The 144,179-nt window shown below is 36.5% G+C and overlaps 1 non-coding gene across 1 annotated transcript; it reads left to right on the top strand.

Annotated features, from left to right (window-relative positions):
• The first annotated feature begins 59,007 nt into the window (after nucleotides 1-59,007).
• On the top strand, nucleotides 59,008-59,080 carry TRNAG-UCC (transfer RNA glycine (anticodon UCC)). Its single transcript has one exon. It is a non-coding gene; the product is annotated as a tRNA-Gly (tRNA).
• The last annotated feature ends 85,099 nt before the right edge of the window (nucleotides 59,081-144,179 follow it).

The raw sequence follows: 144,179 nt of genomic DNA, 5'->3' as shown, positions 1-144,179 counted from the left end.
AGTCCCACAGGTTTATAGTGTTTCCTTCTGAAAGCTAAAGCAGGAATACTAATCTGCTCAGGTGTAATGTAAGAAGGGCATTTCATATAATTCTTCAAATCTAGCATGATTATTACCCTGAAAAGTATTTAATTCAACCCAACTGCATGAACTAAATTACTTTCTTCAAAAAGAAAATGGAAGCCTCAATTTTGCTGAAGAGGGTGTAAATTGGTAATTCTTTTCTAGAAACTAATCTAGTAAAATATCAAGAGCCTTAAAAAAAAAAAAAGGTTTACCTAGCAATCTCCTTTTAAGAATCCATTTCTAAGTAAACATGCAGATGTGTACAGAGAATTATGTCCATTGCTGTTCAGTGCAATGTTATTTTTAATAGCACAAGAAATAAAACTATATAAATAAGTGACTGGTAAAACAAATTTGAATGCATTCATACAACAGAATATTTTGCAGCAATTAAAACGAACTTGTTAAAATTATGAGATGGAAAATGTTTATGACGTGAAATGAAACCATAGGACTTGAAACTATATACACAGCATAATCTCAACTTTGTAAATATATGTTTATCAAAAATGACTAGAGGAAAACATTAAAAAAATTAACAATGGTTACCTCTCTTTGAAGTTCGATGACATGTAATAACACTTTTTAACTTTATAAAAAGCAATGGTAATAGTGAACTGATTCAGCATGCAGGTAACTGAAGGGAGAGAGGAGGGATAAAGCAAAGAGAGGTGAGCATGCCTGTGGCTTCAGGAGTAGGGTGAGTGAAAAGAAGAAAGGCGGGGCAACAATAAAGTGAAATTAAATGGACTGAAACAGACGCACTTAGAGTAATAAATTATGAATAAAGTAACATCTCATTTCATGCATGACAAATTTTACTCTCTTTACAGTGAATGCTGGTAAGGATACAATTTTCCAATTATTGTCCCAGCACTTTTTATATCGACTATCAAATTCACTTTCATAACTTTTATTCAATTTTTTTCCTCCAGTGAGTTATAAAAGTGCATTCTTCAACAAATATATCTTCCTAGAGCCTGCAATTTTGAGCCCCTCTGTCTGATATTTTAGATAGGAATTAGGTTCCATAATACAGATTTTTATAAAAGAAAATATTTCTCCTCTCATTTTTCTAGCTGGATTAAACAAATTTTGGCTCAATTGACACCCTAAAGAGAATGTCCACAGCTTTCACTGAAGCTTGAAAATATGCAAAAATTCATCAGACATTAAAATTCACTCCTATATATACACACACATATATATATATATATATATTTTTTTTTTTTTTTTCTTGCGGTACGTGGTCCTCTCACTGTTGTGGCTTCTCCCGTTGTGGAGCACAGGCTCTGGATGCACAGGCTCAGTGGCCATGCCTCACGGACCTAGCCGCTCCACAGCATGTGGGATCTTCCTGGACCGGGGCACGAATCCGTGTCCGCTGCATTGGCAGGCAGACTCTCAACCACTGAGCCACCAGGGAAGCCCTACTTCTATATTTATAAGCCTCGGGTGTTATTGACCATAGTAACCTACTAAACACCCTGTAGATGAACAGTAAAAAAGCAGATCGAGTAAAATGTCAGAGAATCATTTTAAAATCAAAGAAAGAACGTTTTGTGTTTAAACAAATCACTATTTTTCTTTTGTAAATATTAAACAACCCCTATTACTTCTTCAGATACTTTAATATGACATAACTAGGGATATTAAGATATTCATCAGGGCTTCCCTGGTGGTGGAGTGGTTGAGAGTCCGCCTGCTGATGCAGGGGACTCGGATTCGTGCCACGGTCAGGGAAGATCCCACATGCCGCGGAGCGGCTAGGCCCATGAGCCATGGCCACTGAGCCTGCGCATCAGGAACCTGTGCTCCGCAATGGGAGAGGCCGCAACAGTGAGAGGCCACGTACCGCAAAAAAAAAAAAAAAAAAAAGATTTTCATCAATATAGTTAGCATTTTTCTACTAGCAGGTATCAAGATAGATTTAAAAAGAAGGACTAAATGATTCAATTTATATCTATGGAAAACCCTGAAACATTTAGACATGAAATTCTAGTTACTTGGGAAAAGATGATTCAAATAAATATTTGTTATCAACCTATTTTCAGAAATTTTGAAAAAAACATTTCCCAATTTTGAACTTTTCCTCTGAATTCATAGTGTACTTCTGAGTATAGATGCTTTATGTGCACATACTTTTTTTCTTCAAAGACTATATCCTTTGAGACACATACACTTATTTATTTATTTTATTTTTTACTGGAGTATAGTTGATTTACAATGTTGTGTTAGTTTCAGGTGTACAGCAAAGTGACTCAATTATACATATAAATATATCCACCTTTTTTTTGATTCTTTTATAGGCCATTACAGAGTATTGGAGAGATGTTTATTTATAATAAATAATTATACCAATAAAGACTGTCATCTCATAGACCTCAAGAACATTGTTAGGGCTGTGAAAAAAATTTCACAGTGTATATGACTTTGACCAAGGTACAAAACATTACATGCCCAGATCTCTAACAACTGAAATATATGGAAATTGACTTAAAATAGTGAAAATAATAACCAAATGACAAGACTCTCATGCTAAGGGTCTGAAGTTACTAAACTTGTAATAAAAGAGAGGACCACAGTTCAAAACAGATTTTTCAAAGATGAAATTTGTTCAGATTTATTTTAACCTAAAATCACTATTTGATTTTACCAACATTATTTCATGTTACTCTTTTACAGAGGATCTAGTAGTTCCAATGATCCTTCATTCTACTTTTCTAAAGGATATGAGAAATTTATTTCCAATTCAGCTTTTCATGGGAAATGAAATAATTCCTCACATCTTTTGCTGGAACAGAATTAATGATAATTTCACGAAAGCAAGTAGAACCACACTTCTTACTCATCAAGTGAGCATACCAGATAATGACTGTATGTCCTGGTTGGAAACACTGCACTGTGAAAGCACAATTTCCTATCTGCTTAGCATAACAAACATCTGTTTGTATGGTTTGTATTTATTTTCATTTATGGATCTCTACTTCATAAAAAAAAGTTTCCATTTTTGCTCTCTTAAAGGTAAAGAAAATGTTTTCATTTTCATTTTAATTCCCTGTATTTGAAATCAGTGGAACAAGTAAAATTGTAACAATTCTAATGTTTTTTAGACCAAAAATAAATTTATCTTCTCTTTAGTATACCATATTGGAAATTAAATTTGATTATAATTCTTCCTAAATTCTATTAAAGTGCCACTCTTGTCTTTATTTTTACTTAGGAGACAGCAGGCATAGCACTTCAACAATAACATATGATTAGATTAGTGACAAGGCAATTAATTTAAGTAATACATGTCAAAATCTTATTGGATAATGCTCAGGTATCATTCTACTTCTTTATGCCATCTACAGATAGGAGTACAATTAGAAAATATGACATGACTATTATTTAAATAGCCTTTCCATTAGATACCTATTTGCCATCCCATTATCAATTAAAGTCAGTACAATGTTAATTTTATAATTCATAAAAATTGTTTATATGATCAATGCAATGGTGGGGCAAACAAAGAATAGATGAAAAGAGAAACAAGCCATAGCACATGCCTTGTATTAAGTATTTGAAATACTATGTTGTAGTGGTTGTCCTGGCCTGGCTCAGGGCAAGTAAACTCTAGGCCTGAAAATGAATAATGTAGTATCTGATTAGTTTAGGTCAATCTGGATGATTTTGATTCTAAATAACCCATACCTGCAGGTCCACTTTGATGGCTACATAAATCCCCAAATAATTCCAGAACTTCACAATAGGAAATTTTCTACTAGCTAGAATAGATAGCCTAAGTTCAAGGCTCCACAGATAAGCCAAGATGATCTTCTAATGATCATCAAGGAATAGAGGGAGTTAATAAAGTAACTTATTCATTAGCCTACTCTAGTCAGTGTTGGACTTCCTCAAAATGGTATACTAACATAGAATAACATCAAGAAGATGCTAGTGACAGTTTCTTAATTGAATATTTCTTTTTTTCTTTGTATGCATGAATCAGAGGATATCATATGTTTTCTGACAAACAAAAAACTTTAGAATTTAAAGGCAAATGTTGAATCAAAAACATCAAAGCATTATATACCTAGGTAGTTTGTTCTCTACTAACTATACAGGCAGGGAGAATTATGGTAAAGATATTTTCTCCAACATAGTGAAATAAATTAATGTTAAAGAGAATAAAAGCACACGCTCATTAGCTCAATATATGTTATTTGAAAATATCATATGTCAAAGTCCTTCAACTTTCCTTTTATTGCTTGATAAGCAATGCTGAACTTGCATTAAAAAGAACAGCACTGATAAGTACATATACTCATTTTAACATAAGTTTCAACATCGGCTAATCAGAACTTTGAGAGGTGAGATGTCATTTGTAAAATATACTATAGAGAAGACTTGCTGATGCTAGCAATTACATGGATGATCTCTAATCAAGAGTCTATAGCAAATTTAAGAGGAAAATTAATAAAGCAGCAGAGTAGAAGCTTCTTTGACCCATACACTAGGTGTTACTCTTCTATTTCCTTAGAATTACATTTTCATCCTACCTTGAAAAGTTTCTCTTTAAAAGAAATCACAAAGGAACAATTAGCATTTCTACCCTTTTCAAATATATCTTCTGTAATTACTTATACCTGGTCTTGAGAAACTTCCCAAGGCAATGTCCCAGTTTAACTCTTTCAAAGTAAGAAAGATTTTCTATGCAATAAAGCTGGTATATGTTAATAGGTACAGGCAGCTAATTTACACTCAATTTATACATTTTCATCCAATTTTATTCCACTGATTCAAGTTTCTTCACAGCCTTGGTGAATACTTCTTCACTAAAATGAATATTCTTACTCAATAATATTGTCCTAAGCATTTACACTTCCAGAATGGGAGGAGGAAATAAGGAAAATGGAATTTTTTTTTTAAAGAAGAGGTAAAAAATAAACATAAAAACATGAATCCCATTTGTAATCTAAGATGGTTTAGACTAGTGCTTATCAAAGTTTAATATGCATATGAAACATTTAGCATAAAATGCAGCCTCTGATTCAGTAGTTCTGAGGTGGGACCAGAGATACTGCCTTACAAACAAGTCTCCAGGTGGATGCTGCTGCTCTGTGGATCATACTTTGAGTAGCAAGTGTTTATATAGAGATAAATGGCAATGAAAACATCTGTTGAGCTATGATAACAATAATATTTGCCATTTATCTAGTGCCTACCATATGCCAAGCACCATACTATTTTGCATACATTAGCTCAATGTGCTCCTCAAAATCCTTTTTAGTTATTATGATTCTCATTTTGCAAGTAAGAGAATTGAGGCTAAGAGGAGAAGTAATTGTCCAAGCTCTGACAAATAGTAGTAGTCAGTAGAGCTGGGATTTGAGTAACATTTGTGTCACTTCAAAGGCCAGATTTTTTCCCTAGAATTACAGCTTCAACCTCTCCTGCAATATAAGGAGACGCAAATAAATGGAAAGACATCCTGTGTTCATGGATTGAAAGACTTCATATTGTTAAAATGTCCATAATCCCCGAAGTGATTCAATACTATCTCCATCAAAATACCACTGACATTTTTTACAGAAATTTAAAAAACAATGCTAAAATTCATGAGACCACAGAAGACCCAGAATAGACAATACAATCTTCAGAAGGAAAAATAAAGCAGGAAGCATCACATTTCTTGATTTCAAAATATATTACAAAAATAAAGTAAGTTAAAAGTATGGTACTTTTTAATATGATTATAAATGGGATTGCTTTCTTAATTTCTCTTTCTGGTAGTTCATTGTTAGAGGACAGAAATGCAGAGACAGTGAAAGACAAATACTGTATGATTGCACTTATATGGGGAATCTAAGAAAGAAACAAATGAACAAACATGACAAAATAGAAACAGAGTTATAGATACATAGAAAAAACAGGGGTTGCCAAAGGGAGAGGGGAAGAAATAGTTGAGGGAGATTGACAGGTACAAACTTCCAGTGGCAAAATAAATAAGTCATGGGTATGAAATATACAGTATGGGAGATATAGTCAATAACTATGTAATATCTTTGTATGGTGACATATTGTAACTAGACCTATCAGGGTGATCATTTTGAAATGTATAGAAGTAGCAAATCACTATGTTGTGTAATAGGAACTAACATATAACTATTATTTATATTATAATATACATTAAACAATGTTATACATAGTATAACATTATCCTATAATGTATACATAGTTATACATTATACAATGAAGTATAATGAATGTCAATTATACCTCAAAAACAAAACAAACAAAGTCATAGAAAAAGAGATCAGATTTGTGGGTGCCAGAGGTGGGGGGTGGGGGTAGGGGGAATAGGTTGAAGAAAAGTCAAAAGGTACAAACTTCCAGTTGTAAGTACTAGGGATGTAAAGTACAACATGATAAAATAATTAACACTGCTCCATGTCACATATAAAAGTTGTTAAGAGAGTAAATCTTAACAGTTCTCATCACAAGGAAAAATAAATTTCTATTTCTTTAACTTTGTATCTATATGAGATGATGGATATTCATTAAAATTATCGTGATAATAATTTAATGATGTAAGTCAAATCATATACACCTTAAGTTTACACAGTGCTGTATGTTAATTATATCTCAATAAAACTGGAAGGAAAAAATATATATTTGGAGGGAATACATGTGGTGGGAAAAATAACATGCATCCTCATAATATATTCAAATAAATAAATAAATAAATAAATAAAATTAAAAGTATGGTACTGTCATAAAGACAGACATATAGACCAATGGAACAGAATTAGGGAGCCCAGAAGTAAACCCTCCCATATATGGTCAACTGAATTTGGTAAGAATGCCAAGAACACACAATGGGGAAAAGATAGTCTCTTCAGGGCTTCCCTCGTGGTGCAGTGGTTAAGAATCTGCCTGCCAATGAAGGGGGAATGGGCTCAAGCCCTGGTCCAGGAAGATCCCACATGCCATGGAGCAACTAAGCCCATGAGCCACAACTACTGAGCCTGCTCTCTAGAACCCACGAGCCACAACTGTTGAAGCCTGTGTGCCTAGAGCCTGTGCTCTGCAACAAGAGAAGCCACTGCAAAGAGAAGCCCGTGCACCACACGAAGAGTAGTTCCCACTTGCTGCAACTAGAGAGAGCCCATGTGCAGCAACGAAGACCCAACGCAGCCAAAACTAAAATAAGTAAATAAATTTATTAAAAAAAAAAGTCTCTTCAACAAATGGTGCTAGAAAACTGGATATCTACATGCAAAGAAAACGATATAGGACCCTTACCTTACACCATATATAAAAATCAACTCAAAATGGATTAAAGACTGAAAAACAGAACTGAAACTAAAACTGCTAGAAGAAAATGTAGGGGAAAAGAAAGCACAATCAATTAGCACTCCTACCCTTATCAAAGAAATTATCTGTAGCTATTTATACATGGTCTTGAGACGCTTCCCAAGAGTATTTCAGTTTTTACCACTGTGATAATATGTGGGGAAATATCTAATTCTACACGAAAAAGTGAAGTCAAGTTGAAATAAAAACAAACAAAATAGAAAATAAAAAATCACAAGGGGATACTTTAGTTTAGCACAGTACCTGGCATATAGAAGGAACTCAATGCTATAAATGAAGACAACTGCATTTGCTCTTTTCAAATATAATTATTCAGTATCACACAGTTAAAGGAAGGATATTTTTCTTAAAATGAAAGATACAAACTATAGCATGTTTGTACGCTGAAGGTAATGGTCCTTTAATAATAATGGTAATAATTAATTAAATAATAATAATTACCAATAATAATAATGGTAATTAATTAATTAAAGATGCAGGAGAAAAAGAGAACATCAGGAGTGAAGATCTTGAAAAAAAGAGAGGGAATGGAATCTAGAACACAAATGTAGGAGTCTTTGATGGGAGCAAGGAAACCTTTCCTAGTATACAAGAGAAGGCAGAGAGTAAGAACACAGTTGAGTTGACATTTTGAGTGATGGGAAATTAAGGAAGCTTTGTATGATTTTTTTTTTCTATTTTCTCAGTAAAATATGATACATCATCTTCTTACATTACAAATGTATTAGAAGTTTGTTATTGAAAATATTGCCCAATTTATGTCCTGCCAACTTACAAAAATTTTCCTTGTTACTGTAAGTATTGACAAATATTTACTTAATGTTATCTGTAACAAAAGTTCTGAGCTCCTTAGGGCTAGTTAAGAACTGTATTTTATGTGGAATCTAAAATATGACACAAATGTACCTATCTATGAAACACAAACAGAATCATGGACATAGAGAAGAGACTGGTGGTTGCCAAGGGGGAGGGGTTTGGGGGAGGGATGGAACAGGAGGTTGGGATTAGCAGATGTAAGCTTTTGTATATAGAATGGATAAACAACATGGTCCTACTGTATAGCACAGAGAACTATATTCAATATCCTATGATAAGGAGGGGGAATCATGATGGTAGAGGAATAGGACATGGAGCTAACCTCCTGCCACAAAAACATTAAAAATACATCTGCATATACCCTGAGAAAACCATAGTTCAAAAAGAGTCATGTACCAAAATGTTCATTGCAGCTCTATTTACAATAGCCTGGAGATGAAAACAACCTAAGTGCCCATCATCAGATGAACAGATAAAGAAGATGTGGCACATACATACAATGGAATATTACTCAGCCATAAAAAGAAACGAAACTGAGCTATTTGTAATGAGGTGGATAGACCTAGAGTCTGTCATACAGAGTGAAGTAAGTCAGAAAGAGAAAGACAAATACCGTATGCTAACACATATATAGAGAATTTAAGGAAAAAAAATGTCATGAAGAACCTAGCGGTAAGACAGGAATAAAGACACAGACCTACTAGAGAATGGACTTGAGGATATGGGGACGGGGAAGGGTAAGCTGTGACAAAGTGAGAGAGAGGCATGGACATATATACACTACCAAACGTAAGGTAGATAGCTAATGGGAAGCAGCCGCATAGCACAGGGAGATCAACTCGGTGCTTTGTGACCGCCTGGAGGGGTGGGATGGGGAGGGTGGGAGGGAGGGAGACGCAAGAGGGAAGAGATATGGGAACATATGTATATGTATAAGTGATTCACTTTGTTATAAAGCAGAAACTAACACACCATTGTAAAGCAACTATACTCCAATAAAGATGTAAAAAAAAAAATACATCTTCAAGTGGAACGACTCACACAGAACAGCTACTGAATGCTGACAGAAGACCTCAAACTTCCACAAAGACAAGAAAACCTCCACGTAAATGGGTACAATAGGGAAAAGAAAAAGAAGGAATCAGGACAGGGCCTGTGCCCTGGGGAGGGAGCTGTGAAGGAAGAAATGTTCCCATACCTGGGGAAGTCTCCTCACGGGTGGGGGGGATCAGAGTGGACAGAGAAGGAGCTTTGGAGCCTAGGAGGAGAGCAGAGCAACAGGTTTGTGGAAGGCAAATGGAGAGTAACCTGCACAGAAGGTGGGCACTGCTGCGCTGTGCTCCCCAGCCTGATACTCATCTGTCAGCATGGGTCAGGGCTGAGTGCTGAAGCTAGGCTTCAGAGGTCAGACCCAGGGAGAGGACCAGGGTTGGCTGCATGGACAGAGCCTGAAGAGGCTGGGCTGTGGCAGCTTAGGGTGTACACAGAAGAAGTCTGGGTCCGCCAAAGAGGCGAGGCACCATTATTTGAGAGTGAATGAGGAGAGGGGCAGGACCACTGTAATAGCTTCTTTCCCTTTTAGTGCTCCCAGGCAACAGGACACCACCTACAGGAGCTCCGGGGGTGGGCATGAGTCACCACCGCCATCGTGGTCTCCAGAGGTGGGCACTGGCCACCACTACGAGATCCACAAGCAGGTAGTGGGCCCTGTCCCTGCTGTCCTGGGAGGGCACAGAGAGGAGCTGCCCATAGAAGACCCTAAAGCAGGCGGCAGGCGCTGCCCCCACTGTCCTGGGAGCACACAAGGGCTGCTGTACCTGCACACCCCATATCAAGGGGATAAAGGCCAGCATACACTGAGGAACGAGGCAGCAAGCATCCAAACTAAAAGCAGCCCCTCTATTCCAGAAATAGGGCAGAGTAGGACTTGCGCTCAACTCCTCTCATGAAAACACTAAAATTACAACTAACTGCTGAACAACCATTGATAAAGAAAGACTAGAACCTACCAAAAAATATATTTTACATTCAAAGACAAAGAAGAAGACATAATGAGACAGTAGGAGGGGTGCTTTCATGACATAATCAAATCCCATACCCACTGGGTGAGCAACCTGAAAACTGGAAAATAATTATATCACAGAGGTTTTCCCACAAAAGTGAAAGTTCTGAGCCTCCCCAGCCTGAGGGTCTGGCATCAGGAAGAGAAATCCCCAAAGCATTTGGCTTTGAAGGCCAGCAGGACTTGAGAGCAGGAGCTCCACAAGACTGGGGAAAACAGAGACTCTATTCCTGGAGGGTGCACACAAGGTTTCATGTACACTGGGACCCAGCACAAAGCAGTAACTCCATAGAAGCTGGGGCTGGACCTACCTACAACTCTTGGAGGGTCTCCTAGGGAGATGAGTGTCAGCTGTGGCTTACTGCAGGGGGCAAGCACACTGGTGTCAGAGTCCCTAGAGAAGATTGATCTGTGTGAGCTCTCCCAGAGATTGCCATTTTGGCATCAAGACTTGGCCTTACCCAACAGCCTACAAGGCTCCAGTGCTGGAACGCCTCGGGCCAAACAACCAGCAGGATGGGAACACAGACCCACCTATCAACAGACTGGGTGCCTAAAGCCATACTAGGATCACAGCCACCTATAAACACACTCCTAAACATGGCCCTCCCCACCAGAGGGACATGACTCAGCTCCATCCACCAGTGGGCAGGCACCTGTCCCTCATATCAGGAAGCCCCCACAAGCCTCAGGACAAACCTCACCCACCAGAGAGCAGACACCAGAAGCAAGAGGAGCTACAATCCTCCAGCCAGCAGAAAGGAGTCTACAAACACAGAAAGTTAGACAAAATGAGATGGCAGAGAAATATGTTTCAGATGAAGGAACAAGATAAAATCCCACAAGAACAATTAAATGAAGAGGAGATAGGCAACCTATCTGAAAAATAATTTAGAGTAATAATAGTAAAGATGATCCAAGATCTTGGGAAAAGAATGGAGGCACAGATGGAGAAGTTACAAGAGATTTTTAACAAAGAGCTAGAATATTTAAAGAACAAACAGAGATGAACAATACAATAACTGGAATGAAAAATACACTAGAAGGAATCAATAGCCAAATAAATGAGGCAAAAGAACGAATAAGTGAGCTGGAAGACAGAATGGTGGAAATCACAGCCACAGAACAGGATAAAGAAAAAAGAATAAAAAGAAATGAGGACAGTCTCAGAGACCTTTGGGACAACATTAAACGCACCAACATTCACATATAGGGGTACCAGAAGGAGAAGAGAGAAAGGGCCTGAGAAAATATTTGAAGAGATTATAGCTGAAAACCTCCCTAACATGAGAAAGGAAACCCTCATTCAAGTCCAGGAAGTGCAGAGAGGCCCCTACAACATAAACCCAAGGAGGAACATACCAAGACACATATTAATCAAACTGACAAAAATTAAAGACAAAGAGAAAATATTAAAAGCAACAAGGGAAAAGCAACAAATAACATACAAGGAAACCCCCATAATGTTATCAGCTGAGTTTTCAGCAGAGACTCTGCAGGCCAGAAGGGAGTGGCATGATATATTTAAAGTGATGAAAGTGAAAAACCTACAACCAATAATACTCTACCCAGCAAGTCTCTCATTCAGATTTGATGGAGAAATCGAAAGTTTTACAGACTAGCAAAAGCTAAGAGAATTCAGCACCACCAAACCAGTGTTATAACAAATACTAAAGGAACTTCTCTAGGTGGAAAAGAAGAGGCCACAACTAGAATCAAGAAAATTACGAATGGGGAAGCTCACTGGTAAAGGCAAATATTCAGTAAATGTAGGAAATTATCCACACACAATATGGTATCAAAACCAGCAATTGTGAGAAGAGGAGAGTACAAATGCAGGATATTGGAAATACATTTGAAATTAAGAGATCAGCAACTTAAAACAATCTTGTACATATATAGACTGCTATATCAAAACTTCATGGGAACCACAAACCAAAATCTACAATATATATATAACTGAATCACTTTGCTATACAGCAGTAATTAACACCACACTAAATCAACTATACTTCAATTTAAAAACAAAGAACTGTAGTTTATTAATTTTTGAATATCCCATTGTGCTTACTATAGTGCTTACCAATTGACAGTAATTGATTAATGTGATATAGAACAAAAGGATGAGCTTTGGAATCAGAGAGATTTTGTTTCTAATCATGGGTTTGCCATTTATTAGCTATGTGTGACACTGGGTAAGTTACTTAATATCTCCAAGCTTCAGTTTCCACATTTGTAAAATGGAGATAATAATATTCTCTTCATAGAGTTATTATGAAGATGAAATAACATAATGGAACTGTCTAGCATAGTGTCTGATAGTGTGCTGGTAAATGTTTAACAACCTGTTTTCAGGGGAACAAAAAGCCCTGATTTCTAGAGCTTCCCAATTTCCATGATGTAAATATTTCTACCACGGCCAATTTCAAGTTGCCAATGTTATGTCACTGAATGCAGAGTTGGGAAGAGATGTGCATAATCAGCTCTCAGAAGCTGGCACCAGCTCATTCCAGCATGGCACTGGAGGGACACAATAAATAGCATCTAACATTATAATGGTTAAAGATGTCCAATCATTGTTGAAAATGTGATTAAGAACAATACACTGTCATTTGTCTGCATTTAGCACTGTGTGTGCATTTTATCAGAAGCTTTATAATAGTTATGGCAATGGTGTAATCTGGAATTTGAAGAGAAGTATGCATATCTAACTCAAAGTTCCTTCTTCTGTTACAAGAAACAACTGACTAATGATCCAGCAAGGCTTTGGTGGAGCAACAAAGTAGAACTAACTATAAAATACAGTCTTCATAAGAGACTTTGGAAAATACAGGCTATATATTTGAGAAGGTCTTTTTTGGAAATGAGCAACAGAAACTAATAGGAGAGCCAACTTTGCTTTGACTTGTGAAAGATGTGACACACAGTACAATAGCCAGGAACCAAATTTGTATACCTTATATAAAGTTTATGAAAATGCAAATGGGAAATAATAAGTTGAAAAATATGTTAATATAAATATTACTTTTCCTGTTTCCTCCATATAATTTACAAACTTAATATAAAATTATACAATATATGTAGAGAAACTTTCAGAAATCTTCCCCAAAATGTAAATAGTTAATATCTGATTATTTACATCTCATAATCATTGAACTGGGATTTAACTGAAATCTTCATTTTTTTCTTATAGTATACATGATCCTCTCCCATTTTCAATAAAATTTATAAGAAAAGACTTGCAACATGCAGAATTTCCTTTATACGATGTACAAGTTATATCTAACCATGACCACAGTCATCAATTGCTTTTATGACAGAGCTCAATATTTGCTATCAGAATATTTCTCTTGCTGTGTCACCTTTTCAAATAAACTATTTTCAGAAATAGTAGTATGACCTTTCTTTCCTCCCAAACTTTTCATCATTGGTTTTCAAATGTTACAAATGTTTTACTGATGCTTAGAGATGAATTTCTGACTGATGAAATATTCTTTCAACTCAAAACCTTGATGGACTTTAAAATGCCAAGTCTATGAATAAAAGTGATGTTTCCTTTATTGCTAGAATTGCTCTAACTTGTTTTTCAGAGCATGTCATCTTATAGAGGATTTTCAGGTATATCCTAGAGCAGAAGTGCTGGGTTTGGAATCAAGAAATCTATATGCATAAGAGTGTATGCAATTGTTTCTCTCAAGGTTATAAGGTAGGAATCTATGTTTGAGTATGTGCACTACCTTTATGTAACCATGCTTTATCTCCCTGCAGGGAGGTAGAAGCTATGAGCAAACAGACCCTGGATATACACTATGAGTTTGGTTATTATGCTAAAATTATTTCATTCTCATTGTTTTCATTTTTGACTAATATGTTAGTGCAAGTGTAATATGTTAGTGTTAGTGTAAGTCATGTTGCACAAAAATACGTATGCACATTACACTCAATATTAAAAAAATCATATACCACACAACTTTTTCTTTACTCATAAAAACCACAAAATAACTCAATTTGTTTACTCTTAATCATGACTTTAAATATGCTTAAGTGATTCTTAACAGCATATATACAAAATATCCGGGGGTGCTTAAAAAATAAATATGATTTACCCTTAGAAATTCTGATTCAAGGTCTGAATTTTTGCCCGAGCACCTGTATTTTTAAAAAGCTCCACAAGTAATTCTAATGTGTAGCTGGGACTGTGAACCACTGTCTCAAGCAGTAACGCATAACCATAAGGCAGAAAGTACAGTGTTTGCTTTCCAAGAGGCCTGCTACTCAAAGTGAGGTCCTCAAACCAGCATCATCAGCATGGCCTGGGAGCTTGTTAGAAATGCATGCAGAACCCTGGCCCCACACTACACATGCTGATTCAGAATCTGTATTTAACAAGACCCAAGGTCTCCTCATAAGCACCTTAAAATTTAAGAAACACTGAGCAGGCAAACAGATTTAGCTATTTAAAAGTGAGAAAGAATGTCCATCTTTCTTTACAGGAAACAATAATAAAGCTAATAATACTTCATTGTAGAAGCATAATTCAACTTTCCTGAATACAAACTCTAGATTTCCAAGTGGTTGCTGAATACAGTCTCTTTATTCATCACATGAATGAACTTGAATGTCTTCCTATTTTTCTGCTAAAAAGTTCTAGATTTCATTTTGGAAAGAGACTTTCAGAGGTCTTTTATCACAGCAGCTTTTGGATCATAGCTGAACAACTCTGGGCTTTATAAAGGTAGAAGTGAATTCATGTGTGATTTTGTTGTAGTTAGTAGAGAGATCGTTCTCTCTGCTCTATGACTTCACAGGACATGTCAATGGGTTTTGGAGAACAGAGCCAAAATCAGGCAATTCTGCCTTTCTCAGATGATGTGATATGACAGAATTCTCCCCTTCACTCTTTGCTAAATTTGTCTCTGTTTGTAAGGCTGAAATAAGTGGTTCCGCTCCCCAAATCATATATGTTGAAAGTGAAATAATTGGTCTTATATTTAGAAAATCAATAAATGATCTGTTCACAGTAAGGAGATTTGTTGCCAGTATCAAATAACATTCTTTATAATATATGATTCCTGGGCTTTACCTCACTGCCTCTATTTCAAAAATTGGCCTTTTGTATGCTCTTCCTCCCTTTATTGTAGGATCATATATAAAAATGCATGATTACATATAAGCAAAAAACGATAACAGATTCATCAAATAAGCTTTTTGCTATAAATTATAATATTTTAATTTCAACCTAACAGAATTTTGTATGAATGCAGATGTACAGTTTTTTAAGTTGGATTGACATTATTTGAAAAGAGTAAATTAAGCATTTAAGTTTTAGGAGTGTAAGCAAATTAAGATGTAATTCAAGTTTAAAGAAGAATTATGCTTCTCAAAGGAAACTGAAGAGCACTAATTTGCATTTTAGTAATCAGTAATAGGTGTTATGAGGTGTTGATTATGTTCCACGTATGACCTTTTTAAGTTTCTAGGTAATGTACCTCAATTAATTGTCTGTGGCACCATAAAGAACCCTTTTCACTGCAGTATGATTATGAAACGCAATAAAATTCTTTCAGTGCAGCTGAAGTATGAAATGCACAACTGACCTTAGCACTTAGCAGTAGCTCACTGTATTAATGCAGATTTTCTGTTCGCATAAATTACAACGTGGTCAAAAATCTGACTAGCTCAACTAATGCTTTTCAATAAGACATGCTGAGTTTTGTAAAGTCATGGAAATGACCAAACTTTAAAATTTATATTTCATTACCAGCTGTCTAAATATACACTGAAAACTAATTAAGAATTTTAGTACTACAGTAATGAGGCAAGTTAGAAGTTACTATTGATGAAACAACTTCAACTCCTATTGAAGGCTTTTCTATTTGTCTCTAGGCTTGCCACAAACCATGAAGAAAACCTAGGAATCCTTTGTTCACCATTCATTTATTGACTATCTACTAAATGCAAATCAGTGAGTATGCATGCTTATTGACAAAACATAATAATAACCAGGGGTAGATAAGACATAGTTCTTGTCCTTAAGGAGTTTATACAATAAAAGGAGGAATTTACAATTACCACAGGAATCTAACCATCTCTCCTCCAGAAATAAATGGTAATTCTGAAAACAGAGATATTATGAGTAGATTGCAGACTTATAATATGTTAGCGTGGGGGTGGGAAGGAGTGGTAGGGAAGTAGAATGTCTTAAGATTTATTTCTTGAGCAGAATGTCTTAAGATTTATTTCTTGAAGGGAGAACGACAATACAGAACTCAAATGGAAACACTGGCAATCTGGGAGGCTCCTGACCTGTCATATCTTGCTTCAGGAATTCTGCTGCATTCCAAACTCAAATGCATTAACACCATTTCTGTGGCAGCAATTTACAAAATCCATTCTTCCATTTATCATTCATTTCAATTAAAATTACATAAGAATTTACCATGTAGCAACAGACAGAGCATTATTTCCATTCCTTGGCACTGTATTTATATTTCATGTAATACAATTGGACAAAAGGATTATGCTTGACTTGACCTATTCACTGTGGTGAAACTGACTTACCGCCTATTAAAACTCTGAAATAAATGGTCACCCCATTAAGACAGCCTCTGTGCCCTAGGACCACACTTTCTATCCTGTTCATAATTCAGGATTCTATTTTGAGATTCCCATGAATATACATGTACATGTGTGTATGTAGAGGAAAATCTTTCTCTAAATTCTCATACATTTATACTTAAGATTACTTGTATTTATTTCTTTATTGCAATACAATTGACATAGAAAAAAATTACTTTTAAAGAAGTCTCCAGTTTCTTAACAGAAACAATATGATAAGTGTGTTAGTAAGAAGTATCTTTAATATTTTGTTATAAAATAACAAAAGGCATAAGTAAGAAAATAAAATCACCTTAGGTACACTAAATGTAATGACTGCTATTATTTTATTTACTTATGAATTTTTTCTTTGAGAATATATATTATGGTTACACTTTAAAATTTTATATCCTACTTTCCATGTCACTTTATATTCTTAAAGCCATTTTAAATGAAATTTACTAACATTTTTGAGGTTCACATATTAAACTTGTATGTCATTACCTAAGCTATTACATTATGAGACCTAAAAATATTCCCTTAAAATATGATCCTAGATAAGTTGTTAATTTTAAATTATGGCATTACCAAATATATGGTGTGTGCAAATAGTGAACTATTTCACCCTTACCCATTAGCCTATGGACAGAAAAAAAAAGTATTTGAGATACTCTACATAAACTTTGAAAACAGAGAAGGGGAATATAATTTTGAAATCATGCATTCACTCATGAAAAGTAACTAAATTTACTTATTCATTTTTTTTCCTATTCAAGGGGCTTTTCAAAGTCTACAACATAAATTTTAGTTGTTCATTCACCTAAGAAAAGTCATTGTTTATGTGATGCTCAAAGGTACAAGAAAGTTCATATGTAGGAATTTAAAATAAAACAGGATTCATGAAAATAACTTCTAAAACATTGCATATTTAAAGAATAAGAGTAACATCACTGCAAAACAGAGGGTCATTTACTAAAAATCTCTGGCATTTGGGGTCAGAACATTGTAAAGATACTAGAAATTTCAGTTTGTGGTCTCCTGGTAGATAGTGGAAAATAGGAAGGGAGTCAAGTTGTAATACTGGCCCACCTCTGGAACAGGAGGTGGAGTGTAGAGAAAAGAAGCTGATAGTAAATGGGTGAACCAAGAAGCAGAAATAACTTGGGAGAATGGATGAGTTTGCAACAACAAAAAGAGGAAAGAAGTATGGTGCTGACCAGATAAATGTCTAGACTAGCTGGAACTTGGATTAAAGGGTAGATGGAAAGGTCTTGAACACATATGTATTCTCAAACATATACACACACAAACACTCACACAAATGCAGTACTAAAGGCTATAATTTATGACTCCTTTACAAATGGCTTCAAAGGAAAATGAATATACTACAAACTACAGTAATCAAGACAGTATTGTACTAACACAAAAACAGAAATATAGATCAATGGAACAGGATAGAAAGCCCAGAGATAAACCCACGCACATATGGTCACCTTATCTTTGATAAAGGAGGAAAGAATATACACTGGAGAAAAGACAGCCTCTTCAATAAGTGGTGCTGGGAAAACTGGAGAGCTACACGTAAAAGAATGAAATTAGATCACTCCCTAACACCATACACAAAAATAAACGCAAAATGGATTAAAGACCCAAATGTAAGGCCAGACACTATCAAACTCTTAGAGGAAAACATAGGCAGAACACTCTATGACATAAATCACAGCAAGATCCTTTTTGACCCACCTCCTAGAGAAATGGAAATAAAAAGAAAAATAAACAGATAGGACCTAATGAAACTTCAAAGCTTTTGCACAGCAAAGGAAACCATAAACAAGATGAAAAGACAATCCTCAGAATGGGAGAAAATATTTGCAAATGAAGCAACTGACAAAGGATTAGTCTCCAAAATTTACAAGCTGCTCATGCAGCTCAATATCAAAAAAAAAAAAAAAAAATCGAAAAATTTCTCCAAAGAATATATACAGATTGCCAACAAACACATGAAAGAATGCTCAACATCATTAATCATTAGAGAAATGCAAATCAAAACTACAATGAGATATCATCTCACACCAGTCAGAATGGCCATCATCAAAAAATCTACAAACAATAAATGTTGGAGAGGGTGTAGAGAAGAGGGAACCCTCTTGCACTGTTGGTGGGAATGTAAATTGATACAGCAACTATGGAGAACAGTAAGGAGGCTCCTTAAAAAACTAAAAATAGAATTACCATACAACCCAGCAATCCCACTACTGGGCATATACCCTGAGAAAACCATAACTCAAAAAGAGTCATGTACCACAATGTTCATTGTAGCTCTATTTACAATAGCCAGAACATGGAAGCAACCTAAGTATCCATCAACTGATGAATGGGTAAAGAAATGTGGCACATATATACAATGGAATATTATTCAGCCATAAAAAGAAACAAAATTGAGTTATTTGTAGTGAGGTGGATGTACCTAGAGTCTGTCATACAGAGTGAAGTAAGTCAGAAAGAGAAAAACAAATACTGTATGCTAACACCTATATATAGAATCTAAAAAACAACAACAACAAAATGGTCATGAAGAACCTAGGGACAAGATGGGAATAAAGACACAGACCTACTAGAGAATGGACTTAAGGATACGGGGAGGGGGAAGCGCAAGCTGGCACAAAGCGAGAGAGTGGCATGGACATATATACACTACCAAACGTAAAATAGATAGCTAGTGGGAAGCAGCCACATAGCACAGGGAGATCAGCTTGGTGCTTTGTGACCACCTAGAGGGGTGGGATAGGGAGGGTGGGAGGGAGGGAGACGCAAGAGGGAAGAGATATGGGAACATATGTATATGTATAAGTGATTCACTTTGTTATAAAGCAGAAACTAACACACCATTGTAAAGCAATTATACTCCAATAAAGATGTTCAAAAGTAAAAAAAATTTAAAAATCAACTGAACCAAAATTTTTAAAAAAAGGAAAATAAAACCTTAGGGTGGTTATTAATTCAGTACTTTTACATCAATTCCATTTACCAGAGAAATAATAAATATGCTTCGAATGAAAGGCAAATATCATAGCATACTTTGTTAGACATTTAATTCTGTTGATTTTCCCCTGAATGTAATACCAAAAAGAGAAGAGAGGTATACCTTTTTTAGAAAGGAAATGCCAGCTTGCAAATTAATATATCATCTCTGCTTGTCAAACTCTTATTCAGCCTTCAATATACCTCTCACTATACCTATGAGGCCTATTCTGATGAGATTTATTTCCTCTGAATTCACCTATATCTTAACAATATATACTTGCATAATGTTAAATTTTTGGTATGCTTGTTTTGTCCCCCTCTCCCACATGAGCTTCACAAGGACAAGAACCTTTAACTCTGTGTCCTGTTTTTCTTTTTTGTATCCATTGGATCTCTAATGTTCTGTTATTGAAACCCTTACTCTCTTCCCTCAATGTTCTTCTCATTGTTTAAATATTGAATCTCTGTCATCAATAGTGATGGAACTCAAAACTACAAATTATCTTAAACTGTGGTTCTCAATCATTTGGGTCCATCAGAATCATCTAGACAACTTGTTAAAACACAGATTGGTGGTCCCCACCCTCAGAGATTCTGACTGGAGTGGGCCTGAGATTCTGCATTTCAAATATGTTCTCACTTGCTGCTGTTGGTGAGGAGCTCTATTTTGAGCAACACTATTCTCCAGGGGTTGGCAATAGCCTTTGGCCAGATCCAATCCTCAGCTTTCTTTTTCTTCACTTCTTAGGATTATTTATTTTTACAACTATTTTATTGATATATAATTCTCATACCATACAATTCACACATTTAAAGTGTAAGTTCAGTGGGTTTTGTTAAATTCACAGATTGGTGCAACCCATAACCACAAGTTTAGAACATTTTCACCATTCCCAGAATAAACCCATATCCATTAGCAGTCACCCCCACACTTCCCCTTACTTCACAACCCTCCTCAGCCTGTTTTTGTAGGTCTGAGAGCTGAGCATGTTATTTTACATTTTTAAAAGCATATAAATAAAACACAAAGATGAACATGTGACAGGGATCTTATATGGTCTACAAAGCACAATATATTTACTATATAACCATTTACAGAAAAAGTTTGCTGACCCTTTTAAGACATAGACTCTACCGCCATTGAATATAAAAATCCAGCATCTCAGAGTCAGACACTAATAAAGAATCAAAAGCAAATTATTTTTACAATATCTTAGAACTGCCTCCTGCCTCAGTTCCATGGTTGATCTATCAGAGGCAATAATAAATTAATTATGACAAAACCTAATAAGCTACCAAGATGACAGTAATCCCAATTAAAGGACATAAGTGTTGAAGAAGCTTGGAGAGACAATGTGATGAGTACTAGAGTCTGGATCTAATTTCTCTGCTAAACTGTCTGATTTTGGGTCCTTAGTTCCTAATCTCTCTGAGCCTTTTTCTTCCCCCAAAGGGACATGGGTGAGTATTATTTACATATCTTCACTGTTAACCTCAAAAGTTTGTTGTGGGAATCTAATGAAATGGTGGATGTGAAAATTCCTTATAAAGTATAAAATATGGAAGTATAAAGTTGGGCTACCTTCCTAACTAGGTGAAGAAAAACTAGGGCTGCCAAATAAAGTATTTGCAGTACATACTTACATTAAAACATTATTAGTTGTTTATTTGAAGTTTATATTTAACTGTGCATTCTTTATTTTTATTTGTTACTCAATAGCAACCCTAATAGTAACATAATCTTATTTGTACATTATATTATATATTTTAGAAAGTAATTTAACATACATCATTTAAATAAATGAATATTTGCAATAATGGTTATATCATTCTCTCTATTGTGCATATAAAGAAAATGAGGCCTAGTGAGGTTAAATTACTTGTCAAAAGTAGTGCAAAAAGTAGGTGTGTGTCAAGTATTGGGATCAGGTTTGAATCCAATTACAGGGAACTCTTTAAATCTATGTTTCTTAACCCTTTTGGACTCAAGAATCTCTTTCAAAGTAATGTATAATTTTGAGAAGCTCTTAGGAATTAAGTAATTACTTAATTAGTTTCTAAAAGTAAAAAAAGTAAAAAGTAAAGGCCACTGCTTAAACAGTTTGCTTGGCATATGATAAAGAAATGATGTTAAAGCTTAATTTAGACCAAACATTTTAATATGTTTACTTTAAATACACTTTTAAAATATGATACATTTAAAAACAGTTTTACCTATTCCCATTTAACAAGTGACTCATTGTGACAGCAGTTGGAAATCGTCTCCTAATAGCTATTCTTTTCTTCTGAAAGAGAAACTCATTTTTAGCTGGGCATATGGCTTCTCAGATTAAATACTACATTTCTCAGCTTCCCTTGTGGCTAAGTGTGGCCTTGTAACTAAAACAGTGTTTTTTAAAGGAAAGGACCATGCCTTTTCTTTGCCTTTGATTCATTCCTGCTGGCTGAATGCAGATGTGATGGGTAAACCTTTTGGATCATGAGGTTGAAACTATCTGATAAGAATGGGAGAGCAGCAAGGTAGAAGAAGCCTATGTCCTTGATGATTTTGTGAAGCAACCTCACCCTTGAACTGCCTACCCACAGACTTCTTTCACATGAGAGAGACACAAACTTCTCTCTCATTTAGGCTGCCATTGCTGCTGATTAAGAAAGTTGATGACCAAGGGCCCATGTTGCCTATTCTATAACTTTCAGCCAAATGGATGCCTTAAAACTTGCATTTGGGAACCCTTGTGCACTGTTGCTGGGACTGTAATTGGTAGAGCTACTATGGAAAACAGTATGGAGGTTCCTCAAAAAATTAAAAATAGAACTACCATACAATCCAGCAATTCCACTTCTGGGTATTTATCTGAAGAAAACAAAAAACACTAACTCGAAAAGATATATGCACCCTTATGCTCACTGCAGCACTAATTACAATAACCAATATATGGAAACAACTTAAGTGCCCATCAATGGATGAATGGATGAAGAAGATGGGATACACACACACACACACAAACACACACGGAATATTTTTCAGCCATAACAAAGAATGAAATCTTGTCATTTGCAAAAACATGGATGGACCTAGAGGATATTATGCTAAGTATAATAAGTAAGACAGAGAAAGACGATTATCATATTATTTCCCTTATATGTGGAATCTAAAAAAAAAATGAACAAAACAAAAGAGAAACAGACTCACATATACAAAAACCAAATGTGTGGTTACCAGAGGGGAAAGAGATTGGGAGGTAGGAGAAATATGTGAAGTGGATTAAGATGTACAAACTTCCAGTTATAAAAAAAGTAAATCATGGGGATGTAATGTACAACATAGAGAATATAGTCAATAATATTGTAATAACTTTGTATGCTGCACTACACTTATTGTGGTGAACATTTCAAAATGTATATAAATTTCAAACCACTATGATGCACAGCTAAAACTAATGTGATATTGTATGTCAATTATACTTACAAAAAAACTTGCATCTTTTTCTCTACTAAATTCACTTTCAAATTAAACCTCATGCATGAGAGTGCATCTGATTAGAGGAATAAAATCACACCTGTGCTATAAGAACTATGGAAAATGTCATTTTTAGCTTTACAGTCTCTGCAATACAGCAAGGCACATTAAAAGGATGTTGAGATGGATGATGAGCAAGACAATTCAAAATATCCACCTTATGCACTGTTTTAATTTTCATTAATTATGTTAGTATAAATATGATTTCTTGAAAAATAAACTCATGTTTGATTTTGGGACTGAACAAAGAGACAGAAAATTAACTCTATGTTATGTAACAAAAATAAATAAACTTGCTTTATGTCTTGATGTTTAATACCTATGTATTGGCATTTTAAAAAAATCAATGTATTTTTATATAATCATGTTTTATTTCCAAATTATAAGATTATATTACAAGAATAAGTTTCAAGCTTTGCAACTATCATGTTATGGGTGGGAGTCATTTTTATTTCAAATTAATAAAAAAATGACATGGATATAACTTTGTTTTTCAATATATTTTCACTTTTTTTGTGTTGATTTTGAATTGCCAGAGATACCTTCACACTTCATGGATGATTTTGTCATACTAATGAATTTTTGGATCTGATGCAGATCATGCTACATGGAGTATCATTTTTTTATTCTGATTACTTTGCATTTCAAAATCAATGTTCTTTATGCATATAAGTTAAATATTATATGAATAATAGGCAAAATACTTTAAAATTATATAATGGTCAAAATCATCATGAAATCTAGCAAAGACCAGCTGAGCGATTAAAAAAATAAAGTAAGTAAAGATTCATGAAAATTTTTACTGAGGTTCACTAGCTACTGTACATATTTACTCAGCAATAGATTCAGAGGCTCTCAAAGATTTAAAGAAGAAATGAGTTCAAATAAATTTATCAATTTGCTCTTTAAAATTAAGATAGACACCTTTATCCTCTTTAGAAATTAAAATGGATACCTTTATCTCCTTTTATTATATGAATGTCTGGATTGCATTTTAGAAATGTGGCATTTAAAAAAGTAGATTATATTTCAAAGTCTATTGTTAAATCCTAAGCAACTGGGCTTCCCTTGTGGCACAGTGGTTGAGAGTCCGTCTGCTGATGCAGGGGACGCGGGTTCGTACCCTGGTCCGGGAAGATTCCACATGCCACGGAGCGGCTAGGCCCATGAGCCATGGCCGCTGAGCCTGCGCGTCCGGAGCCAGTGCTCCGCAACGGGAGAGGCCACAACAGTGAGAGGCCCGCGTACCGCAAAAAACAAAACAAAACAAGCAAACAAAAAAGAAAATCCTAAGGAACTTTTGGTTACAGTAATAGTTTTTTACTCAGAACAACAAATATGTATTCCAAACTACCTTGCTCACAAATAGCTACTTTTATTCACTGTGCCTTAGTTTACTTAGTTATAATGAATGTAAAACCAGAAAATTAGGTAATTCACTCATAAATCTCTTTTATGTCTAAAAATTTTTTTTAAATACTTTATTGCTAAAAAATTCTAACCATCATCTGCGCCTTCAGTGAGTCATAATCTTTTTGCAATAGTAACATCAAAGATCATTGATTGGGCTTCCCTGGTGGCGCAGTGGTTGAGAGTGCGCCTGCCGATGCAGGGGACACGGGTTTTTGCCCCAGTCTGGGAGGATCCCGCATGCTGCAGAGCGGCTGGGCCCGTGAGCCGTGGCTGCTGAGCCTGCGCATCCAGAGTCTGTGCTCTGCAACGGGAGAGGCCACAGCAGTGAGAGGCCCGCATACCGCAAAAAAAAAAAAAAGATCATTGATCACAGATCAGCATAACAAATATAATAATAATGAAAAAGTTTGAAAAATTGCAAGAATTACCAAAATGTGACAGTGAGCAAATGCTGTTGGAAAAATGGAGCCAATTGACTTGCTTGATGCAAAGTTGCCACAAACCTTCAATTTTTTTAAAAAACAAAAACAATATCTGCAAAATTCAATGAAGCAAAGTGCAGTAAAATGAAGTATGCCTGTACATAATGTTTCATAGTATTGGTAACTAATTTATTGCAACAACAGGTTCAGCAAAATTGCTAGGTACGATAATTTTAAAGACAACATAAAAGCTTTCTGTGAGTACTGCTTTTGATGTTTCTAATTAATTTCTTGAATGCAGCCAACTTGATTTCTCTATAAATTCTTATGACATCCAGCAAAATAAAGTAATATGGTTCTCTATCATTTTGTGGAAAAATGTCTACATGTTATGCTAACCACATTATATAACAACTAAACTTTGGATAGAATCAAATACATTAATCACTATGCCTCTTCTCAGGTAAACAAAAGGATGTAAGAAATTGCAGCATTAAAACATTTTTTATGGGTCAAATCTTTATAAAGTGTCACTGAGAAACACATATGTAAAGATATGTTGTTTCAGAAAATTTTCCCAGTGTTTAGAGTGTTGATATTTTGTGAATATTTTTATAACTAAAATATGCTCCATATATACTGGTAAAATATGATAAAATATAATATTTTTTCTAAAGAGTATTATTTGCCAATTAAGCACTTCTTTTGAAATTAAGCATTTTGAGGAAAAAATCATATTGCTTTATTGTATGAAATACTGTAACTCACAGCCCATATTTAATTTTTTCTTCTCATTTTAATATCCTAATATTTATTTTAATACACTTTGACATTTAATTTGTTATCTAAATTGTTCTTTGGAAGCATTTGTCCCAGAGGTGGGGAGAGAGAAATTAGGAGGTTGGGATTAACATATACACACTACTATATATAAAGTAAATAACCAACAAGGACCTACTGTATAGCACAGGGAACTATACTCAATATTTTGTAATAATCTAAAAGGGAAAAGAATCTGAAAAATTATATATATATATATATATATATATATATATATATATATATATATAACTGAATCACTGTGCTGTACACCTGAAACTACCACAACATTGTAAATCAACTATACTTCAATAATTTTTTTTAAAAATTTAAAAAAACTTTTATTTTTACCAACATTAAGGTAAATTGTATAGAAACATACATTTTTTATATAAATTTATTTTATTTTTGGCTGCGTTGGGTCTTCGTTGCTGTACGTGGGCTTCCTCTAGCTGCGGCGAGTGGGGGCTACTCTTTGTTGTGGTGTGTGGGCTTCTCATTGCAGTGGCTTCTCTTGTTGTGGAGCATGGGCTCTAGGTACATGGGCTTCAGTAGTTGTGGCATGTGGGCTCAGTAGTTGTGGCACACAGGCTTGCTCTGCAGCATGTGGGATCTTCCCGGACCAGGGCTCGAACCCGTGTCCCCTGCATTGGCAGGCAGATTCTTAACCACTGTGCCACCAGGGAAGCCCCAGAAAAATACATTTTAATGAGTGTTTATAACAATATATAGAAAAGGCTATTAAAATTCACAACCAGCATAAAGAAGATTGAGCTATTAAGAACATAAAACAATTATCAGTATGCTTACTCTTGACTCAAGTCTAGAATTCTGTGAGTGTGTGTTTCTTAATATCTCCATTTATAAAGTGCCTCTACCATCCACCTCTGAGACTTTAACTTTCCTGAGTTAGGGTTGCACATTTTTCTGTTTTTCTGTTTAAAAACATACTTTTAAATTTCTTTAACAACCTGAAAATGAAAGATCCAAGTGTTAAAAACATAATAATTAGAACAGATTAACAGCACCAATTTATACCCTAAAGTTCATCCATGGCTTAGTTTGAAAAACTCAGTTGACTTATAAAAAAATAACTGCGATTCCTAACTTCTCTCTAGTGACATTGGAAAATGTCCATTTAATGGAGGAATACAGCAAATACAGCAAATGGTGTGTAAAACTGAGTAGAGAGGTCTTTACTATTTTCCCTATAATTATTGTCACCACCTTTTCCTAGAATGGCATGAGGGTGGTGAAGCATTCAACAGTCACTTCCATCCACCTGTGGCTTGTTGTCATTAAACAGTATAATTTTATGTCAAACAGTTTATGCTCAAGTCTGATATGAATTATGACCTATGCCTGGGATTTAATAAAATGTTTTTGATCATTGAAATTTGAGAGTTTTTCATTCATTCTTCCTATTTAACTTAGCCTGGGACTGCCCTTCAACTGTTTTATAATGACTGAACTATTCTTCCATCAAATATAAGTTGTATAATTCTTCTTATCAAAAGCATGGTTGATTTTCCCACATAAAAGTTTGAATCTTGTTAGTAGATAAATATAGCTTAAAATTTAATTAGGGCAATCTTTATTAATATAAAATGTTTAATAACAACAACATTATTATATGACTTAATGTTTACATAGTTGTTTTAAGTGAGACTGGAAAGGCCAAAGGAACTGTTTTTCCCTATGACTTGGAATATAGAAAGGCATATACATGTTTTAACATCATAGCATTCACTATACTGTATTGCTAACAATATTTAGAAATTAGTAAGCAAATTAATAAAATTCAGTTTTCATTTAGACTGTTATACAATGCATAAATAACAATCTGAATTTTTCCTTGTATCACACACCCTTTACACGAGCATTTGCAAGACATTTTTGTTTATATAGTATCTACAGGAAATGCATCTATAAGTGATCGTTCCTACTGAACTTATCAGTAGCTTCATTACTGGACACAATGATAAAATCTACTAATTGAATGATTGCATTATTATGTTATTTTACTTAATAAATGTTATAGTTATTTAATTTTAATAGTATTTAGTACTATTCATTATTAATACCATATGCATGATTAATATGATATAACTATATTTCACTTCAGATTTCCAATTATGCTGTTTTCTACCAATTCATAAATGTCATTCTTGTTTTATTGAAAGTTACTCCATCCTACCAATTCATTTAGTTCCTATTTTCTTCAGGAAACACTTAAACTATTATTAACTGGTCAGAATACCTCAGCTACTTATACTTAGTTACTCTACTTTTATAAACCATGTATAATTTTATAAGCTTGTTAGAGTGATTGGCTGCAAATATTTACAGTGACAATAGAAATGACAAAATTAACTACAGTCGATCCTCGGTATCTTCAGGAGATTGGTTCTAGGACACCCTATGGATACCAAAATCCATGGATGCTCAAGTCCTTTATATAAAATGCCATAGTACAGTCGGCCCTCCGTGTCCCACAGTACCTCTTTGCTCAAGCTAGCACTAGTTCTCAGAGATTTCCCTTTCTTTGAGGTCTAAAAGACTTGGGCCTGCAGTTTCGTCTGGGCCAGAAATGGTCATACAGACATTAGTTCAGGGTTTATGTGTAAATATGTCTTTCTTAACAATTTAAATATTACTTGATTCTATGTATACCATACATTTTTTTGTGAATTCATCTTTCAGTGAATACACTTTAGCCACCATCATTAGCCAGCAGTCTTGGCCAAGCCATATACATGTATGCATGTCCTTTATTTTCTGTTCTGTTAATGTCTGTTTTGGTGTTTTACATAGATGTCAGAAAACTGGAGAACAAGACTGGTTATTTCAAAGTAATTTTCAAAAGTTTTCCAGGGTTAGAATTATATTAACCTATATATTAATGTTCTAGTTTGTTCAATTTCATTAAGACTCTCTGTCCATCTTTACTTTTCATGTCTCAACAGAGCTCAGAGACTGTGATTGAAAAATAAAATATCAATACCTATAAGAATGTTCCAAGACTAATTCAAAGGGCCAGAATTCAGATAAGTTGCCACCTCCATTAGATATAAATAAAAGCAAAAGGTGAAATCAGAATATCTCATTATGTAACTGCCCATCTCAATTTATAACATTTAAATAGAATGAGTTCTACTTCCCTCTTGACTTGCCAATGTGTACCTCAATGTTCTGAACATTTTATTCATGACTGAACACAGGTCATTACAGGGAAGAAAGTTCCACACTGATATCTCATATCATAGTAACATTTTCATTTGCAGAGTGGTAATACACTCTACTGCGATTAATATTGATAATAATCACCAAAAGCAATACTAGGGGAAGCTGAATACTTTAATATTTTTAATGGCTACTGCAAATGCAATCTAATCAACACCTAGTACATAGGTTGTGACTAAAAGTTGCAAAATGGAAAAATTGATTGATTTTAATTTCTGTTAATATTAGTTACTAGTCTTGGGCCCTAAAGGTCAATATAAGAATTTATTAGATTCAAAAAGATACATACACCCCAATGTTCATAGCATCACTATTCACAATAGCCAAGACTTGGTAGCAACCTAAGTGTACATCGACAGATGAATGGATAAAGAAAATGTGTTATACATATATGATGGAATATTACTCAGCCATAAAAAGAATAAAATAATGCCATTTGCAGCGACATGGACCTAGAGGTTATCATACTAAGTGAAGTAAGTCAGACAGAGAAGGACAAATATCATATGATATAACTTATATGTGAATCTAAAACAATTATACAAATGAATTTATTTATAGAACAGACTCACAGAGAAAGAAAGCAAACTTATGGTTACCAAAGGGGAAAAGGGGGGAGGGATATATTAGGAGTTTGGGATGAACATATACACATTCTCTAAATAAAATAGATAAGCAACAAGGACCTAGCACAGGGAACTATATTCAGTGTCTTGTAATAACTTACAATGGAAAAGAATCTGAATATATATATATATATATATATATTATTGAAACACTTTGCTGTACACTGGAAACTAACACAGCATTGTAAATCAACTATACTTCAGTTAAAAAAAAAGATTCTTTTAGAAAAATTTAGTTATACTAAAACTTCATTGAATAATTATGAACAATGTAAATGCATGTGGCCAGTAAACCCAGAGGTCTGACTTGTTCTTCCTAACAAATAACATGGTTTGTGGACAAAGTTTACTGAATTTCTTATTCTCAAATTTGATCAGCATAAATTTTGACTGTGCACAATTATATGACCTAAAAATGTCATGAAAATGCACAAGTCTACACTGTTTATCACAACTTTGCTCATCAAAACGTCAATTTAAAATGACTAAAACTGACTTTTGTTTCCAGTCCAGCATGTTAAGGACTTAGAAGTTGCCATTACGCACAGTAACAAGTAAAAAGCTGAACATAGTGAAAAATCAACAACTTTTCTTGGATCCATAAGTAAGGTGTGGACACAGGGCATATCACTGCCCCCATGATTGGATAGACAGACAGAAAAATACAGGGAGTCATGGCTTACCAGTACAGAGACTCATGAGTAGAAACAACCAATGGAACAAGTGCCAGGGAAATCTGAACTATAATTAAGGAGTCATTGGAAGCTCAGTGTGGACAAGTCTCAGAGTTAAAATGAAATCCAGAAGGAACCAATTATAGGGGTACTCCCACACTTTTGTGAGTTTTATCTCCAAGGGTTCTACCAGATCTTCACAGTGAATACAGGGAAAAAATTCTCTCCTGCTTCTGGCAGGGGAAGGGGAAAAGGAACCACTTTTTAATATACCAGAGCATTCTCTTCTTCTTTACAAAGCCTTCCCTTAAGGGGAAACTAGATAACCAGAGACTAATCTGCTAGGGTTTTGTCAGAGCCTAACTTACCTGGGGGAAAGGAAATATTCAACCCCAGCTGGCTCTAGCTTTCCACACATGAGAAGGGAAATACCCACCTCTAACTCCATCTAGCCATCCTTCTTGACCAATTTTGAATAAAGCAATATTTGTATCATAATCTATTGATACCCAAATTACCCAAAATGTAGCAGTTTAAAACAACAAACATTTATTATCCCACACAGTTGTTGAGGGTCAAGAATCTGAGAGCAGCTTAGCTAGTCAGGGTTCAGAGTCCCTCGTGAAGTTACAATCAAGCTTTCAATCAGGGCTGCAGTCATCTTAAGGCTTGATTGGGGCTGGAGGGTCTACTTCTAAGATGGCTCACATAACTATTATCAGGATGCCTCAGTTCCTTGGGGATCACTGGCAGGAGGTCTCAGTTCCTCTCTGCTATGGACTAAATGTTTGTATCCCCCAAATTCATATGTTGAAGCCCAAATCCTAATGTGATGGTATTTGAAGATGAGGATTTGGGATGGTAATTAGGTCATGAGGGTGCAGTCCCCATGATTGGATTAGTGCTCTTATAAGAAGAGACAGGAAAGAGTGTGAGCACTCATCACCCCCCCCACCAGACTCTTTCTCTGCCATATGAAGACATAACCATGAAAAGGGCTCTCACCAGGAACCAAATCAGAGAGCACCTTGCTCTTGGAATTCCCAGCCTCCAAAACTATGAGAAATAAATTTATGTTGTTTTAGCTGCCCAGTATATAGCATTTTTTGTTATAGCATACCAAATTGACTAAGATACTCTCCATTTGAACATCTTCTCAAAACATGGCAACTAATTTCCTAGTAATCTAAGAGAGAGGGAGCAAGAAGGAAATTGCAGTTTCTTTTATTACTTAGTCTCTGAAGCCATCTACCATCAGTTCTTTTTTATTCTATTCATTAGAAGTGACCCACTAAGTCCAGAACACACTCAAGGGGAGGGGAATTAGGTTGCATATCTTGTAAGGAGGTGCATCAAAGAATTCATTGACATATTTTAAACTATAAGAGGCAAATTTCTTCTGGCAAAAATTTATATGTCCATCTTGAATATAAAATGTACGCATCTCTTCCTAAGGTACCTAAAATTCTCATCCTATTACAGAATCCTATTACAGTTCAAAGTCCACAATGTCATCTTCCAAATTATGTGTTGTTATAGATCAACCTCCTCAGGTATATTTTCATAAGTAGAGAACCTCAAGTACATTTCTTCTTCATCAGAAGACTTGGGAATGAAGGGAACAAGTTATCTGTCCCAAACACACGTACCATGCAATAGCGGGACAGACATAGTATAAGTGCAATAGACAATCTTGTTCACAAAGGGGGAAATTGGAAGCACAATAACCATAGCAATTCTAAAATCCAGCCAGTCAGATGTTTGCAGTTCCCTTATTAGGACTCAGTCCTATGGCTCAGTAATATTTTCCTGTGATTCTCTGGTCTCCTGGTTCTGCTCTCTGAATCACCCCTCCTTCTCCATGAAACGTAGTATATGTTTGTAGTTGAGTGATTTTCTCATTCTGCTTCCTGCCAGTAAAATTTTGGAGTCAAAAGGCCTTTTTACATTTTCTACTTCTTCTGACCATTTCAATTTAAATTGGCAGCATTTCTGTGAACATACTTCTCTTTAATACTTTGTGAGTCTCCCATAACCCTTATTGGAGTTCACTTTATTAGACTAAAGACATGCCCACAAATCTCTTCAAGATAAGCACTCTCTACTTTGTACTTTTATTGAAATGGCTAAGGGACACCCTGAAACTTATTGGAAGCCCTATTGTTTGAGAAGATCTAAGAGGCATACCCTTAAATTCTTTAGAGGGCTTTCTATCAGACTGAACTATATACTGAGGCCCTACCTTAGCTCTTTTTGAGGTCTTGAAACCAAGCAGGACCCTGTGGGGCTCCTGGGCATGGAAGAATTTCTGTGCCCCATTTCTTGACTCCAGCCTCCATGACCTTCCCTGAGTTCCAAAGGGCAGATTCCAACAGTTTTTAATCCAGGAAGGAAAGGGATGCAAAGACAAGGGAGGGGCAGCCAACAAACAATAGCACAGCCTTGGAGCAGGGTCCTGGTTCTACCTCAAGGAATACACATAACAATGTCCTTAAGCTCTTTAAGATGTCAGTATTCTTCACATCACAGAAAGACCACCTGAGGCTACATTAAAGGAACAAGAGAAGCTTATGGAGAAGATCACCTGAGACCAGATTAGAGGAGTGCAGGCCCTGCACACACCTTAATCTTATCAGTAACCCCACCCTTGAACCGTTGCTATAAAACTTCTCATCAAAGCCTCCCAGGTTGGGACACATAGTTTTTCAGGGCAGGAGCCCGCTGTGTACCCTTTTGCCTGGCAAAGCAATAAAGCTATTTTTTTCTACTTCACCCAAAACTCTGTCTCTGAGATTCGATTCAGCACCGGTGCACAGAGGCCGAGCTTTCGCCATTAGTCTTAACAATATTTTACAGCCATAATTTTGGCTTCATCTTTAGATCACAATTCCCTTGTATGAGGTCTGGAAAGTATTCTTTAGACACAAGGATCATCGATGACCCTAGAAAAATATATTTTGTTGGAGTAGTCAGAGGAAAAGGCAAATTAAATTGAATTAAAGAGTGAATATGGGAGGTGAGGGAAGTAGAGAAAAAAGTATGCATATTTTTAAAATCTTAGCTATAATGGTGAACAGAAATAGGGCAGTAATTGAAGGAGAATGTGTGATTAAGAAAGTTAAGCAAAACTACAAAGACATGAAAAAGTAAAGTATTTTCAAGGGACTTCATGGAGAATTTTCTGGTTAGAACACCCAAATAAACTGGGAGATTCTATAGTCAGAAAACTTTCTGCCAAGTAGCACAATAACAGCGCCACAATTAAGAAACTGCCGTTATCAGGAAACCACTAGAACAGGGAAGCCAGCACAGTCATGAAGCTACTGTAAATGCTCTGAGCTCTGAAACCACTACATGCTTACTATAATACACACCAAGACAATGAAAGCCCCAAACCCCACCTGTCTCTGGATAACCAGGAAGCTGTTAACCTGATACTGGGAACTCTGCTTAACTCTACTGTAGAGAAACAAAATGCTTTTGCTTTCTAATCTCATGCAAATGAATTTGATGAGCCAAACATAATCACTTTTTAAACTCCAGTTGCAAGGTAGTTTGAAAAATGTAGTCTTCGATTTCTCAAACTTTGTTGTTATAAAAAGATGCAGGATTCAATGTTAAGTGCCAATTTACCATAGTCATGCCTCCAAAATATAGCATCTTGATTCTGAGACTGAGAACAACATACAAAACTAATGAAACAATAAAATGACAGAAGGATAGCCAAGTGGAAGCTGTGTTGTGCTAGAGTTTGTTTGTAGTGACTCACAAGGGCCAATTGTTAAATGTTCTCGAATTTTGTGAGCCAGTTGATATAATGGTGGTATCCTGAAATCATCAAGGTGGTATTTCAGCACAAAAATCCTGAAATGCTACAAATCAAGGATTTTCGCCCCAAAAAAATGACTGTTAAAGGTTTATCAGCACTCAGCTGCAATGACTTTCAATTTTAAAGCAGTGGTGTTTTTAAAACCGCTCTAATGTTTTAGGCTTTATTAAATGGAAAGTTAAATTTCTTTCCACCTAACAGTGGGGAAAGAGTACATTTACTGGGTACTTACCTTAAGTTGCATACACTCTGAGCTATGGTAAATACAGATAAGCAGTATTCAGCTGGAGTGCTGAACCTATTTTTTAATAAACTTAATAAGCCAAGGACAAGTACTGGTATGTTTGCAAGGGTGCTCTGGTTCAATTCTTTCAGGGCCTTTTGATGTTCCATAGTTTCACATACAGTGAATTTAAGGTATAGTTAGCTGAGATAAATTTTGTAACTAGTGGATCCAGAATTCAAACCCATAAATGCCTGCCTATAATTTGCTTATGATTTCTCTACTATAATGCTATACCTTTACTAGAAATATGTTACCCAATGAGAAGTCCAAAGTAAAAATAAGGTGATACTAGTAACAACATCTTTCTTTTTTTTTAACATCTTTATTGGAGTATAATTGCTTTACAATGGTGTGTTAGTTTCTGCTTTATAACAAAGTGAATCAGCTATACATATACATATGTCCCCATATCTCTTCCCTCTTGTGTCTCCCTCCCTCCCACCCTCCCTATCCCAGCCCTCTAGGTGGTCACAAAGCAACGAGCTGATCTCCCTGTGCTATGTGACTGCTTCCCACTCCACTAGCTATCTATTTTACATTTGGTAGTGTATATATGTCCATACCACTGTCTCACTTTCTCCCAGCTTACCCTTCCCCCTCCCTGCATCCTCAAGTCCATTCTCTGTGTCTGCATCTTTATTCCTGTCCTGCCCCTAGGACTTTCATAACCTTTTTTTTTTTTAGATTCTATATATATGTGTTAGCATGTGGTATTTATTTTTCTCTTTCTGACTTACTTCGCTCTGTATGACAGAGTCCATCCTGTAGTAAGTCCATCCACCTCACTACAAATAACTCAATTTTGTTCCTTTTTAAGGCTGAGTAATATTCCATTGTATGTATATATATATATATATATATATATATATATATATATATATATATGCCACAACTTCTTTATCCATTCATTTGTCGATGGACACTTAGGTTGCTTCCATGTCCTGGCTATTGTAAATAGAGCTGCAATGAACATTGTGGCACATGACTCTTTTGGAGTTATGGTTTTCTCAGGGTATATGCCCACTAGTGGGATTGCTGGGTCATATGGTAGTTCTATTTTTAGTATTTTCAGGAACCTCCATACTGTTCTCCACAGTGGCTGTATCAATTTACATACCTACCAACAGTGTAAGAGGGTTGCCTTTTCTCCACACCCTCTCCAGGATTTACTGTTTGTAGATTTTTTGATGATGACCATTCTGACTGATGTGAGGTGATACCTCATTGTAGTTTTGATTTGCTTTTCTCTAATGATTAGTGATGTTGAGCGTCCTTTCATGTGTTTAAACAACCATGTTTTTTGGCTGCACACTACAATGAGTTATGATTACTGTTGAACCATGTGTTATAAATGTAATTCACTAAAGCAAATATAGCCAATTGCTTTGCCCATAAAAAATTGAGTGAGTGCAACAATTATATAAAAAGCAGTTAACTACAAATATTAACAAGTGCAGTATGCTTTTTATAGCCTACAATAAGAATTATCTAAGTCTATAATTAACTCAAACATACCTCTAAAATGTATTCTTATATTTCACATATGGCCTGATTCAATTATTATTAATAGAGGAATATACAAAAGTATTTACATATTTATTACAGCAACAAACTCAACCTCCCTTTATGAAGTAAAAGGCATAGTTGTATTTAACAAAAGTAAAAGATGTTGACTGAAATTGAATTCAAGAAAAATAAAACAGCTAGACTACAAAATAATATCACCTTATAAAAGTTAGTTTCCCCAAAATGAAGCCATTTATGTTGTTCACCTTTTAGACTCAGAATTCTTCCTTTACCTTTATTCTTCAAGATAAAATACATACAAGAATCTTTTTAAGATATCTTTCAGTATAAAATCTTGTTTAGGGGACAGGAGAAGATGGCAGAAGAGTAGGACGCCGAGATCACCTTCCTCCCCACAGATACATCAGAAATACATCTACACGTGGAAGTGCTCCTATAGAACACCCACTGAACGCTGGCAGAAGACCTCAGACCTCCCAAAAGGCAAGAAACTCCCCACGTACCAGGGTAGGACAAAAGAAAAAAGAATAAACAGAGACAAAAGAATAGGGATGGGACCTGCACCAGTGGGAGGGAGCTGTGAAAGAGGAAAGGTTTCCACACACTAGGAAGTCCCTTCATGGGCGGAGACTGCGGGTGGCGGAAGGGGGAAGCTTCGGAGCTGCGGAGGAGAGCACAGCAACAGGGGTGCAGAGGGCAGAGCGGAGAGATTCCCGCACAGAGGAATGGTGCCGACCAGCACTCACCAGCCCAAGAGGCTTTTCTGCTCACCCGCTGGGGCGGGCAGGAGCTGGGAGCTGAGTATCGGGCTTTGAAGCTTAGATCCCAGGGAGAGGACTGGGGTTGGCAGCGTGAACACAGCCTGAAGGGGTCAGTGCGCCACGGCTAGCCGGGAGGGAGTCCGGGAAAAGTCTGGAGCTGCCGAAGAGACAAGAGACATTTTCTTGCCTCTTTGTTTCCTGGTGCCCGAGGAGAGGGGATTAAGAGCGCTGCTTAAAGGAGCTCCAGAGACGGGTCCGAGCCACGGCTATCATCGCGGACCCCAGAGACGGGCATGAGACGCTAAGGCTGCTGCTGCAGCCACCAAGAAGCCTGTATGCGAGCACAGGTCACTATCCACACCTCCCCTCCTGAGAGCCTGTGCAGCTTGCCACTGCCTGGGTCCCGTGATCCAGGGATAACTTCCCCGGGAGAACGTGCTGTGCACCTCAGGCTGGTGCAAAGTCACGCTGGCCTCTGCCGCCGCAGGCTTGCCCCGCATCCATAACCCTCCATCCCCCCAGCCTGAGTGAGCCAGAGCCCCGAATCAGCGGCTCCTTTAACCGCGTCCTGTCTGAGCAAAGAATAGATGCCCTCAGGCGATCTACACGCAGAGGCAGGGCCAAATCCAAAGCTGAATCCCGGGAGCTGTGCGAACAAAGAAGAAAAAGGAAAATTTCTCCCAGCAGCCTCAGAAGCAGCAGATTAAACTCCACAATCAACTAGATGTACCCTGCATCTGTGGAATACATGAATAGACAATGAATCATCCCAAATTGAGGAGGTGTACTTTGGGAGCAAGATAGATTATTTCTTCCAATTTTCCTCTTTTTGTGAGTGTGTATGTGTATGCTTCTGTGTGAGATTTTGTCTATATAGCTTTGCTTTCACCATTTGTCCTAGGATTCTGTCTGCCTGTTTTTTTTTTAACTTTTTAAAATTGTTTTCCTAATAATTATTATTTTATTTTTTATTTTAATAACTTTATATTATTTTATCCTCTTTCTTTCTTTGCTTCTTTCTTTCCTCCTTTCTTTCTTTCTTTCTTTCTTTCAATTTTCTCTCCCTTTTATTTGGAGCCATGTGGAGGACAGTTTCTCAGTGATTCAGCCAGGTGTCAGGGCTTTGCCACTGAGGTGGGAGAGCTAACTTCAGGACACTAGTTCACCAGAGACTTCCCAGCTCAACCTAATATCAAACGGCAAAAATCTCCCAGAGATTTCCATCTCAACACCAACACCCAGCTTCACTCAACGACCAGCAAGCTACAGTGCTGGTAGCCAAACAACTACCAAGAAAGGAACACATCTCCATCCATTAGCAGAGAGGGTGCCTAAAGTCATAATAAGGCCAGAGACACCTCAAAATACACCACCAGTCGTGGACCTGCCCACCAGAAAGACAAGATCCAGGCACAACCACCAGAAAACAGGTACTAGTCCCCTCCACCAGGAAACCTACACAACCCACTGAACCAACCTTAGTCGCTGGGGACAGACACGAAAAACAACGGGAACTATGAACCTGCAGCCTGCAAAAAGGAGACCCTAACAGAGTAAGATAAGTAAAATTAAAAGACAGAAAAACACACAGCATATGAAGGAGCAAGGTAAAAACCCACCAGACCTAACAAATGAAGAGGAAATAGGCAGTCTTCCTGAAAAATAATTCAGAATAATGACAGTAAAGATGATCTAAAATCTTGGAAATAGAATAGAGAAAATGCAAGAAACATTTAACGAGGACATAGAACTGAAGAGGAGACACGCAATGATGAACAACACAATAAATGAAATTAAAAATACTCTAGAAGGGATCAATAGCAGAATAACTGAGGCAGAAGAACAGATAAGTGACCAGGAGGAAAGAATAGTGGAAAAAAAAACTGCAGAGCAGAATAAAGAGAAAAAAGAAAAGAAAAGAACTGAGGACAGTCTCAGAGAGCCCTGGGACAACAGTAAACACACCAACACTCGAATTATAGGGGACATCTGAGGGATAATAGAGATAGCAGCTCAGACTAGTAATACCATAGAGCCTTCACCCTGCTCAGCATTGAGTGAATGGATGAAAAATCCCAGCTCTCAGCAATTCTCTGGGGAAAGAGCTGATCCATGTGTCTAGCATCCTAACTTCTCCAAGGCTGTCTAAAGAATTAGCATCCATTTTGCCAGTCTTAGAGTTCTGATGGGTCAGGCAGTCTAAATACCTGGTAAAGAACAGACAAGGCAGAATGGACCGGTAGTTGCTGTATGTCTTCCTCCTGTTCAGGACAGAGAGAGCCAATAAAAAATACAAGCCCTCAGCTTCCCCACTGAGGAGGGCAAGAGTTGCTCCATGTGTCCAATACCCCAACTTCTCCAGGCCTATGCAAAGAAGAGGGATCTGACTTGCCAGTCTTGGAGGTTTGACAGGTCTGGCATAGTCTAGGTGCCTGGTGGAGAATAGAGATAGAGCTATATACTCCTAGACACCATAGAGCCTCCCACCTGCTCAATAAAGAGCAAGCAAAAACTAAAATAAAATTAAAAACCCATAGCTGCCTGCTTCTCCCTGAGGAGAAAAGGAGTTGACAAAGGTCCCCAAAATCACTGGTTAGGCTGATTGGGTGGGGTCTTCTCCACTACAAGGTCAGTACATAAAGAATGAGAGAAGAGCCTACTTTGTCTAATGTACAGACACCAATACAGATACAAGGAAAATGAAGTATCAGGCAAAGATGTTTCAAACAAAGAAACAAGGTAAATCTCCAGAAATAAAATCCTAATGAAATGGAGTTATATGATTTATGTGATAGAGAATTCAAAATGACTATCATAAAGAGGCACACAAAGTTCAATAAAACAATTCATGAACAAAATAAGAATTTCAACAAAAAGATATAAAGTATTTTAAAAACAAAACAAAAATCATGGAGTTGAAGAATACAATTACTATACTGAAAAACTGGCTAGAAAGGTTTGACATCAGACTGAATCAAGCAGAAGTAAAGATCACTGAACTCAAAGAGAAGTCATCAGACTCAAGCACCATAAAGAAAAAAAGAATGAAACAAAATGAATAAAGCTTAAAGGGCTTATGGTACATCAACAAGATGACCAATTACACATTACAGGAGTCACAGAAGGAGGAGAGAGAGAGGAACAAAAAGTGTTTCAAAGGAATAATGACAGAAAACTTCTGAAATCATGGGAAGAAAATTGACATCCAGATCCAAGATGTCCAAATTACACTAAAAAAGATGAATCTAAAGAAATCCGCATCAAGGCACATTATAATCAAATTTCTAAAAGTCAAAGACAAGACAGAATTTTGAGAGAAGCAAGAGAAATACAAGTCTTTATGGGAGCCCCATAAATATATCAGTGGATTTTTAAGCAGATACCTTGCATGCCAGAAGTACTGGGGAAAAAATGTCAACAAAGAATACTATACTCAGCAAAGCTGTACCTCAAAAATGAAGGAATGATAAAGAATTTCCCAGACCAAAAAAAAAAAAAAAGAAAAAAGCTGAGAGTTCATCACCACTCAATCTACCTTACAAGAAATGCTAAAAGGCATTCTTCAAATTGAAACAAAACGATGCTAAAAAGGAGCAAAATAACATAAGAAAGTATGAAACCCATTGGTGAAGGAGAATATATACACAAACAGAATTCTGAATTACTATAATGGTGGTCAGTTAATCAATTTTAATTCTACAATAAAAGTGAAAAGGCAAAATAATTTAAAACACATATAAATAAAATATGTTAAAATATATGTAATATAAAAAATGTAAATTGTGACAACAATAACAAAGAGTGTGTGGACAGGAGAATTTAAATTGTAGAGCTTTTGTATGTGCTTAGACTTAAGTTTTTAGTTTAAAATGGACTGCTATAAAGATATATTTCATAAGCACATTGAAACAACAGCAACAAAAATACCTATACAAGTTACACAAAGAAAAGGAGAAAGGACTTAAAGCACATAAATACCAAAAAAAAAAAAAAAAAAAAATTCAAAACAAAAATACAAACTCACCCACAAAGGAAGATGGCAAGAGTGGAAGAGAGAAACAAAAGAAATACAAGACCAACAGAAAAATATTAACATAATGGCCATACTAAATGCTTTCATATCAATAATTACTTTAATGGAAATTGGTTCACCTCTCCAATAGAAATACATAGTATGGAAGAATAAATTTAAGAGGAAAAAAAGACCCAATTATATGCTGTATAAAAGAATTACACTGTATATTTAAGGACACACATAGGTTGAATGTGAAAGAAGGGAAAATGTATTCCATGAAATTGGCTATGAAAAGAGCAGTGGTGGCTAGACATATATCAAACAAAATAGACTTTAAGTCAAAGAAATACCACAAGAGATAAAGAAGGATAATATATAATGATAAAAGGGTCAATTCACTAGGAAGATATAATAATTATAAATATATTTGTAAATCCAACATAAGAACACCTAAATACATAAAGCAAACATTCACCAAAATGAAGAGAAGGATATAAAGCATTACAAAAAATACTAGGAGACATCAATACCCAACTTTTAATAATGGATAGAACACCCAGACAGAAAATCAACAAGAAAACAGATGTCTTGAACAACACAATAGATCAAATGTATCTAAGAGATATGTGCCAAACATTCCATCCCACAGCAACAAAATACACATATTTCTCCAGGTTATTCACATAATAGGTCACAAAACAAGCCTTAAAAAATTAACAATATTAAAGTCATATCAACTATCTCTTCTAACCACAATGGAATAAAACTAGAAATCCATAAGAGATGGAAAATGGAAATCCACAAATATGTGTTAATTAAAGAACACACACTAGAACAACCATTGGGTCAAAGAAGAAATCAAAAACAAATTTAGAAAATACATTGAGACAAATGAAGATAAAATTCTACATTGCAAATCAGATGTAGTAACATAAGTACTACATTAAAAAAAAGAAAGATCTCAAACAACCTGACTTTATACCTACAGGAATAAGATAAAGAAGAAAAAACTAAGCTAAAAGTTAACAGAAGGAAATAATTAACAAAGAATAGAGCAGAAATAAGTGAAATAAAAATCAGAAAAACAATAGAAAAATCAACAAAACTAAGAGTCACTTTTTGACAAGATAAACAAAATTGAAAAATGCTTATATGTGAAGGAAAAAAAAGGAAAGACAAATGAGTAAAATCAGAAATGAAAAACAGATATAACAATTTATGACACAGAAATAAAAAAGATCCTAAGAGATTACTGTGAACAACTATATATCAACACACTGAATAATGTAGAAGGTATGGATAATTTCTTAGAAATATGCAACCTATAAAAATTAAACCATGAATAAATAGTAAGTCCAAACGTACCTAATACCTGGTAGGGAGATTAAAACAGTAATCAAAACCCTCCCAACAATAAAAATTTCAGAACCAGAATACTTCATTAGTGAATTCTACAAATTTTTAAAAGAGAACTAACACTGATATTTGTCAAACTCTTCCAGAAAACTGAAGAGGAGAAAACACTTCCAATGTCACTTTACAAGGCCAGTATTACTCTGATACCAAAGACAGACAAACAAAACAAAGGACAATAAAACTATCAGCCAATATCCTTGATGAACACAGTTACAAAAATCTTCAACAAAATAATAGCCCACACATTCCAACAGCACACTGAAGGGATCATACACCATGACCAAGTGGGACTTATCCATGAGATGACAGAATGGTTCACATATGAAAATCAAGTAATATGATATAAGAGGTTAACATAATAAAGAATTAGTGAGCTCACCCCATCTTACATAAACACCAAAATCACAACCAACTGCTGAACAGCCATTGACAAAAAAATTCTGGAACCTACCAAAAAAAGATACCCTACATCCAAAGGCAAAGAAGAAGCCACAACAAGACAGTAGAAGGGGTGCAATCTCAATAAAATCAAATTCCATACCCACCAAGTGGGTGACACACAAACTGGAAGACAATTATACCACAGAAGTTCTGCCACAGGAGTGAAAGTCCTGAGCCCCATGTTAGGCTTCGCAGCCTGAGTATCTGGCAATGGGAGGAGGAAAACCCAGATAATCTGGTTTTGAAGGCCAGTGGAGTTTGATCTCAGGAATTCCACAGGGCTGGAGGAAGGAGAAACTCCACTCTTGGAGGGTGCACACAAGGTTGTGTGTGCACCAGGACCCAAGGAAAAAAGCAGTGACCTCATAAGAGACTGGGCCATACCTATCTCTAGTATTAGAAGGTCTCCTGCAGAGGTGGGGGGCAGCTGTAGCTCAAAGGGGGGACAAAGACACTGGAAGTGGCAGATCTGGAAGTACTCATTGGCATGAGCCCTCCCAGAGGCTGCCATTAGCCCCACCCTACAACCTATAGGCTCCAGTGTTGGGATGCCTCAGACCAAAAAGCCACCAGGGCAGGAACACAGCCCTACCCATCAGCAGACAATCTGCTAAAAGTCTTCCTGAGCACAGCCCTGCCCATCAGAGGGAAAAAACCCACTTCCGCACACCAGCACACAGGAACCAACCCCTCCCATCAGGAAGTCCCCCAAAGACTCTTTGACAGTCTCATCCACCTGAGGGAAGACAGCAGAAGCAAGAAGAACTACAACCCTGCAGACCACAGAATGGAAACTGTAACACAGGAAGTTAGAAAAAATGAGATGGCAGAGGAATATGTCTGAGATGAAGGAAGAAGATAAAACCTCACAAGAACAATTAAGTGAAGAGGTTGATAGGCAACTAACCAGAAAAAGAATTCAGGATAATGATAGTGAAGATGATCCAAGATCTCAAAAAAGAATGGAGGCAAGGATCGAGAAGATGCAAGGAATATTTAATACAACCACGAAGAACTAAAGAACAAACTAACAGAGATGAACAATACAATAATTGAAATGAAAAATAAACTAGAAGGAGTCAAAAGCAGAATTACTGAGGCAGAAGAATGGATAAGTGACCTGGAAGACAGAATAGTGGAAATCAGTGCCACAGAATAGAATAAAGAAAAAAGACTGAAAAGGAATGAAGACAGTCTAAGAGACTTCTGGGACAACAATGAACACACCAACATACACATCATAGTGTTCCCAGAAGGAGAAGAGAGAGAACAAGGATCTGAAAAAAAATTTGAAGAGATAACACCAGAAATTTCCCTAACATGGGAAAGGAAATAGCCACCCAAGTCCAGGAAGCACAGAGAGTCTGAGGCAGGATAAACCCAAGGAGGAACACACTGAGCCACATAGTAATCAAATTGACAAAAATTAAAGACAAAGAAAAAATATTAAAAGCAGCAAGGGTAAAGCAACAAATACCATACAAGGGAACTTCCATAAGGTTAACAGCTGATTTCTCAGCAGAAACTCTGTAGGCCAGAAAAGAGTGGCACAATATATTTAAAGTGATGAAAGGGAAGAACCTACAACCAAGAATACTCTCTCAGCAAGGCTCTCATTCAGATTTGATGGAGAAGTCAAAAGCTTCACAGACAAGTACAAGCTAAGAGAATTCAGCACCATCAGACCAGCTTTGCAACAAATGCTAAAGGAACTTCTCTAAGCGGACAAGAAAAGGCCACAACTAGAAACAGGAAAATTACAAATGGAGAAGCTCACCAGTAAAGCAAACATAAAGTAAAGGTAGGAAATTATCCACACACAAATATTATATCAAAACCAGCAATTGTGAGAAGAGGCGAGCCCAAATGCAGGATATTGGAAATGCATTTGAAATTAAAAGACAAGCAATTTAAAACAATCTTGTTTACATACAGAATGCTACATCAAGATCTCATGGTAACTGCAAAGTGAAATTTTACAGTAGATACACACACAAAAAAAATAAAAAGGAATCCAAACAGAGCACTAAACTTAGTAATCAATTCACAAGAGAACAAAAGAGGAAGGGAAGAAAAGAGATCTACAAAAACAAATCCAAAACAATTAACAAAGTGGCAATAAGAACAAACATATTGATAATTACCTTAAATGTAAACAGATTAAATACACTAACCAAAAGACATAGACTGGCTGAATGGATACAAAAACAAGACATGTGTATATGCTGTCTACAAGTGACTGACTTCAGTTCTAGGGACACATACAGACTGAAAATGAGGGGATGGAAAAAGGTATTCTATGCAAAAGGAAATCAAAAGAAAGCTGGAGTAGCAATACTCATATCAGAAAATATAGACTTTAAAATAAAGACTGTTACAAGAGACAAAGAAAGACACTACATAATGATTAAGGGATAAAATAAAGAAGAAGATATAACAATTATAAATATATATGCACCCAACATAGAAGTACCTCAATATATAAGGCAAATACTAACAGCCATGAAGGGAGAAATCAACAGTAACATGATAATAGTGGGAGACCTTAACACTGCACTTTCATCAATGGACAGATCATCCAGACAGAAAATCAAAAAGGAAACACAGGCCTTAAATGACACATTAGACCAAATGAACTTAATTGATATTTATACAATTATTGATATTTTTACAATATTTATATAATTATAATTTATACAATTATTCCACACAAATGCAGCAGAATACACATTCTTCTCAAGAGCACATAGAACATTCTCCAGGAGTGATCACATGCTGGGGCACAAAGCAGCCTAGGTAAAATTAAGAAAACTGAAATCATATCAAGCATCTTTTCCAGCCACAACACTATAAGATTAGAAATAAACTACAAGGAAAAAAAAAAAGATGTAAAAAACACAAGCATGTGGAGGCTAAACAATATGCTAACAAACAACCAATGTATCACTGAGGAAATCAAAGAGGAAATCAAAAAATACCAAGAGACAAATGAAAATGAAAGCAAACCCTCCAAACCCTATGGGAGCCAGAAAAAGCAGTTCTAAGAGGGAATTTTATAGCAATAAAATCTTACCTCAGGAAAGAAGAAAAATCAAAAATAAACAACCTAACTTTACACCTAAAGCAAATAGAGAAAGAAGAAAAAAACAACCCCAAAAGTTAGCAGTTGGAAAGAAATCATAAAAATCAGAGAAGAAATAAATGAAACAGAAAAAAAAAAGAAAACAAAAGATCAATTGAACTAAAAGCTGTTTCAAAGGAAAAGATAAACAAAATTGACAAATCTTTAGCCAGACTCATCAAGAAAAAGAGGGAGAGGGCTCAAATCAATAAAATTTGAAATGAAAAAGTAGGTTACAATTGACACTGCAGAAATACAAAGCATCCTAAGAGACTACTACAAGCAACTGTATTCCAATAAAATTGACAACCTGGAAGAAATGGACACATTTGTAGAAAGGTACAATCTCCGAAGACTGAAACAGGAAGAAATAGAAAAATATGAACAGACCACTCACAAGTACTGAAATTGAAACAGTGATTAAAAAATTCCCAACGAAAAAAAAGTCCAGGACAAGATGGCTTCACAGGTGATTTCTATCAAACATTTAAAGAAGGCTAACACCTATCCTTCTCAAACTCTTGCAAAAATTGCAGAGGACGGAATACTCCCAAAGTCATTCTATACAGCCAACATCACCCTGATACCAAAACCAAAGATACCACACACACAAAAAGAAAATTATAGACCAATGTCACTGATGAACATAAATGCAAAAATCCTCAATATAATACTAGCAATTTGAATCCAACAATACATTAAGAGGATCAGACACCCTGATCAAGTGGGATTAATCCCAGGGATGCAAGGATTTCTCAATATACACAAATCAGTCATTGTGATACACCACATAAACAAATTGAAGAATTAAAAATATTATTTCATATTTTCATTTCAATAGATGCAGAAAAACCTTTTGACAAAGTTCAACACACATTTATGATAAAAACTCTCCAGAAAGTGGGCATAGAGGGAACATACCACAACATAATAAAGGCCATATATGGCAAACCTACAGCTAACATCATACTCAACTGTGAAAAGCATTACAACTAAGATCAGGAAGAAGACAAGGATGCCCACTTTTGTCACGTTTATTCAGCATAGTTTTGGAAGTCCTAGCCAAGGCAATCAGAGAAGAAAAAGGAATAAAAGGAATACAAATTGGAAAAGAAGAAGTAAACCTGTCACTCTTTGCAGATGACATGATACTACACATCGAAAATCCTAAATATACTAACAGAAAACTACCAGAGCTCATCAGTGAATTTGGTAAAGTTGCAGGATACAAAATTAATACACAGAAGTCTCTTGCATTTCTATACACTAACAATGAAAGATCAGAAAGATAAATTAAGGAAACAATCCCATTTACCATCACATCAAAAAGAACAAAACACCTAGGAATATACCTACCTATGGAGACAAAAATCCTGTACTCAGAAAACTTAAGACACTGATGGAAGAAATCAAAGATGACACAAGCAGTTGGAAACATATACCATATTCTTGGATTGGAAGAATCAATATTGTCAAAATGACAATATTACCCAAGGCAATCTACAGATTTAATACAATCTTTATCAAATTACCAATGGCATTTTTCACAGAACTAGAACAAAAAAAAATATTAAAATTTGTATGGAGACACAAAAGACCCTGAATATCCAAAGCAATCTTGAGAAAGAAAAATGGAGCTGGAGGAATCAGGGTCCCTAACTTCATACTATATTACAAAGCTACAGTAATCAACACAGTATGTTATTGGCACAAAAACAGAATTATAGATCAATGCAACAGGATAGAAAGCCCAGAAATAAGTCCACACAGCTATTGCCAATTAATCTAACACAAAGGAGGCAAGAATATAAGATAGAGGAAAGAAAGTCTCTTCAATAAATTGTGCTGGGAAAACTGGACAGCTACATGTTAAAAAATGAAATTAGAACACTCTTTAACAGCATACACAAAAATAAACTCAAGATGCATTAAAGACCAAAATGTAAGACTGGATACTATAAAACTCTTAGAGGAAAACATAGGCAGAACACTCTTTGAAATAAATCAGAGCAAGATCTTTTTTGATCCACTTCCTAGAGTAATGGAAATAAAAACATACAAATAGGACCTAATTAAACTTGAAAGCTTTTGCACAACAAAGGAAAACATAATCAAAACGAAAAGACAACCCACAGAATGGGAGAAAACATTTGCAAGCAGTGCAACCAACAAGGGATTAGTCTCCAAAGTTTACAAAGAGCTCATGGAGCTCAATATCAAAAACAAACAAACAACAAAATCAAAAAATGGGTGGAAGATCTAAATAGACATTTCTCCAAAGAAGACATATAGATGGCCAAGAGGCACATGAAAAGGTGCTTAAAATCACTAATTATTAGAGAAATGCAAATCAATACTACAATGAGGTATCACCTCACACTTGTCAGATGACCATCATCAAAAAATCTACAAACAATAAATGCTGGAGAGGGTGTAGAGAAAAGGGAACCCTCCTACACTGTTGGGGGGAATGTAAATTGCTACAGCCATTATGCAGAACAGTATGGAGGTTCCTTAAAAAACTAAAAATAGAGCTAACCATGTAATTCAGCAATCCCACTCCTGGCCATATATCTGGAGAAATACATGGTTCAAAAGGATACATGTACCCCAATGTTCATGGCAGCACTGTATACAATTGCCAAGACATGGCAGCCACCTAAATGTCCATCAACAGATGAATGGATAAAGAAGATGTACATATATACACTGGAATATCACTCAGCTATTAAAAAGAATGAAATAATGCCATTTGCAGAAACATGGATGGACCTGGAGATTATCATCCTAAGTGAAGTAAGTCAGACAGAGAAAGACAAATATCATATGATATCACTTATATGCCAAATCATAAAGAAAGATACAAATGAACTTATTTACAAAACAGAAATAGACTCAAAGACTTAGAGAATGAACTTATGGTTACTAGGGTCGAAGGGTGGAGGGGAGGGATAGATTGGAAGTTTGAGATTGGCATGTACACACTACTATATTTAAAATAAAATGCCTTTCCATGAAAAAAAAACATAATAAAGAATTAAAATCACATAATCATCTCAATAGATGCATAAATGTTGCTTAACCAAATTCAACACCATTTCATGCTAAATAATCTTAAAACCTAGAATAAAAGAAATGCATTTCAACATAACAAAGGCGATATATGAAAAGTCCATAGCTGTACTCATACACAATTATGAAAAACTGTCCTTCCCTTAAGATCAGGAACAAAACAAGATGATCAGTCTCACCACTTATATTGAAAACAATACTGGAAATCCTAATCAGAGCAATTAGGCAAGAAAAAGAAATAAAAGGCATCAAAACCATAAAGGAAGAAGCAAAATTGTACCTGTTTGCATATGACATGATCTTATATGCAAAAAAACCTTTTAAATCTGTTTTTTTTTAAAAAAAAAAACTGTTAGAATTAATAAATAAATTCAGTAAAGTTGCAGGATAAAAAAATCAACATACAAAAATAAGTTCCATTATAATACTCTAACTGTGAACTATCTAAAGGAAAATTAGGATAACAATCCCATTCACAATAGCACAAAAAATAATAAAACACTTAGTAATAAAGTTAATTAAGAAGGTAAAAAACTGTCTCTATGCACTAATAATGAGCCATCAGAAAGAGAATTTAAAAATCAATCCCATTTACAATTGTATAAAGAATAATAAAATACGTAGGAATAAACATAACCAAGAAGGTGAAATATCTGTATGGTGAAAACTATAAGACATTAAAAAAAGAAAATGAAGAAGACGCAAATAAATGGAAAAGTATCCCATGCTCATGGATTGGAAGAATTAATTTTGTTAAAATGTCCATGCTACCCAAAGCAATCTACAGATTCACTGTAGTCCTTATCAAAATTTCAATGGTATTTTTCACAGAAAGAGAACAAACTATTCTAAAATTCGTATGGAGTCACAAAAGATGCTGAATATCCAAAGAAATCTTGAGAAAGAACAATGCTGGTTATATCACATTCCCTGATTTCAAACTATATGATAAAGCTATAATAATCAAAAGAGTGTGGTATTGGCATAAAAAGACACATACATCAATTAATTTGTAAGAAAGGAGCCAAGAATATAAAATGGGGAAAGAACAGTCTTTTCATTAAATGTTGGGAAAACTGGACAGCCTCCTGCAATGAATGAAACTGGACCACTATGTTACACTGTACACAAAAATTTACTCAAAATAGATTAAAGACTTGAATGTAAGACATGAAACTATAAATTTCTAAAAAAAAAGAAAGAAAAGGTGGTAACCTCACTTCCATTTAACTTAGTCATATTTTTGTGGATCTGACTCCAAAGGCAAGGGAAACAAAAGCAAAAATGAACAAGTAGGATTATATCAAACTAAAAAGCTTTGGCAGAGAAAAGGAAACCATCATCAAAATGAAAGGCACCATAATGAATGGGAGTAGATATTTGCAAATTATGCATCTGATAAGGCATTAATATCTAAAATATATAAAGAAACTGTAGAACACAATATCAAAAAAAGACCCAATTAAAAAATAGGGAGAAAATCCAAATAGACATTTTTCCAAAGAAGACATACAAGGGCCAACAGGCACATGAAAAGATGTTCAGCATCACTAATTATTAAAGAAATTAAACCTCCAGTGAGATATTGCTTCACACCTGTTAGAATGGTTATTATCATAAAGACAAAAAATAACAAATGTTGGAGAGGATGTGGAGAAAAGTAAACTGTCATACACTGTTAGTGGAAATATAAATTTGTGCAGCCACTATGGAAAACAGTATGAAGGTTTCTTAAAAAATTAAAAACAGAACTACCATATCATCCATCAATTTTGCCTCTAAGTATTTATCTAAAGAAAATGAAAACACTAATTCTAAAAGATATATGCACCCCCGTGTTCATTGTAGCATTATTTACAACAGTTAAGACATAGAAACAACCCAAATGTCCATCGATGGATGAATGGATAAAGAAAATGTTTTATCTATATATCTATAGATAGATATAGATATAAATATATAGATATATAGATATGCAACAGAATATTATTCAGCCATAAAGAATGAAACTTGCCATATGGATGGACCTCAGGGCATTATGCAAAATGAAATATGTTAGACAGAAAAAAATAAATACCATATGATCACATTATATATGGAATCTGTTTGTTTGAAAACAAACAAACAAAAAAAATGAGCTCATGGATATAGTGAACATATTGGTGGCTGCTTGGGGGTGGGGGCGAAATAGGTGAAGGGGGTCAAAAGGTACAAATTTACAGTTACAAAATGTACATAATGAGGTTGTAGTGTACAGCATGGTGACTATAGCTAATAATATAATACTGTATTGAAGATTTGAAAGATGCTAAAAGTAAATCTTAAAAGTACCTAACACAAGAAAAAATAATTTGTAACTATGTATGGAGATAGATGTTAACTAGGTTTATTGTGGTGACCATTTTGCAATATATACAAATATCAAATCATTATGTTGTATACCTGAAATTAATGCTATATGTCAATTATACCTCAATAAAACAAACAGGAAATCTTATAGCAAACATCATCACTAATGGTATAAAATTATAAGCAGTACCACTAAAATTAACGTCAAAATAATGTCACTGCCCACTTCCACTGCAACTATTACAAACTGTACTAGAATTTGTAGGTAATATAATAAGAAAAGAAAAATAGTTGCATATGGATTTGAAAGATGCATTTTATTGTATGTAAATTTTACAGCAAAAGAAAAACAAACTGAAAACAAATACTGAGTTCTTGTTAATGATATTCACACTGAAGTATTTTGGAGAAGTACTAATGCCTGCAATTTACTTTGAAACTGCACCAAAAACAGAAAAAAAGATATATTTATAGAAAGACAGAAGGGTTGATAGATGGATAGATATGAGCTAAAACAACTATAGTGAAATGTTAATATTGATGGGTGTAAGGTGGATATATAGTGATTCACTGTAAAACCCATTCAAATATGCTGTATGTTTGGAAATGGTTCATAATGAAATATTGTAAAAATTATTATAGAAACCTAAAGTTTTTAAGTGTATGTAAGACAATTTTGATAAAAACAAAAAGCATTGGGTGCAGAAAGGGAGTAATATGCTAAAAATGCTTCTTATAAAATTTTGTAATTGAAAAAGTGTGCTATTTGTACAGGACAGACACAGATTAATGAAACAGAATAGAGAACAGATATAAATATAAGTATATGTGGGAGCTTGAAAGCAGCATTTCCAATCAGTGGAGAAAGATGTACAGTTCAATAAATAGTGTTGCGACGATTGACTTTTTTACCCGCTGGGGAAAAGTAGAAATATATTCCTATTTCAGATCATACATATGATATAAATTTCAGCTGCAATTTTAAAAAATTAAATTGAAAGCAATTAACAAGTATTATAAAGCAAAAACACACAACTATTGGGGGAAAAATATAGGAGACTGGTCATTAGGTTCTCAGGAAATAACAAGATTTCTTTGACAAGGCACAAACAAATTTAAGAAAAAAACTCTGACCACGCCAAAACATAACTTATATATGAAAAGAGACACTGAAAACTTTATTAAAGGACTTGAAACATACTTGCAAAGGATATTTACTACATATACAAAAGACAAATTAGAAGTAGTCAGAATTTTAAATGAATTTAAGCAAAAAATAATAATAATAATACAATAGAAAATCAAAGGGTGCAATAAATGAGAAATGCTCAGGAGAAAATTTTACTGAATGACCAGTAAAAGTAAAACAAAATATTAATCTCCAGAAATTGGAGAAATGAAAATTAAAACAGTAGTAAAATACCACTTCTCAGCTACCAAATAGGTAAAAAGAAAATTAATTATGAAAAAAAAGTGTTGAGGATGTAAAAAAAACATGAACTCTCCATGCTATTGACCAGAATCTAAATTGGTATAACTGCTTTAGAGAGCAACTTTAAAATATCTATTAGAAATGAATACTGTCATCCCCTAAACCCATAAGTTCTTCTTGCCGTTAAATACTCTACAGAAACTTTTGCATTTGTGCAACAAAAAATATGTACACAGGGCCACTGCCCTTAATAGTAACAAGTAGAATTAACCTATGTGTTCTTCAACAGGGGAATGAGTAAGTAAACTGTATTTGTTCAAGGAATTACTACTTAGCAGTTGAAAAGGGGAAGGAAACAAGAACAAAGAGGCCTTCAATCTTATTTGTAATGAACTATTGGTTTATATAAATATCGAAGGCACAAAGAAGAAAATGTTCACATTTGTTAACTCTGGGACTCATCATGTACATGGATGCTTATTACATTATTCAGTTATTTCCTATAATTTTAAACATTTTTAATTGGCCACAAGATAAAGAAAACCAAGAGGAAAAGAGAATATCATAAATCCTTTTAAGAAATACTTTATCTCTTCTCCTGGGCCATTTTTCCATCTACTTTGTTACTTACCTCCCTGCTCAATCCATTTCTCACTCAAACACTCTTAATCCATTTGTCAGATGACCTGAATGCAAAGTACTGCAGGGAGTTTTCTAAAGAAACTGAGCAAGACAAAGAATAGGCACTGTTTGATATCTTTGCCTTCTGAGAACATTTACCCTTAAAACAGAGAACACATAGAACACAATAAGATGTATACCAAACATTTAAATGCAGCATTTTTAATAATCTAAAACTAGAGGCAAACAAGTCATATAAAAATAATACTGTTGTCTAGATTCAGTAAATATATATTTAGGAAAAAATTTTAAATGAAAATTGACCCAATTATGCAAATTATTATTTTAATAATGTAGTACTACAATATAATGTTACTATGCAAAACAATATAGTTTGGAAGATTAAAGCAATGACTGTAATAAAGTGCTTGAATGTATTTGGCAAGAGAAGTGTTTTTAATTTTGTCTAAAAAATATTTCCCTGGATATGCCTATATTTCATCGTACTACTCTGAAGATGTCAGCAAGTTAAAGATGATTAAGTACCGGAACATTCAAAATCATTTCTCAGATGCAATCATGTTTTCAAATATCCTCTGAGTATTATTTTCATTATTGAAGAAAAACCTTGAAATGTAAGGGAGGATAAGCAGTGCCATAGCCTATGTGTAGATATACCATTTTCAGTAATCTCTTATTTCCATGCCTCAAAAATGGCACGAAAACTAAACTTGACTGCAAAAGGCTGAACAGAGCAGAAAATATTCCTCCACAAAAATGTACCACAAAATTTCAGTAAAACAAAATTTTAGCCTAGCACATAAAAGATGTAGAATACCCTGCCTCTAACAAGCTAGCCAAAATTTCTGCATCTGACAAGCTAGTTAAATTTCTAAATAAAAGAGCAACCAGAAAGCTTCTTTCTCTTGATCTACAATACTTTTCCAAATGTAGTCTGAGTAGTTTGAATAAATGGAAGAATATTTACTCACTTCTTTAAATGAACTTGCATAATTTATGTGAGAGAAAAATGTTAGATAGCAACTGAAGGAGTGTGACATTCTTGTATTTCTTCCAAACTAAGCCATTTTCTAGGACATCTCAGGGATACAGGCCAGACACTACAAGGTCAAAAATGTGTTTTCTTCCAAAGGTGTGAGTGCTCAAAAGAATGATTCGTGCCTTTGATGGGCCTTACAACCCCCTACCCCTAGTGTGTGTATATATATATTCTTCCTCTAAAATGAGAGAGGGTAATGTGTAGAAGTCAAGTGTATGAATACAAGAGAAGCTGAACCTTTCCTTCTCCTTCCTCATCCTGAAAAGTAATTATGGCAGGGACAGAGCCTTTAAGGAATATTGGCCTAGAGGTTCTCTCAACACAATTGATTCCAATGACCTCTATCTATGCTCATCTAGAGCATGCTTTCCCACTGCTCTTCCAGGTACTCTCTACCTCATGGCTTATTTCCATCAAAGCATATATGTGCTCACATCTTTGTTTTAGTAAAACAAAATAAAACAAAAATTAACTTCTCCTTTAATCCTGCATCTGCCTCTAGATTATTTGTGCTCTTACTCTCTCATTCTCCTTTCCTTGACAGCCAAGTTCTTTTCAATAGCATACACTAGCTATCTTAAATTCATGGATTCTGCCTCCATAGTTGCACTAAAACAACTTTGTCAAAAGTTACCAATAACTTCCTTGTTGCTAAATTCATGGTTGTATTTCAGTTCATACCCTTTATGAGCTCTCTGATATGTAAGTCCCTTCTAGTCAACTTCTTTGGCTTCTACAACACTATTCTCTCCAGTCATTCCTCCTACCTCTCTGGTCACTCCTTGATCTCATTCACTAGTAACTCTTCTACCTCCCATTGTTCCTAACCAATTACAGCCTGCTGATTGAAACGATGGTTTCAGGTGGAATGTGGTAGAATGAAAAATAGGACTGAGACAGGATAAAAGAGAGAGGAGGATGAAAGAAAAATGTGTAAGGTCTAACATATATCTTACAAAGCTGCTAAAAATAAGGTGGGTTCTTTGATATGCTGAGTTCCTTTTAAGTCTGGGTCTAGTTTGTGAATAAATGTCTCAGAAACTAAGAACAAATTTTCCCAACTTCTTTTTTATGCATTCATTCATCTAACAAGCGTTTACTGATTTTCCTATAATGTTCCAGATTTTGTACTAGGCACTTGGGGATAGAGAGATGAATAAGAAACAATTCCTGCCTTTCAAGGAGCATCATAAGAGAAACACTTTTAAAAGTTCAATAACGAATATATGTCAGTCACGTGATAGTCTTAAAATACAGCAGGGCCCCGGGAATTAAAAAGGTGGCAAGTCCTACTTTGGATGGGAAGTGGAATAGCTAGGCTTCTCAAAAGAGGTAACTCTTGTACTGAGTCTAAGAGACAAGAAGGTATTTGCCATTGAGTGAGTGATGGGTCAGAAGGGCAAGATCAGGCAGAGTGAATACATGATCAAAGACACACAGGCATAGTGCATTAAGGGAGTCATCTACATTAATACATGAAAAAGGAATGAGGAGAATGGAAAACCGCCATTAGAACAATACAATAATTGCTGAAGGCAGAACCCATGGATGCGTGTTAAATTAGTTGGCGAAACAATAAGGAGAATGAGGATATTTGTAGAGCTTCCAAGTACCTCCTCCAAAATATTTAATTATTGTGTTGGTTTTAGCATATGTGGACACATTTTTTGATATCTCCCCTTCCAAGAGGTGGATCTTAATTCTCCTCCCTTTGAGTGTGGGCTGAACCTTGCCTCTAATGACAGAGTACGGAAAGGAGAAACTTGGCTGGTATCATCTTAACCAAGTTACCAGAGTTAACATTATCAGTGATAAATGATGCTGACATCTAACCTATGTCATGAGCACAATAATAATATCAACTGATAGTACCGGGTGTTCATGAAGTTCCAAGCACCATGCTAGTTGTTTTATCCATGCTAACTCATTTAATTCTTATACCATCCAATGAAGTAAACACTATCATTTGTCCTGTTTTACAGATGGCAGAATTGAGGCGCAGAGGGTTTAAGTAACTTCTTCAGGTTACACAGATATTTTGTGGTAATTAAAGGTTTGAAGCTAGATGATGCTAACCATTGTACTACCCTTCCTCCCCTGTAGAGAATATGGCAGGGGTGGGGTGCAAATAGCCTAGCAATTCTGGAAATGCTGTTAATGGAATATGTAGGCTGAAAGGTGGCCCAACTAGTTTTCTTTATCCATGATTTTGATCTTGTGTCACAAAAGAATCTTAGCTCTGCCCTCTCATCTTTATGGAGCTCAAGGTTTTGCTATAAGGTATAACCAATTGGAAAGGATTCCCTAATAGTTTTCTATTTCTAAGTGACTAACATGTATTTAACTACCACAAAACATTTTCTACAGAGAACCAATTAGGTTCAATATTCCATGTGCCATATTAAGGATTTCTTGTCTAATTCTTTTTTTTAAAGGGAGTCTTCTACTTATTTACATTTGCATCATGTGATATACATAATCTCAGAGAAGGTTGTTTTTATATCTATGATTTCACCTGTCACAGTGATTGAAGTAAAGAAATTCACATTGTTTGTCTAGAACTACTACTCTTTACAGTCTGAGGAAACAATAATGTCCTTTTTTATTAAAACAGAATTGAAAACATAAAGCATTCTTTAGCAGCCAACTTACATATAACAGCTAATGAGAATACCAGTAATAATACTGGGCCATAAGCTAACAGCAATACAGGTAAATGTGATGTTATCTTAGACAGGGGCTACTCAATTTTTAAACTAATTTAAGGGTATTTTAGTAAATGGTTGTTTTAATAGGCCTAATGTGCTTCATTTTAATGTATTAGTCTGATATAAAAAACTATTTGCAGCAGAAGAACTAGTAATGAGAAATGTACTTAATGCTTTTGAAATAATCTATTAGAGCATATTTTCTTGAATAACTGATTACATTTTTTGTTATACGACAAGAATAAGAACTTTTATTCAGTTAGGAAACTCCTTTCCTTATTTATTTAAATTCCTTTACCACAAAACAATTTCAATTAACTCCAAAGTTACAATTTCTGAAAACTTCTTCCCCCAAAAATATTGTATTAGGAGAATTCTCACTATCATTTATAATCAGCCACTACATTGTTCAAACAAACCAAATATTTTGCCAATACATTTTTCTAAGAATATATCCGTAACCTTACTACTCAACCACTGCATATGCAAATACTGCTGCATACGTGGGGGTAGAAAGAATAGGGCAGAGAAAGAAGAGAACATTTCTTCTCCAAAATTTCAATTTTTTTTTAGTGTAATCATCAAAAAAAATCTACAAGTTCTTCTCTATCTTTAAGGTAAACTACTACAGAAAATGTAGTCATAGAAATTCTATAGAAAACTATCTTTTTGATGTTCTTTCATATATTTTAACAATAGATTTTGCTGAATACAGCTTAAGATGTGACAAAAATACTGAACTATATATCAAACCAATAAGATGTTCGACTGTACTGACCCACTCTCTAGTGACCCACTCTCTAGCACAATGATACCTTAATAGAAAAATCAAACATGTAGAAGTCCTTCACATATGAGTGACTGACATTCTGGCTCTCCCCTACTATGATAGTGGTAGCAGCTGAATACCATTTTTGACATGAAGTTTTTCCAGCTTTTGGCTTTTAACCAAGAGAATGAAGTTAGGGTTCTTCCTGCATAGCTGATATGAACCTATAGAGGGCTCTGGAACCCTAAAATGAGAAATGAGCTTCAAGTATCCTCCTAAAACTAGTTGCAGTTCAACACTTTTAAATCTATTGATCACTGTAGTAGGCGGAATAATGCCTCTTCTCCCAAAGATGTCCACACCCTAATTCCTGGAACCTGTGCAACCTGTTGCATTACATGTCAAAAGGGATTTTTCAGGGGCTTCCCTGGAGGTGCAGCAGTTAAGGATCCACCTGCCAATGCAGGGGACACGGGTTCGAGCCCTGGTCCAGGAAGATCCCACATGCCATGGAGCAACTAAGCCCGTGCATCACAGTTACTGAGCCTGCGCTCTAGAGCTCACGTGCCACAACTACTGAAGCCTGGGCACTTAGAGCCCGTGCTCCGCAACAAGAGAAGCCAACACAATGAGAAGCCTGTGCACTGCAACGAAGAGTAGCCCCCACTCACTGCAACTAGAGAAAGCCCGCGCACAGCAACAAAGACCCAACGCAGCCAAAAATAAATAAATAAATAAACAAAATAAATCTATAAAAAAAGGGGGGGTTTGCAGGTATGATTAAGGTATGGACCTTAAAATAGGGAGATTATCCTAGATTATCTGGGCAGGCCCAATGCAATCACATGAGCCTTTAAATATGGAAAAGAAAGACAGAAGAGTCAGAGAGAGATGCGGTGGAAGAAGAGACAGGAGACATTTGTAATGCTGGCTTTAAAGATGGAGGGTAGAGGAATTCCCTGGTGGTCCAGTGGTTAGGACTCTGCACTTCCACTGCAGGGGGCACAGGTTCGATCCCTGGTTGGGGAAATAAGATCCCACAAGCCACGTGGCACAGCCAAAAAAAAAAAAAAAACTAAAGATGGAGGGTAGAAGCCATTTAGCCAAGGAATGCTAATGGCCTCTAGAAGCTGGGAATGGCCCTTGGCTGACAGCCTCTAGGAAAGGAAGACCTCAGTTCTAAAACTACAAGGAATTAAATTCTATCAACAACCTGAATGAGCAAGGAAACCAATTCTACTGTAAAACCTCCAGAAAGGAAAACAGCCCTCCCAATACCTTGATTTTATCCTGTAAGATCCATGTCAGACTTCTGACCTACAGAACTGTAAGATAATAAATGAGTGCAGCATGAGCCACCAAATTTGTGATAACTTGTAATGACAGCAATAGAAAACCAATATAATTCACTATTGCTCTAATGGCTAGTCATTAGTCCAAATCTCTTTGTTTATGGCACAGGAATACTCACTATATAATAGTGTTCAATAGAACTTTCCCAGGGTCCCTCTTTTTTCTCCAATAGTTATTAAAAAAAAAATCTCCATTCTGTCAAATTAACTGAGGCTGTTATATTTTTTCTCAAATATTAGCAAAGATTCCAATGATAAGGAGAAAATCATACATAATAAATGGTTTAAAAGGGAAAAGATGGATTCTACACTACTGTAGTTACACAAAAGCTTCACGACCAGTTGTATATCACTATATATCAATCTTAAAAAGAAAGCCTGGGCTTCCCTGGTGGCGCAGTTGTTGAGGGTCTGCCTGCTGATTCAGGGGACACGGGTTCGTGCCCCGGTCTGGGAGGATCCCACATGCCGCGGAGCAGCTGGGCCCGTGGGCCGTGGCCACTGAGCCTGCGCGTCCGGAGCCTGTGCTCCACAGCGGGAGAGGCCACAACAGTGAGAGGCCCGCATACCGCAAAAAAAAAAAAAAGAAAGCCTTAAAATTCTATCACATGAAATTTCTCTGGAAGGAAAAATAATTTAAAGCCAAGGAATGAAAGGAAAAGAAGCTTTTAACAGGCACTAAAACAGAGCTCAGTTTGACAGTTCAATAGTCATGTCATAGCCACTTCACTTTAATAGGTACAGTTTTTGTTCAAATCACTAAAATATCTCCAAATATATACCACACAACATTAAAGTTCACAAGTAACTTGGCTTCACATTGCAGTCAATTTTAAATAAGTGAAAAACTTGTTTGAGAGTTTGGTTAAAATCATTAAAGTACATGAAGTTGACATCTGTCAAAAAAGGTAAGTGCATTTCTATTAAGGAATTGCTATTCAGTCACAGTATATGGTAACTGTCAAGCAAACAAATGTAAGAAATTGGTTAAGGCACAAATATAGATACTGTTCAGTTGTATGCCAACAGTTTTAATCTTTCCAACTCACAGGGGAAGAGATTAAAGTCAATGACAAGAGCTGTGAAAACCATTTCAGGGTAAAAAACGTATTTTCATAGTCTTAATGCAAAGTTCAACTTTTCATCCTAGATTTTTTTCTAGCTTCAACCTTTTACTTATTTGGTAAATAGATATTTTCATGAAAATATGAACTGATAACGTTTCTCACACGCAATATTTCTATGCATTCTTCATTTTGAACAGGGGTTATTTTAATATAACCTCTGTTCCTAAAGCCACACCATGCCAGAGGTAAAAATAACAGAATTTATACAATACAACAACAGCAATGTCAACAAAATATAAATACTTCTCTGACCCCCTTATTTTCCTGTCCTTCCCCAGGCTCCATGGGCACTCTAGACCATTAGCCATATAAAGCTGGGGCACTGTAGAGTGTCTTATGTGTGACTTGTCCTCTTGGTTTGCTTGTGGCCCTCAACATTTTTCTTCTTTCCCGGTCAGGCTCCCTCTGAAGATATCTCTGTCACTGATGGTAAAAATAAAGGGGAAGTTCTGCCAGTGATGCTCAATGAAGACATGTTTGCTGCTGTTCTCTATTACGGGGTAGAGCTAAGTAGGACCAGAATGGGGGCATAGGAAAGGGATCACAGAGACCGTTAAGGAGCTGACTCTAATCTAAGCCTTACCCTAATGCTTCTTCAACTTTTCAATCAAAATGCCTCTAAAGACACATAAAGGAAACAAACCAAACCAAAACAAAACAAAACATACACTCTAAGGCAGTCTGCCACAGTACACATTCTTTGAAGTCTTAGAGTTTTTTTTAACAATTTATGATAATTTTACACTTTACCCCATTAAAAATCTTTGTTTCTTTTAATATAAGCTAATGTTTTCAACCACACACAATCAAGTAAATGCGATGGCCTGGGAAAATAGGAGAAATATGAGAATATAAAGGAATAAAATCATTTTGTTTTTTAGGTTTCTAAATTGTCCAACTAAGTTCCAAGGTTGTGGGGGAAGAGGTTAACTAGAAGAGCTCTATTTGTCATATATTTATCCTTTTAGGTACCATAATGATACTGGAAAGGTCTAATGGAGATAAAACTCCAGTCTCTGGTTACTATCTGCAATAAGTTTAGCCAAGTATGAAGTTAAAGGGGACAAAGTCCTCCACAAGACCACTCTCACTTTCTGCAAGTTCGGGGGTTCCCCAAACCACTTTCAGGTTCAATAATAAGATGGAAAAATACACAGAATTCAAGAAAAATTGTTATACTTGTAAATTATTACAGGGAAAGGCTACAGGTTAAAATTAGCCAAATGAACAGACACAAAGGGCAGAGTCCAGGAGGGGTCCAAATGAGAAGTTCCCAAGTGTCCTTTCGCAATCAAGTTATGAATGGCATTACCACCTCCTAGTCAATGATATGTGACAATACACACAGCATATACACAAAGGGAAGCTCACCCAAGTCTTTGATGTCCAGTTTTCATCGGAGCTCAATTGCATACTGCCCAAGAAACTGATTTTTATTCTCCAGTCCCTCTGGAGGTTGGGCTAATATCTTTAGTCATCAGTTCCTCTGGATGTCCAAACTGAGACTGTGTGGCCCAAAGCCTCTATCATAAATCACAGTGATAAATTATCTGGTAGCCATAGGCCACAGACAAACAAAGACCCTCCTATCTTTCAGGACACTTCAGGAGCCTAGAGATCACCTCCTAGTGGCTGAGGGCGAAAGTCAGACCACTTTTGGGGTAAGGTTCATTCTTTACACACCCTAACACATTTTTACCACTTAGATAAACTACTGGTACAAAACACATTTCCCAAACATTATCATATTGGGCTAGCCAAAATGTTCGCTCATTTGTTCCTTAAGATGGATCTAGTAGCAGTTAGTTGTCTTTAACTTCATTCAAAACAATTTTGTTAGATTGTATGTGACAGCTCTCATATCAACGTGCATATAAAAAAAGACTTATCAAAATTGGTAAATTTTTGTGTAGCCATTTCAATATTGAAGATGGAAGAAAAAAAGCAACATTTTCAGAATATTATGCTTTATTATTTAAAGCAAGGTAAAAAAGCAACTGAAATGCACAAAAAGATTTGTGCACTGTATGGAGAAGGTGCTGTGACTGATCAAATGTGTCAAAAGTGGTTTGCAAAGTTTTGTGCTGGAGATTTCTCACTGGACAATGCTCCACGGTTGGGTAGACCAGTTGAAGTTGACAGTGATCAAATCGAGACATTGAGAACAATCAACGTTATACCACTTGGGAGATAGCTGACATACTCAAGATATCCAAATCAAGTGTTGAAAATCATTTGCACCAACTTGGTTATTCTAATTGCTTTCATGTTTGGGTTCCACATAAGTTAAGCGAAAAAAACCTTCTTGACCGTATTTCCGCATGCAATCTCTACTGAAACGTAATGAAAACGTTCCATTTTTAAAACAAATTGTGGGGCTTCCCTGGAAGCTCAGTGGTTAAGAATCTGCCTACCAATGCAGGGGACATGGGTTTGAGCCCTGGTCCAGGAAGATCCCACATGCCATGGAGCAACTAAGCCCATGTGTCACAAATACTGAACCTGCGCTCTAGAGTCCATGAGCCACAACTACTGAGCCCACATGCCATGACTACTGAAGCCTGCGTGCCTAGAGCCCATGCTCCACAACAAGAGAAGCCACTGCAATGAGAAGCCCGTGCACCACAACGAAGAGTAACCCCGCTCACCGCAACTAGAGAAAGCCTGCACAGAGCAATGAAGACCCAACACAGCCGTAAATAAATAAACAAACAAATAAAACAAATTGTGACGGGCGTTGAAAAGAGGATACTGTAAAATAATGTGGAATGGAAGAGAATGAGGGGCAAGCGAAATGAACCGCCACCAACCACACCAAAGGCTGGTCTTCATCCAAAGAAGGTAATGTTGTGCATATGTTGGGATTGGAAGGGAGTCCTCTATTATGAGCTCCTTCCAGAAAACCAAATGATTAATTCAAACAGGTACTGCTCCCAATCAGACCAACTGAAAGTGGCACTTGACAAAAAGCGTCTGGAATTAGTCAACAGAAAACTCATAATCTTCCATCAGGATAATGCAAAACTGCATGTTTCTTTGATGACCAGGCAAAAACTGTTACAGCTTGGCTGGGAAGTTCTTTTTTCTTTTTTTAATTTATTTATTTATTTTTGGCTGCATTGGGTCTTCATTGCTATGTGCGGGCTTTCTGTAGTTGTGGCGAGAGGGGGGCTAATCTTTGTTGTGGTATGTGAGCTTCTCATTGTGGTGGCTTCTCTGGTGGTGGAGCACAGACTCTAGGTGTGCAGGCTTCAGCAGTTGTGGCTCATGGGCTCTAGAGCACACACTCAGTAGTTGTGGCGCTCGGGCTTAGTTGCTCCCTGGCATGTAGGATCTTCCCGGACCAGGGCTCAAACCCGTGTCCCCTGCATTGGCAGGCAGATTCTTAACCACTGTGACACCAGGGAAGCCCTTGGCTGGGAAGTTCTGATTCATCCACTGCATTCACCAGATATTGCACCTTCATATTTCCATTTATTTCAGTCTTTGCAAAATTCTCTTAATGGAAAAAAAAATCAATTCCCTGGAAGACTGTAAAAGGCACCTGGAACAGTTCTTTGCTCAAAAAGATTAAAAGTTTTGGGAAGATGGAATTATGAATTTGCCTGAAAAATGGCAGAATGTAGTAGAACAAAAGGGTGAATACGTTGTTCAATAAAGTTCATGGTGAAAATGAAAAATGTGTATTTTATTTTTACTTAAAAACCAAAGGCACTTTTTCCCAACCCAATACAATAAAAGCCCTGTAAGTAATAAATGCTCAGTCCTCCATTATCCATGATGAAAAGGGCTTCAATGTCCTTTTTATAGAAGAATCTCTATAGAGTGCTTAAAGAAAACCCTAGAACCCAAAGGAATGCATAAAATAAAACATTACACTAGAGACTTTCAAAACGCTATTCAATACAAGCCATAAAATCAGATTTTCATTATTTGCTGAAAATCCTTATATGCATGGTGGTATTGCAATTTTGATTAGTTTCTCAGGTAGTATCCTCACCATGTTCCTTTCTAGTACTTGAAAAATATAAATTATTCATGAGAGGACAGATCCAAAGCAAATGAAGAAGGAAATTGGGAAACAATAATAAGCCACTGTGTTTATAGAAGCTTCAGACAACAGTGTAGCAGAAGGAGATATTGGCTTTGGGGATCATCATTTGATTCTGTCTGCATCACTGTTCTGTAAAGGTCTGTGTGAGTATGAAGCTGAGATAATGCCCCTGTGATTAGGTCTTTTCCTTTTTAAATGTATTTTTTTCCTCTATGAATAAGCCTTGAATTGTATATAAAAATGCCAGAATTTAAAATGATATTCATGCTTTCTTATACTCCTCCCTGCTCAACAGTCCTTAAATATTATTTACATGCTGAGAAAAAATAGGGAAGCGCTAAGTGATCTGATCCATAGATAACTGCTGGGCTATCCTTATTTATTATGCTAATTTTGTAGTCTCATTTTGGGTAGACTGGTGGCAGTTATCCAACCTAGGCCTGAAAAGAAGTAGTTAACAGAATCCAAAGAGCCATGTGTAAAGTGCCCCCTGACAGGAGCTGTGACCTTTTGCCTAGGACCACAACCAACCCACAAGTACCTGCCAGAAGCAGCTAGAGGAATAAATATTTTTCCCATTCTCTGGATAGCCAACTGTGCCTCCTAATGACTGAACCCAGCTAGAAAGAAGACTGCAAGGGAGTTGGGTTTTGCTGTCCAAATAGATAGCCTTGGGGGACGTAGAACAATGTAGAGAAAAGTAGAGAGTGGAGACAGAGGGGCAAACACATAGGTCTGAGAACTAAGCCCTGGAACAGTCCAACGCTTAGAAGTCTAATAAAACTGGGATGGACAAGCAAAGGAGACTGAGAAGGAATAGCCAATGGGTAGCAAGAAAACCAAGAGAGTGTGATATCCTTGAGCCAAATAAAGGTGTTTTAAATTGTAGGGGAGTGACATTTTCAACTGTATCACATACTGATAGGTCAAAAATATGAGGACTGAAAATTGGCTGCTGGATTTGGCAAGGTAGATGACACAAGCAACTTTGAAAAGAGGAGTGTGGAAATAAAGACCATGCAAATGAGAACAGAGGCTATTTATTCAGAGCTTTCAATAGCAAGGCAATCAGCCACCATCACCTGTACTTGGCAGATATTAAAAAGCTTGCAGAAGAGTTGGAAAGCTTTACAGTGAAAAGAAAAAGAGAGAGAGAGAGAGAGAGAGGCTTCAGTATTGCTTTGATTGGACATTGTGAGCATGGGGAAGCTAGAGATGGGTTAGCTAGAATGCAGACATCCTATGTGATTGGTTTGAGGATTGTATTTGGCTTTCTCTGGTTGGTCTGAGTTGGAAGCGGGGACAGAAGTTAAGAAAGCTGGTAATCTTTGACCAAGTCCTAACCCATTTGAGCCAATTGCCACAAAAGTTCTGGTTTGGCTTTCTGGACTGGCCACAGAGGTTGTAGGTCAGAGTTCCATTGTCATATATGATCTGACCATTGTCCATTTGTATAATGTCACTTGGGAGTTTCAGTGGAGTAGTGTGGGCAAAAGAGTATTTTCAGTGGTGTAACAGTAAGGGTAAAGTTGGGAAACAGAAATTATTCTAATTATTTCAAACAGAGAATTTAATATAGGTGATCGGTGACAGATGAGCTGAGAAAACTAATGGGGGACAGTAAAGCAACCCAGAGATTAGCAACCAGAGGCAGGTATTCCCACCCTTAGAACTGAAGGAGTAATAGAAGGCAGTGATGTTACCAGAGCCCAGAAGCCAGTCAGGTTCAGCAGGGGTTAAAACCACTACAGGAGCCACCTAGGGGGCAAAGAAGGAAGTGTTGTGTGGTGGGACCTAGAGCCATGGGGGAGACACATAGCTAGAGGACACTGATACTGGAGAAGCTGCTTAAGAAAAGGAAAAGTGGAGGGAAATATATAGCTTCTCCTATCCTCTCACCCTCCCAGTAGTGTCTCTCACTGGCTAATCCCAATGAGAAGCAAGCTGACAGGGAGCCTGAGTAATGCAGCTTAGGTGTCAGTCCCCTTGCAGTTTACATCAGAGTGGGGAAAAAGTGAAAAATGAGAGTACAAAAAGGCATATTACTGACCAAAATGGGTTCAAGAGAAAATGGGGCACTTCTGAAAATGAAGAGTTGATTTACTATGACTAATCTTCCTGCTGTGAGCAACTAAAACTGCTAGATGAATTTTTTTTTAATATTTAAATAATTAAAATACTATCAACAAGGAAGGAAACTGCCAGATGTGAAGGAGAGCTGGAGTTTAGCGATAAAAGCAGAGTACAAGCAAAACAAAGGTGCTTTTGCTCAGGGAATTTATCAAAACAGGAAAATGTACAAGGCCTTGAGGGCAAGGTGGACAAGAGTCAAGGCTCAAAGTCACCCAGAGCCTGTTGAAGGACATCTGGTCTGATTCCAGTTTTTCATTATAAACAAATGGTTATACAACTTTATAAATATACTAAAAAAATAACGGGTGAACTTAATAGTAGGTAAATTATATCCCATAAAGCTGTTAGAAAAATAATGAGAGTGAGAAAAAAGATATTTTCTGATGAAAAGCTGAGAAAATATGCCACTAGTAGATGCTCAGGAAAGGATATCCTAAAGCATGCATTCCAAAGCAGAAGGAGAGTGATCCAAGATGGAAAGTCTAGGCAAATAAAATGGTAAATATGTAGGTAAATCTTAACAGATATTGACTCTATAAAACAGTAGCATCAATAATCATGATGCCTTTTGAAGAAATAAATAAGTAAATAAATGAATGAATGAATAAATCAGATAGAATTAAAATTCATGGCAAAAAAAGAAATGAACAAAGGATGGTGAAGAATCCAGAGATCAGCAACAGTTGGCATCTGTTGCTATCAATAGATCTGTAAATACAGAGAAGGAAATAGTGTTGCCAGGGCCCAAGGAGAGTTAAACTTGGAAGAAGCTTCCCAGTGAGTGTTGTGGTCACTGGGAGATACAACTTCTGCCAAAAACTTAGCACTAAAACAGGAAAGGTACAGGACAGAAGGAACAATAAATCTTTGTTTGAATTGCAAGCTCTTGCTTATGCCTCCCATTAGACAAACCCAAAGGAATAGGAACATCAAAAGACACAGAAAAAATAATGAAAAGGCAAGCCAGAGTAGAAAAAGAAATTTCCAACAGCTTTAACCAGCAAAAAACTAATATCCTGAATATATAAAAAAAACTTTTAAATAACAGTAGGAAAAAGGTAGACAATCCAATAGAAAAAAATTGACACACAAGTTGACTAAACACTTCACAGAAAAGAAAATCCCAAATAGAAATTATTTACACATGAAAGTGTGCTCAATTTTATAAGTAATCTCTGAACCATGAAATATCAATAATATTAAATCCCTACAAGATTGGCAAAAATAAAAATCCTAGGAATATCAAAGGTAGCAAAAATATAGAGCCATAGGAATTTTCATGCACTGCTAGTGAAAATGTAAGTTTAGAAAATAACTGAAAAATTTTCGGCAATGTCTAGTGAACTTGACCATATACATACTCTAATCCAGCAATTTCACTACCAGGTATTTACCCTCAAACTTATGTACACATGCATCTAGATAAATGCACAAGAATGTGCACTGCAGCACTGTCCCTAATATCTCCCAAATGGAAATAATACAAATATCTATCAAGAGTAGCACAGGTAAATAAACTGTTGAATATCCAATTAATGGAATATTCTACAGCTTTATAACATTGCAAACGAATAAACTACATCTACACATAATAGCACAAATGAAACTTATAAATACTGACTTGACAGAAGCAAGTCACAAAGTAATATAGGATATAATTCCATTCAAATTTCTAAAAGTACTGGTCAAACTAAATAATGGTATAGTGTTTAGCAATACATAGATAAGTGGTAATGTGTTAAAAAGAAACATGGAAGTGATTATCAGACAGGGTTGTGGATAGTTCATCCAGAGTAACAGGAGGGAAGGTAGAGAGTACACTGGAATAGTTGCAGAGAAGTCCACAGTAGTGACTGTGGCAGTGAGGAAACATAAACTCTAGAGACAAAATGCATGGTATAAACCCCAGCTGTTTGACCTTTGGAAAATTTTGATTTCTCCGTACCTCTCAAACTCCTCAGCTGTAAAATAGAGCAAATAAAAGTAGAAATCTAACAGAAAGCACCCAGAAAATGTTGAGCACATAGGAAACACTCAATAAATGGTAGTTATTATAAGTATTACTGACTTTCAAGTTTTCCATTTATTCAATATTTATTAAACACCTACTATATGCAAGAAATTCTGTAAGGATTACAATACAGAGGAGATGGCCATCTAGACAATAAATTTATTGAGAACTTATTATGTGACACCACATTCTAAATGCTTTACAAAAATGAAATGGACTGCAACTGAATGTAGAGTTTGGTATAATGACCAAGACATTAATTTCTCATCAAATGTTCAATTTAATCCAGTTAATGCAAGTGAACAAATGTACTTTCATTATTTTTATTTGTTTTAAGATCTATCATGCACTGTGTCATCAATTATTAACAAATCTCTAGACATGGCCAGAATCCAAGATCTTACAATATTCAGTCTTTCCAATTAAGCATCAATTTCTCATGTATTCATTCAATATTCATTGACATACATTATATGTAAATTCCTGGGGTTGACACAAAGATGTAGGTCATTCCTTCTCAAAAATGACCTCAGTCCAATGGGAAAACAAACCTTTAAAAAGTAGACAATACAATCTAATGTGGTAAATATGTGAAGAGAGTTTAGAAGAGGTTACTATAGGAGCATTTAGGAGGAGTGATTATTCAGTACCCTGAGAGGTCAGGCAAGGGTTTTCTGGAAAATGTGATATGTGAACTAAATTTTAGGAGACATGTAGAATGTAAACAGATGAAAGTAATGAGGTGGGGCACAAGGATACTAAGGGCAGTAGGGCAGTATAAGAATCATGTGGAAAGATTATGTGGAGCAGCATGGCATGTTCTAGAATTTAAAATGATATGGAAAGACTAGACATTACGATGCAGTGAGTTGAGTGGTGAGTAGTGAAGTAGTTGGGGAGGTAAGATGAGGACAGATCATGAAAATCCTTGTATGCTAAACTATTTGGCTTTTATTTCAGAGGTGATGAGGAACCACTGAACTGAAAGATTTTGTGCACAAAAGGAAACTCTTCCTTAAAAACCTCTAACCATTTGTATCTGAAATCCCCTTTATACCCAGTCTAAGCCCCTGCTTTTACAAAAGAAGAACAGAGCCTGGATCTGGCTTATTTAAGAAGAAATTGGCCCCAATGGGTATGCTATACTGTGGCTCAAGTGTTTAGCTCTTCTACAAACTCACACCCATTGCTGCTAGAATGACAAGTTGTGAGCAGTCAGCAAGCAGGGTGGAGCAGCAGCCATTTGGAGCCTTGTGGAGTGTCAATGTGCCTAAAAGTGTGTGGCGGTGGGGTTGAGGAGGGGGTTTGAAGAGGGAGGATCCAGTCTGCTTTTACTGTGGTGTCCAGGGAAAAGAAATCTCACTTGTCCTCCAGGTATATCTCGCAAGTCTGGTTTGCCCCAATGTCTCTTCTTGCCTCTGTGACAAAATGTGGATAAGACCAAAGGACTTACAAAAAAGGAAGTGCCTGAATTGATTTCCCCAGACCTAGAACAAGTGAAACAGACCTGTACTTAGAAACATTCTTACTTACCTTCCAGATCCTTAAGGCCATGGGAGGTATCTGTGATAATAGGATATTTTTAACTCTTTTGAAACACTCTTCCCCACCTTGTGCCTACCAATAAAAAGTAAGCTTGGATGTTCAACTCTCAAACATATTTCAAAAACTGAATTGCATAGGAAAGAAGGGACTGCCTTTTAAAGTAGAAGACACACTGAACTGGAAGGAGCCAGGATATCTTCCTATGACAATGAACCAAGAATTACAAAGAGTAACTAAAACAGATGAGAAGTTCACTAGCCTGAACCAAAGGAGTGTAGATGCCAAAGGGCTATGTCTGTAACTTGCACTGAAGGTATTATATTTGTCTTTCTATTTGATGTGAGCAAATATGTATGTGCTACGGGAGTCATGCTGAGGAGTAAGTGAAGGAGGCTGAGGAACACCTCTCTCTAGACTCCATCTTAATCAGAGAGAATAAAGATATTGTTAGATCAGCTCTATAAATACTGTGAAAGGAATCCAAAAATGTAGTTCTTCAACAATGAGGAAGGGAATCAGAACCTAATTCAAACAGCTAGGTACAGAAGAATGACATATTAAAGAGAAAAGGGAAACAAAACCTGTGCTCTTAGAGACACATAGTTAAGTATAAAGTTGCTCACAGACGGGCTATTTCCAAACGGTCTAGGGCAGAGCAGCATCCTTTGATATATAGACAATTGTGAGGAGATTAAAAGGGATTCAAAAATAAAAGTAAGGTAGACTATGAACTTGACACAAGAAGATGGAGAGAAATAAAAATGAAGAAGGAAACTGCTACTCTGGACATAATTCTGACAACAAAAATTGAGCAGTGATTTGAAAGTGAGATTTCATAAGTCTGAATTTGTTTAGATTATTTTTCATGATTTATTTCCCTCCTCATCCATTACCTCACCAACATTTAAGCATTTTTTGTCAAACTAATGAAAAGATATGCACCAGTAATAATCATTAAAAATTATGAATGAATTTGTTTAAGGTTTTTCTTATGCAAAGTATTTTCAGACTCATAATTATCTGCAAGTTTTTCTCTGCCTCCTGCTTTGGTTACAGAACAAAACCATTGCTTTCTGTGCGCTACTGCAGAGCAAATAAATTTGAATAAGAACTCTGCACTCTGCCCATTGGAAAAATATTTAAATAACATTATTTCAATAAGGCAGCATCAAGGACACTTTGTGTAGCAGAGGACATATATTCATCACGGTGTCTTCAAAACTAGCAATCGTCCCTCTAAGAATATTTCAATGAAGAGGTAAATTCCAGAGATTAGAATACTGTTTGCATCTTCTTCATCTCTCAACCGTTAGCTCTGATTCCTTTTAGTGAAGAATCAAACTTTGTGAATCATACTCCCTGAATACATATACAGTAAGTCCCCTGCATATGAATGAGTTCTGTTCCAAGAGCGCATTGGTAAGTCCAATTGGCTATATAGCACTTACTAGGTTTAAAATACTTTTCACACAAATAATACATAAAAAACAAACAAAAACAAAAAATAAAATATTTTTAATCTTACAGTACAGTACCTTGAAAAGTACAGTAGTACATTACAAAAGCTAGCATACAGGGGCTGGCATCAAGTGAACAGGCAAGAAGACTTACTGAATGGAGGAGGGAGAGGAGGTGGGAGATGGTAGAGCTGAAAGATCATCAGCAATAGGAGACGGAGGGCAAGCTACAATTTCACTCACGCCTGACGTTGATGACACAGGTTCTGGCTCCTTGCTGGATTCAATTCTATCTACCCTCTTGAAAAAATGATCCAGTGATGTCTGGGTAGTAGCCTTTTTTTTTTTCTTGTCACAGATGACATGGTAGGATTGGACTGCATTCTGAACGGCTGCTGCAACCTTCGTGTATCGTTCTACGTTCGGGTCCTGTGCCTCAAAAACTAACAGTGCCCCCTCAAATAAAGAAAATCCCCTTGCCATTTCCTGCATCGTGATCTCTTCAGTTCTTCAATTACTTCTTCTTCCTCTTGTCTCTCTTCATCCTTTCTCTGGGCCTCCAATTCCATCAGGTCTTCATTAGTAAGCTCCTCGTGTTGCACAAAAGGAGTTCAGTGAAGTCATCCTCTTGTAGATCTAGCTCCAGCTTCTCACTGAGGGTCACTAAGTTGCTGAAGACCTCTTTGGATTCCTCATTCACCTTCTCAAATCCATGAAAATTGTGAACAAACTGTGGGCAAAGGTTCTTCCAAACCCCATTCGTGGTGATGGCTGTAACCTCATGCCAAGCAAAGTCAATGTTTTTTTATGGTCTTGTAGATGTTATAGTCCTTCCAAAATTATCGCAAAGTTGTTCCTGATTCATCACTTGCCTTTACTGCCTGACAAAAAATGTGACATAAATGATATTTCTTGAAAGTTGCTATAACTTCCTGGTCCATAGTTTGTATGAGTGACGTAGTAACCAGTGGCAGATGCACTACTTTGACATTGGGATGAAAGTTGTCCATGAATTGGGGATGGCCTGGAGCACTGTTGAGCAGCAAAAGAATGTTGAATGGGATGTCCTTCTCCAAGCAATATTTCTCTACCTCTGGGATAAAGTGGTGGAAAAACCAGTCCTGGAAAATGGCCTGTGTAACTCAGGCTTTGGGGTTACTCTTCCACACAACAGGAAGAAAACCCTTGGCTACATTTTTAAGGGCTCTTGGGTTCTCTGAAGGATAAACTAAGAGAGGCTTCAGCTTCATATTGCCAGAAGCATTGCCACTAAACAACAGAGTTAGCCTATCCTTTGCTGCTTTATAGCCTGGCATCAACTTTTCCTCCTGACTGATGTAACTGTGGTCTAGTATCCTCTTCCAGTACAGTTCTGTCTCATCCACATTAAAAATGTGCTTGGGTAAATATGTGCCTTCATCAATAATTTATTGAAGGGTTTCAGGAAATTTCAGGGCAGCTACTGTATCTGCACTCTCTGCCTTGCCACTTTTACATTGCAAATGTTGGCTATACACTTGCACCTATGAAACCAGCCATGGTTGGCATTAAAAGATGCGCCCTCTAATTCTTTGCCATGTTTCTTCTTCAAATCTTCATAAAAGATTTTAGCTTTCTCTTGAATCAGCATTAAGCAGGACTCAACCCTGATGCTGGTCCTGCATCCACACACTAAGTTTCTCCATCTCCTCCAACACTTTTCCACACTTCTTTGATATTACTGTTGACATCATTGGCACAACAGACTTTACATGTTCCACGATCTTGTCCTTGTTCTTTAGAATTGTGCCGGACAAGTAATGTCTACCATCTTTTCGCCTCTCTCCACTCTCTTGATTATTTTCAGTATTGTTTCCATTGTTAACGTTTGGCGCTTCTTAGCAGTACCATCTATGTCACCACTGATTTTATGCTTGCTTCCGGACATCCTGGATTTGAAATAAAGATACTGTACTACTGTACTCTATACAGTGCTGTACAGTAAAGTACAGAAAAGCACAACCAATTGTAGAGGATGCATGCACATGAAATGTACGCCAGACACATAAACTAACTCTAGTGATTGGACATGCAAACGCACGTTCACATTTTTGAAAGTTTGCAACTTGAAGGTTTGTATGTTGGAGACTTACTATAACAGGCTGGTGAACTCTCATTGTCTCTATATCCCCCTTCCCCTGAGAGTTCCTTACAAACTTCTTCTGGTGGCCTCTAGGTTTACACTCATTAAAGTTGTGATGATTTGCCTGAAGGTTCTGAAACTGAAGTTACAGGGTGAGGATCAAAGAGGATTGACAGAGTACACCAGTCACTATCACATATTTGCTAAAATAACATCAGTAATTGCAACACTAGCTGAGCAGCAGTGATGGAATCTATCTCCCCACTGTGGCGGTGGAGTTTTGAGGATGCCACCCCTATGGTAACAAATTTGGATATCTTACTAACAAAATGTAACCAAGACAAGAAGCAGTGGTCATGAGGGAGCCAGGGAATTTGGAGTAACTTTCTTACTGTTATTATTTACTACTCTTTTCTATTAGGTGTAAATCAGGGTGTGTGTTGGAAGAGTGTGGGCAGCAAGAGGCTACCATTTTTGAGCTTTGTACCAGTTAAACTAAGATTCTTTCTATGCATTTTCTCATTCATTGAATCCCATGTATATTCTCTATCTTCAGTTGGAGGTAATTATAAGGGTCACCAATAGCTCTGGATCACCTCTGATTAACAATATTAAGATAAACACAATATTAAGATGCACATACCATCATTGTATTTTATTAACATTGGTACTTGTATATCATACCTCTACATACACAGAAATATATTATAGTATCAATATTATCTCAACATCATGCTTATCTTACCTATATATTATAAATAAAGTCAGCTTGGCTTTTGGGTGCCTGAATACCTTGCTTTTAGTTCTTGTCAGCCCTCTGGCTCAGAGGCTAGATTGTTTAATGTATGAAGTATTGGCTGGAGAAGTGGTTTTAAATATTCCACAAGCTCTTTGATATCCTTCCCTTTAAGAGATGGAGCCTAATTCCCCTCCCATCAGTGTGTGAAGACTTAGAAACTTGCTGCAAATGAATAGAATAAGATAGAAAAGACAGTGTGTGACTTCAGAGACTAGGTCAAAAAAAATGTTGTGACTTCCTCCTCTCTCGTATCACTTGATCTGGGCTAAGCCAGCTGCTATGTCATGAGAAGAGGTCCATGTGGGAAAGAACTGAGTCCTTTAACAACCACATGAGTGAGCCATTTAGAAGCTGATCCTCCTGCCCCAGTCAAGTCTTCAAATGATTGCAGCTCAGGTTGAATTGCGAATGAAACCTCATAAGAGACTCTTAGCAAGAACCACCCAGTTCAGCCACTCCTGGACTCCTAACCCATAGGAACTGTATGACATAATAAACCTTTGATGTTTTAAGCTCCTAGGTACTGGGGCCAATTGCTATACAGCAGTATATAACAAACACAACTGGGATTCTGTTCTCTTTTTTTTTTTTTGGAGGGGTTTTTTTTTTTTGGCTGTACTGCACCACTTGCAGGATCTTATTTCCCCAACCAGGGATTGAACCCATGCCCCTGGCAGTGAAAGCACGGAGTCCTAATGACTTGACCACCAGGGAATTCCCTGGGATTCTGTCCTAAACAAGATGGACAACTCAGAACGAAAACACTAACACAGACCTGACTACAAGGATCCCTATTTCTGGTTATTCCACCTTATTTACCAGATTGGATTTCTTTCAATATCAACTCTGGTCTGATCAAGTTCAAATTCTCCAGATTTTTGGCACTGATTAGGAACATTGGTCACTTACAGGTGGGCAGACTAATTAATCTGTCTAATTCTAGCCTATTTATGCTTAGGCTTATTCCCCCTTCTCCCCCATGCCTTGAATTCAAGTCAATATGGGTCATGACACTACCTATTTTGCTTATATTTTCATTCTGCAACAAATATTAATGGCAACTTGTTATATTTCAACCACTCTGCTAATCACTAAGAATATAAAAGTAAGAGCCAATACCTACATTCATAGAGTTCATAGTCTGTGACACAGATTGTTACATCCTTTTCTTCTGATTTCCCTTTCTTCCTTCAGTAATAGAACCCCATGTTTTTTTCTGGGCTCTTTCTAATGAGATGTGAGAGGAAGTAATTTTGCCACTTTCGGATCATGTCCCTCCAGAGACAACATGTGCCCTTCACTCCCTTACCCTCTTATTGCTGGCTGGAATGCATTAATGACAGAAAGATTGGATTAGACATTTTAGAATGTAAGGTGGAAGCCTTGGGTGGAGAATAATGGCAAAGATTCTTTCCCTGACCAAGGCTTCTCTGAGCTCTATTTCAACTAGTTCTCAACTTTTAGACTTCTGGGTTCATCTCTGCATTGTCTAATTTTAGCAAGAATACTAAGTTAAGTTTAGACAGAATCCCTTATCTTCAATATCTGATCACTCTTGATATCTAATTGGGATTCCCAACCTCACAATCCTCCTGATAATGTCTGATCCCGCTTGCCTGCCTTCAGCAAGAATTCTGTTAGGTCAGTTTAGCTAGACTCTCCCTTACCACTCCCTTACCCCTAATGTTTCCTCTTACTAATTTTCCATCCACTGACCCCCACCCTGCTCCTTGGCTGTAAATTTTTACTTGCCCATGTTATATTCAGAATTGACCCCAATCTTTCTCCCTCACTGCAAGACCTCATTGCAGTAGTCCCTTTATCTATTCTGATAGCAACCACTTGAATAAAGTTTTCTTTAATATCTTTAACAAGTTTCAAGAATATTTTTTTCTTTAAAAATGACAAAGCAACAAGTTAGAATGAAGACACTGTATCAGTTCTGGACTGCTTATGTTTCCACTGGTACAGGATAAATAAATAAACTTCTGTCTTGTTTAAGGTATCTAATAAATGCATAGTCTGATGAGACTGACATGCAGACAAGTAAGTTTAACACAGTATTCTATACAGAGGTAAGTGTAAACTCTTATGAGAGTACAGCAGAGGGAGCAAATGACTCTGCTTGCTGGAGTAGGGGTCAAACACCAAGGAGTCTCCTTGGATTTTAAGGCTGATATCTCAGTTTGTCCTGAACTTCATGAACTTGATTACTCCAGCATTCGAGTAACCCAGACTACCACTTCCAAAGTTTTCATCCTCTCAATTCATGCTCACCTACTCCTTGACTTCTTTTTAAAATACAACTGATGATTTTTGAAGACTTATATCATTCTCTTCAAACCATTCTTACGTAGGAATTATGGGAAAATTTAAACAATAGACACAATCAAATTTCTGTCACTCATGCAATATCAATACACAGCAAATTCATGTGACTAGCTTCTTTAATATAGCATCAAAATCCTTATGGTATTTCTGGAGGGTTTGGGTGGACAAAATGGATGAAGGTATTTCTAATTGGTTAGGGTAAAAAGTTGGCTTACATTGTTAATATTATTACTCTGAGTTTATGAGGGAATTATTAGAGTCAACATGTTGACATTTTCTCCGGGTGGCATTACTATATAATGGAGTAAAATTCACATAAAATAACCATGTTTAGCTTTAAACACAGTAACATTTTTGTATGGAAAATATCTAATTGTCAAACCAAGCACAAAAATCTTACTGAAAAAGAAATATTTTAGAGATTAAAGTCCTCATATTCTCTCCTATTAGTCTTTTTTATTTTTCTTAGTTATTAGATAAGATTAACAGATATATGCTAAGGTGTCAGTGGGGAATGAGCCTTTATATGTTATTTCTTCTGAAGATTTTTAACAGATAAGTGTGGCTCTATTTGACCAACTGGATAAATTGTACAAATCCATTATTATGCTAGTTGTAACTTTTTACAAAACTAAATCAATTAATGGGGAGAGGGGGAAGATGGCGGAAGAGTAAGACGTGGAGATCACCTTCCTCCCCACAGATACATCAGACATCATCTACACGTGGAACAATTCCTACAGAACACCCACTGAACGCTGGCAGAAGATAGACCTCCAAAAAGGCAAGAAACTCCCCACGTACCTGGGTAGGGCAAAAGAAAAAAGAATAAACAGAGAAAAAAGAATAGGGACAGACCTGCACCAGTGGGAGGGAGCCATGAAGGGGGAAAGGTTTCCAAGCACTAGGAAGCCCCGTCATGGGCGGAGACTGCAGGTGGCGGAGGGGGAGCTTCAGAGCCACAGAGGAGAACGCAGCCACGGGTGCGGAGGGCAAAGCGGAGACATTCCCACAGAGAGGATCCGTGCTGACCAGCACTCACCAGTCAGAGAGGCTTTTCTGCTCACCCGCCCGGGTGGGAGGGAGGTGGGAGCTGAGGCTCGGGCTTCGGTCGGATCATAGGGAGAGCATTGGCTGCATGAACACAGCCTGAAGGGGGCTAGTGCACCACAGGTAGCAGGGAGGGAGTCCAGGGAAAAGTCTGGAGCTGCTGAAGAAGCAAGAGACTTTTTCTTCCCTCTTTGTTTCCTGGTATGCGAGGACAGGGGATTAAGAGCGCTGCTTAAAGGAGCTCCAGAGACGGCACGAGCCACGGCTGTCAGCGCAGACCTGAGAGATGGGCATGAGACGATAAGGCTGCTGCTGCCACCAGCAAGAAGCATGTGTGCAAGCACAGGTCACTATACACACCTCCCTTCCCGGGAGCCTGTGCAGCCCGCCACTGCCAGGGTCCCGTGATCCAGGGACAACTTCCTCGGGAGAACACACGGAGTGCCTCAGGCTGTTGCAACGTCATGCTGGCCTTTGCCGTCGCAGGCTCACCCCACAGTCCGTGCCCTTCCCTCCCCCCGGCCTGAGTGAGCCAGAGCCCCAGAATCAGCTGCCCCTTTAACCCCATCCTGTCTGAGCGAAGAACAGACGCCCTCCGGCGACCTACACGCAGAGGCAGGGCCAAATCCTAATCTGAACCCTGGGAGATGTGCGAACAAAGAAAAGAAAGGGAAATTTCTCCCAGCAGCCTCAGGAGCAGCAGATTAAATCTCCACAATCAACTTGATGTACCCTGCATTGGTGGAATACCTGAATAGACAATGAATCATCCCAAATTGAGGAGGTGAACTTTGAGATAAAGATATATTACTTTTTCCCCTTTTCCTCTTTTTGTGAGTGTATATGTGTATGCTTCTGTGTGACATTTTGTCTGTATGGCTTTGCTTTCACCATTTGTCCTAGGGTTCTGTCCGTCCATATTTTGTTTTGTTTTTGTTTTGTTTTGTTTTTTTACATAATTTTTTTCTTAATAATAATTTTTATTTTAATAACTTTAGTTTATCTTACTTTAATTTATTTTATTTTATCTTTTCTTTCTTTCTTTCTTTCTTTCTTTCCTTTCTTTCTTTCTTTCTTTCTTTCTTTCTTTCTTTCTTTCTTTCTTTCTTTCTTTCTTTCTTTCTTTCTTTCTTTTCTTTTTCTACCTTTTATTCTGAGCCATGTGGATTAAAGGCTCTTGGTGATCCAGCCAGGAGTCACTGCTGTGTCTCTGAGGTGGAAAAGCCAACTTCAGGACACTGGTCCACAAGAGACCTCCCAGCTCAATGTAATATCAAATGGCAAAAATCTCTCAGAGATCTCCATATCAACGCCAACACTCAGCTTCACTCAATGATGAGTAAGCTACAGTGCTTGAGACCCTATGCCAAACAACTAGCAAGACAGGAACACAAACCCACCCATTAGCACAGAGGCTGCCTAAAATCACATTAAGGCCACAGACACCCCAAAACACACCACCAGACGTGGACCAGCCCACAAGAAAGACAAGATCCAGCCTCATCCACCAGAACACAGGCACTAGTCCCCTCCACCAGGAAGTCTACACAACCCACTGGAGCAACTTTAGCCACAGGGGACAAACACCAAAAACAATGGGAACTACAAACCTGCAGCCTGCAAAAAGGAGACCCCAAACATAGTAAGATAAGAAAATGAGAAGACAGAAAAACACACAGCAGATGAAGGAGCAAGATAAAAACTCACCAGACCTAACAGATGAAGAGGACATAGGCAGTCTACCTGAAAAAGAGTTCAGAATAATGATAGTAAAGATGATCCAAAATCTTGGAAATAGAATAGAGAAAATGCAAGAAACATTTAACAAGAACCTAGAAGAACTAAAGGTAAAACAAGCAACGGTGAACAACACAATAAATGAAATTAAAAATACTCTAGAAGGGATCAAGAGCAGAATAACTGAAGCAGAAGAACGGATAAGAGACCTGGAAGATAAAATAGTGTAAAAAACTACTGCAGAGCAGAGTAAAGAAAAAAGAATGAAAAGAACTGAGGACAGTCTCAGAAAATTCTGGGACAACTTAAAACTGACCAACATTCGAATTATATGGGTCCCAGAAGAAGAAAAGAAAAAGAAATGGACTGAGAAAATATTTGAAGAGATTATAGTTGAAAACTTCCCTAATATGGGAAAGGAAATAGTTAATCAAGTCTAGGGAGAACAGAGTCCCATACAGGATAAATCCAAGAAGAAACACGCCAAGTGACATATTAATCAAACTGTCAAAAATTAAATACAAACAAAACATATTAAAAGCAGCAGGGAAAAACAACAAATAACACATAAGGGAATCCCCATAAGGTTAACAGCGGATCTTTCAGCAGAAACTCTGAAAGCCAGAAGGCAGTGGAAGGACATATTTATAGTGATGAAGGAGAAAAACCTACAACTAAGATTACTCTACCCAGCAAGGATCTCATTAGATATGATGGAGAAATTAAAGCCTTTAGAGACAAGCAAAAGCTGAGAGAGTTCAGCACCACCAAACCAGCTTTGCAACAAATTCTAAAGGAACTTCTCTAGGCAAGAAAAAGAGGAGAAGGAAAAGACCTACAATAACAAACCCAAAAAATTAAGAAAATGGGAATAGGAACATACATATTGATAACTAACTTAAAGGTTAATAGATTAAATGGTCCCACAACAAGACACAGACTGGCTGAATGGATACAGAAACACGACCCATATATATGCTGTCTACATGAGACAAACTTCAGACCTAGGGACTTTTACAGACAGAAAGTGAGGGGATGGAAAAAGATATTCCATGCAAATGGAAACTAAAAGAAAGCTGGTGTAGCAATTCTCATATCTGACAAAATAAACTTTAAAATAACGACTATTAGAAGAGACAAAAAGGACACTATGTAATGATCAAGGGATCGATCCAAGAAGAAGATATAACAATTGTAAATATTTAAGCCCCCAACATAGGAGCACATCAATACATAAGGCAAATACTAACAGGCATAAAAGGGGAAATCGACAGTAACATATTCATATTAGGGGACCTTAACACCCCACTGTCACCAATGAACAGATCATCCAAAATGAAAATAAATAAGGAAACACTAGCTTTAAATGATACATTAAACAAGATGGACTTAATTGATATTTATAGGACATTCCAAACAAAAACAACAGAATACACATTTTTCGCAAGGGCTCATGGAATATTCTCCAGGATACATCATACCTTGGGTCACAAATCAAGCCTTGGTAAATTTAAGAAAATAGAAATCATATCAAGTATCTTTTCCGACCACAATGCTATGAGACTAGATATCAATTACAGGAAAATATCTGTAAAAAATACAAACACATGGAGGCTAAACAATACACTACTTAATAACGAAGTGATCACTGAAAAAATCAAAGAGGAAATCAAAAACTACCTAGCAACAAATGACAATTGAGACACGATGACACAAAACCTATGGGATGCAGGAAAGGCAGTTCTAAGAAGGAAGTTTATAGCAATACAATCCTATCTTAAGAAACAGGAAACATCTCAAATAAACAACCTAACCTTGCACCTAAAGCAATTAGAGAAAGAAGAACAAAAAACCCCAAAGTCAGCAGAAGGAAAGAAATCATAAAGAAAAGTTCAGAAATAAATGAAAAAGAAATGAAGGAAACAATAGCAAAGATCAATAAACTAAAAGCTGGTTCGTTGAGAAGAAAAACAATGTTGATAAACCATTAGCCAGAGTCATCAAGGAAAAAAGGGAGAAGACGCAAATCAATAGAATTAGAAATGAAAAAGGAGAAGTAACAACTGACACTGCAGAAATACAAAAGATGATGAGAGATGACTACAAGCAACTCAATGCCAACAAAATGGACAACCTGGAAGAAGTGGACAAATTCTTAGAAATGCACAACCTGCCAAGACTGAACCAGGAAGAAATACAAAATATGAACAGACTAATCACAAGCACTTAAATTGAGACTGTGATTAAAAATCTTCCAACAAACAAAAGCCCAGGACCAGATGGCTTCACAGGCGAATTCCATCAAACATTTAAATAACAGCTAACACCTATCGTTCTCAAACTCTTCCAAAATATAGCAGAGGGAGGAACACTCCCAAACTCATTATACAAGGCCACCATCACCCTGATACCAAAAACAGACAAAGAGGTCACAAAGAAAGAAGACTACAGGCCAATATCACTGATGAACGTAGATGCAAATATCCTCAACAAAATACTAACAAACAGAATCCAAAAGCACATTAAAAGGATCATACACCATGAGCCAGTGGGGTTTATTCCAGGAATGCCAGGATTCTTCAATTTATGCAAATCAATCAACGTGATACACCATATTAACAAACTGAAGGAGAAAAAAACATATGATCATCTCAACAGATGCAGAGAAAGGTTTCCACAAAATTCAACACCAATTTAGGATAAAAACCCTGCAGAAAGTAGGCACAGAGGGAACTTTCCTCAACATAATAAAGGCCATATATGATATGACAAACCCACAGCCAACATCGTCCTCAATGGTGAAAAACTGAAACCATTTCCACTAAGATCAGGAACAAGACAAGTTTGTCCTCTCTCACCACTCTTATTCAACATAGTTTTGGAAGTTTTAGCCACAGCAATCAGAGAAGAAATGGAAATAAAAGGAATCCAAATTGGAAAAGAAGAAGTAAAGCTGTCACTCTTTGCAGATGACGTGATACTATACATAGAGAATCCTAAAGATGCTACCAGAAAACTACTAGAGCTAATCAATGAATTTGGTAAAGTAGCAGCATACAAAATTAATGCACAGAAATCTCTGGCATTCCTATACAGTAATGATGAAAAATCTGAATATGAAATTAAGAAAACACTCCCATTTACCATTACAACAAAAAGAATAAAATATCTAGGAATAAACCTTCCTAAGGAGACAAAAGAACTGTATGCAGAAAACTATAAGACACTGATGAAAGACATTAATGATGATACAAATAGATGGAGAGATATACCATGTTCTTGGATTGGAAGAATCAACATTGTGAAAATGACTCTACTACCCAAAACAATCTACAGAGTCAATGCAATCCTTATCAAACTACCACTGGCAATTTTCACAGAATTAGAACAAAAAAATTCACAATTTGTATGGAAACACAGAAGACCCCATATAGCCAAAGCAATCTGGAGAACAAAAAATGGAGCAGGAGGAATCAGGCTCCTGGACTTCAGACAGTACTACAAAGCTACAGTAATCAAGACAGTATGGTACTGGCACAAAAACAGAAAGATAGATCAATGGAACAGGATAGAAAGCCCAGAGATAAACCCACGCACATATGGTCATCTTTTCTTTGATAAAGGGGACAAGAATATACAGTGGAGAAAAGACAGCATCTTCAGTAAGTGGTGCTGGGAAGACTGGACAGGTACATGTAAAAGTATTAGATTAGAACACTCCCTAACACCATACACAAAAATAAGCTCAAAATGGATTAAAGATCTAAATATAAGGCCAGAAACTGTCAAACGCTTAGAGGAAAACATAGGCCGAACACTCTATGATATAAATCACAGCAAGATACTTTTTGACCCTCCTTCTAGAAAAATGGAAATTAAGTAAATATATAAATAAACAAATGGGACCTAATGAAACTTAAAAGCTTTTGCACAAGAAATTAAACCATAAACAAGACAAAAAGACAACACTCAGAATGGGAGAAAATATTTGCAAATGAAGCAACTGACAAAGGATAAATCTCCAAAATTTACAAGCAGCTCATGCTGATAAATAACAGAAAAACAAACACCCCAATCCAAAAATGGGCAGAAGATCTAAATAGACATTTCTCCAAAGAACATATACAGATTGCCAACAAACACATGAAAGAATGCTCAACATCATTAATCATTACAGAAATGTAAATCAAAACTACAATGAGAAATCATCTCATACCAGTCAGAATGGCCATCATCAAAAAAATCCAGAAACAATAAATGCTGGAGAGGGTGTGGAGAAAAGGTAACAGTCTTGCACTGCTGGTGGGAATGTAAATTGATACAGCCACTATGGAAAACAGTATGGAGGTTCCTTAAAAAAGTACAAATAGAATTACCATACAACCCAGCAATCCCACTACTGGGCATATACCCTGAGAAAACCCTAATTCAAAAAGAGTCATGTACCAAAATGTTCATTGCAGCTCTATTTACAATAGCCAGGAAATGGAAACAACCTAAGTGTCCATCATCAGATGAATGAATAAAGAAGATGTGGCACATATATACAATGGAATATTACTCAGCCATAAAATGAAATGAAATAGAGTTATTCGTAGTGAGGTGGATGGACCTCTAGGTCTGTCATACAGAGTGAAGTAAGTCAGAAAGAGAAAAACAAATACCATATGCTAACACATATATATGGAATCTAAGGGAAAAAAAAAGGTCATGAAGGACCTAGGGGTAAGACAGGAATAAAGACACAGACCTCCTAGAGAACGGATTTGAGGTTATGGGGAGGGGGAAGGGTGAGCTGTGACAGGGCGAGAGAGAGTCATGGACATATACACACTAACAAACATAGTAAGGTAGATAGCTAGTGGGAAGCAGCCGCATGGCACAGGGAGATCAGCTCGGTGCTTTGTGACTGCCTGGAGTGGTGGGATAGTGAGGGTGAGAGGGAGGGAGATGCAAGAGGGAAGAGATATGGGAACATATGTATATGTATAACTGATTCACTTTGTTATAAACCACTAACTAACACACCATTGTAAATCAATTATACGCCAATAAAGATGTTAAAAAAAAAGAAAAACTAAGTCAACTAGAATTTACTGAAAATCTATTATATATGTGATGTTGTGCAGGGACAAACGTTCAAAACTGTGTTGGGCAAAAATTGTTACACATAAGACACACAGAGGATAACATAAAACAAATGTAATCAAGTGCTAAATATTGTGGAACTGGTAACAAATATGTTAGGTATTTAGAAAAGGAAAGGTTACTATATTTGAAATGGTTAAGGAAGGCTCCATGGAGGAGTATGAACATAAGGATGGGTAAATTAGAAGAGGCAGGGAAAGATTTCATTAGGCCTTCAAATTATGGCAATGACATATTCCTGTGTAATCTGTTATATATATACATATGTGTGTGTGAGTTTGTTTATTATATATCTATGTTAAATTGGAGACCCTATTGCAATTTTTTTATAGTATACATGGGTAAAACATCTACTTATACAACTGAAATGTTTTTGCAGAGATAATTTATATATTATTAACCTGTTTTATATAAATATAGAAAATATAGAAAATATTATATTTATACAATAATATAATATATATTTATAAGTATATATTTATATGCATATCATATATAAAAACAGATGTATATTATATATATAATTTATCTCAATAAAAACAGAACATTTCAGTTGCATAGCTATTTTACCCACGTACACTAGAAAATTGCAATCGATTCTACAGTTATTTCTTCCCCCTTTCCTATGATTGTACATCCTCATTCTATGTCATGTGATTTGCAGCACCCTCTGTGGAAGGAATATACCTCCTCACCCTAATGCACAGAACTTGTTTTGGCCCAAAGAATGTAAGCAAATGGGAGGTGTACTATGTCTGAAAAGAAGCTTTAAGAGCTACCGAGAATTCCTTTTCTTCGCCTTGAGAACAATATGTCATAAATATGGACTACTTCTTCAGCCTTAGCCCTGAATTGAAAATCATGAGTAGAGTCACAGCAAACCCACAGACGACGTATAAAGTAAGTCTGAAATAAACATTTGGTTTTGTGAGTCACTGATTATTGGTTCCAAAGATTGGAGATCAATCACTGGAGATTACTACAAGAAAATTAACACCTATACTAAAATTTGTTGTTTCCAAATGAATACAAATGAGATTTTAAAAATTAAAAAAAAAAAAACAGAAGGCATGTAGAAAAGAGCAGAAGACTTATTCCCAAGAAGGTGCAATTAAAGAAGGTGCAATTAAAAAAACAGAGCAATTAAATAAGTACTGGGATGCTGAGAGTGTTGTCGTTGTTATTCCAGGCAGTCAGGAGCAATACCTGTATATAAGCAATACCTCATCTGCTAGTTGAAGTACTCTGGGCACTTAAAGAATTCTGTCCAAACCCCTGCACTGAAAGACTTGACCGAAATGTAAAGTGGCTTCTAGCAACCTCAGGCTATGTCCCTGGGATGGCCCAAACAACTTTTGAGTCCCTCTCTGGAAAAGCTAAATGCTGTCACAAGAATTTGTTCTAGTCAACACCTGATGATATGCCTCCAACCTCCCCTTTCTTAGAGCATTTACTACAAAGGGTTTACAATTGTGAGTCCTTCCTTTGTCCCTTGAGATGTATACATATCTCCTACAACCCTAGAGTGCCTTTCTAAAGGATCTGAAAGCCATTCCTTTGAAATGTAATCATCAGAAAGAATAGGGCTTCTGTCTCCTAGTGTCAGTGGGAGGTTATAACCCTAATTTAGGTAATTGTCAGCTAGCAAGCACAGCTGGCCTAAATCCATTTACTTTGCCAATCCTTTATAATTTTTCACTATCCTGACTCTACTTGAGCCCTATTCCTCTGGTCTTCATTCTCCCTTTAAAGCACTCAGACACCTCTGCACAAATAAGAATGAAATGCAGTTCTTTACTCTTAGTAGTTACTGAATAAAATCTGTTTCCACCACTTTAGCTAATGGCTGGCTTTGTTCATCTTTCACAGAGTACACTGGCATGTAGTTTAAAGAGTAAGTTATGACTATTTTATATCAAAGCATGCATCACAACATGTGTGTTTTTATAGGATTCTACTAACCACATAATAATAACAACAGTAATTAGCATTTACTATATTTACATTTACTGTAAAATTTTGAAACTTTACATTTATTCACTTTTTTTCAGGATTTATTTCTGTGCTAATGGTGTAGGGGCCCTAAGTCAGCATCTGTGAGATTCTCTTGGCCTTCTCAAGGTTGCAAGATTGCCACTACCAACTACAAGCATGAAATCCTTACATGTCAGCCTTCACAGCAGGGAAGGGAAGAGGGAGGTACACAAAGGGAGGTCTCCTCACATATTTGTCTTTTTTAACTATGAATCAAGCAAAATATTTTCCATAAAATATAATCACATTAGTTAGAACTAGGTCACATTCCTAGGCCAAGGACTAGATACACTTCCCTTGAAATAGGGATCTCTGCCAATACCTGAGCAAAACAACAGTTCATACTAAAAGAATGCAGGAGGGTGGGCATGATTCTGGATAAAAAACAAACAGTATCTTCCATAACTACTAAACTGTACATTTTTCTCAAATTGTTCTCCTTCCCATCTTCTAGAACTCACATCTAATTCCTAGGGAAGGGTATATGCTACATAAATAAGTAAATAAAAACAAAATGAACTGATGTAGTAAGAAGCTGAAAATTGTGTGCAGTATTTTTGCCAGCAGTCTTAATAGTAAAATCAATGCACCAGTGCCCTCAATATTGGGCAGTGTCAGACACTGCATGAATGTCAGCTTGCATCGAGAGCAGTGATGGATGCCTTCAGTGGTCATCAGCAGTGTAGTTACAACTTTTGGTGTTGGCATCAACAGAAGATATACTTATGGCACTCCAAAACAAGAAAGAAGGAAAATGACCAATATCAGGTCTGGTTCAAGGAATACATGTAAGATACCCTCTGAAGATACCCAGACAATTGAACAGACATTTGAAGGAGCCTGGAATTCTACAGAGCCAGATGGGGGCAGCACCAACAATGTCTATATTGAGACTGTTCCTGTGAACTACATTTACCCTCAGGCTAGTATAACCTGGGCTACAGAAGTTGGGATTTTTTTTCCCAAGACAATAATGTATGTCAGTTTAAAAATGCATTCTGTGCTTCAATACATTCTCTCTAGGAGTCCAGCTAAGGCTAAGATTTATAATAATCCTTTAGATTGTTTTCCTCCCTGGGGCTCACTCTGGTGTGTACTCCTTCACATTTAGATGACTTTTTGTACATGAGTTGCACCATAAGTAACTAATAAATACAGGTCACTAAAGGAATAAAAAAACATTGAAATAAGTGTGATTTAATTCAAGTTTTCTAAAGAAAGAGAAATAGCTGATTAAAAGTATAGGCGAGGGCTTCCCTGGTGGCGCAGTGGTTGAGAGTCCACCTGCGGATGCAGGGGGCGTGGGTTCGTGCCCCGGTCTGGGAGGATCCCACATGCCGTGGAGCCACTGGGCCCGTGAGCCATGGCCACTGAGCCTGAGCGTCCGGAGCCTGTGCTCTGCAACGGGAGAGGCCACAACAGTGAGAGACCCCCGTACCGCAAAAAAAAAAAAAAAAAAAAAGTATAGGCGAGAAAGAAGCAATCTCCAGTACAAAAAGCTGAGAGGCAGTCCTGAAATTTCCAATATAAGCAGCTGGAAAGAACACATTTAAAATTGTCAAAAATCAAGAAAATGAGATTAAGTCTTATTTCAACATACACTATCTCCATTTTTTTTAAATGATAGCTTTCAAAAGTTTAAAAACATGTTTGAGAGGATTAGTATGGGTAAAAATATATATATATGATTTTAGCCCTCTTTTCTTCAGATAACATAATTCTGAGCTCTGAACCTCAAATAATATAGAGCTGTAACACAACCAAAATGAAAGATGCAAGGATTTATCTTTTGTGCTAATATAGCCTGCATCTCCCTCTCCAACAAAATGTTCCTGACCACAAATCCAGACCCTAATTCAGCTTCTCTCTTCTATCAGGTTGAAAAAGACAAAAAACAAACAAGTAAGAAAACTGATTTCATGAAAATTCTTGCAATAGGGAGAGTACTCCAGATCCAAAGATCAGAGTATCTGAGCACAGTGGTTTTTACCTTAAACTTTTATAGGGACAAGCTGGCAAATTATAAGAGGGGTGATTTATGGTTGTAACTTCTTAGAAATCAAGCAAAATTTTGTTCAGTTAGCCAAACAGAAAACCTTTCTTTCTCTGTCTAGCTAATTTTAGGGAACAGTTGTAACCTCAGCTAATCATGTATAAGACAAAGAATGGGGAGTTGGAGGGCAGAATTAGGCAAGAGCAGAAAGATGTATTTAGCCTTGTCACAGGTAAACAAAGGATCATCCAAGTGTCTTATGAGAGTCATGAGAAAGAGTGGACAGCAAGTCTTCTCTAAGTCTTAAGGGGAAGGGTGGTTATCTGTCTGCAGTAAACAGTTTCCCATAAAACAAAAGTGGTGGGGGGGATTACTTGACCTGCACTGTTTTCCAGAAACATAGGGCTCAGTTAAACTTCAAAATTGTCAGTTCTCCCTTTTGATTAAGGTGAGTGAATATCATTTGTTGCTGAGCAACTCAGATGTGATCATAAATCTGAGTGGGGTGAAGCAGGGTCTAAAAAAAGTGTCTTGAGGACTCCTGTTGATGTTTTTCCTTCAAAATCAGTTAACAAATCTGTTGAGGGTTAGTAACAAAGATCAGTTGTTTTGGAGTCCTGGGAGATCAGGCATCTTAAAAGAGGGGTGTCTGAAACTGTAAAAGAGATATTGTACAGAAAAGAGTTAATATAGCAGGCCTGAGACTCTCATCCTCAGAAAACCATGCTTGCAAGGTTGACCCTTGGCTGGTATCTGTAACCTGAATGAATGGTAACAGTTCCCTACATTGAAATAAAACTTTCCCTAAATGAAAAGAGTGACTCACTATGCCTAGACTTATCTATCTATCTATCTATCTATCTATATATATTATATATAAAATCAAAGTGGTTTATGCTATACCAGCTTTTTTTCTGGGAATCTGGAATTTGGGTACTTACTAGGCAATAGGTCCCTATATGGCCAGCCACCAATAAATTCCTTGAATACTGAGTCGCTAATAAAATTTCTTGGTAGGCAATAATTTACGTGTGCTGTAACACTTTGATACTAGAAGAATTATGTACATCCTGCGTGACTCCACTGGGAGAGGACTTTTGGAAACTTGACCTAGTTTTCTCTGGACCTTTTCCCATGCACATTTTTCCTATGACTTTCTTTGTATCTTTTCACTGAAACCTTAACTGTAACTACCCCATGCTGAGTCCTGGGAGTCATCTAGCAAATCATCAAAACTAGTGGTGGACTTGGGGACACCCAACAGAAATAGTAATAAAAATGATTGATTGTATTAAAATAAAAACCCACTAATCTAATCCTGAGGGTATCTAGTCCAGCAAATTCTAAGAGGTGAGTAGATGGACATCTTTCAACTATATATCACTGCTTGCTGAATTCCCTGAAGCTAAGATTTCTAATGCTCTTAGTGATATCCACCGTCATGGTTACCTCTTATATAAAAGGGCATGCATGGCCTGAACATTTCACCAGATTTCATAAGTGGTCCAGAGAGTGGCTCATTCAAGGAGAAATCTGGCCCATTCATGATACCTTATGGTGATGAGTCTTTAGAGGCCTATATCAAGTTATCAGACTGTATCTCACAGAGCTCATTCAGATCCTGAAAAGGCCAACTACAAGAAAACCTAAGCAGTATCCTGACAGGGATCTGAGTAGTCAAGATTTAGTTCTTAGCTATGAGTCAGGCAAGAGTGAAAAAGACTGGAAATGTCAGTTTAGAGTGTTGTATCCAGATACTGAAAATAACCGTGTCTCTCCCTAAATTCACAGGTTAAAAACCTAACCCTCAGTGTGACTATATTTGGAGCAAGGGCCTTTAGGGAGGTAATTAAGGTTAAATGAGACCATAATGGTGGTGCCCTAATTCAACAGGACTAGTATCCTTATAAGAAGTGGAAGAGATACCAGGAGCATATGCATACAGAGGAAAAGGCAATGTGAGGATACAGAGAGAACACAACCGTCTGCAAGCCAAGGAGAGAGGCCTAACCAGAAACCAACCCTGACAGCACCTTGATCTTAAGAGCTCCAGCCTCCAGAAGTGTGAGAAGATTATTTTTTATTAAGTCACCTAGTCTGTAAGTATTCTGTTATAGCAGTGCTAGCTGACTGATACAGAAGAAAAATAAAATAATTAAAAGTTTGGATAACAGTTAACAATTTGTGCAGAAACTAGTACAATTTATAGGTAGGTACCAAAACTGATCTTTCCACAATGGGAGAGGAAGTCACTTTAATTTCAGCCAGAGTTCCACTTCCAGAATGGCAATATGAAAAGCTGTGTGGTCCCATTCCCCAATGAAAACATTGAGTTGTGAAAATTACTTAAAAAAAATAACAATTTAAAGCCTTTGGAAATTGATCTAAGATCTTACAGCAAATTAAATAACATCTCTAAAAGAATATATGCTGAAACTCAGTGAAAACAGTGGAGTCTGTGGAATTTGAACCATGGTCCACTCTTGTCCTACCCTCTCCCATTTCTCTGTACTAGAAATTCTACTCCAGGTGGGTACTACTAAAAACACAGGATTCCCTCTATTACCAGCTCCCAGTTAGAAAATTACATTACCTTCAAAGAGGGGTGAAATGCCAAGGTTTCTCACTCCCCTACTGTTGCTAATGCTAAAGTCCAGATGAATGCAGCCAAAAGGTTGGGAGCTTCATTTTTTCATCTAATCCCCACTCATAGAATGGAGGCTCTATCTCAAGTATGACATAATGATAATACTGGGGCCCCAGTGGCCCTCACTTCATGTAAGGGAGGTCCATGCCAGGAGAGGCAATCCGAGAAGTCCAGAGTTACCTCCCACACTTGGATCCATGCTCCTAAAGCAGAGGTATCACTATGAGGGAAGTTGGTCACTGGTCACACCCCTAAATCCACAGCCATGGCTCAGAGGTTTTTCAAACAGAGGGGGAAACATCTTAAGAATGGAGAGCTCAGAAGATCTAAAAGAAAATGACTTTTAGGGAAGGGGGGATTCAAGACTAAGGTCACTATCAGAATGGAAATTTTGGTGGTAAGCAATTAAGAGGAGGACAGTAATTTCATGATACCAACAAGCGAAACCACAGGCAAGCTATTTTATCAGAGAGAAGAACAGAGAAAAAAAGAAAGAATAAGAAAAATGAACAGATCCTCAGAGAAATGTGGAAAACCATTCGGCAAATCAACATATACACAATGTGAGTACCAGAAGGAGAGGAGGGTGAGAAAGGAGCAGAAAAAAAAATATTCAAAGACACAATGGCTAAAGCCTTCACAAATTTGTTGAAAAACAATCCATATATCCAAAAAGCTTAACCAAGTCCAAGCAGGATAAATACAAAAAGACCCACACCCATGTACATCATAGTCAAAATGTTGAAAGACAAAGAAAATTAAATTCTGAAAGAGGAAGACAAAAAGGACTCATTACTTACAAGGGAGCCCCACTACCATTAATAGATGACTTCTCATCAGGAGTAATTAGGCCAGAAGGCAGAAAAAATAATATATTCAACATACTGAAGGAAATAAATTGTCAACCAGTAATTTTGCATGCATCAAAACTAACTTTTAAAAATGAAGGCAAATTAAGACATTATTTGTTCAAGATAAGTGAAAACTGAGAATTCATTCCCAGCAAAACTGCCTTAAAGCAAATACTAAACAAATTTCTTCAGGTTGAAAGCAACCTGGTAATTTGAAATTACATGAAAAAAATAAAGGGCACTGATAAAGGTAATTATGAAAGTCAGAATAAATGCATAGATCTTCTTTCTTATGTTAACTGATTTAAAAAGGAGTTGTAGAGACTACCTTTTCTCCATTGTATATTCTTGCCTCCTTTGTTGTAGATTAGGTGACCATAGGTATGTGGGTTTACCTCTGAACCTCCTATCCTGTTCCACTGATCTATATTTATGTTTTTGTGCCAGTACCATACTGTTTTGATTACTGTAGCTTTGTAGTATAGTCTGAAATCAGGGAGCTGGGAAAACTGGACAGCTGCATGTAAAAAAATAAAATTAGAATGCTCCCTAACACCATACAAAAAATAAATAAACTCAATATTGTCACGATGTCAGTTCTTCCAAACTGGTCTATAGATTCAATGCAATCCAAAGCAAAATCCCAGCAACTTATTTTGTGGATATTAACAAATTGAAGTTTACATGGAAATGCATAAAGCCCAGAATAGCCAACATAATACTGAAGGAGAACAAAGTTGGAGACTGACACTACCTAACTGTATAACTTAGTTTAAAGCTACTGTCTTCAAAACATTGTGGTATTAGTGAAAGAAGACACAAATAGTTCAAGGGAACAGAATAAATAGTGCAATAATAGACCCACATAAATATAGTCAACTACCCTTTGATAAAGGAACAAAAGCAATAAAATGCAACAAAGACAGTATACTCAATAAGTGGTGCTGTAACAACTGGACACTCACATAAAAAAAAATAGAATCTAGACACAGACCTTACACCCTTCACAAAACTTAAATCAAAACCAATCATAAACCTAAATGTAAAATGTGAATCTATGTAACTCTCAGAAGGTAATGTAAGAGAAAATCTAGATGACCTTAGGTATAGTGATGTCTTCTTATATACAACACCAAAGGCACAATTCATGAAAGAAATAACTGATAAGCTGGATTTCATGAAAATTACAAAGTTCTGCTCTGCAAAAGACAATGTCAACAGAATGAGAAGACAAGCCACAGACTGAGAGAAAATACTGGCAAAACACATAGTTGAAAAAGGACTAGTATCCAAATATATAAGGAACTCTTAAAACTCAACAATAAGAAAATAAACAACCAAATTAAAAATTTTAAATGGGCAAAGATCTGAATAGACACTTCACCAAAGAAGATATACAAATGGCAAATAAACATATGAAAAGATGCTCCACATCATATGCCAGGGAAATGCAAATTAAAACAAGATACCACTTCACACCTATTAGAATGGCAAAAATCCAGAACAATGACAACAGCAAATGCTGGTGAGGATGTGGAGCAAGAGGAACACTCATTCATTGCTGGTGGAAATGCACATGGTACAATAACTTTGTAAGACAGTTTGGCAGTTTCTTATAAAACCAAACATACTCTTACCATGAGATCTAGAAATTGCAATGCTTGGTATTTACCCAAAAGAGCTGAAAACTTATGTCCACACAAAAACCTGCACACGGATATCTATAGCAGTTTTGTTCATAATTGCCAAAACTTGGAAACAACCAAGATGTCCTTCAGTAGGTGAATAAACTGTGAAACATCCAGATGATGGAATATTATTAAGTGCTAAAAAGAAATGAGCTATCAAGCCATGAAAAGCTATGGAGGAAACTTAAATGAATGTTACTAAGTGAAAGAACTCAATATGGGAAGGCTATATACTGTAAGATACTATATACTGTAAGATTTCAACTTCCTAGAAGATAAAACATTCTAGGAAAGGCAAAACTATGGAGACAGTAAAAATGTAACTTGTTGTCAGGGGTTGCAGAGTGGGTAGATGTGGTGGGATGAATAGGCAGAGCACAGAGGATTTTTAGGGCAGTGAAAACACTGTGTGATACCATAATTATGGATACATGTCATCGCACACTTGTCCAAAGCCATAGATTGTACAACACCAAGAGTGAATCATAATGTAAACTATGAACTTTGGGTGATTATGATGAGTTGATGTAGGTTCATCTTTTGCAATAAATGTACCACTCTGGTGGGGGCTGTAGATAATGGGGGAGGCTGTGTACATGTGGAGTAGGAGACATTTGGGAAGTTACTGTACTTTCCCCTTAATTTTGCTGTGAACCCGAACTGCTCTAAATATATAAAGTTTTTTAAAAAAAGCATAAAAGCTTATTCATAATAGCCCAAAATAGAAACAACCCAAATGTCCATCAACTGGTGAACTGATAAATATATTGTGGTTTATTCATATAATGAATATTATTGGCCATAAAACTAATAAAGTACTGATTGATCCATGCTACAATGTGGATGAACCTTGAGAACATTATGCTAAGTGCAGGGAGGCAGCCACTAAAGACTACATATTATGATTCCATTTATATGAAAGGTTCAGAATGGGCAATTCTATAGTATAGATATTAGATTAGTGGTTGCGAGGTGCTGAGGATAAGAGAGAAATGGAGAATGACTCCTAATGAGTATAGAGTTAGATTAATGAAATATCCTAAAGTTAACTGTGGTACTGGTTGCACATTTCTGTGAATATACTAAAACACAATGAACTGTATATTTCAAATGGGTACATTTTCCAATAGGTGAATTGTTATCTCAATAAATCTGTTACCAAAAAAATTTCTATCAGCTATCACAGAGTTTGCATACCTATCCATTACCTGCAATTAACAAAGTGTTGCAAAATAACTTGTAGATAATAAACAGAGTCAGAATCTGATAACCCAGATGAATGTGCAACTGATTTTCATAAAAACACAATATTTTCATCTACAGTTAGCCTCTTTGATAAAAAAAAATGTCAAAGAAGATTTTTCATGGTCACAGAATAAAGTTGGTTTCATTACATTTGACCTGATTATTTACATAGTTGCAGCAAGAATGTTAATTTACCATATAGGCATCCTTAAAATTGTTTTGCTGGAAGTTTTCATAAGGAATCTCAGACTGAACTCTTGAGGCTAGAAAGCCAAGCCAAGATCAGATGTCACTGACAGTATCTACAAATTTGGGTGAATACCTCTTTTCTGAGAATCCCCCAATTATCCTAAAATTCCTGTAAGCTAGGTGTCAGGTCAGTTTCCTCATAAGAGCTTTGCAAATACTGGCTCCAAATAGTCAATATTATTTTCTTAAATGTATCTGGTCATATCTGATTAAATGAGCATCATTCTCAAATATGACATTTCAGAAAAGTCCTTGGTTGCAGAACCGAAGTTTCAAATTATATCCTGTTAACAAGAAGGATATAGTCTTAACTTATTCCAACAACAACATTGCTATGGGAAAAAAAAATTTAATAAGAGTTTCCAGATACTACAGGCACCATGCAAGGAGGAAAAGACTGTTTCATTTACAAAAGCATAGTCTATTAACTGTTATGAATTATAGATGGTTTAAGAGGAAAGAGAAATGGCTTCCTTTAGAAATGGGTTCTACTCCAGAGAGAAGAACATTAAAACATCAGGAATTCCAAAATCAAATGTATAGTTATTGCTCCATTTCATTTATTTCTATGTAATTGGTTTTTGTTCAGCTCAATTTTGGGTTAGCAGTCTCATGAACCCACTGGTTTCTCAACAAGAGTTCTGTTAATCCTGACTCAGTCAACTGGGTAAGGTCTCAAAGCTGTTTTAGCAATACCATCAGAAGTCTGTGCACAAATATTATTCTTTTCCCTGAGTATCTGAGACAGTCCTTCTTTGAGACAAAGCCCTCTGGCTTATGGCTGATTTCTACTGCTTTCAAGCATTAGAGTTGCTATGGACTGAATGTTTATATGCCCTCCAAATTCATATATTGAAGTTCTAACTCCCCGCCCAGTGCTGTATTTGGAGATGGGGCCTCTAAGGAAGTAATTAGGGTTAAATGAGGTTTAAGGGTGGGATCCTTATCCTATATGCTCAGTATTCTTATAAGAAGAAACACCAGGGAGCCTTCTCCCACTCCCCCCTCCCCAGCTGAAAACAACAACCTAGAATATACTAGATTCAAATTAAAGAAGTCAAGTTGTGACCAAGATAACATTTTTTAAAACAACTGCAATTATGACCAAGAGCACTATACTGTTTTGGTCTAATATCAGAGAATACAGTATCAGGTTTCTCTTAAATAGAAACATCTCATGGGTCATGAGGGAACTGATAAATATCTAGGAACTTCATACAATTTATGAAATATTTATGTTAATAAAATTTTACCCATACATATTTAACCTAGCATATCTTCTGCTTTGGCAATGCTTTTCATGCAACCATAATGTATCAAAAAAAATCTACTGATTTCTAGTTCCTCTTGTTTTACAACGTGAAAGAGTAAGTCCTTTGTGATTTGTAATGGACTCTCTGAGCTATTTCAAAGAAAGTCTTAGATATAAAATATATCATTTTGGATTTGAATTTGGGAAGGCAAAATATCAAAAGCTGTCAGGAAATTTGAACATTTGATTCAATAATATCATGGGTTATTGAAAAAGAGCATCATGGTATCAATTTGATCAAAATGACAAAAGATTTTAAAAGTAAACATGAGAAGTAACATAACTGTAAGGAATCTTAGCTCTTTTAAAAGTGAGAAGAATTTATTCACTTAATTAAGGACATTATAAGTCAACATAAATCACAGAAAACTATTCTGAAAAAACACAGAATCTTATCCTTCTAGGCAGATTATTCAGAGGTAAAGAAAAACATTTTATAACATCTTATTAAAAGGAGACCAACAATCAATTCTACAAGAAGATAAAACAATGTTTAATGTACCTCCACTTAACAACAGAATATCAAAATATTTGAGGCAAAGTGCAGCTCCCACCATGGCTGAAGAGTAAGTTGCTGTCCCAATGGAGAAAGTTATCTGGATCCAGAGGGTGTTTATAAACCTGTTGGACTCATACAGCAGCAGAAACATTGGTAAGTTTCTTTCTGTGTTGTCAGTGGCCTCACTTGAAGAAATTACCAAAGAGGAAGAGGAAGATGAAAATATCTGTGATGCCAGAAGCCTCCTCAGCCAAACTGACAAAGGCATATTCCAGATCATGGGCATGCTTTCCAAGCTTGAAATCCCCTGGCCCAATTGTTCCATGGAGACATTGTGCCATCTCTTGAGAAGACCTTCTCATGTGTCTGCTGGAGTATAATGTTATCATATATAACATCACTGAGAAGCCCCAGCAAATGGAGGAAGCCATCTGGGCAGTCTCTGGCCAGTGAGATGCACCCTCGATCTCCAGGGACAGGACTTTTATGCAATTTACTTTACCTAAGAGTCATCTAAGGAGCGCTAGGCAAATTAGGACCATGGAAGAACTGATCTTAGACTCACTTAAAACACAAAATGAAATCAGACTAGTGGATATGCCTAGCAGTTACAAGATAAACTGAGGCATATGAAAATCTTTAAGAGTTTATGTGAGCAAAAATTGATTCGTATTGGGCAGCACCAAGCTGGAAGTGGTTAGGAGCTCCACCAACAGGAGCTAGGGACAAGACTTTCATAGAGAAGAGCCAAATGCAAAGCAATTATTTGATTGGCTATAGCTGAAGCAGTTCCCTTATTTGGGAGAGCCTAGTTGGCTGTTTGTGATTAGTTGTTCTTAGGTTTGGGTTTGCTTATTTAGGCTGCTAAGCTATTAGGACCACCTCAGTCTAAAGGCTTCCTTTTTTAATTAATTTAGCAATAGGTCCTTCCAAAGAAGAGAATTTTTTTAATTGAAGTATAGTTGATATACAGTATTATATAACTTACAGGTGTATGATATAGTGATTCACAATTTTTAAAGATTATACTCCAGTTATTATAAAATACTCCCTGTATTCCAAGTGTTGTACAATATATACTTGTAGCTTATTTTATACCTAATAGTTTCTACTTCTTATTCCCCTACTTCTATATTAACCCCCCCTTCCCTCTCCCCACTGGTAACCACTAGTTTGTTCTCTATATCTGTGAGCCTGCTTCTTTTTTGTTATATTCACTTGTTTGTTGCACTTTTTTAGATTTAATATATGAGAAACATCATACAGTATTTGTCTTTCTCTGACTTATTTCACTTAGTGTAATGCCCTTCAAGTCCATCCATGTTGTTGCAAATGGCAAAATTTCATTTTTTATATAGCTGAGTAATATTCCATTAGAATATATATATACTACTTATTCTTTATCCATTCATCTGTTGATGGACACTTAGGATGCTTCCATATCTTGGCAATTGTAAATAATGCTGCTGTGAATATGGGGTGCATGTATCTTTTCAAATTAGCATTTTTGGTTATTTTCAGATATATACCCAGGAGTGGAAATGTTGGGTCATGTGGTAGTTCTATGTTTAGTTATTTGAGAAACTGCCATACTGTTTTCCACAGTGGCTGCACCAATGTACATTCCCACCAACAGTGTAAGAGGGTTCCCTTTTCTCTACATCCTTGCCAACATTTGTTATTTGTGTTCTTTTTGATGATAGACATTCTGACAGATATGAGGTGATACCTCATTATGGTTTTGATTTGCATATCCCTGGTGATTATCAATGTTGAACATCTTTTCATGTGCCTGTTGGCCAGCTGCATTTCCTCTTTGGAAAAATGTCTATTCAGTTCTTCTGCCTGGTTTGTAATCAGGTTGTTTGTTTTCTGATGTTGAGTTGTATGAACTATTTATATATGTTGGATATTAACCCCTTAACATTCATATTATTTGCAAATATTTTCTCCCATTAGTAGGTTGTCTTTTAACTTTGTTGATGGTTTCCTTTGCTGTGCAAAACCTTTTAAGTTTAATTTGGTCCCACTTGCTTATTTTTTGCTTTTATTTCCTTTACTTTAAGAGAGAGATCCAACAAAATATTGCTACGATTTATGTCAAATAGTGTTCTGCCTATGTTTCCCCCTAGGAGTTTTTTGGTTTCCAGTCTTACCATTTACGTCTTTAATCCATTTTGAGTATATTTTTGTATATCATGTTAGCAAATATTCTAATTTCATTCTTTTACATGTAGCTGTCCAGTATAGCTGTCCAATTTCCCCAGCACCAGCTATTGAAGAGACTGTCTTTTCCCCATTGTATATTCTTGCCTCCTTTGTCATGGATTAACTGACCATAAGTTCACGGGTTTATTTCTGGGCTCTCTATTCTGTTCCATTGATGTATGTGTCTGAAGAATAGAATATTTTTAATCATTGAAAGAAATGAAACATTAAAGAAAATACTTGAGGCAAAAACTGATACAATTGCAAAGAGAAATAGAAAATGCCAATATTTATAGTTGGAAGGTTCAGCATCACAACTGATCTCATAGACATTAAAAGGATTTTTAAAAAAGAAGACTATGAACAACTCTATGCCCACAAAATTTATAATTTATGAAATAAGCTGTGACCTAGGACCCTCTACCAGAGTTCATGCACCTGCACAAATGTCTCCTTGAGCAACAGGTTACAAAGAAACTATGAGTGACTAAAAATAACTGTACACATGTGCAGTTGGGGCAATTATGAACAATAGGATACAAAAAGGCCACAAACCAACTACCATTTCTGAGGTACTGGGAGCAAAAGCAGGGTACTGTACATGATCTCTGCACACAGTACCATCAAGGGGGATGGACAGGCCACCTAAGTTATACCTCCTGCCCAACCCACCAATCCAACCCTACCCTCATCCCATTTAAGGAATCAGCTCTACACCCCACCACACCCCCACCTGCAGAGTGAGCAAGGGCACCTGTTTCTTGTTTTTGCTCCCTGATGCTATGGCACAAGCCCCCAAAAAGCCTTGCTTGAAATTCTCATCTGGCCTCTTATCAATTTCCATTGATTGAAGAGTCCAAGGGCTGGGGTCAGTAACACTTAGATGAAACAGACTGATTCTCTGAAAGACACAAATTACCAAAATGCACACAAGGAGACATAGATCATCTGAATAGTTCTATATTTACTAGAAAAAATGAAAAAATAATACTCTTCAAAAAGGTAAGCACCAAGTCCAGCTGTTTTCACAGGTAAATTCTACCAAACGTTTAAGGAATAAATGGTATCAGTTCTCTATAAGTATAACCAGAAAATAGAAGCAGAGAGAACACCATCTAATTCATTCTATTAGGCCAGCATTACCTTAAAATCAAACCAGAAAAATACATTATAAGGAAGGAAAACTGCATAACAATGTCTCTCATGAATATTGATACAAAAATTCTCATGAAATATTAACAAATCAAGTCCAACAGTGTTTTAAAACAATTATGCACCACAACCAAGTGTGATTCATTACAGGTATTCAAGGCTGGTACAACATTTGAAAATCAATTTATGTAATCCAGCACATCAACAAGATAAGAAGAAAAATCATATTATTATATTGATAGATGTAAGAAGCATCTCACAAAATCCAACACTCATTCAAGATAAAAACTCTCAGCAAACTAAGAATAGAGGAAATGTTCTCAATTTGATAAAGTTCACCTACTAAAAACCTGTAACTAATGTCATATCTAATGGTGAAAAACTGCACTTTCTAAGATTGGGAACAAGTAATGGATGCCATTTCTTACCATGCTTATTCAGCATCATTCTGGAATTTCTATGTAGTGTAATAAACAAGAAGAGAAATGTATACATATTGGAAAGGGAAAAGTAAAAGTGCTTTATTCACAGATAACATGACTGTCTGTGTAGAAAATCCCAATGAATTGGTCAAAAAGACAAAAACCTTCTGAATCCAATAAGCAAGTATAACAAGGTCTCAGTATACAAGGCTTATAGACAAAAGTCAACTGCTTACCTACATATCAGCAGCAAAGAGTTAAATTTGAAATTTTGCAATACTACCATATATAATAACACCAAAAATATTTAAACACTTAGTCAAAAATCTGACCAAATATGTACAAGATCTACATGTGAAAAAAACACAAAAATCTGATGAAAAAAATCAAAGAAAATCTAAATCAGTGTATAGATATTCCATGTTCATGGATTGGAAGACTCAATACTGTTAAGATGTTAATTCTTCCCAACATGATGTACAGATTAAACACGATCCCAGTCAAACTCCCAGCAAGTTATTTTGTAGCTAGAAAAAATAATCCTATGTAGAAAAGCAAAACACCTAGAATAGCTAGCACAATACTGAATAAAAACAAAGCTGAAAGACTCAAGACTTACTATAAAGCTACAATAATCAAGGAGTGTATGGGATTAGTAAATAAATATACATATAGATCAATGAAACAGAATGGAGAGCCCTGAAATTGTTGGACACAAATATAGTCATCTGATCTTTGACAAAGGAGCAATGGAAATTCAATGGAGAAGAGACAGTATTTTCAACAAATGGTGCTAGAACAACTGGTTGTCCATATGCAGAAGAAAGTAATGAACCCAGACATAGAGTATACACCTTTTGCAAAATTAAACTCAAAGTGAATGATAGGCATAAGTGTAAATACTTAAAACTATAAAACTCCTTGAAAAAACATAGAAAATCAATGTGACTTTGACTGATGAATTTTTAGATACAATACAAAAAAGATGATGAATGAAAGAAAACATTAATAAATTAGACTTCATTAAATTTAAAAACTTGCAATCTGTAAAAGTCACTGTTAAGTGAATGAAAAGATAAGCCACAGACCAGGAGGAAATATTTGCAAAACATATAAATGACAAAACAATGTATAAAAAATATACAAAGCCCTCCCATAATGATTTCATTTTAATAATTTAATAATTAATTAACTAATAATTAATAATTATTTAATTATTTCTCTAAAGACCATACTTCCAAATAAAGTCACATTCTGAGCTACTGGGGTCTAGGACTCTAACAACAACTACTACCTTTTTTTGAGGGTGTGTGGGCAGAGGAGGAGGGGCACAATTCAATCCATAAGCTTATATAGTATATTAATCATAGTCCTAGATATTTACCAAACTGATCTGAAAACTTATATCCATGCAAAGACCTGCATGCAAATATCTATACCACCTTCTCCCTTGGGAGGAAAGAAAAGAATGAAACTTATGTTCAATTTTCTGTTTCCTTGAGTCTGCCTGAGAGACTGGTTTCAGAGTATTAACAGGGAGCCATATACTTTGTATGCATGGTGGCCACTGAGAGCAAGGAGAGCTGCTGGGTTTGTTGCAGCACCAGAGAACCTGCAGTACAACAGAGAGACACCAGAGGTAACAAGAGATTACAAACTGCTCAAAATGAAACCCACAAATTTCTCTAATTGGGAGATTACATGCACAAACCCAGGGAAGACAAATTCCCAGAAAATGTCTACAAGGCCCACAGAATCTCTAGCTGGGAGCACTGGTGAAGGTCTTCCCATGTATACAGCTGGTCAGTAAAGACTGGGACAGGTGAACGTTTTTTCAAATGCCTAAATTCAACAAAAGATCATGAGGCATACAAAAACAAAAACACACACACAAAAAGCTGGGAAACATGGCCCAATCAAAGGAAAACAATATCCGAAAACCAACCTTAAAGAAACAGAGATCCATAAATTACCTGACAAAGAATTCAAAATAATTTTCTTAATAAGCTAAAACAGAACACAGACAACTAAACAACATCAAGAAAATGACACATGAATAAAATGGCATTATCAACAGCAAGTAAGGAAAAGAGGGACAAAAGAACTACAACACAGACAGAAAACAATTAAGAAAATTACAATAGTAAGTTCTTCCCCATCAAGAACTACTTCAAATATAAATAAACTCACCAATCAAAAGACAGAGAATGGTTAAATGGATTAAATAAAACAAGATCCCACTACATGCTGTATACAGGAGACTCACTATAGATGTTAGGATGCACATGTCGATGTAAGGCTGAAAGTAAAAGGATGAAAAAAAGATATTCCATGCAAATAGTAACAAAAAGAGGGCAGGTGTGTCCATCCTTATGTCAGATGAAAGAGATTTTAAGTGCATAACTGTCAAAAGAGACAAAAAGAACATAAAATGATGAAAGGGTCAATTCACCAGGAAGACATAATAATTATTAATATATGCAATTAAGATAACAGCACACAAATATATAAAGCGAATAGTTAAAGAGCTGAAGGGAGAAATATATAGTAACAATAATAATAGAAGATTACAGGGCTTCCCTGGTGGCACAGTGGTTGAGAGTCCACCTGCCAATGCAGGGGACGTGGGTTCGTGCCTCGGACCAGGAAGATCCCACATGCTGTGGAGTGGCTGGGCCCATGAGCCATGGCTGCTGAGCCTGCGCGTCCAGAGCCTGTGCTCCATTACAATACCCCTACTTTCAATAATGGATAAAACAACCAGACAGAAAAGCAGTAAGGAAACAGAGAATTTGTACTATAATATAAACCAATACTACAGACCAACAGACACATAGAGAAAACTCCAACAGCAGCATACACATTCTACTCAAGGTCACATGGAACATTCTCCAGGATAGATCTCATGTTAGATCACAAAATCAGTCTTAACAAACTTAAGAAGACTGAAATTATACCAAGTGTATTTTCCAACTACAGTGGAATGAAACTAATTATCAAAGGCAATCTAAAGTAGTCAAACTCATAGAATAATGGCTGCCATGGGCTAGGGGGAGTGTAAAATAGGGAGTTGCTATTCCATGCACCTACAGTTTGCATAATACAACATGAATAAGTCTTAAAGATCTGTTGCACAACATTGTGTCTACATTTAACATATTGTATTATGCACTTAAAAATCCATCAAGAGGGTGTACCTAATGTTAAGTATTCTTAACACAATATAATAAAAATTAAAATTTTGAAAAAGGGAAATGGGAAAATTTACAAATATACAGAAATTAAACAACACACTCTTGACAACCAAGGAGGCAAAGAAGAAATTAAAAGGGAAATTAGGAAATATCTTGAGATAAATGAAAACAATAACATAACAAAATTCATGGGATGCAGCAAAAGCTAAGAGGGAATTTTATAGTGGTAAATACTTACATTAAAAAAGAGTAAAAATCAAATAAATAACCTAACTTTACAAATCAGAGAAATAGAACAAGAAAACTAAATATAAATTTAGTAGAAGGAAGAAAATAATAAACATTAGAGCAAAAATAAATGTAATAGAGGGGAATGGCCAAGATGGGAAGACTCTGAGCTCACCTCCTCTAATGGGCACAGCAAAACTATAAATATTTACATAACAGCTATTGATAAGACTGAAAGACTAGAAGAAGAGATCTTCTACAACTAAAGACATAAAGAAGGAACCACAATATGACGGGTAGAAGTAGGGGAGACATGGTATAGTCAAGACCCATACTCCTGGGTAGATGAGCCACAAACAGGAGGTTAATTACAATTGCAGAGATTCACCTCAAGGAGTGAGGGGTCCAAGCCCCACATTGGGCTCCCCAGCCCAGGTGTCCTGTACCAGGAAGACGAGCCTCCAGAATGTTTGGCTTTGAAAGCCAGTGGAAACCCAGAGGAATGAAAGAAATAGAGACTCCACTCTTAAAGGGTACAAAAATCTCACACATTCCAGAAGCCAGGGCCAAAGCCGTTATATGAAAGGAGCCACCTACTGATCTTGGAGAGACTCCTGGAAAGGCAGAAGGCAACCAGAGCTCACCCTAGGGACACAGACACTGGCAGCATCCATTTGAGGGAGCTCATTCTTCCATGAGGACACTGGTGCTGGCAAGAGCCATTTTGGAATCCTCTCTCTAGCTTATTAGTGCCAGGACCCAGCCCCACCCATAATCCTTTTGGCCCCAACACTGGGACACATTAGGTCAAGCAACTAGCCAGGTGAGGACACAGCCCCATCTACTAGTAGGCCTGCTAATTTAAGACTCCCTGAGCCCACAGCCACCCTGGGATACAGCCCTGTTTAACAGAAGGCCCAGGACCCAGCCCCATACACCAATGTGCTGGCACTAGCTGCAGGAACCCATGGACCACAGCCTCGCCCACCAGCATGCCAAAACACTAACTCTGGGACCCTGAGGGCCCTGCAGAGACCCTGGTACCTGGCTTGACTCACCAGCAAGCCAGCACTAACTAGCTCAGGGAGCACCCTGGGCCTCAACCCCACCAACAAGCAAGAGGACACCAGCTCCAGGGATCATTGGGCCCGGCAGCCAGAGACCCCAGGACCCATCTCTGCCCATCAATTGGCCAGCACTAGCCCCAGGGCCCAGTCTCACCCACCAGTGGGCAGGCACCAGGTCCTGGATCACCTGGGCCACAACCCCACCCACCAGTGGATGGATACTAACTCTGGAACATCTTGGACCCCTCAGCCAACCACCCCAGGATCTGGCTCCACTCACCAGGCATCCAACACAAGCTTTGGGACATCTCAAGCCCAGCAGTCAGCCTTGTCAGGAATTGGCCCAGCCACCAGCTCCAGGACCCTCAGGGCCCCTACAACCAGAGAACTCAGGACCTAGCTCCACCTACTGGCAGGCTGACACCAGCTCTGAGACACCTTGAACTCCTCAGTCAGCCATCCAAGGATCCAGCCCCACACACTAGCACTCCAACAATAAAATTGGGACACCCTGGACCTGACAGCAGAACCGTGTCAGGAACCAGCCTGCCCACCAACAGATTGATGCTAGATCTGGGACCCACAGGCAAGCAACCACTTACGCAGAACCCAGCTCTGCTGACCATTGGGCAACCTGTACCCCAGAATGTCCCAGGGCTGCACAGACAAGTGCCTCATAACTTGGCCCCACCAACCAGTAGCCAGCATCCTCTTCACAAGTCTACATAATACAAAAAGATGTAAAATATGATGTTAAAAACAATAAACATGAGGGAAGACAGAAAATTGCAGGGCTATTAAAATGCTTCTGAACTTAAGTGATCAGCAACTTAATCATGTGTATACACAGATTGTTATATATAAACCTCATAGTAACCACAAACCAAAAATCTGTAATTGATACACACACACAAACGAGAAAGGAATCCAAACATGACACTAAAGACAGTCATCTAATCACAAGGGAAGAAAGCAAAAGAAGAAGAAAGGAACAAAAAAGAACTATAAAAACGACCCAAAAACATTTAACAAAATGGCAATAAGTACATACTTATAAATAACTACTTTAGGACGAAAGAAGAACTACAATCCTGCAGTCTGTGGGGAAAAAAAAAAACACATTCACAGAAAGATAGACAAGATGAAAAGGCAGTGGGTTATGTACCAGATGAAGGAACAAGTTAAAACCTAGATAAACAACTAAATAAAGTGGAGATAGGCAACCTTCCAGGAAAAGAATTCAGAATAATGATAGTGAAGATGATCCAGGACCTCAGAAAAAGAATGGAGGCAAAGATCGAGAAGATGCAAGAAATGTTTAACAAACACATAGAAGAATTAAAGAACAAACAGAGATGAACAATACAATAAATGAAATGAAAACTACACTAGAATGAATCAATAACAGAATAACTGAGGCAGAAGAACGGATAAGTGACCTGGAAGACAGGATGGTGGAATTCACTGCTGTGGAACAGAATAAAGAAAAAAGAATGAAAAGAAATGAAGACAGCCTAAGAGACTTCAGGGACAACATTAAACACAACAACATTCATATTATAGGGGTCCCAGAAGGAGAAGAGAGAGAGAAAGGATGTGAGAAAACATTTGAAGAGATTATAGTTGAAAACTTCCTTAACATGGGAAAGGAAATAGCCACCCAAGTCCAGGAAGCACAGCGAGTCCCATACAGGATAAACCCAAGGAGAAACATAGTAATCAAACTGGCAAAAATTAAAGACAAAGAAAAATTATTGAAAGCAGCAAGGGAAAAATGACAAATAACAGACAAGGGAACTCCCATAAGGTTAACAGCAGATTTCTCAGCAGAAACTCTACAAACCAGAAGGGAGTGGCATGATATACTTAAAGTGATGAAAGGGAAGAACTTACAATCAAGATTACTCTACCCAGCAAGGATCTCATTCAGATTCTATGGAGAAATCAAAAGCTTTACAGACAAGCAAAAGCTAAGAGAATTCAGCACAACCAAACCAGCTCTACAACAAATGGTAAAGGAACTTCTCTAAGTGGGAAACACAAGAGAAGAAAAGAATCTACAAAAACAAACACAAAACAATTAAGAAAATGGTCAAAGGAACATATATATATCGATAATTACCTTAAACGTGAATGGATTAAATGTTCCAACCAAAAGACAAAGGCTTGCTGAATGGATACAAAAACAAGACCCATATATATGCTGTCTACAAGAGACCCACTTCAGACGTAGGGACACATACAGACTGAAAGTGAGGGGGTGGAAAAAGATATCCCATGCAAATGGAAATCAAAAGAAAGCTGGAGTAGCTATATTCATATAAGAAAAAATAGACTTTAAAATAAAGAATGTTACAAGAGACAAGGAAGGTCACTACATAATGATGAAGGGATCAATTCAAGAAGAAGATACAACAATTATAAATACATATGAATCCAACATAGGAGCACCTCAATACATAAGGCAACTGCTAACAGCTATAAAAGAGGAAATTGACAATAACATAATAATAATGGGGAACTTTAACACCTCACTCACACCAATGGACAGGTCATCCAAAGTAAAAATAAATAAGGAAACAGAAGCTTTAAATGACACAATAGACCAGATAGATTGAATTGATATTTATACAACATTCCATCCAAAAACAGCAGATTACACTTTCTTCTCAAGTGCACACAGAAAATTCTCCAGGATAAATCATATACTGGGTCACAAATCAAGCCTCAGTAAATTAAAAAAAAGTGGAAATCATATCAAGCACCTTTTCTGACAACAATACTATGAGATTAGAAATGAATTACAGGGAAAAAAACATAAAAAACACAAACACATGGAGACTAAACAATACGTTACTAAACAACCAAGAGATCACTGAAGAAATCAAAGAGGAAAGCAAAAAATACCTAGAGACAAATGACAATGAAAACACGATGATCCAAAACTTATGGCATGCAGCAAAAGCAGTTCTAAGAAGGAAGTTTATAGCTATACAAGCCTACGTCAAGAAACAAGAAAAATCTCAAGTAAACAATCTAACCTTACACCTAAAGGAACTAGAGAAAGAACAAACAAAACCCAAAGTTAGCAGAAGGAAAGAAATCATAAAGATCAGAGCAGAAATAAATGAAATAGAAACAAAGAAAACAATAGCAAAGATCAATAAAACTAAAAGCTGTTTCTTTGAGAAGATAAACAAAATTGATAAACCATTAGCCAGACTCATCAAGAAAAAGAGGGAGAGGACCCAAATCAGTAAAATTAGAAATGAAAAAGCAGAAGTTACAACAGACACCGCAGAAATACAAAGCATCCTAAGAGACTACTACAAGCAACTCTATGCCAATAAAATGGACAACCTGGAAGAAATCGACAAATTCTTAAAAAGGTATAACATTCCAAGACTGTACCAGGAAGAAACAGAAAGTATGAACAGACCAATCACAAGTAATGAACTTGAAACTGGGATTAAAGATCTTCCAGCAAACAAAAGTCCAGGACCAGATGGCTTCACAGGTGAATTCTATCAAACATTTAGAGAAGAGCTAACACTCATCCTTCTCAAACTCTTCCAAAAAATTGCAGAGGAAGGGAACAGTCCCAAACTCATTTTATGAGGCTACCATCACCCTGATACCAAAACCAGACAAAGATACCACAAAAAAAGAAAATTACAGACCAATGTCACTGATGAATACAGATGCAAAAATCCTCAACAAAATACTAGCAAACAGAATCCAACAACACATTAAAAGGATCATACACCATGATCAAGTGGAATTTATCCCAGGGATGCAAGGATTCTTCAATATACACAAATTAATCAATGTGATACACCATATTAACTAATTGAAGGAGAAAAACCATAGTATCATCTCAATAGATGCAGAAAAAGCTTTCGACAAAATTCAACACCATTTATGATAAAAAAAACTCTCCAGAAAGTGGGCATAGAGGGAACCTACCTCAACATAATAAAGGCCATATATGACAAACCCACAGCAAATGTCATCCTCAATGGTGAAAAACTGAAAGCATTTCCTCTAAGATCAGGAATGAGACAAGGATGTCCACTCTCACTGCTATTATTCAACATAGTTTTGGAAGTCCTAGCCACAGCAATCAGAGAAGAAAAAGAAATAGAAGGAATCCAAGTTGGAAAAGAAGAAGTAAAACTGTCACTGTTTGCAGATGACATGATACTATACATAGAGAATCCTAAAAATGCCACCAGAAAACTACTAGAACTAATCAATGAATTTGGTAAGGTTGCAGGATACAAAATTAATGCACAGAAATCTCTTCCATTCCTATACACTAATGATGAAAAATCTGAAAGAGAAATTATGGAAACACTTCCATTTACCATTGCAACAAAAAGAATAAAATACCTAGGAATAAACCTACCTAGGGAGACAAAAGACCTGTATGCAGAAAATTATAAGACGCTGATGAAATAAATTAAAGATGATAGCAACAGATGGAGAGATACACCATGTTCTTGGATTGGAAGAATCAATATTGTGAAAATGACTCTACTCCCCAAAGCAATCTACAGATTCAATGCAATGCCTATCAATTTACCAATGGCATTTTTTACGGAACTAGAACAAATCATCTTAAAGTTGGTATGGAGACAAAAAAGACCCCGAATACCCAAAGCAGTCTTGAGGGAAAAAAAACAGAGCTGGAGGAATCAGACTCCCTGACTTCAGACTATACTACAAAGCTACATTAATAAAGACAATATGGTACTGGCACAAAAACAGAAACATAGATCAATAGAACAAGATAGAAAGCCCAGAGATAAACCCACGCACCTATGGTCAACTAATCTATGACAAAGGAGGCAAAGATATACAATGGAGAAAAGATAGTCTCTTCAATAAGTGGTGCTGGGAAAACTGTACAGCTACATGTAAAAGAATGAAATTAGAACACTCCCTAACACCATACACAAAAATAAACTCAAAATGGATTCGAGATCTAAATGTAAGACCAGACACTATAAAACTCTTAGAGCAAAAAATAGGAAGAACACTCTTTGACATAAATCACAGCAAGATCTTTTTTGATCCACCTCCTAGAGTAACGGAAATAAAAATAAACAAATGGGACCTAATGAAACTTCAAAGCTTTTGTACAGCAAAGGAAACCATAAAGAAGACCAAAAGACAACCCTCAGAATGGGAGAAAATATTTGTAAATGAAGCAACTGACAAAGGATTAATCTCCAAAATTTACAAGCAGCTCATGCAGCTCAATAACAAAAAAACAAACAACCCAATCCAAAAACGGGCAGAAGACCTAAATAGACATTTCTCCAAAGAAGATATACAGACTGCCAACAAACACATGAAAGAATGCTCAACATCATTAATCATTAGAGAAATGCAAATCAAAACTACAATGAGATATCATCTCACACCAGTCAGAATGGCCATGATCCAAAAATCTAGAAACAATAAATGCTGGAGAGGGTGTGGAGAAAAGGGAACACTCTTGCACTGCTGGTGGGAATGTGAATTGGTTCAGCCACTATGGAGAACAGTATGGAGGTTCCTTAAAAAACTACAAATAGAACTACCATATGACCCAGCAATCCCACTACTGGGCATATACCCTGAGAAAACCAAAATTCAAAAAGAGTCATGTACCAAAATGTTCATTGCAGCTCTCTTTACAATAGCCCAGAGATGGAAACAACCTAAGTGCCCATCATCGGATGAATGGATAAAGAAGATGTGGCACATATATACAATGGAATATTACTCAGCCATAAAAAGAAACGAAATTGAGCTATTTGTAATGAGGTGGATAGACCTAGAGTCTGTCATACAGAGTGAAGTGAGTCAGAAAGAAAAAGATAAATACCGTATGCTAACACATATATATGGAATTTAAGAAAAAAAAATGTCATGAAGAACCTAGGGGTAAGGCAGGAATAAAGACGCAGACCTCCTAGAGAATGGACTTGAGGTTATGGGGAGGGGGAAGGGTGAGCTGTGACAGGGCGAGAGAGAGTCATGGACATATACACACTAACAAACGTAGTAAGGTAGATAGCTAGTGGGAAGCAGCCGCATGGCACAGGGATATTGGCTCGGTGCTTTGTGACAGCCTGGAGGGGTGGGATAGGGAGGGTGGGAGGGAGGGAGACGCAAGAGGGAAGACATATGGGAACATATGTTTATGTATGACTGATTCACTTTGTTATAAAGCAGAAACTAACACACCATTGTAAAGCAATTATACCCCAATAAAGATGTTAAAAAAAATACTCTAAAAAAAAAAAAACTTATGAATTGGTGTTAATTAGCCATATGACCACTCTGCCATATATTTAGCATTTAAGATACTAGGGGTCATGCATGATAAGGCTATTTGAAGTTCAAGATTTACAGTCTCCTTAGGATCCAGCCTAAGTAGCACTACACAGAGGATTATAAAATGGCTGCAGTCAAGTCATACTGCCTGCACTAGGCTAGATTTAATTATTTAGCAAAGGAAAATATTTATTTTATCCACCCAGGTGTAGTTCATTCTTTATTCTTGCAACTCCTCAATTTGTTATCCGAGAGAATTCCTAACCTTCAAGATCCAATTAAGAAGTATCTTTGGTCAGGCTTCATTGATCACTGTCCTTCATGCTACCATTATTCCTTGCACTTACTTCTTTCATAACACTGGTCACACTAAACTACATTTTTTAAAATTTAAGTGTCTCTTTTTTTCCCATTACAATGTAAGCTAGAACCTTGTTTGGCCTTAACTTTGTGAAGGCAGGGGCCAAGTTTATTTCATCATTGCTTGATGTGTCTCCCCCAACTAAATTATAAAGTACAAGAGTGTAGGGTCCACATCATTTCTTTTAATCACCACTGTATTCCATTTCACAGGCATTTATAAAATGCTTTCTTCTATGCCAGGCCCTATTCTAAGTACTTTACAGATATTTACTAAGGTAATCTCTACCACTTAGTATAATTACTACCTCCTAGTAGGTGCTCAATAAATATCTGTCAAAATAATGAGTGAAAAGAAACGAAGGGAAATTCGTAAATGAAGCTGTCAATTTGCTGTTATTCATCTCTCATTTCAATTCAATTCAAAGATCATCCATTGGGATCCTAAATGTGCCAAGCATTATGCTAGACTTTTAGCATACAAGGATAACTATCACAATAGTCATGCCTTCAAAAGGCTCAACAAATGGTTTTCAAGAGTTTTGGTACTGATTAAACTGCAGACATGAAGCTACTTTTTTCATCTATCCATCCATCTATTAATTAATTACACAAATAAATATGCATTGTGTACTTACTCTATGCTAACCACTCTGGGAAGCACTAGGAAATCAATGGTGAGCAAAAGAAAATAGCATGGTCACTTCTGTTTTATGTCTTGTAGTGAAAAGGAAGAACAGGCACTGATCAAAAATTCACAGACATAACGTAACAACTAAAATCGGTGTTATTACTAAGAACAGGTAAGGTAGATGGACAATGACAGCATAAAATGAGAAGAAACCAATCTAATCATGTAGATTAGGGATAGCTGAGACATGGAGTTAACAATAAAGAGAAGAGAACAATAAAGAGAAGAGAACTGTTTTATATTTGTTCTATTTGGAAGAAGGTGGAACATTCAAATCCTAGAGAGCTGATTTCAAGGTAAAGCAGAAGGCAAATTCTCACCTGGTCCTCACCTCCATAGTTCTCTGACTTACTGACTTTTTGCTGTCAATTCTAGCTAGCATGCTGGATGCCACCTCTCTGGTCCTTCCTTGTGGGACAGGAGTTTATCCCTTTGAAAGATGGGAGGCTAGAGAGTAGAAGGGGCTCAAGGTAGGCACTAATACAGTGAAAAGTTATACCCCTGAAGGGACATCTCTAGCCTTGTAGTGATGTAAGGACATGTTCTGTAATACCTCTCTGGATTACCAAATCAAATCATTGAGAACACTTTTCAAGTATCAATTTAAAATAAAGACACTGTTCTGTATTCTAAATATACAAAGGTTTTATAGTACCCCCTTCTTCAAGGAGCTCACAAACAGTGCTCATGAAGATAAAGGGAGTTCACATTCTACAAGAATATTAGTTCTTGGCCACAACTGAACTGATTATCCAAGCTTATATTACATGGGGAAAAGTAGACAATCCTAATAGATTTATTTACACTACAATATTTTTTAGGGGATGGATCGAGATGGCAGAGTAGGAGGACATGAAACTCACCTTCCCCCCAAACAAATCAAAAATACATATACATGTGGAACAATTCTCACTGAAAACTAACTGGACACTGGCAGAAAGGCTCCTGTACAACCAAAGCTGTAAGAAAGATCCACGTAGAATCATGTAGGAAGGAAAAAGAAGTGATCAAGTTTGGACCTGTGCCCCTGGGAGGGAATTCAGGGGGAAAGGGAGATTAAATGGGCAGAGATCCTCTCTGAGGAGTGAGTGGTTCAAGTCACCTATTGGGTGCCCAAGTCCTGGGGTCTGACACCTGGAAGATGAACCCCCGTGGCTAGTTGAAGGGCTGGTAAGATGAACAAGAGGGCTGTGGGAAGACTGGATTCCAGTCATGAGGAGTTCAAGCACACTGACTAGCTCCTAAATCAGGGTAGAGAAGGCAAGTTGAGGACTGCTCCAGTGGCTGTTCAGTTTCCTCGATTGCCCTGGTGTGTGCACCAGCCTGAGCCAAGCAAACGCTCCAGACCTGTTTACTTCATGTCACAGTTCCACGTGGGGTGAGGGTTGCCACAGCAAATATAGCAGATCACAATGAGTAAAGATCTATGTGACTTGAAATAATTAGTGAAGACTTCAAGGAGGAAGTGGGGCCTGAGCTGGGCTTTTAGGGATGATCAGGATTTTAAACTGTGATCAGAGGTAAGGGCATTCTTAGGAAAACTGACACAAAGAAGGGTGTGAATAAACATAGTATGCTTGAAGGATTATTGAGAGCGTGACTGACGTAAAAGATCATATTAGGAAAAAAGAAGTGAGTTTTCACACGGCTAATAATAGATGATAGAGGCTATCAAAAAATAAAAGCCCATTTTTACAAAATTGTGAACATTGAAAAAATATGATCTCAAGATGGGTCAAATACCTCCCTTTTAAATGTCACTTTATCTATAGGACATTTGGTCTCCTTTTCTCTTTCTGTGCAATGACTGAATGAATCCTTATAAATCTCATAGATGCTCAGAACTTGCCTCCCAATAGTGGGAATAATAGAGCTTTTGAGTCAAACAGACATGGATTTGATTCCTAGCTAAACTATCTATTAACTATGGTCATTCATTTGGAAGTAACATTTCCAGGCCTCAGTATCATAAATTTTAAAAATGAAACTAATAAACCCTAATCTACATGGCTGTTGTGAAGATTAACTGTAGTTTCTTGAAATCCCTTTGCACCATATCTGGCACATAGTTGACACAATAAATGTTAAGATCTCTTCTCTTTCCCTCATCATCATCTTCGTTAATAGCTATGCCTTTCCATAGATACATTTGTTTTATTTCTTCAACTGAAATAAACCTTTCATAACACCTCCCCCCAATTACAATTACAATCACTAACTTATTTCATTTATTTTTCTCAGGATTTTTGAGTACATGCTGTCCTAAAAATGCCAAATTGTGTTTATAATGTTCCCTTAACTTTCTCTAGATCAATTTATGTCACAGCCACAGCATTATACAACCCAAAGACTAAAACAAAAACACCAATTTTATATTCTATTACCTAGCACGGGGATTCATCAAACTATGGCCATGGACCAAATCTGAACCACCTCCCATTTTTGTAAATAAAATTTTATTGGAATATAGCCATACTCATTCATTTGCATATTGTCAAGGGCTGCTTTTGTACTACAAAGGCAGAATTTGAGACTTGCAACAGAAACTGTACAGCCCACAAAGCCTAAAATATTTAGTATCTGACACTTTTTAGAAAGTCTATTGACACCTGACCAAGAATGTACAGAAAGCACCTCATTCAGGTGATAAAGTACTGTTATCAATAATAACCTATACCCAATTATTTTCTGACAAAACTTTTGTTTTAATATAGTGAGAAAGTATTATTTCAAGTCAACAGCTACTTAGATTTTTCTATAGACTGTTAGATACAGGTAGAAATGGTATCAGTAATATTTCTATCATCTTGCTACAACAATTTCCATAGTACCTTGCTCACCAGAAAATGTACATGATTATTCAACTTAAGACTGAGAGTGTCAGAGTTCTTACCAGGTCTCTTTCTATGAATTGAAAATATAATCAAAGAAAAATAATATTTTTTCCTATCTTATTTTTTAAAAGCCAATACATCTGTTAAATATTTTAAATGAGATTTATGAAAAGTCAGGCTACTATATTGGTTACACAGGGGACACCAATGCAAGACATTTGTATATCCACTTGGAATTCACAGAGAAGTCTAGAAATATGTAAATCTATACTATAACCTATATGTAAACCAGCACCAAACATGGGCTTCTTTAAGTATAAAAAGTTTAAGCTTGAAAGCAAGAATGATTCAATATCTAGAAATATAGCCAAGTATGGATCAATAAAAAGAATATAATTAAGTGCTAATTGTAGGTAAGTAGGAGAAATCTTGACTGGCCTTCCATGTTCTCATGCTGACCCAAAACATTTTCTGAAAGAGACAAAATAATCTTCTCCATAACCAGAACCTTAGGATTTTTTATATTCCTTTGTACATATTTTGTTCTCTGCATGCTAATAACTTCCCAGTGAATGTAAAATAAAACTTTTAAACTGTTTCTTCAAGTCAGAAGAAAATGACAATGAAAAATATTTCCTTTGATAAGCAGAGAAACATCTTATAGGGAGGTACCAGATTAGATGTTTAGAGAGGAACAAAGACAAGGTCTATATTCTGTGTTCCCCCTTCATGCTCACCACATTAATGGGAATACCATAATTCAACATCAGTGAATATTGGTTTGGTGGTTGTTGAATAAAAATGTTCTAACAAAAATGTTACAAAGCAATTATTAGAAATCGAAGATATTCTTTGGAGTTAGGAGTCTTATCCCCCCCACCCCACAAGACAGCTAAAAAAACATATCTAGGAACTATGCCTCTCATCATAAAGCAATAGCATAACATAAAAATAATTCTGTATGAATATATCACCTCCTTTTTTTTGCTATTTATAAGCCCTTTTTCTAAAACTCAGAACCATGAAGTTTTATATGATATCTGAAATTCATAAACAGACTTCTTAGAAGCAAATGTCTATGATCTAGAATCAGAAAGCAGACTCACTTAACCCACAGCAGAAACATCCTCTGTGGGTTTATAAAGGAGAAAAGTTTCCTATACAAAGAGTAATTATTTGGAGGCTGTAACTTATCCCTATCATTCAAGGATTAGATTAGGAATTTAAAATGTAGTAAAATAACATAACATGAAAAAATAAAATAAGTAAAAATTTTTAATAAAATAAGATTTAAAAAAGTAACATGAAATCAATTAAATTTGAAAAGAAATAAACTAAATTAATACAAAATAAAATAATTTAAATAAAACACAAAATTAATTTAATTATAAATAAAATAAATAACATAATATAAAATGAAAAAGTTGACATAAAATAAAATAAAATGTTGTGCTCAAAGAGTTCTACTCCACTTTAGAGTACACAAGAATAATAATCAAAGTAGCATTACTATAACTATATACTTCCAAAGTTCTGTTGCTCAGTTTGTTTTGATTTTTTTGAGAAATCAGTGTAATTCTTTAGTGAAAATTTTGTCTCATGGGCAAGCAGATCACAATTTAAGAATTAACTTTTAAAACATCAGAGAATTTCAAACCATTTCCATAAAATTAAAAACCAACATCCTAACCCACAGTTTCTCAACAGCAATACTATTGAATTTAGGGCAGACTAATTCTGTATTGAAGGAGACAGGGACTTTCCTGTGCATTATAGGATATTTAGCAGCATCCGTCTCTATTCACTAGATGCCAGTAGCACCCTTTCATCCCAGTTCAGACAACCAAAGCTATCTCCAAACATTGCCAGCTGTCCTCTGAGCAGAAAATCATTCCAATTGAGAGCTACTGCTAAGCTAATTTTCTCAAATTCTATTAAAAAATTTTATATTCAAATGCACTCTAACTGTAGTTAAATCAGGCCCTTGTTCCTTTCGTTTACAGTATTCTACTGTTCTTTCTTTTCTCCATTTAGTTGTTGTATAGAATTAGATTTGTTTTCTGGAAGATGAAATATTGGGGGGTGAATTATAAACTGGACTGACTACCTGGCACTACTATTCTACCTTTGTTTAAAACATGGCATAAAACATAAAATATGAAAACAAGATATAAAAATTTGGGGAATATATGCACTAACAGTAGAAGTAGAATTTCTGTAGCACCCTAATTCCTAGTAGACTGTTTAAAATAGAATCACTTCCTAAGATAAACAGGATTCTACATGTCAAATTTAGAACCACTGTAAATGTTTTATCCCCCACAAAGTTAAACTATTTATTCTGCCCATAAAAGTTGAAATTAAAACTTAGTAATTTCTTTTCATAGCATAACCTCTTAAAAATGTCAAATTGTATTTATAATATTGCATAACAGAGTACATTTTATTATTCCCAGACCAACCTTGTGCTAAGTAACAAAGAGGTCATTATATTAGCTTGTACTCCTTAAATTTCACAGTTATACATATCTAAGAAGTAGCCTTATTTATAGGGTCAGGTTTTCTATGGTACTCAAGCCAAAGAAAACTTTTCCTTAAAACACCCCAGTGAACTGAAATGTTTAATGATTTTTCATAAAAAACCTAAACAGTAAGCATAACGTTACTAATTTAATGTAAGCTCAGCTGATGTATAAAGGAACTCCATATTTGAGAGAAAGTAATATTCTTTCATATAAACCACAGAAACATAATTTTAAGATTGTTCAGAAACTATGGTCCTAGCATATTTAGGAGATAAGTATTAAATTTAATTTGAAACAATGAAAATAATATTTGCTAGTAATATAGTATCATTAAGCTCTTTTCTATTTATTATTTATTTCATTATCACAATGTTAAAAGACTTACCAGGGAATAAATTTCCAGATGGTCTCTTCCATTTAGCTGTTAAAATGAGAGTAAGACTATGACTGACCAATACCACTTTGTTACTTTCATTATCTAAATTGTTGAATATTACTGACCTTTCAGTATTCCATTTAACTCTTGGTGATCTCTTTGCTACTAACCAAACCTCTAGTTAATCTGAATAATAGACCAAAATTTGATTTTATGACATTCCATTGACAGTTAAGGGAGAGAGGACCCTGAGAGAGTGAATAAAATACTAATCTGGTGAATTCTGCTTAGAGTGGGGAGAACAACTAGAGATGGGGAGGGGGCCAGTAAGCACCTAAAAGAAAAAGACTTTAATGCTGACAAAAGGCAACTAATCTCCTGAATTTAACTGCTCCCTGAATTAGCTTATGCACCACAAGTTCCACTATATCCACTTTTTGTGTATTTAAAGACCAGAGAAAATAAGTTCTGTAATTTCTGTAATGAAAATTCTGACAGATATTTAACTGTGGAAACATGAATTCTGACACAATAATTATAGATAAGGATGTATTAAACACTTTATGAAGTGTCAAGCAACAAGTTGCATGAATCAGAGTACTGCTTATGCACTTTAGTGGCAATCAGTTTTGCTGACAACAAAGCTGAATGACAGTAAGCTTCTTAGTTTAGGAGACCAAAGATGACAAGGGACTTTTCTTTAGGAAATGTGACATGCTTTGTCTCTCTTTCATCCCTTGTATCTACTATCTGGGACATTTTAAAAGACACACTGAGCTGTATAGAGTTCTTTCATAAATCTGGTATTTTTATTTTTGTGGCATTGCTTATAGCATGTATTAAAACAGTAATGAAACGAAACAAGTATTTCTCCACAAGAGTAGGCCCATGTCTGTCTTGTTCATCACTGTTCTTGAGTCAGAAAAACCTAGGTTCCTCCTACACTGTTGGTGGGAATGTAAGTTGGTACAGCCACTATGAAAACCAGTATGGAGGTTCCTCAAAAAGCTAAAAATAGAGTTTCCATATGATCCAGCAATCCGACTTCTGGGCATGTATCAAGACAAAACTAATTCAAAGAGATACATGCACCCCTATGTTCATAGCAGCACTATTCACAATAGCCAAGACATGGAAGAGGAATGGATAAAGAAGATGTGGTACATATATACAATGGAATATTACTCAGCCATAAAAAGGAGCAAAATAATGACATTTGCTGCAACATGGATGGACCTAGAGATTGTCATATGGAGTGATGTAAGTCAGACAGAGAAAGACAAATATGATATGATATCATTTATACATGGAATCTAAAAATATGATACAAAAGAACTTATTTACAAAACGGAAACAGACTCACAGACTTCAAAAACAAACTTATGATTACCAAAGGGGAAAGGTTGGGGGTGTGGGGATAAATTAGGAGGATTGGGATTAACAGATACACATGACTATATGTAAAATAGATAAGCAACAAGGATCTACTGTACAGCACAGGGAACTATATTCAATATCCTGTGATAAACCATAATGGAAAAGAATATTACAAAAAGTTTATGTATGTATAACTGAATCACTTTGCTGTACAGCAGAAATTAAGAAGACAACATTGTGAATCAACTATACTTTAATTAAAAAAAGAAATAACAAGAAAAACTTGGGTTCAAATAGAGGTTCTTCCATTTAAGAGCTGAGTGAAAATGGATACATTATCAACCTCTGCACCTCGGTTTGTAAAATGGGTATATTATCCACCTCATAGAGGTCCTGTGACAATATAGGTAAAACATGGTAACAGGCATACAGCAGTGACCCAATGTTGATTCTGTTGTTCTGTTCTGCTAGATAAATTTTGTACTTTACATCCTGCCTCAAGGTCAATCTAATGTCAACTGAGCTATGAGATATTTGTGGCTCAACTTTCAAGATCCCTGCTTCAAACTGAATATGCCAACGCCTGGGGACCAGAGCCCCAGACATTCCCAGTTACAAAAGCACTGGTAAGGTAGTTATGGTGCTTCCAGCACAGCCTACACTTCATGGGAAATCTGAATGGATTGAACGCCACAGCAGCCTTGGTAAAGAATGGACAAAGTAAATGGGCATAAAGGTGGCAGTGGGGGTACAATACACTGCAGATGTAATGCTTTGATGAGGGGGCCAACTGCCTTGGCCATCCATCCCTCTGCTGGAACACTCTTGCCACTGATAACCACATGACTCAGATCTCCTCACCTTCCTCAGATCTAAATCCAATGTCCAGTTCTCAGTGAAAAGCCTTCCCTAGACACTATATATCAATAAAAGACAAACCCTCATATTCACTACCCTTCTTGTCTGCTTTACTTACTCTTCAGGGTTTATCACCCACTAATAGCATATACATTGCTTATCAGTATGTTTACTGTCTGTTTCCCTCCACTAGAAAAGTAAGTTCCAGAAGAGAAAGGATCTTTTTTTTTTCCTCACTGTTTTATCCCTAGCACCTAAAATAAAGAGTGTTTTGGCACAGAGTGGTGGATCACTAAATCTCTTGATTTAATTACTTAAATCAGTAAGTACTGGTTAGTTGCTATGTTGGACACACAGTAGAAACAGAACCCGTTATTTGAAAATGATCATTATATGATATTGTAAGGGAAAAAAACTTGCCACCCCAAGTATCTCTTCAGTATACAGATTATTTTCAACTGCAAATATCAAGGCCCAAAAGACTTAGGAAGGAACTCTGACCTTCCCCCTAATTACCTACAAAAATTAGAGGGCTAGTTTCTGGAATAAAGCTATCACCATAGATATCTACAAGGAATATGGGCTAGGTGTGGTGGTCAGAGTCCACTCTGTGTCCCATTGTCTCTGCATGGCCCAGGAAACATTTATTTACCAAACATTTGCTTTTCCATCTCCATGTGAATTGCCTCCCTCCCCTTTGAAGTCCCAAATCACTACCCACAACATCTTTTGTCTTTAGCTGAAGATGGTATTTAAGGTGAGGGTTTCAGTCATTTTGGTGAGTTAATTAGTTTTTTTGGTCTCTCCCATGTATACATACTCTAAAACCTTGATGATTTTCTCCTGCTAATCTGTCTCATGTCAATTTTAATTCTTAGACCAGCCAGAAGAACCTAGAAGGGTAGAGAAAATTTCTTCCTCCCTAAGTATATATATTTTCCTAATTATATTTTTAGATAAATTAAAGCCTCTACTAGACAATCTTAGTCTACTTCAAGTTCATGTACAACACTTAAAGTAAAAGTGCTTTTCTTCTAACATATCTTAATATTCAAATAATTCACAAAATCCTACATTGCTTCACTACTTTCTAAATTACACAGATTTTCTTGTTTTAAGTTGTATTCCAGAGCTCTTTTTAAGGCTCTTGTCTAGAACCTTAAGCTCTTGTTATCCCTCATATGAACTGTCTCCTGAAGTTTCCCAGTAACCGGTTTCTCAGTATCTAGTCTAACTATGCAACACACTTCTGTCATCCTCTTACCCAATAAATGCACTCAAGCTGCCCCAGTGATCTTTATCACTAAGCTGTTCAAAACCTTTTAATGATTCTCCACTACCATCATGAGAAAATATAAAGCCCTTAGTATAAATCCCCAGATTTTCCATGGCTTGTTTGGTCCAGCTTGCCAGAGATCTTTAGACAACCCATTGGGGATAGGCTGCACGCTTTCTTGTTATTATTATACCACTTGTGTATTACTGTGTAATTATTATACCACACGTGGTGTAATTATACTTCATCTGTGAACATGGGAAATTACTAAACTTCCACTAGGTGGCCATGGTACAGCAAGGCTTAAGCATTCCATTCCTATGAGATAATTTATGTAGGTTTCTGTTTTTGTTTTGGTTTTGGGGGGTTTTTTTGCGGTACGCGGGCCTCTCACTGTTGCGGCCTCTCCCATTGCGGAGCACAGGCTCAGCGGCCATGGCTCATGGGCCCAGCCACTCCGCAGCATGTGGGATCTTCCCGGACCGGGGCACGAACCCGCGTCCCCTGCATCGGCAGGTGAACTCTCAACCACTGCGCCACCAGGGAAGCCCTTTATGTAGGTTTTAACAAGTTAATAAATAAGATTATGCTATGTTCCCTTGTTTTATTTCATATTGTTTAATATTATATTATCTTTATAATTTCTGTTTGTTACTTCATACTACCTCTGGAGAGAATGGAAGTTCCTTTTTGGTGATACAATTAAGAAAAAGAAAACTTTAGCTGTGTGAAATAAAATTCATATTTTACAGCAAGACAAGAAAAATTCAGAAATAAAAATTCTTTTCTGCCCTTTGGCCTCCTCTCTCCCCTTACTGATTGGACCTCATCCAATCAGTTCAAAGCCTTAAGAGAAAAAGACTGAGGTCCCTGAAGAAGCAAGGAATTCTGCCTCCAGACTGCCTTCGACTCTTGCAACATCAGCACTTCCCTGTGTCACCAGCCTGCATGCCTGCCCTGCAAAATTTGGACTTGAGAGCCCCACAGTCACACTAGCCAATTCCTTAAAATAAATCTCTCCCACTGTCTAACCAACCACCCTCTCTATACATAGCATTCACATCATATTGGTTCTGTTTCTCTATAAAACTCTGACTAATACGGAGTTCAACAGTTAGAGAAACTTTACTATTGAAGGACCAAGAAACACATCCAGGTAATATCTGTTCATTTCTTCCCCTTGCCTTTGGTAGAAAGTAGAGAGAATCTACTGAAAAAAATTTCTCACTAATATCTGCCTTGGTTGTGAACATTTCACCCACTGACTCCTGAAGGAGAGGAGTCCCCTAATTTTGTCCTAAAATTTAGAATAAAAAGTTAATTTTTTTTTTTTGTGGTACGTGGGCCTCTCACTGTTGTGGCCTCTCCCGTTGCAGAGCACAGGCTCCGGACGCGCAGGCTCAGTGGCCATGTCTCACGGGCCTAGCCGCTCCGCGGCATGTGGGATCCTCCCGGTCCGGGGCACAAACCCGTGTCCCCTGCATCGGCAGGCGGACTCTCAACCACTGCGCCACCAGGGAAGCCCTAAAAGTTAATATTTCAATAAATGTTTATTGAATCAAAAATATCAACTTGCTGACAATTTTGAAAAAAAATATTTGAGAAACTTGCAATTCATAGTAATATGAATATAAAAATCTTAAGTGAAGATTTCATGCCATATGAGGATATTAATTTTAATAACCCTTGCTTTGTCAAATTGCCTTTGGGGAAAAAAGAGATCTGCAGTACCACCTGTAAAGTAACAAAGTTGTGCCACCATTCGTTTCCATTTAGCCTTAAGAAACTTGACAATACCTCGGTATTCTCACTCATTCTAATAACTTCCTTACCACAGGCACAAAGAGGATAAAAGACTGCCTCTAAAAGTTAGAGGAGAACCAGGAAATTGTATTTCTGGCTTCCAGCCCAGCAGACCTGACTACTTCTCCAGAACGATCTTATCTAATTCAGTGGTACTCATTCACATTCTCAACTTGAAAGAATTTTTATATCCCTAAAAAAAAACGGTACATTAAATTGTATAGCTTTAGTTAAAATTGTGAACTAAAAATGTATAAATGTATTTTAACAATTAGTCTTTTCTAATTGAAACTATTAACTAGTCCTTCTCAGTATAAAGATTTGAGAGCTTGTTATTCAATTATATTCCTTATTTTGGAACTTATCACACATAAGGCCTAGAAGTTCATTAATTTCGATCCTTTTATAGAAATTTGTTTGCAACATATAAAAATTGATAGCCACAGCACAGAGCAGTCCAGAAGAAAATTATAAAAAACAAAACAAAACAAAAATCCAAAGAAGAGGTTTCTCCTCATTAGGCCATGATATTACAAAAATGCATAGGTAAAAAACCCGATACCTTTTCCAAACTAGTCTTTAAGGAACCTATTTAGAGAAGAGGAGGAGGGACCAACCCAAATGTATATAAATCTCAACCATTATAAAAACAATTTTATTAATCTGAAACTATTGCCTTGTACTTTTGACTTTAAAGGTTCACTGCCATTTTCCAATAAGAATGGCTTGAAAACATTCCCTCTTTCTAAGCCATGATGAATGAACATCGATTAAAGGCAGCTAAAAGAAGAAAAGCCACTAATGTATTTTATACAGTCACTGATCAGTTACTGACATGTAATATTTCATTTTCTTTAGGACATTAAGAGATGTTGTGTACCTAAAAATAACAGCTTTCCTGATAGTGCATCTATCATTACATGCATCATAAAAGCAAGAACATAAATTAGTTTCTGCCTGTTAAAGTCTAATTATTTGTAAAATCATTACTTGGCAGTTTAACAAATTGACACAATGAAGTTAATGATCCTTAACATATTAAAATCTGCAGTGTATTTTTGCTAACCACATTCCTAAACCTTAGTCAAAGTTTAGTGGTGTGGGTGACATTATATGGAGCATACTAGCTTAAATTTCTCTGCTAAGTGATAGTAGTGCCACTACTATTATTCATGAATGTGTTTCTACAACTCTTAATGAAAATTAAACAATGAAACAACTCAATGAAAATTAAAACAATACCGTTAGGTCACAGTTCATTTTTCATTACACTGCTAAACCTTATTGATAATATAGCTACATGGATAATCACAGTATAAACAACTATAAACAAGGGTATTACCTTGGCATAGAAAATGACCAAGAATGAGAGCTTACTGTAAAATATTATGAAGTAGATTTTTTAAACTTTAAGTTCATTTTGAGACAATATTAATTTTAAAAAGACAATAAAGCTAAATCTAATATTAAAATGTACAAAGTACCCATACATATTTAGCTTAAATACAGAAGGTATAGCATCTTGCCACAAGTATTCAATGTGTTTGGAAGTTTGAAAAACTCTTTCAAAGCTCAGCAGCTGTACAATTGATGAGAAAACATCTGATCTTAACAAATGTCCTAGAATTGAAGTGTGAATAATCTGCTCAACCATATATAATAGATATATTTGAAAATGGTTTCAAAGTTTTAGACAGTGCCAAGTACATTAGTAGTTGTTAATGAACTCTAGATTATCTTAGAACCTTAGATTTCTTTCAGTATCTGTGGTACTATTTTTTCAAGTCCCACAGAGGTTTAAATAATTTGAAATGTATAGTGATAGGTCATATAAAGAGAAAAGAAAAACCTTTTCCTTATTATAGGAAGGCATTGTGGGGTAGAAACAAAATATGAATGCCAGACTGGGTTCAAAGCCTAGTTTCAACACTTACTAGCTGTACAATCTGGTCAAGTTACTTAACATTTCTGTACTCAGTTTCTCTATGTATAAAATGGCAATGAAAATACCAACTTCATAAGGTTATTGTGTAGATTAAAAGAATTAATAAACTCAAGTCACTCAATGTTTGTTTTAGTTTACTGCTCTGACCTACAGATAACCTGCAAATACTCTTTTACATGAATCTTTTAGAGTATGACAAAACACAGGAAGAGCTATATAGTGAGTCAAAAATCTCTAATTTGTCACATGGAGGTTATATTCAGAAGCAACCAGAAGAAAACATAATTCCTTTTTAGAGTTTGGGGAATTACTAGGGAATTAGGGAGTTATTGCTAATTTCCTAAACTTGGGTCCAAGGTCCATTCACCTTTGACACAAATGGTATGGGGATTCCCCAAACAAGATGGTCAGTGAGTAGTTTGGAGAATTCACCTCAATTCTCCTTAGAGCCCCCTAACTCTCTCTTACTAATTTTTATATGTGAAAAAGTAATAGTACATCAGCAAATTTCCATCAGTCAATTCAAGAGAGACCAATAATAGGGTGTTCTTTCACTTTGCTTTAAACATTATATTTTCCACTGATATTTCAATTCTTGAAGATTTTATTAGCCCTGAAGATCCTCCTACCTCAGACATGCAAGAAAACCTAAGGTTTAAGCTGCTGGTATTTATTTTAAAATAAAATTTTAATACCAAATATAAGCAGTAACATGCCTAAAGAAATGTGATGCTATCACACGAAATAGTGAACTCTGAATTTTCTTCAATTACAGTTAAACACACAGATTTTAAAATATTAAAAAAAAACACCTTTAAACCCAAGCTGTTAGAGCAGTGAGTACACACTGAGAATTTTAACATCGCCCCTCCCTTTCCCGACACGCCCCCAAAAGCCTTAAAGAGAAAACACACAGTGTCTCACACACACACACACACACACACACACACACACACACACACACGCGCGCGCGCGCGCGCGCGCGCGCGCGCGAAGGCAGGGGAGGGGGAAGAAGGGAGGAGCAGAGAGGAGGAGAGAAGCGGAGAAGGCAAGGGAGAAGCTAGGGATAAGAAAAAGTAAGGGAAGTCAGAAAAAAAAAACAGGACCATTGAAGCCCCTACTTTTCCCTGCCTGTAGACTTACTTTCTTGCCTCCAAGCAGCCTGCGGAGCAGTCAGGGCCGCTGCCCTGGGCACCTAAGTGGTGAAGCCAAGTAACTTCTAGTTTTGGTGCCCTCCCCTCCGCGCGTGGCGCCTACGCACATGATGTCAAACAAGCACAAACTGCATCACAATCAGACACTCAGGGTATTTAGAGGCGTTGCTCGTGGCTCGCCAGAATCCCACAGTTCAGTTTCAGCTGGCTGCGCGCTGGCTGCCCTCTGGCTGCAGTCCCTCTGCAACAGCGGCAGCGGCCCAGCAGAGCCCTCGTGACCAATTTTTTTTTAATACATTTATTTATTTTATTTGGTTATGTTTTATTTTTGGCTGTGTTTAGTCTTCGTTGCTGCACGCGGGCTATCTCTAGTTGTAGCAATCAGGGTCTACTCTGTTGCGGTGCGCAGGCTTCTCATTGCAGTGGCTTCTCTTGTTGCAGAGCATGGGCTCTAGGCAGGCGGGCTTCAGTAGTTGTGACACCCGGGCTCAGTAGTTGTGGCTTGAAGGCTCTAGAGTGCAGGCTCAGTAGTTGTGGCACTTGGGCTTAGTTGCTCCGTGGCATGTGGGATCTTCCTGGACCAGGGTTCAAACCCGTGTCCCCTTCATTGGCAGGTGGATTCTCAACCACTGCGCCACCAGGGAAGTCCCTGAAGTTCTTTATATGCTCAAATATCCCGAGTTTCTCCATGCCAAAATTAATGAACTCATCTTTATTCTGCAATCCAACCAAGCTCAAGATACTATCCTGAGAGCCATTAACAGCACTCCCAGTATTTGACTTGTGTAAGATGAAATTCCTGCTTGCAGAAAGTTCCAAACAATGAAAAACATAAACATTGGAGAAAATGAGAGTACAAAAGGTCTAAAAGAAAAATAAATTTATACTTTACCAAGCAAATTACTGGTATTTTATTATTTACCATTTTAAATACAGAATATAAGAACAGGAAAATAGAAAAAAAAAAAGAGACAGAAAAAGAATTAAAACAGTATTTTCAAAGGATGTAGTAAGAGTAAGGCAAAATTACACAGAAAATAATTTGTCAGTTTTTACTTTAATATTTTTTCTTCACTGTAAACAGTACAGATGACACCAATGTGTTACATTTCAGAATTTTTGTGCCTGGATTTTACTCATCAATTGCTCATTAATTTCAGAAGGAAATGTAACTTGGATTTAAAAATTCTTATTTAGTAAAAAATGAACAGAAGGTAAAAATATGAAAGATCCCAATAGCTACAAATACCAGATTATTTCATGAATAGCTTCACAAATACTAAAGTATAAAATGGAAAATATGAAAGGGAAAGACAAAAAATATATTTTGCATTGATGTAAAATGAAGCAGATTTTTTAGGAAAGGAGTTGGAGAGAAAGGGAATAAGAATAGAGACTTAAATGTTTACATAATATTTACATCATATGTAAATGTTTTTTAAAAGAGCAAAATCTCCCTTTTTACTGTTACTGTCTTATACTAAATCCATGTGTTGACCAAAGACAAGAAAAGTAGATCAGGGGCTTCCCTAGTGGCACAGTGGTTGAGAGTCCACCTGCCGATGCAGGGGACACGGGTTTGTGCCCCGGTCCGGGAAGATCCCACATGCCGCGGAGCGGCTAGGCTCGTGAGACATGGCCGCTGAGCCTGCACGTCCAGAGCCTGTGCTCCGCAACGGGAGAGGCCACAACAGTGAGAGGCCTGCGTACCGCAAAAAATAAATTAATAAATAAAAATAGTAGATCAGAAAAAAATAATTCCATCTGTAAAGGTTTATTTTTTTCCTTTTAAAGTGTTAAATACATCATTTTTACTGATGAAGAACAGTTTCATATTTCATATTAGCAACTTGTAAAAATTGCTGTTCAGTATAAAAGATAGTTTTACATTTTTCATAAGGAAGTTATTTACCTAAAAAGATTTTTAAAGAAATGAGATACTTGATAACTCAGACTTATCATCTAATAAAACAAGGCTAATGAATGGCACTCAACAAGTGGTACTCTTAACAAATTATTTTAAAACTAAGGAAGTTGTGCTTTGAACTATATTTCCTTGGTATGCCGCATTCAAAAATCTCTATTACTAGGATTTCACACATGGTAGCAAACAATACAGCTTAGACTGGAAGAATTCACAGGTAAACTTATCTAAATGGTAGGAAGGAAATGTTTACATCACAAATGAAGGAGAAAATAGTAAATACAAGTTTAAAAATATATAGTTTCATGTTTTAAGCTTGGATTATTCCAGTGTCTCAACTGTCCTCTGGGTATGTGTATATAATTCATATTTCTTAATTGGGTATTTTGTCAGACTTCTTCAGTAGTTAATAGGGCTGCTCCTTCAGTAATAGCTCCAGCATAAAACCCATCCCAAGCAGTGACAAATCTATCTAGATTGATTCCAGGTTTTTTAGTTTGTTTGAGCAGATCTCTCTAGCACCTGGTAAGAATGGGTGTTTTACAGAGGAGTGTGTTTACCCCCAAACACAGATTGGGTGAGATAACAACCTGCCCAACTGGCTGGAAAAAAAAAATATATATATAGGCATTGGACCCACAAATAAAATATGAATCACTCTGGAGATAGGGTGAAAAACTCATAGTTTTATAGTTGTTGCTTGCCAGAGTGAAGCTAGTATTGGGACTGACTCAACAATATCCACTCCTTTCAGCTGGGCCAGTAACTTGGCAGATATCATTGCAGCAGTTTAGGCCCATGGATTGAAGATTTGTTTTAATGTTTTCTTTCAAGAAAAACATGTTTTCCCTCTTCAAGGGTATACTGGGAAGAATGTGCTAAGTTCAGAGATTTACTGGAGACTCAGTTTGGATGGGACCCTGTGTTAAATGGCAGTGGTAATGACAGAAAGACTTTCTTGGGTAGGGAGCTGGTATTTGTAAAGGAGCGACGGAGCTGATGAGAAAAAGTAAGCAGGAACAACAATCATAGGTGATATTAGCTTCATAAGCATGCCAGCCAAAAATAGCCAAAGATTTTGAAGCTGAGGAATGGAGAAAGGAGAAGGGGCAGGACATAGCAGATATACAGTAAGAATAGGAAGCATTCTATGATCAGCACTTGGAGATAATTTTAGAGATGTACAAATTCAACGTTAGGATGAAAAGGGAAATACTAAATTTGAGTCAAGTTTTTGTTCCATTATTTTGTGCAGAAGCTGCTCACTATCTGATGTCATCTGCTTCTTCCAATTTTTAAGGAATATCTGTCTCCTTTGTGCTATCATGTGCTTCAGAAAAGTTTTGAGAGCCCTCAGTTTAGGGGCTCTGGTTAAAGTAAAAGTTGAGTTAATCGGAGGTGTATGTCTCTTCAGCTGGGATACAAAGAACAAAAGGTCTAGATTTTTGTAGCTTGTCTTCCCTGTTAGTGATAAGCAGGATCTGGTAGAGGCACTTCCAGTGGGGCTCCAGGGAAGCTTTTTGGTGACATCTATTCCAGTAAACTAAGTCTCCTTGTTTTAAGTCCAGAAGGTGGCTTCTTTAGAAAGGCGGCTTGACCCTGTTGATAAGTTTGAGTATATTGCACTAGTCCTTTACATTATTGGGCCACTTTTGCTTGCAACAAAATGGAGTTTAAAATTGGGGTGTAGTGCCCAGTCTCCCTGGTCTTCCTGTGACAAATTCATAAGGTCAGAATCTGTGTTTGTCGTTAGGGTCTATTGGAGTAGATTATGCCAAGGTAATTTTATGTCTTCAGAGAGTTTAGCAAGTTTTAATTTCAAAGTATCCTTAGCTCTTTCAATTTTTCCTGAGGATTAAAGATGGTAAGGAGAGCCAACACTTTTCAAAATTCCTTAATTATAGTCACAGTAAAATGAATAGCTCTTCACTGGAAAATTAAGTAAGGATTCCATAAATGGGAAAAACAAAATCTAAACATTTTTACCCATAATAACAACAGTTTCCTTTCAGGAAGTTTGGAAAGACTTTACCATCTAGAAAAGAGGCAGACAATAATAAGTACATTTCCAAGTTTTGTGATGTTAGGGTGTTATATAAAGTCCATCTGAAATTGTGCAAAAGATCCCTTGTGGTTCCTACCTATGTACCACTTTTACCATTTTTTCCAGAGTTACAAGCTTGGTAGGTGTGACATACACTGGAGGTCTTTCTCCACTATTTAATTTTCCCCATTAATGTTGTCTCAGAATAGTTTTTAAGTTTTCTGTATGGTGAGGGGTCATTGTGTGCACATTTTCACCAAGCTCCATTTCAGAGGGTTTGGAGAGGCCAACTGGTCATCTTGCTATCTCTATAACCATCGAATTGGAGGGCACACCCAGATTTCTCCAAATACCTTTTTTCAGAATCTGATAGTTGTGATTTCAGTTTGCTCAAAACTTCATAAAATGACCTGGATTAACCAAATCATCTTTAATTTGTCGACATAGTTGAACTTGGGTAAGAGTAACTTGGTTAACATACTGGTCAGCTGAAACATTTCCTTTTCCTTTATGGATTTTTTCTCTAGTATGAGCTTCAACATTAGGTACAGTCAATATTTTAGGGAGAAGCAAGGCACTATTAAAACTCAAATTTGCTCACTGTACTTTATGAGAACACCAGCAGCAGTTAAGAAATCATGTTGCTTCCATAACATCATGAAACACACCAAAAACACATGTGCTGTCTATATATGTTAGCCCTTTGATCCTTTGCTGGCTGACAGGCTCTATCTAGTCAAGCTAGTTTAGCTAGTTGTGCTGATTTGACTTCAGGAAAAGAATTAGATTCAGTAAACTCTTGGAAAGTGGTAAAAGCATATCCAGCTTGAAAATAGTCTTGTTCACTCTTAAGATATGACCCATTTACAAAGAATTCTAAGTTGGGTCTTATAGAACAGATCAGAGTAAGTCAGGGAACGTTCTTGGGTTAATGTTAAAAAATTCACTCCTCTGGAAGAGGGAATAAGGTAGGTAGGCAGCTGGATTAAGGTTGTGACAACTATGGATGTTTTACAGTTCACCTTTGCTTCGTGCTCTTCTCTTTCATTAAATGATATCAGATGTAAAAACATCCCACACAGGAGCCGCTGACTGCAAGTAATTCAAAGGTTTATTCCTCTTTCAGGAATTTGCAAAGTAAGGGAAGTCTCAGGGTGAGAGAGCCAATCAATGAGAGAGTCCATTGGAAAGAGGGCCCTCTGATGTCTAGAAAAGGAAAGAGGGAATGAGCCTGGTCCTAAGGGCATTTATAGGACTGGCATCCATGGGTGGGATTTTGTTGAATAATATTAGGGGTTGAATAACTTCAGGTCACCCACCCCCTGCAGGGAGTGAGGAATCAAAGGGATAGTCCTCCTTAATGTTTCAGGTTTTAGGGTACCCAAGGGAATATAAGGAGAGGCAGTGTGGGGTCTATATTGACTCATTAAAGTTCTGTGTTTATTTTTCCCACATCTGCAGATGAGGTAGCCCAGAGGGAATTTGGTATTAAGAAAAGTAAATCAGAAAATTTAGGTAATTCTAAGGTGGAAGACACAAGAGTCTAGAGTAGTCAAGTGGAGCCATGTAATATGGTATATTTGACTATCAGCATCTGGGACATCAAGAAAAAGTCCTTTGGATGTGCACCTAATAGTAGCTCCCAATTAAGTGAAAATATCCATCCTATTAAATTAGTGAAGGTGAGAAGACTGAGGACAAAGGCTCATTGAGAAGTTAAGATTCTCAGGGAGATAGGCAAAGAGGATTTGCCTTTTTATTGAGGGTGGTGGGAAATTAGGAAAGATTATTGGTAGAGAGTGTGACTCCAATGTCTACTAATAACAAGATTGGATGACCATTTACTAGTTATTTCCCCTTGTTGATCCAAAGACAATTGGGTCACTGGAAGAGGTCTTCCTCAGAGAGGAGTTGTTTTGTTTCTGATTGAGCAGGCTATTGTGTGGCTTGTTTCCTGGCTGAAGAAAGACAATTGTGGACCCAGTAGCCTTTTTCTTTGCAGTATCTTCAAGAATCCTTGCTTACCTGTATTGTGTCTATCAAGCTGTTTTAAATTGCAGTGCCATAGTTTTGTGGTAAGTGTTTTTCTTTTTTATTATGCTATCCTCAAAATGTCAGGCTGTATGTTCTGCCAGACTACACTATGTTTTAGAATGGCATCTGTTTTGGTAAAGATTGCCTGTGGTAATGTTAATGTGAATGTCAAATGCAAGTTCATGTGCCCGACGCACAGTGAGGCCAAACAAACTGAAACGTCCGGGTTTGGAGTAGAGAAAGGTTTATTGCAGGGCCATGCAAGGAGAAAGGATGGCTCTTGTCCCCCCAAACCCTGAACTCTCCAAAGGGTTTCAGCAAAGCATTTTTAAAGGCCAGGTGAGGGAGGGAGGTCACAGTGTATGTGATAAGCTTGTGCACGGTTCTCTGATTGGTTGATGTTGAGGTAACAGGGTGGTTAACATTATCAATCCTTTGACGTCAGAAGGTCTGGAGACTGCATGCTCATGATCATGAAGTAGTTAACTTCTTGCATTTGGTGGTGGTTTTTAGCATCTGAAAAACTCAGTAAATATACATGAGATACTATTAGCTGGGTACTTCAAAGAAGAGCTATGCAGAGGATGTGGGGAGGGGTCTGTCCCTGGAAGGCCCCATAGGGTTCTGCTTGGTTACAAGTATTTCATAAAAGTGGTTTCTAGTCGATGTCTAAAGTTAAGAAACAGATTAAGAGGTTGACAAGGTTGGATTATCCTACAGTAAATCTTAGGGGGAATCTTTTAGGAATTGCCTTTAAACGACTTTCTCCTACCCCCAATTATTTCACCTATTTGGAAGGGAGGCAGTGAAGGTCCTACTCTAAAGGTGAAAAAAGCTGGGAAAGAAAAGGAGGAGAAAAAGTTAGAATGGAAGCTAGGGAGCAAAATAGGAGGAGGCCAGAAGGCAGTGGTGCTATAAGGGGCAGAAACAGAATTAGGAGCAGGTCTTTGGGGAGGGAGAAGGCTGAAGTTGTTTTAAGAAAGGCCTCAATAGATTGGAACCTCTTGAATTGTTTCTTTGCTAAGCTTCTTTGTACCAGTTAAAGAAAGCTGCTCACTGTAAGTTAGCTATCTTACTTCCTTTTTGTTTTAAGGCACCTTGAAAGAGGCCACTAAGTTCAAGATTGTCTTCCCTGAAGTCACACTACTATCTGTAAAAGGTTACAGATAGAAGAAGGGAAAAAGGCTTTTTCCTCCCATAAGACAATCATCTAATTCTCCACTTGGCCAGATATCCCAAAAAGATAAAAGGAAAATAGAGGCAGTGACTTCAGTCAAGAAAATAGGTTAACCCTTTCAAAGATTCAAAACAGCAAACTTTGTGTTACTGGAAAAACTGGAGCACAAGAGAAGGAGCACCACTCAACCCGGCTGTGACCCCAGAGAAGGGAAGAAGCCTGAGTTCTTTGGTGCACTCTGTCCTACTGTGAAATCTCAGCAGGAGATGTTCATCCAGAAAGGATCTGTGTCACAGAACAAAATCATCAAGGAAAACAGAAATAGTGAAACTGGCCCAAATAGAAGTTAAAGGCTTTATTCAACTGATGCACGTCAGAAAGCACCTTAGATCTGGTGACTATCTGAAGGCAGAATTGGAGTTATCATAGGGTGAGGAGAAGAGGGAAGTATGTGACTGTTGATGGAAATAATCAATAAACGATCTATAATAGGAATAGAAAAGAGTTTTCTTCGAGCCAAACTTAGGACTATAGGCTGAGAGACATAGATTCAAGAAGCACGTGAATCGTGTTCCATAAGACCTGTACAAGGAGTGAATCACTGAAATTCTTCTAGGGGTATGTCTACCACAGTGACCATGTTCCTGTCAAAGATTTTAGATTTCTTTATCTGTAACTGCTGCAAAACTTGCAGTTGGAATGGTTGGAGGTGCAGCCTACTAGGTATTATTTGTGCAACCTCATTTTTGCAACTGTCAGAACAGTCCTTTCAAGAGCTATATTTATTACCCTTTCAGGCTGTCTGTTAGCTGTCTAATGCCAGTTATAGTTCAGAAGAAGGTGAGATAGAAAGTAGAAAGAAAGAAAGAAAGAAAGAAAGAAAGAAAGAAAGAAAGAAAGAAAGAAAGAAAGAAAGAAAGAAAGAAAGAAAGAAAGAAGGAAGGAAGGAAGGAAGGAAGAAAAGGAGGGGAAAGAAGAGAAGAGAAATAAAAACAAGAAGGCAAAGGTAGAAGCAAGGAAAAGTGAGGCCTTTTAAAATTCTTTTGCAGTAAGTTTCAAGAAAATGTTAAATTTTCTTTCTTTCCTTTAATAACAGATTTAAGGTGCCTATTCAAGCTAAAGGTATTGCAATTTTTGGCATGCCCAATATAATACCAGGCATATGTTAGATGCTCAGTAGTTAACTTGAATACATAGGGCAAATTTCAATTTCATCCATTATGAATTGTTCCTGATACTAAAACAAGCCAAATAAATTAGGTTTTAGCAAACATTTCTCTTACTTGAGACTATATTTTATTCCAAAATTAACTTAAAGGGTGGACATGTTAATGACTGAATTAGGACAACTGTAAATCAATAGCAAAGACTCAGGAATTAACATATAAAATTTGCCACCGAAAATTAGATTTTCCTATTCATATAAAGTCCTGGATAGTTTCTTAATAGTGCATATTCATACTTTAAGTTGTATATATTCTCACTGCACAACAAGCATGGGAAAAGGCTACTGTTAACATCATAATAACTTCCGGTGCTCTACTATGCTTCCAATTTTAAGAAGTTCTAATAGACTATGCCAGCACTTTCTATTACTTTAATATCTTTTAAAATACCTCCATGTTTTCAAAATAAGGAAGGGGGTACATGCTTTAATTTTGGAAATATTCCTAACAGGATTTCTGACATGCTAGCAACAGATATTGTAATTATTTCGGTAAGAGTTAAAACAGAGTTTATAAATGCTAAATTAAAATGAGAAGAAATTGATTTCTTTTGAAAAATAGCACTGCTAACTAAATGAGACACACATTATAATATTGGTCTTCAAACTGTACTCATAACAATAAAATAAATGATACTTTTAAAAAGACAAAGACGTGGTGAATGAATAGGACTTGCATTCAACAAATTAGAATGAATTCTCAGATATTGCTCTCATATAGAAGTAAACAAAGTCTTCACATTGGATGAAATGACCTTTGTAGTAATGTTATCTTTTCTTTATATAATTTGTAATTTTTCTGTCTTCCTCTATAAAAATTGTTGTGTGAGCAGTATCCTGTGCTGTAGAACTGCATTAAGATATGAACTATCCCACTGAATACTGAAAAAATACACTTTGTTATTCTTATATGTGAACATATAGATATTCATAAATATCTAGATGGTCATGTATACCTGTAAAACAAAAGGATAGTACACAGTTTTTCACTTATCATCTGTTTAGCATTTTGTAGAGTTATCCTATAATTGAAATATATGATGAAGTATCACCATTATTTTAAATATTAGTCTATGTCTACATATGCAGAATTTGTTGATTGAATGAGGAGAGAAAAATCCATTTAAGTTCTTTGGGAAATCACTACCCCGTGTTATCTCTTCTCCAACTAGGTTTGCTTCAAATCAATTAGTCACCTAACAAGTACTTGATGAGTACCTACCCCAGCTGATTCATGCTTTTCTTAAATCTATTATGATATGAGATATCAGGATTCTCTCTTGTTTATCAATCTGATTCTTTGGTGATGTTACCATGTTGTTTATTTTCCTTAGTGTTTTGGCTATGTAAGGTCACTTTAAGGTAATACAGTGTCTTCTTTACTCTGATACAAGAAAGTCACTCCCTGCTTTTGTGCTGCTCCAGAAATCTTGCTTCATTTGATTCCTTCTCCTGTTCCTCAGCAACTGTATCAGTTTTATAGACACATTATTCCTCTGAACATCTCTTATATGATGGGTACTACAGACTGAAAAAATAATGCACTACCTAAAAGTTGAGAATTCTGTTTTATTCAGCAGCCTTATTGAGAACTATAGCCTGGGAGGGAAGCCTCTGAGGGGACTGTTCCAAAGAAGTAAGGGAGGAGCCAGGAGATATATATAAGTATTTGCTGAAAAAAAAGCATGTGGTGGAACATCGAAAGATTACTGCTAATCACAAAACACAAACATTTCAAGTTGATAATTTTAGTGATTTTCTATGTATGGGAAGATGCAAGAGTCTGCGCTGACTGAAATAATTTCTTTGTTAATGCATCTTAACTATCTAGGGCCAGTATCTTGTTTTTGCTCCATCCTGAATTCCCCTCAGTGTATGACATCTGGGGCAACTGCAGTAGTTGATGGCATTATGGCCATAACTTCCTTTGTTTACTGAAATGACAGGTGACATTCTTTGTCCACAGTGCCTCCTATTAGTCACAACCAACGTTTGGAAGGCATTTTGTGACCAATTTTGTCCACAGTGCTAGGAAGGCTCATTCTTAGATCAGGCAAGAATTCTGTTTAGAGGTCATTCAATGTGCTATTTTTTGGATTAAACCCAGTTGCTAATCTAAAATTCTCTAGATCACCTGTTTTACTAGTCTATTATGATCTAGGAAATGTTTTCCCTTGTTGCTTCTTCCTGTATCTACAGTTGCACTATTACAATTATTCTATTTAGATATATATGATCAATTGCTTTAAGATGTTTAGCCATCATTAATTTTATTGGAGGCCTGGTTACACATTAGGGAATGCAAGAGACAACAATCTTAAAAAATAGACAGGGTTATAGGTAATAGAGCTGTAACATTAATAAAGTCACAAGGCATAAATAATGTGAAAACAACATGATAGAACAAATTAAAACAATGATTAGTAGAGCTAGTTGTAATCTGGTTGCAATCAGACATCAAGTTCACAGGGGAGCCAGCTGCAGAAGTCAAATTCTGGAGCAATCATGTAGAGAGAACAAGATAAATATTTCATCTTCATTTACAAAGGCATACTTTATCAACTTGTTGTAGGTCATACTTAGTGTAGGAGGAAAGGTTTTCTGGAAAACAAAGAGTAAAAGCCAGTATATTTCAGAAAAAAAGTTATAAAATTATAAATCATATTTATCACTTCATTTGGTCCCGTGTAATTAATTCCTGCTCATCAGGATGAAGTCATAAGGCTTTACATTAGAGTTTTGTAATTTCTTACCCAGTTCTGTGGTATGATCTAAAAGTCATCAGGAACTTACATTGGTCAAAGTTCTCTTCTTGAATATCTTCATTTTATAAAAGCTTCAGAATAAAATAACTGTCTGCAAGTGACAAAAACTTAAAATGGGATGGTTAAAGATCTGATAACAATGCAATTGATAACAAAGTTGATTATTCCTTTGACGTAAAATATTTTATAGCTAGAATTAACATTATATGAGGACATACCAGGTTTTTAGGAATTCCATATAAATTTTGAAATATCTGTATTAATGATAATTCCCCATACAATATAACTGAAGACGGTTTTATCAAGACTTATTTGACAATGTTTCCCATGTAATTTAACATACCAAACAAACCTAATTAGTTTACGATCTCCCTTTGGGATATTTCCAGGGCCTGTTGAAGCCTCCCAACATTAGTTGGAGGTCAAAAGAATCTTAATTAGAATTTAATATTGGGGAAATTTGTCCAAAAAATATTAAAAGTTTTACAACACCTGGTCAAATAGGATCATAGGTCACTGTGAACTATCACTTATTCATTCAACCAAAGTGACAATAAAATAGTTTTAAGGCAAATTCAGATCATTTAGAAAACAAAGAAACTCACAATATGTTATCAAATGTAGCTCAATATTGCAAGAAAACTTTGTTCTCTTGACAGAAAGAACTAAACTCCAGTCCTGCATCAGCCCACCCTTAGTAACAAAATTCATTTACCTAACCAAAGTCAATCCAATCACAGCTTGACCTTGTACAAAACTCTTGTCTCAGGGCTCCCTGTTTACAATTCTTCCACAAACTTTTATATCTATATTAGTTTATCTCTTATTTTTCTTTTCCATTTAGATATAACCAGCTTTAGGACAAAGAAAAATCATTTTATTTCCGCTTAACATAATGCATTTCCATTCCCTGTACCTTCTTTTGTTGAAAACACACATCCTACTTTCCTTGCATATGAAAATGTTTTCCTTATTATCCCAGTAGCTTTAATTACATATTATAATTTTGACCCTTAAAAACCTTAATCTCTAGCAAAAACCGACAAGCAAGTAGTTGTGAACTGTTTGTCATATTAGCATTTCCTGACTGCAAAATTTAGGAATATTCCATAACGTCTAGAAATATACATCTTTTCATAGCATAATTACTTTCCTCAGTATGGTACAAGACATGTGTCTAGTACACCCAATATCTTGAGTTTTCCTCTTGTAAGAAGACAAAAATAGGAAACTTACACTCGTTTAGCAGTCAATGTTCCAGTACTTTATCTTATTTGAAATGATTTGTATATTCAATGAATTCCATAATTTAACTTTGAAAACTCTACATTTTTAGGAGACAGCCTGGAGAACTTCTTTTAGATAGACATATGCAGAACATAATTATTCCTAAAGAGTTCGCCTGAAAACATTTATCTATTTACCTTTGTTTTTTAACTTATGAAAATATCATCATGCCAAGTTAATTTTTTTTCCTTGATGGCAAACTCTGCAACAGAAAGATTTAATATAAGCTTATTAAACTTCAGTAAACATAGGTACAATAAAAATAAGACATGTCTGTATTGATTAAACCAAGAAGCTTAAGCTAGCTTTAATACCAGATATTAATTTAATACTGAATATTCCTAGATCATGTGAACCTGAAATTCATTCTGGGAAGTTTCCTTTATATTTAGAAATATTTAACTTGTAATTATTTACTTTTAAGTCAATTACATAGAGCTCTTTCATGAATTTAATTTTGATAATATTATCCAGAGGTAGAGATATCATATGTATAATGTACACACAGACATATAAACAGACAAAACTAGAGATCTCAGGGCTTCACTTTAAGAACTTAGTTATGAATCACATATTGCAATATAAACTTACTAGTTTATGAATAAGAGTTGGAATAAGTTAAATTTGTTTTCTCAGATGACAAAGGCTTTATTATTTGCGGGAAAGATTTTTAAGATTTGAATTTGTCCTCAATAAATCCTTAAGGAAGCTGTGAATTAGATTTTGGGTGAAAGAGCCTTTCCAGTGGTCTGTGTTTAAAAAGGCACTTTTTTCTTATTTTTTCCCCTTTGATTTCAGGTACTACCAGATTGACCTAAGTTAGGCTCAGTCTGAGGTAACTGTGAGTTGTATTTACATTTCTGCTTTGTAGAGATATGCAAGACAAAGACGTTTGCTTTAAATTCCTCAAAGAACCAGTCTGCTGCCTAAATGATTTTCAAAGATTGATTTGACCAACTATATATTTTTTTAATTTGCTTTTTTATATCAATGAGAATATTTCCAACTCAACTCAAAATCAAGAGTTCTGTGTTCTAGAACTTTAGGGCTCAATTTTTCATACCATCAAAAATTTGCACAAGGTAATCAACAAAGGTCCTGTGTGTGAGTGCACAAATTAAACCCAGAGCAAGAAACAATGAACAAAACAAACAAACAAAAACACCTCTGTTATTGTTTTATTATTCCTTCAATATTAGCTCCCAGTTTTATTTTATATTGTGTGGGCTCAGGAAACCCTGTTGGTTTCCTTTAGTATGTAAAATTAATATCAATATTTCCTGAGGGGCAGATTCTTATGTCCTGTCTTATAATACCAAGCAGGGGAAGCATTCCCTAGTGAGACATAATGTCTATCCCACAATATAATCAGGCAAAAGAGATGTAACCATCTAATCTAAAGCCCATTTAAATATACCAATTTTTATAAAATTTCATCTCAATTCTATCAACTTTTATACCATTAACTAGTTTCCATTAGCACCTCATCAACAAGCCTTTCTCTTACAAGGAGTCCTAGAAGCTTTCCTTTCTTTTTATCTCCTGACAATCCATTTTATCTACTTTTGTAAAAAGGCTCTGGGATCCCCAAGTGAGAGGTTGAACCAAGAGACACAGGACCTTTAGTCAATCTTTTAATTTGTTTAATTGGCCTAACTGTTGCCCCAAGCAATGTTTGGTCATCTATCTCAGTGTAATTTTCTTCTACCTTTTTAAATATATATATACATATATATATATATATGTATATATATATATATATATATGTATATATATATATATATAAACTTTGGAGCCCTTTAATGTTGGAAACCAATTGGGGGGTCCCTTTGGCCTGGTCAACATTAGGTAGTGTTGTATCAAAACCTTTGTTTTAATATCATTAATGTCCATTTTATATATCCCATTCCTTAATAACCATCTAAAGATTTTTGTCCTTTTGGGATGAGTCCCTTTAAATTTTTCACCTTTGTTGGGAAGAAGTCTCTAGACTTTACTTTCAGTTATTTTTTCCTTATTTCCCTGTTAATCAACCTAATTAACATTAATTATCCTAACATTTTTGTTAGCATTTGTAAGATCCATTGAGGGGAAGCAGAGACCACAAATGAGGTTCCCACACTGCTTTTTTTTTTTTTCAGTTAGTCTCATTTTAATCACTTAGATATTGAGATCAGCATTGTCATAAATGCTGTTGGTGCTCTGTCCACTTTTCTTGTAGCATGTACCTCTTCATGCTAAAGGACACTTAGTGCAAAAACCTGTAAGTTTTTGAGAGATTTTTTCTAGCCAAGGAGCATGCTCAGCTAAGACATAGGGGAAGGCTGGAGAATTAATGCTCCTGGAAGCAGCCCCAATAAGTGATGCTGGGTAGGTGAGGGATTGGTGGATAAATAACTAGGTTCCCATCACCTCTTGGTTGAGATAATTTTGAGACTTTTTCCACATTGTCTCCCAGAGTTCCCCAGTGGGATCAGCTCAAGTTGCCCAAAGTGGCTTAGTAATTCACCCTTTACTGGCTACCTTCTTGTCTTTTCTTACTTCAATTCCTTAACTGTGTTCCTTAGGATCACCCCCCAAATAAAATACTTGGACTTAAATTTATGTCTCCAGATGTGCTCCCAAACCAAAATAACCATTTTGTGTTCATAACAAGGCAATGAAGAGAAGCTTCATCTCATGAAATTGTCATTTCCCCCCCATATTTTGTGTTGTTCGACCCATTCTGCCTTTTATACTATCTATTTCAACTCCAGAATTTTCAGTTGGTTCTTTTTTAGTTTCCATCTCTTTGTTTATGATTGACTTTTTTCATGCATCATTTTCCTGATTTCATTTAGTGGTTTGTTTGTGTTCTATACACATTGAACTTAAGACACCAATTTTGAAATCTTTGTCAGGTAATTCATAGACATCTGTTTATTTAGGGTCAATTTCTGGAGATTTATTTTTGTTCTTTTGATTGAGCCATGTTTCCCTGTTTCTTTGTATGCCTTGTAATTTTTTTCCTCTGAGAGTGGGATATTTGAAAAAATAGCCACCTCTTCCAGTCTTTATGGAACAGTTTTGTACAAGGGAAGACCTTCACCAGTCAGACAGGCCAGAGATTCTGGGGACCTCTCAAGCCTTTCCTGGGAACCCATCTTCTGTGGGCTTATGCAGAGAATTTCCCAATCAGAGAGATTTGCTGGCTTACTTTTTAGGAGCTTGTAATCTCTTGCTCTTTCTGTCTGTTTGTGGTACTGCAGTTTCTTTGGTGCTGCAACAAGTCCCAGAGTTCTCTTTTGTTCTCCATGACCCCTAGGCATTCAAAATATCAGGAAGACAGAAACCAGTCCCTTGGGCAGCCCCTGAGAAGCCAGAACATTGGATGCACATTCCAAGCTTCTCTTTCCCTCCCAAGGGAGAAGCCACAAGTTGGGTGTTTTCTCCCTATTGTGCCAAGCTGTGCCAGCTGAGGTGAGGTGCAATTGCAGAGGGAATGAAATGGTTTTCCTTACTCATTTCAGCGTGGCTGTTCTTGGCTTCACACTCACCTGGGGTTCTACAAATTCTTAACTCATTTCTGAAGTTCTTGTGAAGGCATTTGGGTCTATATATTGTTGAGTCAGTGTCTCTGTGTGGGAACGAGGGCTGGAGCTTTCTATTCTGTTATCTTTCTGACATCATTCTATTTTTTTTGAACATCTTTATTGGAGTATAATTGCTTTACATTTTTGTGTTAGTTCCTGTTGTATAACAAAGTGAATATGCTATACATATACTTATATCCCCATATCCCCTCCGTCTTGCATCTCCCTCCCACCCTCCCTAACCCACCCTTCTAGGTGGTCACAAAGCACTGAACTGACCTCCCTGTGCTATGTGGCTGCTTCCCACTAGCTATCTATTTTACATTTGGTAGTGTATATATGTACATGCCACTCTCTCACTTTGTCACAGCTTACCCGTCCCCATCCCTGTGTCCTCAAGTCCATTCTCTACGTCTGAGTCTTTAATCCTGTCCTGCCACTAGGTTCTTCAGAACCATTTATTTCTTTAGATTCCATATATATGTGTTAGCATATGGTATTTGTTCTTCTCTTTCTCACTTACTTCACTCTGTATGACAGACTCTAAGTCCATCCACCTCACTACAAATAACTCAATTTCATTTCTTTTTATGGATGAGTAATATTCCATTGTATATATGTGCCACATCATTTTATACATTCATCTGTCAATGGACACTTAGGTTGCTTCCATGTCCTGGCTATTGTAAACAGTGATGCCATGAACATTGTGCTACATGACTCTTTTTGAATTATGGTTTTCTCAGGGTATATGCCCAGTAGTGGGATTGCTGGGTCGTATGGTGGTTCTATTTTTAGTTTTTTAAGGAACCTCCATACTGTTCTCCATAGTGGCTGTATCAATTTACATTCCCACCAACAGTGCAAGAGGGTTCCCTTTTCTTCACACCCCCTCCAGAATTTATTGTTTGTAGGTTTT

This window comes from Pseudorca crassidens, chromosome X, assembly GCF_039906515.1.
Source record: "Pseudorca crassidens isolate mPseCra1 chromosome X, mPseCra1.hap1, whole genome shotgun sequence".
NCBI classification, from domain to species: Eukaryota; Metazoa; Chordata; class Mammalia; order Artiodactyla; family Delphinidae; genus Pseudorca; species Pseudorca crassidens.
This window is presented reverse-complemented; position numbering and strand designations above follow the sequence as displayed.